The sequence below is a fragment of the Anopheles coluzzii genome, chromosome 3 (genome assembly GCF_943734685.1).
Source record: "Anopheles coluzzii chromosome 3, AcolN3, whole genome shotgun sequence".
In the NCBI taxonomy this organism is placed as follows: Eukaryota; Metazoa; Arthropoda; class Insecta; order Diptera; family Culicidae; genus Anopheles; species Anopheles coluzzii.
The window spans coordinates 5868588-5977364 of NC_064671.1; the positions used below are offsets into that span (position 1 = coordinate 5868588).

The following is a 108777-nucleotide window of genomic DNA, read 5'->3' on the forward strand; positions in this document are numbered from 1 at the left end:
TGATTACGCACCCGTAATGCACTTTTTGAACTCGAGCCAACGCAATTTTTTTTTGTCACATTCCGTACATTGAACTGTTGGGTGCGTTCTTCTGCATGAGCTGGTTAAGTAAGGTTCTGTACGCTTCTGCGACTTCTGCGTATGCGATCATGTATGCGACACGTGGAAAGCGAAGTGCAATAAAATAAAGCGATTAGTTTCAAATCTCTTCAGCACACTCACACACGCAATAGCAGCAAAGTGTATACCCCCCCCTCCTTTTTTCCGGCTGAGCAAGTTTGCAACCATTTTAACGAGCGCATCAACACAAATCGTCATCGCCGATGCTCGAGAACTCGATCACTCAACTCAATGGAAAAAAAGAACGGAAGCAGTGTGAAAAACAACAATCAATGAAAAATGAAAACTTTCATCTCAACTGTTCGGTGCCATTTAGAAAAGCAGTAGAAGCAGAAGCGAACATTAAAAAAAGACAGCAACCCCATGCATGCCCATACCCAACGCGTAAAGGTTATTCATCTAAAAATTGCATCCACTGCAGTTGCATTTCCTCCCTCCCAGTGCACGATTGTTGTGCTGGTGGATTGTGTGCACACACTACCAACGCCACCACCAGCATGTTGCTTTCAGCAGTTGCTGTTCTGTTGTCCTGCGAAATAAATCCCTCGCGATCCAACACAAAAAAAAACCGGGGGAGCCACGAGACAATAATAAAAAGCGTGACGTCGGCTCTCTCGCTATCTCTGTCTCGTTCTGTGTACGATTCTCGGGTGGGATGAAAATAAAAGTTTGTGGGCGCCATCGTGACGCATCAAATCTGCCATTTTCGCCAGCATGGCGCCACGCCAAGCGACGGGCTTGGACGGTAGACACGGGCGGTCACGGGGGTTTTCCGCACGGATTTCCCGTGTTGGCTGTTGTTGTTTTCGCGTTTGCTGCTGCTGCTGCTGCTTGTTGTTGACCACGCGCGTTATCGAGGGCGCATCCGGGTGACTTTTTGATTGGTAAGGGTGATGATTCCCTCCCCCCACTACTGTACAGAATATACAAACACAGACTCACACATGTATATTTAATCTGTGATATTGAAACCGACAGCTTTCATCTCCGTTTCCATGGAATGAATTCTAATTCTTCCTGTCGTATTTTCCGCACGGTGCCCAAAAATAGACCCAACACACTCAACCCATCCACATACGTTTCCGTTGTAGATATCAAAGCGAAAGAGCATAATTTGATCAAATTAACTAAAAACTTCTATATCACTTCAATCGACATCAAAACACGGACGGAGTCGGAAGTTGTGGCAGATTGTGTATTCCATCTACGTTTGGAAATCTGTACAATGTTAAATATTAACTACCGCGCGGTTTTATCATCCCAGGCACGTGCTTTATCGCCTCGATCGTTCACACAGGGTGGAGAAAGTTTATGCTCCACACAAAAAGATTTTGACATTATTTGGTGTGTTTGAAGGGTAGAAAACATCAAAACCAACAGCTTGCCCCCTCTGAATAACGTCCCACAGGGTTGTTGTGTAGTTACATCCGGGATGAGGGGAAAAAATCGCACCCAATCGAAACTAGTGTTGGTAAATTCAGGATTCGGAAGATTCGAAGATTCAATCCCTAGAAAGATTCGATCGGATCGGATCCCGTTTGTAGGATTTGAACCCCTTAATTATTATTCCGATTGGGATTGCGATTGGAATTAGAGGCTGTCCCCAAATTACGCTATTAATGGGGGTCGAGAGAAACCATGTATCTCTAATTTCGGAAGTCGAATCACGCAGTTTTCAGTAAAAATATAGCAAATGCTCGTGTAACGTAGCATTTAATGAGAAGTTATAGTAACTAAATAAATTATTTGATTTGATGTTGAATAAAAGTCCGTGTATCTCGGGGACCAGTACTAATTATGATGAAAGTACTTCAAAGTTAAATAATTTGAAGTAAAACAGAATGACCTCTAATTCCAGCTTTAACTAATTAACACCCCCCCCCCCCTCCCCGCTGCAAACTAGAATAAAACGCTATACCACATTGAGATTAGGATTGGGATTCAAAGATTCGAATCCCATCCAGGATTGGGATTCGAAGATTCGAATCCCTTCTGAGATTCATTTTTCCCATCACTAATCGAAACACCCATTTGGTTGTGTTGCAATAAACGTTTGATACCGGGAAGACGGTCTCATGTTTCGGTCAGCTCTGTCCGCTAGCCCTAAAGAAGAACAACTGGTCAACAACCTCAGGAAAAAGTTTGCCTTTCCTTCCAACCGGATTTGCTTCAAAACTGCGGGTAAACCGCAAACAAACAAGTGCCCGACTTTCAACCCCTTTTCTGATTGCAGATGGAGGAAAAGATCGCCTTCGAAGCATAAAGATTCGCTTCCTTCCTGTCTTTTGTTGGGATGTGTTTTGGTGGTATCAACCAGTTGATTACCATACCGCTGGCAGATAGGGTTCGGTTCTTATATTGCGCGAGTTGGAATTCTCATCATTGGAACATTTCCCAAAGCCTAATAGTTGTTGCCGAATAATCGATATAATTCGAACGCTTTTGTTTCTCTCACTCAATGATGCCGGGGTGTTATCCGTGTTTCATTTATTGTAAGTACAATCGTTCAAAAGCATCCACCACTAAGCAGAGATTCATAGAAACAGTCAAGTAATGAGAATTTGCCCTTGAAACCAATCTCTTTTTCCCCTTCTTAAGCTTTACACAACACTCACACACACACACACACACACACACACACACACACACACACCGAAAAAAGTGTTCTTCTTGGGCCATTTTGTCCATTTTGTCTCGTCCCAAAATCGATTCGGCTGTATGTCTTTTGGATTACTGATCCTCTTTTTGCTTTCATTGCTCGTTCTTTCAGCGGCGAGTAACAAAAAAACTCCGCTCCCACTTGAAGCGAAAGGCCAACGCCGAAATGAAAAGCAGTGGTAAGTTTTAATTGGATTGAAAAGAAAGGGCGCCTGGTGGAGCTTTTCTTTATTTCATGGCGTGTCGGTGGAGCCTTTTCTTGTTGGGTTAGTAGTTTTAGTAGAAACATCAAGTAACGGGGGGAGGAAAAGTAAAAGATGCTTGGAAACAAATACAACCTCACGCCATGTCGGGGTCACCATTCCGATGGGGCCCCAGTCCAGTCCAGTCCAGTCTGAAGTCGTTCGATCGATTGTTTTATGCCAAATTGTTGGGATAAATAAAAGGTAGCAAATATATATACAGCACCAGTTACATGTTCGCGCCGTAGACCGGTAGAAAGCCAGTTCTGTGTTCAGCTGCAAATTGCAATTAAATCACTTGGCTCGGTGCCCTCGGTGTGACCGGTGAGTTGGGTTTTTTTCTAATTTCGCGTACACAAACGGTTCGTAAATTTGTGTCCAAAAGTCTAGCCCTCTAGTACGTGGCCACATGCAAGAAACTGCTTCGTTTCGGAGTAATTGGTTAAATAAATTCGTTTTGTTTGGTCGTGTGTGCAGTGTTTTGGGGGGGGGGGGAAAACAGAAAAGTAATTTCAGTGTAGTTTTGGTGCAAAATTTGAATACATTATGAACTTACTTTATTGCATGCAACCTTTGTTAGCCTGATTAGTAGCATTATAGTAATCAGTTGAGTAGATCAGGCGGCAGAGAACCTCCGATTGCAGATAAACGAGGCAAAGACCAAACTGATGGTGGCAACCAATAAATAATCAGAAGCTACGTAGGCGTGACGTGCAGATAGGTGAACGCACTTTTGAAGTCGTCCCACAATTCACCTATCTGGGGTCAAAGGTCAGCAACGACAACAGCATGGAAGCTGAGTTGCGCGCAAGGATGCTGGCTGCCAACCGGTCATTCTACAGCCTGAAAAAGCAGTTCACCTCAAAGAACCTGTCGCGACGGACGAAGCTGGGACTATATAGCAGCTATCTATATAGTACTGGGACTATATAGTACCTACCACTGTCGTACAGAGTATCAAGCTCGCCAGGCTCCGCGAACGGTTTCGGACACTCCTGAGACAGGCCAAGACCGCAAAGCGGTTGTAGCGCCGGATAAGTAAGTAAGTAAGTTGAGTAGGGTAAATGTACCAATAGTGGTGCAATTTGTAGTGGTACCGATGTGTTTTAATGGATTTAAAGTGTCAGGAAGCACAATTTCTGAATATTTTAAGACATATGTTTCGGAAAATGTTTTTTCTTCGCAATCACAACCATTTTTACCCTGAAATACATCAAATTTACTAAAAAATACATATTTTTGTGACTGCTTCGTTGTACCTATAATGGTGGTATGGTTCCTATAGTCGTCGTATTGTGTTCCTATAGTGGTGGTAAACAAAGATGCATCAAAAATGGTGTATAATATCAATGAAACTTAGTTTAGAAGCTGTTTTCGTATGAATAGCAAGGATTACTGCCATAATATAGGTTTCTTGCGTAATTTGATCGTAAAAAAATGTATAAATTTGATCAATGAAACTATTGACTAAAGTACTGCATCACACCTGTCATCAACCTACACCCGGAGGAGTGTGCTTGATTTGAAGTCAATTTTTCATTCTGCCAGATAACCGAATTTTGGCCTGTTTTTGGTAAATTACCTACATAAAACTCATTTCTGTTGCTTATTTTAGTGAAAACAGTACGACATGTCAAAAATTTCCTCGAAAAATTTAAAACGACCTGTTTTTATTGATTTTATAACTATAACCACTATAGGAACATGCCTGTTTTATGTACCTATAATGGCACTATGGTAAAAAACACTTAAAAATGCATAAATATGGTAAAAAGGCAAATAATTTTAGTAAAACAATTACATTTCATAACAGTTATGTTGAAAAACTAGTAATTGCGTGGTTATGTGGTCGTTTAGAACGTTAACAGAAAAATGAGTTTCGTTATGAAATCCTAAGGATTTTGGAGAAATGTTGACACATTTCACAAACTAATGGATTTTTCGGACACTAAGAAACGGAATGGCCCCATTTAACTTTTAAACCCTTTGTAAAAGGCTAAAGAACATTTCACACTAAAGTAAATAACTTAATTACTTTTAATTTGGCCTATAAACCGCATTTTAGAGCAATATCACCACTATTGGTACTACCACCACTATAGGTACATTTACCCTAGATCAAGTGTGAACTAATACCAGTTCAATTAAACTGATCTTGTTTTTCTGATACAGGGGTGAAAGAATTGCTATTGTAGGTTTAATTACAGTTAGCCTCTATAACAGTTGCTTTTCACTAGAGTTATCTTGCCTTTGGCTATGTTTTTTGATTGTTAAAGATACTAAAACTAGGCCAATGAACGTTGCCACTCAAATGGGGAATGTTTATTGCCCCGACCGTTTTATTGGTACTAAAGTTGCAGATTGACTAAACAGCGCTACAGAAGTATGAATAGATAGAAGCGTTAAAGAGACATCAAAAAGAGTACAGAGAAGAGGACAAAACGCATAATAATTTGGTATCCTTTTTCAAAACAAAAAACCTGGCACCTTTACAGAGACAAATAATGCCCTTCCATAAGTACAGACAGACGAAACAAACAAATGATGAATGACCCCCTCGTTCAAGAGCGATTTCAAAAACCGTATCCGCTGGTCCGTCCCAATCCCACCAACCTACCTTCGGCACAAACAAACCCATTTAACCACAAAACGCTTGATCCACCGAGCGATGTAATCATTCTTCTTCTTCGTCTCGTAGAAAGCTGCTGCAACGAAAACGCCCCAATGTCAGGATGCAATTTTTAGGATGGCTGGTCGTTTCATCTTCCCACTCCGTTTGGGGATTTTCAGTTTCTCGAGCCCGTACTAAGGCAATGCTGTTGTACCGTCGTAAAAATTACAGCCAACCACTTTGTCCCTTTGCCGTTAACAATTGGAATGGATGGAAGGGAAAAAGGAAAGGAAACTCCTAAAGGATCGAGAAACAGAAACGACACTGGAGTATAATTTGGCCGTTCGTCCTGCGTCGTTCGTCGTAGGGGGAGAAATTTGTTAACTTCGTTGGCTAGCTGCCAAAACGATGTAACGAACGTGTAAGCGACGTCGCTTTTTCCGTTCTTTTTTTCTCTGGCGTAGAGAGAAAGAGGGAAAATCCAAAAGCTGTCCCCTTTCAAAGCCCTTCTTTCGTGTGCATCGCTACGGTTCGGTTCGGATTTTCGGGTGGACAAGCGTACCTGCATCGAAAGCATATACGACAAAAGTGTTCCTCCCTCCCCTTCCATAAAGCCGGCGAAGCGATAAGGGAAAATATTTGTACCGATTTTCCATCATCCATTAGTGCTGGGAGGGAAAGGGGGGTATCGGAGGAAGGAGAACATTCACTTCCATCGCGGAAAAATCGCTAATGGGATGGATGTGCAGTGAGGCCGAATGTGCTCCTCCGTGTCGGGTTGGGTCGGTGGAATGCTGAGAAGATTGTGCAGCCATTTCCCCCAATTCCAATCCCATTGCGGATGAGATTTTTGGCTTTCTGAGGGACAACCGGTCCGCACACAGAGACACACACTCCTACACTCACACGACAAGGACAGGAAAACGGATTGATCTGCAAAAAGGGGGATATTTGTGAGACAGACTGGTACGACTTCGCTCACGACCAGCACGAAACAAATTCCACCATGCCTTGAGATTGTTTGCTGCCTGTGGTTACCCTCACACACACACACACACACAGACACATACAGAGAGACCGGGAATTGGAATTCCTCCGTGATGTTGCACCTTTACGGCACAGTCCTGCCTGCTCCACAGCGCCCGGGGGCAATTTGCATTCGCTGTGGGGAAAATTCAATTTTCGACTTTTCGGTTCGCTGCAGAAAAGGAAGCCGCAGTTTTTCTGTTTTTCTGTTGTGTTGTGCGGTGCTGTACGTTCTGTTTGCAAATTTTTTTTGTCCCCACAACTTGACGGGCTGCAACGTGTTCCTGTGCAAAGAACTCCACGATCCATTCTAGTGCATTCTAGTGCCGTAGTTCCTTCGGTAAAAGTGGTATGCACGATCAGAGGATTATTTTTTGTACGAGTTAAAACATTTATTTGAAGAGATATAACGATGATTGTATTTTTGGAAAGAATTAAATGTTAAATAACAAAATAGCGCCTAAAAGTATGCAAATACTTCTATACATTTGCTGTTAAAAATAAACAAACGCTCCATTTTGCATACCGTTAGGCGCTTAAAAAGAGAAGCAGTAGTAAGATATACATTTTCCCACACAAATCTATGCTTGTTACGGGAAAATCCCTTTCCGGTATGCCGCTTTTAGGTTTGATTTTCCCTTTGCACACATCCCCTATCGTATTCCCTTCCCCGTTCCCCATAGCCATCCCCCGCAAACGCAGCTTACAACAGTGATGCTAATGGTTAACAGCACCGGTTTCGCTGTGTCCGCTGGCTGCGAGCTGCGCTCGTTGGCAGATTCCTTTTTATATTTATCGCTTCCCTTCGCTCCCATCTCCCCCACTCCTTCTGCTCAAGGATATCAATTTTCACTCGGCTCGATATTTATGAGATCGGGGTTTTATTGTTGCTGCGCTCCACCCTTGTTTGCCCCACCATGGCCACGCAAAAGTGCGAAAAGAAAGCACCGAAATGCGAGGTTCGTTAGCGAGCGAGCTCGGTGCGAGATCGATTGCGTTTGATGTTGGCCGCCGTGGAGGACAAGCGGAGGTGATTATAATAAAGGAAATCGAACCCGAAAAGTGCACAACGAACTATATAGCGCACAGCACTGTGCTCGAGCCAGTTTTACGGCTCGTCGCAAGCGATCCATCCATCCAGCAAAATGGAAGAACAAGAGGAGATTTTGATTGGTGAATAAACTCCGCGTAATCTAATCAAATAAGGTGGCAGGGGGGTGGGTAGGGATACAGCCAGAAGTAAAACTAGTTAAAGCAAACCTTCCCGAAACCGAACAGAGACAGCACCGATTGCTAATTCTCATTCATGACGTTTCGCTGTAAATCATAACGTGCACACTACAACTACCCACTTCGCAATCTAACTTTCTGCGCTATTTTATTCATATTCATGAATACTTCATCTCTTCCACTGCCCTTCCCAAGCTTGCCAAAGGGGGAAAGTTCAGCCCACCCAGTGGAAGCGACAAATGAAGCACTGCACGAACTGCTCGAGCTCGAGCGCACAGGGCAGGGCATGCTAGCGCGTGTGATAGTGATTATTCAATTTAGGGAAGCGATCTCATCGTTAAGTCGCATAAATCACTTCATTCTAGCCGATGGAGTGCGGTTGCGATTGCTTCAAAAACGCTTCATTAACTCACCTCCCTCCCCCCCCCCCCCCTTGAAAGTAACCTCCAAAAATCCTTCCCAAGGGTGTAAAGGTTTTCCCTTCACCGAATTTCTTTGTGTGCTTAGTAAGGTCCCAAGGGATGCCCAATCATGAAATGGACTCTCGGCACAGAAACTGGGTCACAATTCACACCATTAACGTTTGTAGTGTGTGATAGTGTTGCTCATTTTTCCACCCATTCCCTCACACACACAGGACCAGTGGACATTACTTCATTCACTTGTCACATGTAATGCGGATCGTGAGACAGAAAGGGCGACAGAAATGGAACAGCCACTGAATTCCTAACCGGGAGTTCCCCTTTTCCGTATCGGCTGGTCTGTTGACCTCGCGGACCTTGTGCAGCAACAAACCAAAAGCTGGGCGGCAAATTCTTCCTGGTCACGCGAGCCCACGACCCAGAGCCAGCCAACCGCAAGGGGAATCGATTCTCGAGCCAAATCCAATCCGCCCGATACACGATACTCCTTCGCTTCGCCCGTGTTCTTCTCTCGTACGCCGATAGTAAAACCGCATGGAAATGTTAACGCGCGCGATACTAGCCAGTCCTTATAGATGTCAAGGGGAACGGTTCTATTTATAGGTGGGGGCTGCATACCTCTGTCCCTTCCCCTCTTTACTGTTTTATCGTACACGTGAGGGTTTCTGAGGCCCAACAGAAAACTTACCCGTACACAGTTGCTGGACGAGCTTTAAGAAGTGTTTCAGCACGGGTTCACAAATCAATCTAGCCCGCTGGCCTACGCCAGAGGGCAGCCCGGCTAAGAAGCGCGAAGGTTTTTAGCAAAGTTTCGACCTTTCCCCGTCCCGAGCCGCAACGTCCGGCGTTGTGGACTGTTAAATTGCGAAAATTCCTGTTGCGAAAGGTCGATGACGGTGGATGATTAGCAAACGGATACAAGTAAGGGTACGTGGGACTTACGCAATCTATTTTTTTTTCTTGGGTAAAGTGCTGGGAGGTGGCAAAGATACCATGGTGGAATTCGCTTACAAGCACTGATGACGGGACGGAATCGATCAATGTTGTCTGCCAAAAAAGGTGGGAAGTTAGTTCAAGTGTAATTCCCCTTACAGGGGTTTTCAAGGGTTCTCATACTTGTGAGATACTTTCATGACTCTTGCTTACACGAAGTGAACTCTATGTGAAAGGAATTGGACTCTATAGCACCCTTTTTGGACAAATCTAATAGGAATTTTTAACGGGTCTGTCTAAAAAGGGTGCCAGAGAGTCCAATTCTCATCATATGAGAAAGTAAGAAAGTATCCCACAGCTAAGAGAACCCTTGAAAAACCCTGTATACATTGTCTTCGATTAGTCAGAGCCTAAAGTGTGCGTAAAGTATGATTAATTTTTGCTTTTCCCAGTAACAGAGCTTAAGTCACCAACAAAGCACCGAATTTCTGTACATATCCACATGAACACGGAATAAAACACTCAAACGACATGCCCCCAAGACACGAAAAACGGCAACAAAAAAGGATTAATGATAGTTTTCCTCTCCCTAATCGTAACAATTTATAGCTATAATTTAATACGCTCCATTCCATTCAATTTACCAAGCGCACCAGCAAACTCGGATCGGGGCTTGTTTGTGTAAATGGAACCCGAGCAACCTTAACCTTCCCAATCCTCCCAAATTTCCAACACCATTCCTCGCTCGATACGACGCGCTCGTACGCGCAATCAGGTGATTAAAATCATAAATCTAGCACCGAGTCAACCCCATTGACTTTGATTGAGCGCGGTGGCACACTGCTACACATGGTCATTTTCGAACCACCGGGGCAGTAGGGTGCGGAAGGGAGAATTGAATTGAAATTGTCACGGCTTAACGCTTGTCCACCGCTCTCCGCCAGCTGGTGTTTGATTCCGGTGGTGGTGGCGATATTATTTCCGATTATGCCGTGCCATGTGGCGCTTCCTATCTGAGCAAAGCGTGTTTCACCCACTGGCCCTTTCCTGGCCATACCCGCCCCACTTTGCACATCCATCCTACACCCTAGCTGAGGTGGAAATGGGTGTGTCAAAGCCATTCCGACACCAATGGAGCAGCGCACGAGCCAACAGTGGGACAGCAACGACAGTTGTGGGATTTTCAGCGGTGGTCTTTTTGCTTCCTTTTTCTGCAATCAAGCATCAATCAGGTGTGGAAAATAGGGGGGTAAACAGTCTTTTGTTGTTGCTTATCGTACGCTAGGATGGAGGGGTTGCCAGTGGGCAGACGTTGGTTATGTGTGGGCTACCCGTGAAAGGTTGTGATTGTTGATGGTTGGTTAGTTAAATTGGTATTTTGTATGGTTTGAATGAGGAAATTGATAATGGACAGGCTTATTCTAAAAGCTGATTCAGAAGATTAGTGTCATAGAACCGTAATATCGAGAGAAAAAAAATCACTTCAGATTGATAATCCAAAAGCGCCTAGATGTATGCAACCGTTTCAACGAAACTTGCTTCATAAGCATTGTTAAACAACTTTTGGAATTTTCTTCAATCTAAAATCCATTATAAATACCAATAGTGAGGCGAACTGACACAAGCAGGTGTTACATTAAACTTTTTCTCGAGAAAAAACACATGGGACCATCAATGGAAATCATATAAACCAAAGTAGTTAAAAAGACATAATCGGTCTACGTATTCTCGCTGTCCACTAACAGCTCTCAGGAGATAAGAATGTTCAAAAGCGATGTCTACACACGTCACACAACCACACAAATGCACTTCAACCACTACAGTTCCACCTGCTTAAGCTGTTGATTGTCTGTTGAGCGCAAAAGAGGCCACTTTACCACACATCGCGCTAGCAACAAACCGGGGGGCCCCCTTTGATAAACATCGCACACGAGCGAACAAATGTGCCCCCGGAAAACGACTCCGACCAAGCACGGGAAGCATCGGAGAAGCAAGCCCTCCATTGCCACCATCACCACCACTACAGGGCCTCGTAAATCAGTCCCATCGTCCCCGTCGGCGTCGTCAGCGTCATCAACGCTTGGGTACCCGGGTACCGGATTTCAGCGCAGGGCAGGGCTGAGAATTTTCCAAAAACTAAAAACTTTCGGCACCCTCTGCCCAGCACCCTCCTCTTCCACCGGTGCACGGTGCAGAACATGCTGTTTTCGCGAGTAATGCCGCCACGCTAACGATACACACATTACGTAACCCGGAAGGAGCCAAACAATCCGGAGTCCGCTCGCTCCAAGGAGGCGATGGTCTTGTAGCTTGGGATTAACTTCGGCCCAAGCTGGAGCGCTTCCAGCATAGCTCCTTCTCGCATGGTTTCAAATTAAAAAGCAATCCATTTGCTATAAATTTTGCACACAAACGACAGCAGCAACAAGGCCCCCTCCCCCCAGGAGAAACCGAGACATGCTCCGTTGGAAAATGGATGGGAAAAATGGGAAAATAGAGCCAAGAGCGATCGGTCGTGTTTACAAGTGGATTGCTTGGTTTATGCGGCACACGATACCAAGGGAAGGGAGTGGTGATTCTAACGGGAAAATGCAACCACACAAAAGGCTGGAATGCTCCCCTCATAGGGGGGGAGGGGGGAAAACTATTTATTTATCCGCTTCCTTTTATCTTCCCCATTACTGTCAAAACGTTCGAAAAGAGATCGTTTGCTTTCGATGCAATCGGATTATGAGACAATTTCGCCACAAAGACGATGCGATACGGGATTATTGAAATGGGAAAAATACTGCCCTGCTGGTAGCTACGAATATATGTCATATTTTCGATGTGATAAAAACAATGCTTTAGGTTAAATTTTTACTTTCATTTTAAGGTCCTGTTTGAACGTCATGATCCTTCAATCTTCGGAACAAACGAATTCCCGACAAATATTACAAATAACTCTCAATTATTAAAAGAAATATGTCAACAAAAATACAGTTTATATAACTTAACTATCAGTCGATCAGAAACATCGTAACTTAACACAGATCGTCTTGACAAACTGTCTTGACAACAAAACAAGACAGTGTGCATAAAAGGTTCGGTTTCTCCACAGTGAGAGGCAGAGAACACGACAACAACCTTCGTGGTAATTCTCACAAACACCGGGGCGCCCGTACCGTTCTTCGGCCACTTTCGGACACGATCTCAACGTTCGGGCGCCGTGGTCGTGGAAATTCCACTTCGTTTTTCGTGATTTTAGGATGCTTTCCCGCTGCTGCTGTGAGGACTGGCATTGGACTGGCTTTCCAGTCTGTAACGGTCAGTCGGTAGTGTCGGATCAGTGGAACGGAAAACACACACACGCGCGCGGGACGGGATTAGTGGAGTTCTCTTCTTCTCTTCTCCTCTCTTCACCATTCTACAAACAGCCAAACCCTCTACAGCTGTCTGTGTTCTAGTGTTTTACTGTGGTCTGAAAACAGCTAACGGACGTCTTTTGTGTGTGGTTTCGGAAAGAGAGGTTTAAACTGATTCTTATCTTTTCTATCCACGAACTAAGGCCAAAGGTAAATGGAAGAACACGATCGTATCGGAAGAATCGTTCCGGTTGGTGTTTAGTGTGTTAAATGTGGAAAGCAATTGCACGGTGTAACTGTTTGTTGTGTGGAAATGGATAGGTTTGATTGATTGATTTCTTGACAGTTTGGAAACGGTTTATATAAAACTACAAACAATAGTGAAATTAAAACGGAGTTTAGTGCAAAACCCAATGGACTTTACGCAACAAAAAAAAAAAAAAAAAACAAAATAAATGTGATACACTAATGAAACTGTGAAATTCAAATTTACCCAATTTCCTTGTTTCCAGCAAAGTGCTTCCCATTTCTAATTATTATTTGTTTCAATCATTTTGCCTTTTCTTCTTCCTTCTCTGGTGTATTCTGGTGTGTGGTGCTCAAGTGAACCTAAATACGAAACAAATCACGGATTACAATACCATCCTCTACCAAAGATCTTCATACATTGAAGGAGTTTCATCGATATAAGCAAAACTTCTGGCAGCAAAACAACGAACTACAATTGAACAACGACGCCGACGCCAGCGTGTCTCCCAGCGGGTCAACGTGAGCCGGAAATAACCGGTGCCGACGATATTTGCAGCACAATCTAAAACAACCAACACAAGGGCCGCGACAAAATGAGCAAATTCTATTCGATTTTTATGCAAATGTGTGTGATCGCCGCATCGATGCAGACTGGTAAGTGGAAACTCGGATGTGAGTGAACGACGTTTGCTGAGAAGAATAGAGGATGTCTGACTGTAGAACGTTTCCATTGTCGAGAACAAGGCATATTGGTGGACAGTTTTCCAAACTAATATCTTTATTATACTGGAATGGCTACTATCCAAAACACATTAAGCGCATCTCCCCATAATGTCTCGCCCGCGTACGAGTGGGCCGGCCACAGGACACAGTCCGCACAGTCCGCTCAGACATTGAAAAGGTGCATTGCATTCCCCACAAATTGTGTCGCGCTGCTGGCACAAATGAGTCATGCCCGTTTTTCTAAATTAGCTGCAACCTGTGTGACACAGTGCCCCTCCTCCTTACCTCAGAGCGCAGACGGCGTCCATCACGCCAGACTATTAGCGCAAGGCAAAGAGGTTAAGATATTTTTGGCCCAAAGGAGCTCCTACACACCAAGAGGCATAGTTTTCTCCTTTCTTTCTTCTTACCAACAACAACAAACAACAGCTTGTTTGGTCGACAGCGATGCGATCTGGAAATGGGCCCATCCCCTCCTCAGTGACGTTGATCGTTCCCGCTGAGTGTCAGACTGTGTGTGTGTGTGTGAGCTTACTTTCATAAACTAAGAAAGATCGAGTGACACCTGTCGCAATTCATCTGTGAGTTACAGGTCCTCCTTTCGTTATTGTATATTTTACCCCACCTGTCACCTGTCTGCACATTGCCTGTCGTCTGTCCCATAATTTTGAAACGCATCGCAACAATAATGGAATGAAAAATGAGCTACAGTGACTCACTTTTCATCGCATAGGCGTGCAATAGACCCAATCCTCGGGGCAGGGCCCGTTCCGTTAATGCTAAATAATGGTTGCATAAAGCCACCGAAGAGTCAGAGATAGCGTAAGATTGCCGGGATTCCGCTGTTGCCGTTTGGAACGCTGAAAAATGGGATGAAAAATGACCTTCGGCTCGGTTCGGTTGGTGGGTTTTGCGGTTTGGCGGAGTCGTCGTCTCAGCTTGCTCAGGTTCACGCACGGATTATTCGATGGGAAAGCGTGTTGTGCAATCGTTCGTTGTGTGCCGCCGTTTTTTGCATCGTGCGTGGGCTTAATGCGGCCCCTTTGATGTGGTCACGTACGATGGCGATGGAACGTAGTGGATGGTACGCGTAACCGAGGTTGAGTGGTTTTGGTTGGTTTTGAGCAATTACCCGAACTTCATTACAGCACTAGCGATGGTTTGGGAATAGAGAGTATGTGTTATGGTTTGTTGAGGAAAGATTTTTGTGGTTTTAAGTTGATATACGTCACTTTCTTCTATGCTCTAGAGTGCTTGAAACCCATAACATGTTTGGCTATTCAATGACATTATTATGCTTTAAAGTACGATCTGCAAACGCCCGCAATATTAATTATATCATCTTTATTTTAGCTGCAGTGAAAAGTAAGCATTTAATGGTAATTCATTTCGAATTCCAATTTTTAACATTTATTTTTAATTCAAATGCATTCTTCGTAGTGTAAATTTTCTACAAAAAAAAATCTTAAAAGGATAATTTAAAAACCATCCCAACTCAAATTAATTATCAACATCTGCACTTCATTTGCGTATGATGATTACACTCGACGCAAACATCATTCCATCAACAGAAGCCCGTTCTACCGTAAATTGCATTTTCCCCATTTTCTACCGCTGTAAATTGCAATCATTCCACGAATGCATCAAACAACCTCCCAGGGCACATTCACACACACACACACACACCCATCCCAATGCAATCTCATCTCACGTTGCGAATGTTTGAAGTTTTGCTCCACACATACTCACACACATCGAGCATCCATAAGGAATTCCGTGCTCTTGCCTTTGAAAATGCCAACCAACCGTAATACGGGGCTGCCGTCCATTCTTCTTGCGCGAGTTTTTGTGCAGCCCCAAGTCTTATCCGGTCTTCACGTCTATACTACGGACATCTCCGAGTGTACGTGCCTTCGTTTGATTGGGTTGGATTAGGTTAAGTGCGACGATGAGGTGCGAGTGCAAATGTTGCATTTGCAGGGTGGCAGCAGATAGAGCTACCGTGGGAAGACCAAAGCGGCTTCAACAAAAGGAGATGAAGATAACGAAAAACCAATTCCCACCGCAAACACACCAACCTGTCGTCTTACTGCGATCTAACAGGCCCAAAGGACTAGGAACAAGAAGGAAAAAAAGGAAGGAATTTGAGCCGAGTCCTTTCATCACCAAACAGAGCGAAACCTAATGAACCGCTCAAAATGAACGATTAGGTAATCTTCCGATCGGTACTGCCTTGCCCTGCCCAAAAGCAAACCGACGGCACAGTGGACGGTGCGGCACGATCTCAAGATCCTGCCTGGGCAAAGTAACACGTGCCGAAACTCCTTCTGAACGTGTGTGCGTGTTTGCTCTTGGAGCCGAATTCGAAGTAAGAAACTTTCACACGGTCCCATTTTCTTCCCAACACACGGTTTGTTGTCTGCGGTACACTGTGTTTTATGTGCTTTGCACTGTGCTTAAACGGTTGTGCTATCGTGTTCCGCCCGTTGAAGGTATGCCGCTGCACCTGCACCCATCGGACGCCGTGGTCGTTGTCTTAGCCGGGGGGAAGGGGGCAGTCTTTGGGTGAATGGTGGTGCCGGACAAAGGGAAAAACTAATTTGTATTTATGTGCCCATCCAACCCGTGGCATGGGAAAATTGTGTTACGCTCTTTGCTCAAACACACACACGACTACGACGCCGTCCGACATGCAGTACCGGAACCATGCGTCTCCATCGACTCGGCGTCGTCGTCGTTCCGTTGCATTACATGCCACGGTAGCGTACGGTTAATGTAATGTGTGCGTGTTTTTTTCCTCGTTTTTTTTAACTGCCACACACTCTGGGGATGGTGTGTGTGTTGGTTTCTTTTACGACATTGCGCTTTAAATGCTACGCTTAAATATGCTACATGCACTTCATAGTGGGAACTATTACTCCATTACTGTGTTTGTTGCAAAACTGGCACGCTTCGCTGCGGCGTGATCGCTAATGGAACATAATTTTAGTCCCTCCCTATCCAGCCCCAGGGTTCTTTTGTATGAAAAGGACAACTTAATGGGCCTGCCTGGGTGTGTTTAGTGTTGCAACTTAATAGTAAAGTGCTTTGTGCTGGCTGCTTGCTTTCCCAGGGCGACACTCCCTTTTCTTCTGCTTCATAAAACCAACCTAAAAGCAGACTGCCCTACTGTTCCGGTGATGTCCTGTCGTGGATGAATGTATCTTTAAAAAAGGACAATTTTCCAATGATGTTTGTATAAGGGACTGTCAACCTTTTTGCACACAAAATAGCAAAAATGACATAAATTTGTGTGTCATTCTTGGGCTGCTATCCTCCAGAACTTCAGCATGCCATGATCATCATGACGAGTTAAATACAACCAACACGCCCATCGTATCCTTCTCTTCCACATACCTTTCTATTCGATTTGTTTGAACTTATATTTAAATTACATCTCAAAATGATGATTCCAACGTGATTGATTGAAAACACATTTTAATCTTGCACATTAAATGGCAGTAAGGGCAACTCCAGCATAGCCTTACCCGAAACACATTAAACCATTCTTGCAAAATGCCGGTGCTAACGAAATCGACTCCCTTGCTCTCGTTACATGCTTCCCGCTACCGACACGATGATGGACGACGACAGGCCTTTGCATCAAATGCTACAACTGTGACTCCACCAGCAACGAAGAGTGTATGGATTTGAAGCGCAACTCTGCCATCGTCGCCGAGGTAAGACATTTGCACGTCCTGGGGGGGAGGGTCGTGGGGATTAAGGGGTTCAAGCGTGCTCCAATATTCATCAGCAATTAAGCCGTCGCCGGTGTACGGGAAGGGGATGGTACTCTCAACTGTGGATGGAACTCTGTGCGGCTAAGAAACCGACAAACGCAAGGCAATGGTAGTTACCCTGTCCATCTGCAAGACTGACGTACGATTGCCACTCGGTGGCGGTCCAGTTATTTGTTATCCTACTGGAGTTGGATTGATAGATTTGTAGCTTTGCTTTGGAGTTCGCAGACCGTATTCTTTAATAACACAACAGAAAGTTAAATATGGACTGTCCTTGAAAGCGGAATTGAACGATTGAATGTTGAACGTCACGCACCTGAGCGAGTGTGTTGGGGCGGCTCAATGCTGCCGTTAGTTCACTTGAAAACACCTTCAATATGGATTTTAGTTTACTTTAGGGGAAATATTTGCAATGCATTAACCATTGAGTGTCACTTAACTGAACCGACGGAGCCGAAAATGTTGGAAAGAGTCAAGCAAAATGATCCATGGCTACTAGATGACTTTTGTGCACAAACTTGACAGTTCTGGAATAGCATTAATCGTACCTTTTGTTTACCACCTTTGCCATTCTCCACTGCACAGACGTGCACGCCGAGCAAGATGGCCGCCACCACCGGTAACTGGCTGGCCGATCTGACGCGCATCGAGTACTTTGGCGGTACGGAAATTACTGTCCCGATGGTGTGCCAGAAAATTGTCGCCTCCAACGGTAAGTTCCAATCAGGGACAGTAATGTCCTCCAACTTCAATTGCTAACCTAACTTTTCCCCCTTTTTTACCTAATACCATGGACAGAAAATGGCGATACGATGACGTACCGGGGCTGCCAGCTGGACGGTGGCAAAACCGACCCATGCCAGATTGCGTACGGCAAGGCGAAGCTGCAGCGGGGCGTCAAGATTGAATCCTGCTCGATCTGCAAGGACGACGCGTGCAACGGTGCAACCCGGCTGGTGATGGGTCCCACGGTTTGGCTGCTCATCGGGGGCAGCAGCCTACTCGCGCTGATTGGATTCACCTCCCGCCGGCAGTTCCTGTAAAACCTGCTCATCCTCACCATCTCTTGGAGTGTGTTCTCCTTCCATCGTTTACCGCTCTGGCCCTGCTGGAGCTGGAGTGCACCCAACCCACACTACACCAACCTGTACATATATGGTATCGATTTACTTCGGATCGAACTCAAACTGGCATTAATGCACGCGTGGAATCTGCATGGAACTTTTGAATGCACTAAATCGCCCCTGCGCCATATTATGACGCTATTTGTAAGGCAAAAAATCACAACCACCACCACCATGATAAGAGTAAAGGAGAAAAATGTTGCAAAACCACAATCTGTCACCCTAAAAATAGGCTCTCCACCCTTTCCCCGCTCGCTTAATCGGCTCTAAATTAACAACAGTTATCATCCATGCCTTAGCCGATGCCAGTGAGTCACACACCAACTTGAACGGTTGCGCGGGCAAGTGGTCGGGCGTAATCGCTTATTATGATAAAAAAAATGAGTCACAACAGTGCAGAGTTAGGTGCACGATGTAGTATGATCGATTTTTTTTTTTTTGCTCTTTTTTGGGAGACACGCTAGTGATTGAGTAGATAAAGTTATGAACAGCATAACTCTGGCTACTGCCCGTACAGCAAACTATATGGCAGCCTGCTGATAAACCTGATGCGAATAGATAACGAAGGTGTGTGAGTGCCGGGGACACTCGGCAAGGGAAGCAAAAGGTTTGCTGTGCGCTGATAAGGGTGGTCTAAGTTTAAGATCTTTAAATTGCGATAAACGGAAATAGAGAAATAGAATTCACACATTATTGATAATTAGATGGGCAAGAAGAAAAGGGGAGATAAACTAAAATAAAGAACAACGTAGTAAACTATTGGAATAGAGCCCCCATAAGGTGAAATTCACGCATATGCCTTCATTCGATCAACCTAACACAAAAACAACCAAAACGAACAACAGCACAACTTGTTGGGAAGCATAAGTTAAGATTGTCACACATTTTCGAGTATAAGCTAAACAACACAGACACATTTGAGACCGTCGCTAGAGACCATATGCTAGCAACTACTCTTTGGCAAATGCTTTAAAAAAAATGTTGCTTTCAGCACAAACAAACAAACAATGTCATGTTATTAGAAATTCTTAAAATACTAAACACACATACTATCACCGTAATAGTAAGAGGTAAAGTTCGTGAATGCGCGAACGAGACAAAAACTAAAACGATTGCAGAACAATTTGCGCTGCATTTTTTCCGTTTGTTGTTTGGCACAATAAATATTAGACGTAAAATTCTAGCAAGAACCGACCGCGAAGCTAGAACTAGGTTCTATGAGTAATAACGTACCCAAAACACGAAAGCACAAAGCATTTAGCGCGGACCCGTGTGTTGTGTAGGTGTTTACTACTCCCCAAACGTTAGGCACCCGTAGGCACGATCATGATCATGGTAGTGTAGTAGATGGTGGTAGTTGTCGTAAATGGCGCCAAGGCGCTTCAACACCAGCCAAGAAGGCACACCAATGAGTCTCAGTCTCAAGCAGCAGCATGTAGCATCACCAGAATGATAAGAAGTGGAGTTTGTGATTTATGTTTTAAATAATAAAATAAATGGTTAGTAAAATGTTATGTTTCAAAATTTAACTATAATGAGGTTTTGTTTGCTCTACGTTTATAAAATTGTTCACAGAAAAGCAATAAAACGCATCTGTAATGACGGGTCAGTGTTTTTGGAAGGAAATAAATGTTTTGTTTTTTTGTTTTACCCCCAATATTAACACTAATTAACGTACTAATATGCGTACAGAAACATTTCACGCATCTGACCCACGATCCCGTTCGTTACTGTGTACATAAACTTGTTTTTTAATCATCTTTCCGTTCAAAAGCCAGATGAAACGATTTGCTTCGAAATTAGTTTCGGCTTGTTTAAAATTGAATATGAAACACACAAACAAACGACATAATAACGAGTAAATGTAATCGAATTGGTAGATTTTTTTAATAACAACTCAAACATACTAGCAGCAACCAACATGGATGAATATGCAAATTTAGAAGAAACATAAAAACAAAACATTCAAATAGAGTAGAGAATCAAACAAACTTCAAAAACACACGAACATCACAAGACAAGAAAATGCACTGAAGATATGAAAAAAAATGTAAGGAAATTTCAATAAACACACCGAATACCATAAGATTGAAGAAGAAAATAAATGATCCTACCAACAACAAAAAAACCCATTCTTTGTGTTTTGTTTCCCTTTTCGATACATTTTCCCACTCAAGGTTACTCTACACGCATTGACGCATTAAATAACTGGGAGCCTGCCCGTTCAACCTTGTCACATAAATGCTTAATAAAAGCTTGTGCCGTTGTCTCGATTTGGAACAAAATACCCCGCTGCTGTTGTTGATCTTCCTCATTAACTGGTTAGAACTTTCTCCAATGTGTGTTCCCAGTCTTCGACGCACTGAACACCACCACAAAACCCAACGCCTACTATATGGTGTGTTGTGCCAGCGATGCGTTGACATTTGCGTGGGCTATAATCGGCAACACGAAGCAACAACGACAACAACAGCAACAATGGGCCTCCGCAGTTCGAAAACTAATTGAGTGCTAGTTATCACACCGTACACTGTAGTGGCGGGAATAGTTGATACCAATGGGGGTAAAAGCGGACCTTCAACCTTGGGCTCGTTGTTTTCCATTAATGTGCGTGTTGATTAGACGACGTCATGTTTGATGCATGCGACACCGTTATTGGCGACACCGACTACCAGCCTGGTGTCATTTTTTAAGGTACGCAGCAGTAGGCTGTTGTGAAGGTGAAGTTAATAAGCAAAGTTTCGATTGGAATTGAACAAAAACAAGAAACTATTGGACAGTCATTATTCCCGTTTTTTTGTAGTTAAAAATAAACCATCTTCACCGTGCGTCAGCACCGTTTGTTTGCGGCTAATGTTGGCAGGAAGATGACACACCATGCTAAACATTTCCCGCATTGCTTAACTGGCCCACCCAATGCAGCCGAAAGGAACCGAATTAAACTTCCATCCCGCTTATCGAACGATCATCAATCGATATGACGTTAAAGCGAATGAAGATTGCACACATCTGTCATCGTGCGTTGGTCCCCAAAATGGTCCCCCGCTCCCGTTCTCTGCAATGCATACCCAAACCCCGATAATTGAGCACCACAACCTCCAGCCACCGTGCCTCACACCCGGTTTGGAGAGTTTTGGATACCTTTCACCCACTTCAACCGATAAGTGGCCGATAAGAAAACCGAAACGTTCTACCTCCTCAACACCACGATACGCGGAGGGCTGCGGCGCAGGAATGGGCAAGGGACTGCTGATTGCCCACCGGTTCTCGTATAAAAACGCAACCGCGGGCAGGTGCACGGGTTCAGTTGTCTGCTGGAATTCTTGCGCGCTTGATCGAACATAGTGTGCGGGTGGAACTATTATCGCGCTGTGACCTGCTGTGCTCTGTGTGCCGCGTGTGTGATTTGGTGCGTATTTTGGGTTGCTGTGGCCATTCCACGTGTCATTACGCAGCTGTGATAGAGTGTGCAACCACAGGGTGGAACGTAAATAGCCGCTTCAATATGAAACTAAACCTGGCAACGACGTGGCTGCTGCTGGTGGCGTTCACAGTGAATGAAGGTATGCACCACAGGAGGACGATGCAGTGACCTTATGTGAACGTACGTGTCGCTTTTGGGCAGTATGATTAATACACCGTGTGCGTGTGCTTTCTTCCATCCCCAGTGCGAGGGCAGCTGCGGTGCTACGTGTGTGAAAACTGTCCCGACCCGTTCGAGGGCACCTCGGCCCAGCTTCAGGCCTGTCCGGCGTCAGAATCGACGACCACCACACAGATGCCCCCGGGGGGTGATACAACGATCCTTACGCCACCGCCCCTTCCGACAGGCGATGGTAGCGGACAGCAGACGACGACGACGCTAGCAACGACCACGGAAGCGCCACCGACACCGAGCACGCCGGTGATCACGCCACCGCCAGTGGTCGGTCGCCGAAAGCGTCAGACAGCAGCGACCGGATACCGTTGCTTCCGGATTGAGCACTGTGAGTGTGACTTGCTCGCAGAGTGCAGCAGATTGAGAGTAAACGCCTTCTTTTCTCCATCTCTTTCTCTTCCAACCAGCCAACACCGTCCGCCGGGGATGCGCCGCCTACCTGGGCAACCAGGCCGACACCTGCCTGTCCGTGAACGGTGGCACCAATCCTACCGGCTGTACGCTCTGCGACTGGGAAGGATGTAACAGTGCGACCGGGCTGCGTGTATCGCTGTTCGCGCTTCTGCTCGCTGTGCTGCTGTCGGTCGTGCTGAAGCAGTAACGCCCCACAGAAGTAGCAGCCTTCGGCTCCCAACTCCCACCGCAAACCCCTCAGCAAAAGCTGCTCGACAGACAGCAACTACTCGGGGGTTTACTACTCACGGATGGATGGAGTCAGCTGATCTTGAGGCACAAATGGCAACCGTACCGTACAGAAGGATGGTACATCGCTGGGCATTAGGTTATGTGACTAGGTTAAATACAAAGGGCAGTCAGACGGTGAAATAAACAGACAGTTTAATCATAACGACGAGCATCAGCAGTGTGCATTAATGTACGTGTCGTCCCCCAAGCCCCCTACCTAAAGACTCATTGTAATAAGCCTAAAGATTTACGTTTATCAAAAAACCAATCATACGAAAAGGTGGATAAAAACCACCCCTTTGCAGCTAATCTGGCCCTGATAAGATATCCATCCGCTTTATAAGCTACCCGTGTGAGAAAACAACCGAGCTTGGTTGCGATAATTTTCCACCCAAACACAAATGGAAGTGCGAAGTGCGCACATTAGGCGCCCTAAGCCCTTCTATCCGCCACTCTTGCTCATCCAGCGATGCTCCAATCAGGGTATAGCTCTGCTCCCTGCTGGGTGTGTTTGCTCCTGTCCGCAACGCACTCATGTCCCGCACACGTGTACGTGACACATCCGCAGCGCGTTCCCTAAAGTGCTAGTAATTATGTTGTGCGCAATTTGGAGCTACCTCTTGCCGGGAGCGGTTTACGCGGTTCACAGCTGTCAACGCGCCTCGGGGGGTGGTGATGATAGATGGAAGAATCGTGATATGCGCATTACGAGGAGGATGGGGTGTGCACGGGACCCGATTTTGAGCACCGATTTGATTAATCATACCGATTACAGGGCGTGCAGCGTGACGATGGGTGGAAATTGATGGCTTCCGATAGTTATTTGGTAATTAGCTGCAAGGTGATTACGCATCACGCGTTAGGATTGTACGGTTGGATCAAGTGCACTGTACAACAGCGCTCGATAATTTGGCAGCCTAAATGCTAGTTTAAAATACAACTTTGTCTTTGTTTTGCACTTTCGTTTTTGATTTCTACGACGAAAAGTAATACTTTTTGACGAAAGTAATAAAATGTTTTGTTAAATTTATCTGCACTTCAATAATGTACTTGAAATTGTATGATTTTGGTAAAAAAAATCATAGTTGCTTCAATGTTTTTTGACACTAATACTCGATGCACGCTATGAATCATCTGCTTCAATCTGTTGTTCTACCGACGTATAACAGTTTCCACGCGCAGCACAACACGCCTGAATGTAGGCAATTTAGTTTAAAGCTTTGGGCTTGCCTGCAAATGCCCGGAAGACTTCAACAGTAGCCGAAGGCGGGAAACAATTATACTCTATTCAGCTCGAGATATTTAGTAGAGGTGGTTGAGTGTTCTAATACCAAGCATTGTTTTCAGCTTACTTTTGATCTAGTTTAACAATATTTAAAATCATTATTTTTGAAAGAAACTTTGAATGACCCTTATACAGGACAGACCTTTACTCAGACGTAGCAGCACATTTTGGCCGCATTTCTAGTTCACATCTGTACCGTTACTCGCCTAAGTTTTGTAAAACAAATTTCTAAATTATTGCATTTATTCATATGAATTAATCAGTATTTTTAGCCCATTCATTCTTCTACCTGCATCACCCACACAAATCACAGCACGCTTTTAAAATCGATCACTACACAGCCTCACTCGTTGCACAGCGAATGTCCACACACGCGGCAGCTCGTAATGCCACCCTCCGTCACCGGTATCTGTCCCTGGTCGCACACACCGACAGCGTATCCCTCGATCTCGGCACATCCACGCCGGTGTACGATGTCCGTTTGTAGATCCTTTCCTAAAAAAACGAAATAAAATGTCATGAAATCACCCTCTCGATCGTCGCTGTCATGAACTGTACCTTTGCTTCGGATCGTCGCGCAAACGAAGCGCTTCTGCCCCTTGTCCCCCGTCTGTTGGTGCTCCTTTCCGTACGGATAGTAGGTGGTCGGTGGCGTTAGGATTGGATTGCCCGGGTACCAGGCGCCTCCATTATTATTTCCTACGAGCGGTGGTGGCGTTAGCAGTGGATCCCACGGGTACTGCTGAATGCCGCCGCCGCCGCCCAACGGTGGCGGGGTAAGGATTGGATATCCCGGGTAGCCCGGGTACCAGGGGTATCCCGGGTACCAGGCACCTCCATTATTGTCCCCAACGAGCGGTGGTGGCGTTAGCAGTGGGTCCCAGGGATACTGCTGATTGATGCCACCGCCGCCCAACGGTGGCGGTGTAAGGATTGGATATCCCGGATATCCAGGACACCAAGCGCCTCCATTGTTGTTACCTACGAGCGGTGGTGGCGTTAACAGCGGATCCCAGGGGTTTGCGTTCCAGTACGGCGTAGACGGTGTCAGTATCGGGTAGGTTGGGTTGTAGCTCAGCGCATTCAGATCCAGCCCATTATTGGCGCTGCACTGGACGATCTCCGGCTCTTGTTTGTTACAATCATCACACGAATAGCATCGGATCTTGTTTCCTTCAGCTGTAAAATGGAGTAAAGCAAATGACTGTCAACCAGTTTAGGCAAACATTAAACTACTCCACACATACCTATCGAGCACAGGATAGCTGCCAAAAAGATCGCCAAACACTTCAAAACAAACTTCATGACCAGTAGTGTTGTCTCACACAATTACTTCGAACACGTTTTCAAATGACCCATCAAATGCACTCCCAGCGCAGCCTTTATATACAGCCTCTACAGAACGCCAACAATAGATAGATGACTCTGGAGAGCCACTCGACCAATCAGCGTATGGCATTTGATATACTTTTCCCCTATCTTATCTTATAGGCTAGACCACAGCAAAGTCACTCCTCAGTGTGGTGGCTTTTTGGCCCAGTCATGGTGCTGGGCCAGTGGGTATGCAAATACCTGCTTTACCCACACACCATGGACGGGCAGTGTCCGACAGTTGATCGAACGTTCGGCATTCCAGGGCGCGCGACACGCGGCTAAGATTGGGAATTCCAATCTGATGTATACGCACGGCATTACGCAGCATAAAAGCAATGCGCGTGACGCATCAGATGAACTGTCTCTGCGTTTGAGTAGAAAACATGTTGCTAGCATCCACTGAGACAGTTTTGTTTATTTTGCGCGCGACCCAAAGTCTGGAATGTGGATCAGTTTTCCTTAGCCCGGCAACATTCGGCCAATGGTGGGCTGTTATCTGTACTCAATGGCAAGAGATCTCGAGCCAATGGTATGAAACATCTGTAGCGTTCTTTGTGGGACGTGATTCTTTGTGATAAGCCATTGTTACTCAATCTCAACTGTAACAGGTACCAATCCGTCTAATTGATAAGCTCTTTACCACATTCCATTCGTTTTTTCGACCAGATCGAACCGGTTCACACATCTGGATTTCGTCTGGTTCGTATGGCTATCTCCAATATCCTATCCGTTTACACTTTGTTGCTGCTTTTGAGAACATTTTGGTGTACAAGATGGGATATGATTCTACCCATATTCGTAACAACAGTTGTTGATCTAGCCCTGCTTATGCCACTCATACTTGGCTGATTTGAGTACCAAGAGTAGAAGATTCTGTCCTACGTATGGCGGTTGTTGTATACGGGTAATTCTATGTTGAAGCGCAGAGGATAGTGTGCATAAAACACTTGAATCAGACCTCTTTGAGTTCCGGAATGGTACTCTCAATGGTGTATCTAAGTACTGTATCTATCAACTACCTAACCTTGCTCATCGTGAGAATCTTATAAAGTGATTGTAAAATTAGATTATGACCATATTAGCCGGTCTCATTTCATCTGAAAGGTACTAAAATTGATAATAAACTTGAGCCAAATAAAAAAAACGCTTCCTCTGCTGCTCAAGCTAATCATAAATACCTCTACTATCCTGATAGCATAAGCTGCATTGTTCATCCATCAATAATCCAACTTCATTCATAACCACGGTACCCCCGAACGGGGCTTGAAAGATCCGGGTTCAGATACTAAAACTGCGTAATCTCTGCGTCTAACACCCCTACGGCAGGCTGCAAAGTCTAGCAGGAAATCACACAGCACAGTAAACCCAAACACAATTGTTCCGAAATCATTCACCAAATATAGCATTGCTTTATCTTTATGATCGTATTTTTTTTTTGTTGATTTTCTATATCAGCTATTCCGATTGCTGTATAAGCCCCCATTTGCCGCATGGATAAGCCCTCCGGACTAAGCCTATATAAAGGGCGCCAGCCGTTAGCGCAGAAACGCGAGTCAGTTCGAGCTAAGCCCTCCCGCGAAAGACCAGACACAGATGTAAGTAAAATGGTGCGCAAGGTGGATTCCAGTGGAGTCTGGTGGGTCGGAAGACCGACCATACTTGGTGTGATGGTGCTGCTGCTAGTGCTCGTGATCCCAACGGTGAAGGGAGAGGTGTTGTGTTACACGTGCCAAGAATGTGATGAGCATGACGTGATGCAAACGGAGCAATGCTCTGTTGAGTGTGGCATTTGGTACTCGTGTAAGTGGAAAGCTGGTCCTGTAGCTGATGCAATTCCTCTAAAGTGCTCTTTATTCTTTAGCGAATGGTGGCGTGCCAACAGTAAACCGTGGATGCATAGAGCAAACACAGGAAGACGACGTGATCTATGATCAGTGTGAGACCGATGTGTGCAATACTGCCAGTGTCGTGCGGTGTGTGCGCTGTTCTACTGCTCTGACGGCTGAATGTGAGAACGTGATCTGCCCAACGTCAGATGACCAGTGTTACCTTAACCCTGCAGGTAATTACCAATCGTGTGCGTACTTCCTCTACCGTTATCGGTTATGAAATGCAAAAGTGCAGGTGTACCCCCCCGTACAAAATATCGCGCTCTTTCCAAAACACAATAGTATCAGTGCGGAATTGGTTGCGAAAATTATTCCCCATTTTAACGGTGCTTCGTGGCTCTGTACAGTGCTGTGTGCTCCACGCATCATTGATAACCAACAGGCAAGATAAAGCGGGGTTTAAAGCGGGGTCCTAAATCGACTGCTGCCACAAACGTATCAGTAGACCCGTTTTGTTTGTTGTTTACACCAAATCATCCAGTGTGAGAAACGGGGTGGCCATAAATCCATCCAGCATTGCAGGAACACACTGTACTACCAGCCCAATCAAACGATATCGGAAGGCTGATGACATACAATTCGGAAGTGTAGATAAATAACCATAACAGGGAGTGTGGGGCGAGACGACCCAGCTACAGGAGACACAGATAGTGGAAGAAGAGAGCAGGATTATAAAATCGCTTGTCGAAGGTGACACTGTGTGATGTTTTACCGCCACCAGTCAATAAAACGGCGCTTCGGAAGGGCGCCTTCTATGTGTGGTCGAAAATTCTACAAGGATGCACGTGTCCCAATATTAGGATGTACAAGTTGTACAAGTTTAACAGTTTGATCCAATTTTACAATAAAAAGATGCTAATGTGTACTTACCTGCATGTTTCTAGATGGAAAACGAGGCTGTACCTCAGATCCGGATTACGTCGTGGACTGTTCCGGTGCTTCTTGTACCGAATGTAGCCCGGAGACAGGTAAACCCTGTAACGATGTTCTGACGTGCGAAGTCTGTGATACTAGCGAAAATCCTGAATGCTTGCTGCAAACGTGTCCCAAGGTGACGGATCAATGTTACCGCTATATTGACGAACAGACCACACTGCATTTAGGCTGTACTAGTGAGGAAGACTTCACTATTAGCTGTGAAGAAGAGGGAGCCAACTGTCGAACTTGTTCCAGTGATCTATGCAATCGAGATGGTAAGATAGGCGAGGGAAGTCTAAATCTAAGCTAGATTACACCAAAGTTGTGTATTCCGCATCCTTGCAGCGAGCTTTGAATGCTATTCCTGCGATGATTGTCCGTCGATTGATGCTTTCCTGGATAGTAAGGTAGAATGTAATATTCACCAGAAGGATCAGTGTTACACGGTCTATGATTGTAAGTGGAATATTACGCTACAAATACAAAACGAATTAAATAATTCCAACTTTTAACTCCAACTTTCCAATAGGGTCAAGCAAGCAAACTCACCGTGGATGCGTCAGCGACGGATTCCCAACGACGAAGTTCGATTCTTACGACTTGTGCAGCGACAGCACCTGTAATAACCAAATCTTTCCGAACCATCTCCGGTGCTATCAGTGCGATGGGTGTGATGCACAGATCTCCGATGCGGATGTAAACTACTGCCGCAATGATCAGGCAACCGGGTGCTTCATGCTGCTGGTTGAGTTCGAATCGGGTAGCAAAACAGTCATCCGAGGATGCGACACAGATCCGGCGTTCGCTGACTGTAGGATCAATCGTAACTGTGAAACCTGCACAGGAGATGCGTGCAACCGGGCGCCCCAAACTGCTGCAAGATTATGCTACCAGTGCGAAGGTGTGGAGGAGTGCGAAAGACAAACACCTGCCACCGGCTGTCAGAACACGGCGTTCACTAACCAGTGCTACCTGTACTCGGACGGTGCTGCTGGCGAAGAGCTGAAGAAGGGATGCCTACTAGATTTGGATGAAACGATGGCGGCGGCCTGCTACGATCCGACCGATACGCGCTGTAGCATCTGCAAGGACATCACGTGCAATCGACAGCACTGTGTGCGGTGCAACACACAAACGGAGGGTGCTGCCTGTCTGTTGGGTGATAAATCTGCGCCGGGCTTGCAGTATGCACTTTGCGAGGGCAACTGTCGGGTGGAAATCGATGCCGACGGACACACGGTGCGGGGCTGTGCGGAAGACTTCCCGGAACCGTGCGGGCAGGGTGATGATGCCCGTTGCCTAGAGACGGTACAGGCTGGATCCAATGGTGGCATTTTTCCAGCAAATCGCCGCCAGTGTTTTCAGTGCGAGGGTGACAGCTGTTGGACGATGCCCGAACCTGGGACGGCTCGTTACTGCCAGCTCTACCGGGGGTCGAATGATGGCTGCTACATTTACAACGGTAAGTGTGCAAGACGGTAAGGTGGTTACAGTGCTTGTGTGACACCTTTATTTACCCTTCCAGACGGAAGTACGATAGTGCGTGGTTGCACCACCGACCCTGGAGCTAAATGTTTAACAGAAGATGGATTTGACGACCAATATTGCTCGATCTGGATGGAAGATCTCAGAAACGATGCCGCTCAGCAACGGGAACCTCTTACATGTTATCAAGATTGTCCCGGTGTTGAATCGGGACAGATTCCAACGTGTCCACCCGTTACCTGTCCACCGACTACCGATCGTTGCTTCGTCAGCGTATCGTACAGTGGTGTTATTTCGCGTGGCTGCACATCCTTTGATTGTCCGCCTGATTCTAGAGACTGCTACACGTGCAAAGAGGCGAACTGCAATGGTGCCTACTCGGTGTGTTCCAAGTGTGATACGTCGATCGATGGGGACTGTACCGTTGGTACCGAGCACGGCGAAGTGTGTGAGCAGAGCGAGGGTTGCTTCCAGTACCAAGGTGACGATGGCAAAGGTATCTATGGTTGTGCTGAGAAGGCTCCCGCCATTTGCTCCAACGATGCCGACCATTGTAACTTTTGCCAGGACACATTCTGTAACGCTAAAGGTAAGCTGTATACGATATCCTGTAAATAAAAAGATTCTTTTGTATTAACCTTCCACTTGTTTGTGCCTCTAGCTCCAATACTTTGCTTCTCCTGCACCGACTGTCGCGATGTTTTAACTCCAATTATTCAGAAGACAAAGCTCTGCGGTACCGAAGGGGACAGTTGCATTACCGCGCTGATCGATGGACGGATCGATCGTGACTGTCGGTCCGATTTGCCGCATCCGATCGAGGAGTACACCGTAATTGAAGATTGCGACACGTCAAACTGTAACAGGCTATCAATTACCGATTGGACCAGCTGTTACGTGTGTACGGGTTGTAACGATGTGTTGGGCGCTGAAGTGACTACGGAGCTCTGCCTAAACCCGCCGACGGACACGTGTTTCACGAAGCGGGAGGATGACGGTGTGATCGTGCGCGGCTGTGCTACGGAAGACGGACTCGTCGGCTGTGACAGCGGTTTAAACTGTGATGTGTGTCCGGGTGAGAACTGTAACGATCGTGCCGTACCGCAGGAATTCAGCTGCGTTCAGTGTGACCTGAGCGAGGACTGTGCGCAGTACAATGTGCTCAGTGAGTGTCCCAACACACTTGGTTTGCTTGTCGACAGTTGCGTCACGTACACGAAGCAACCGGACGGTGTAAAGAAGGGTTGCATTAGCACGCCAGATTTGTATGCCCTCTGTTACGGAACTTCGAATGACGATTGTGTTGTGTCGGAAGAGTCGATGGGAAACGCAAGACCGGTTCAGTGCATTGACTGTATCGAGAGTGTAGAGTGTATTCGAGGAGAGGCAAACGAGCTGATCACTAACTCGTACCACCATGGGTCTTGTGTTTCGTTTCTTGATGAGCAAGGTACGGTCGTGCGCGGGAATATTGTGAACTATCCCGAGTTCCAGAATGCCCCTCACTATAAGGAATGTTTCGAAGATGGCTGTAATAAGGGGCTGTTCCCTGAGGATCGCTTGCTGTGCTATCAGTGCGGTGGAGAGGAGTGTGCCCGTCTGACACAGTCCGGCAGCTCAATAACGCCCCAGCCCTGCTTGCGGTACGATAAAGCGAACGCAAAGTGTTACACCTGGTACGAGAGTGCATCGAATGCGCAGCGTGGATGTTTGCTGGACGATGGTGACGACTCCCCGTGCGGTGGAGAGGGAGTACAATCGTGTAAAACCTGCTCCAGCAGTCGATGTAACGAGCTCGATTACGCGGCCTTTAGCGAGACGAACGTTTGCGTAAAGTGTACCACCAATCGGGGCTGTCAGGAGGATCTTGCCGAAGAAGCGTGCACCGATGGCGGTGGTTGTTACACGTTCTTTAGCGGATCGTTGGTCGTCGCAAAAGGTTGCGTATCGGAGCTTGCGGAGAGTATGGAGTGGTACGAGGAGTGTGCTCGCGGCAGTGAAAGTGAACGTTGCCAGCAGTGTTACGGGGACTATTGCAATCGTAACAAGTGTTACGCGTGTAATTCGGGACTTGGTAGTGCTACCGATTGTATCGAGCCTCGCTTAGGCCTTACCGAGTCAGCTACCTGTAGGATGGATGACGGATGTGTGGCGTTCATTGATGGTAAGCTCAGCTCTCTACCGAACAGTCTGAGTTTAGTGGGGAACATAATTTAACTACCATCTTTCCCAACTTTAGCAAACGGTCACACGGTACGTGGATGCAGAGACAGTTTCGACGACCCAATTGCCGAATGTTCCGAGCAAAATGCCGCCACCTGTCAGCTCTGTAACGGTGATCACTGTAACGGTGCACTGCTGGGGAAGGATCGCATCAAGTGTTACCAATGTTCGGGGACGGCCGGATGTCTCGAACCGGCACCAAACAGCGCACTGTACTGTGCCATCTATCGGGAAGGAGAGGAAAGCTGTTACACTTACTTCCAAGGTACGTCCGGTGGTCATTGTTGATCATATCCATGTTCTCTCACACATTTTCCTCCACTCTCCAACAGACGAGCGTACGGTAGAACGTGGCTGCACTCTCCAACGACCGGAGACATGTGAACACCCCTGCCAGAAGTGTAACACAACGGCCTGCAATGATCAGCGCGCTACCATGACGAATCCTCTCCGCTGTGCCCAATGTTCCGGCGACGAGTGTCCCGACATCGACGCCACCGATCCGACCGAGGTAAAACCCTGCACGGAAGGGCTGCTGTTTGGCCGTACCGATCAATGCTACACCTACTTTGATCCGGCCGATGGTTCGGTTCAGCAGCGTGGATGTCTTAGCGATCTTGCGAAGAGTGCAGGTGGTAGTGCGATCGCGGCTCAGTGCTTAGACGCAACCGATGGAAGCTGCAAGCTGTGCACGGACGATGGGTGCAATGCGCGCAGTGTAACTTGTTTCGTCTGCAACACGGATACTGATCCGGACTGTGCCGACCTGTTAACGGAGAGTAGCACGTATCGGCAAGCATGCGGTACAGGGCGGTGCGTTTCGCTGCTGGATGGAGCAACCACGCGGAAGGGATGCTTGGAGGATATCAACGAAGTCGATTGTGCGTTGAAAGGGACGTGTCAAATCTTTGAAGGTACGTTGTCGAACAGTGCGATCTATCCTGCGGACAGGATACGGTGTTACCAGTGTAGCGGTAATGGATGTGACGAGGTGCAAAGCTCCACCAGCTCTTCGACGTGCCAACAGTACGACCCCAACGATGAGTGCTACACGTACGTTACAGGTGAGTAGGCCATGCCATGACTTTTGCTCTGCTTTTTGCAAACGGCTCACCACATGCTATGCCCTCAACCATCTTCCAGATGCCGGTGAAACCTTCCGTGGATGTCTTTCCGATACCCTGACGCCCGATCCATGTGCCGACCAATCGGACGTTTGCATCAAGTGTAGTAGCGAAGCCGGCTGCAACACCGAACCTGCCCAGCGCTCCAACGAACTCGTATGCGCACAGTGTTACAATGCGGTGGAGTGCGGTCAGACGGAACGATACGAACGGTGCACCAAACCGGTGTTGCTGGGCCGGCAAGATTCGTGCTACGTGCAGTCGTTCAACACAGAACTGCTTGCCCGCGGTTGTCTCAGCGATGCGGTGGGATCGTTGCGGGACAAGTGCACCGCCGGCGGATCGAGCAGTGAGTGCTCCGTCTGTCTGTGCGATCGCTGCAATGCACCACCGGTGGAGTGCGTTAGCTGTGAGGGTGAGGTTGGCTGTGGTGATGTGCTCGGTGTTGGGCAGAGCCTTGTTCCGTGTCAAACGGGTAGCTGTGTGTCGTTGGTCAAGCAGCTTCCCAACGGTGCCACGGTCATTGCCAAGGGTTGTTCGGAAGCGTACGAGCAGGATACTTGCAGGCCAGCGAATAATGCATCCTATCAGCTTTGCTACTCTCCGGGTTGCAATGACGTGCTGTTTCCACCGGATCGGCTGAAGTGCTTCCAGTGCGTAGGAGCGGGCTGTTCCGATCCATCGCTCGTTCCAACCATCTGCGAGCCGTATAGCGCGAATGATAAGTGCTACAGCTTTTTGGACCGTCAGCAGAAGGGATGCGTTGGCCAGTTGCAAGACTCGGCGGAATGTAACCCAGCGGATGGACGGTGCTTTGTTTGCGATTCATCGGATGGCTGCAATGAGGAACCGCGGCCGCTAGAGTGTATCGATTGCTCGTCCCGAACTGATCCAAGCTGTGTGGAACCGATGGCAACCTTTGTAAAGAAGAAGTTTTGTCCCATTGGCGGATGCGTTACATTTATTGATGGTGAGTTCTAGTACCTAAAAACGCAATATTTTAAACATATTGTTAAGGAAACATTTACTATTGCTTTACTCACCGTTTTGCGTGTTTCTTTGCAGCGCATGGCTTCACCGTGAGGGGTTGTGCGAGGGAATACTACCTCACTCCCGCATCATGTACCGGAACGACCTGCCAGCTGTGCACTAATGACGACAACTGTAACAGCATGCTGCTCCCTCAGAATCGGCTGCAGTGTTATCAGTGCTCCGGATCTAGCTGCTTGGATGTATCGAACCAAACGCCTTCCATCTGCCAACAGTACAGTGCAGACGACGTTTGCTACGCGTATGCCAGCAGTTCTACCAACATTCGCCGTGGATGCCTGTCAGATCTCACCTCCGAATGTCCCACAGACGGTTGTGTGACGTGTGCCACTGGCAATGGGTGTAATGCTTATCCACCGGTCGTGGCTAATCCGCTCACCTGCCACCAATGCGATGGAGTGAACTGTGCGGACGAACAGACAGGCGCTGGGGCCATGTGTCCTCCAGTACTGTTGGGTCGCACCGATGCCTGCTACTCCTGGGTGGAGAAGTACACCGTCCGCAGAGGTTGTTTGTCCGACGCAGATGCGTGCAATGCGATGAACCCGAACTGTTACATCTGCACCGACGGAAGGGATTGTAACGCCGAACGGTACGCGGTAGAGCGTCACGAATGCGTTCAGTGCGATGAGTTGCCTACGGACGAGCGGTGTAATTGGGGATTCGATCGATCGGCAGCAGAGCAATGCTCTTCCGACACGCAGCAGTCCTCCGAGTTAGGCTGCTACAGTTGCTACATCTCGACGCTGGACCCTACCGAGCGAAGGCTCTTCCATCGTGGCTGTGTAGGCGAGGAACGGCAAGCTCAATGCGAGCCGGAAACGGTTAACGTCTGCCTCGGTGCGGGATGCAACCATCGCAACGAGCGCTTACAGATCTGTGCCAAGTGCGAAGACGTCGATGGCTGTGAGAGTGGTCGGTGGGTGGTGGAGGAGTGTCGTGGCGTCGTACCGTACGATCGGCGTGGCTGCTACCTTATGCGCGATGCCCGGAAGCGCGTTACTGCACGCGGATGTGCGGCGGACTTGAACGATGAAACGTGGCAGCTGTGTTCCAACGTGCGGGACTCGTCCTGTCTCACCTGCCTTGGCAACGAGTGTAATCACGCCGCTATTGGTATGGGAAGAGTGTCGTTACTAGGGACGCTTACGATAGCGGTTCTCTGTTGGCTCTTGGTCGGACTCGGTAGATAAAGGAATCATTTCTCAACTGGTAACGGAATTATCGACGAAAGCAAACGAACTACCGAATTTACCATAACAAATTCATTTTTTATTCATTATTCTTATTTAAAAAAAGATTCATCATCAAAAGATAGATTAGTAGTGTAAAAACACATCGAGTTAAAATATATAGCGATGAAGAGAGAAGAAATAAGAGATTTAATTTGTGTGTGCTGTGTAGTGCATGTAAAAATCTAGCAATAAACGTTTCAATTAACTTAACAAAAATGGATAGTTTGTTGTATAATCGTTAAAAGAAGAAACGAACGAGAGCAAGGAAATGGAAATGGAAATAAACAGATAAAATAATTAAACCGCACTGAACACGGGTGAGTAAATATCAAACCAATAAAGCAGAGGTAAACGAATACTAATACGTTCGAGCGCAAACGCGCGGTTGTGGTGCTCTCTCTCTCTCTCTAAACTCTAAAGCAATGAAAAATCTCTTTTCCATTAGTTACCCTGAATGTCAACCATACACGCACACATACATATATAATTCCACAGCACAAATTTCAACTGAATAATGCTCCGTCGTCACCTCTTTAGCACCTATCTTTGTCGAGAACTCAACTATCCATCCTCTGCCACAGATCCTCTTCTCATGGTGATTGCTCAACACTCTTCCCACTCTCAATAAATGCAGCTGTCTGTCTTCTGTCGTTCTAACGTGTTTTGTTGTGCTCTTTTGCTTACAGTAAAAGGTGCTGTCACGAGGATTTTAAAGTACATCATACATATTGTCGTATAGAAAAAACATGTGTCGTGTATTTTAACGCAACACAACCGTGTCACCCGCACCACAAACTCTGTTGCTTAACTAAGCGCGTTGTGTGTCGCGTCTTATATTCTGTGTACAAAACTTGGAAGGAAGCTCTAGGAGATGTAAAGTTTACACAGTTTCTTCTTCGCGTGCATTTCGATGCGGATAGTGTAGTGAAGGAATTGTAAAAAAGGCGCGCTACACACGCTGGTGGCTCTCACCAAAAACGTATTAAATGATCCATCTGCACTCTCACTCTCTTGGTTAGCCAGCCAAAAAAAAACAATGATTCTCTCTCAATAATGTCGGTCATCCGTTTCCGGATGTTGTCTTCCCTTTATAAACCGGTACACAACTTTGTTTGGCACTAGAAAGAGGACGTTATAATATTCGTGCGCTCACAGAGCGTATCAGAGTCAGTGTTTCGAACACATTCATTCCTATTTACCCATCAACTCTCCCAACCACACCACATCTACATCTTCGTTTCGTGCGATATTCTTTCGCAGCTATAATACAACACTTTAAAATAACTATCCCCTCTTCCCCTCTGTCCCCTTCTGACCTTCTGAATCCTTCGTATGAATCCTGAATGAGCGCGTTTATGTCTGTGTTTTATCCATACACAAAACAAACAAACAATTCCTCTCCCCTCCCCCTCCTCCTTAAGGCACAGAGTTGGTCGCGATCGCGATCGGCCAGGTGACCGGGCCCTTCATCACGATATCGGCCAGGCTTTGCTTAATCTTAATGAACCGCCGTTTAAACTCCAGCCCGCAGCCCTTCGACAGCCGAAAGTCGCACAGGATCTTACCATCCATCTCGACGATGTTCGCCTTAAAGATCAGCTGCAGCTTCCGCCGATCGATCGTCGATATCGTAATCACGCCCTCGTCGTTCGATTTCCAGCCGTAGCCAAGCTTTTCCAGCACGGCCGATAACCGTTTCAGCGTTTCGTCGCAGCGCGTCGACACGAAGAAGCGGGTCATGCGCCGAACGAGCCGCTGGAACGGATTCTGCTGCTGCTGCTGCGTGCCAACGCTCTGCGTCGGGTTGAGCTGCGTGCACAGGATCAGATCGTCCAGCATGGTTGGCTGCGAGAAGCAGAACCCGTTCCGGGCCTCGATCGCTTCCTCCACACCGTTCATCTCGGTGTGCACGGTCATTGGGACGGGTTGCGAATGGCACATGCGCGAGATGGAATCATCCAGCGGGCTCGAGATGTCCTGATTGGAGCAGAGCCGTTTGGCGCGTGGCGACGGCCGCCCGTCGATGACATCGCAGCCTCCACCAGCACCACCGGCACCCGCACCACCTACACCGTTGTTGGCGCCCATACCTATATCGGCAATGCCTACAAGAAGTAAAGCAAACAACACGTTCAATACAATATTACAGGAACGACGTTCAAGGATGTAAGTTTTTGGAGTTAGATGTGTTGCGTGTAAATTTAAAATCATAGTAAAAATTAACAACCCCTCCCATCATATCAAACGGTGTCATTTCGTCATCTTTCACTTGTTTTTTATCTCTCGCCCTTCACTGGTAAGCACGACTCACACACGCGAAATGAAGAGTAAAGAAGGTTCAAAAGTCAAATAAAAACACAAACGTACATAAATAATGTGTGCTGGTGTGCGCAAAGGAGGGATATTGTGACGGTGGTGGCGATAGGGGCAGTGTTAATAACAATAATAATAATAATAATAATAATAATAATAATAATAATAATAATAATAATAATAATAATAATAATAATAATAATAATAATAATAATAATAATAATAATAATAATAATAATAATAATAAACAAAACAAACTTAAAACGTACACACACATTAGGTTTTTGGTGATAAAGCTATATGTGGTTAGGAATGCATTCAACATACAGCTAAAATCACCAAAGTCCCAATAAGTGGCAACAACGGACGATATAGCAGCAGCAGCAGCAGCAGGTTCGGTAGGAGCGGGTTATATAGCATACAATTGCAGGCAAAAAATACAAGTTTTAATATAATCAACACTCTCACACACAAACACACAAGCAGCTAATACACAAAAAATCATGAAGTAAAGAAACTGAAAATTGATCGAGCAAAACAACCAACAAAAAGAGGTGATAAATTCAATTTTGTGGTGAACATTCAATGTAAGTTCAAGTTAAACAAAAGAAACACAACGACTGGTAGTAGTAAAAACTCGTGGCATACATGCACAAAAAGGTATAGAGTAAAGAGTTAATCGAGTATATGCAAATAGAAAATATTTATAAATATTTTCACTTCCACTTCGGCAAGAGAATGCAGGATAATAATATTCACACGTACTTTATTAGGTAGCATTGTCCCAATTCGTCTATGCTTTGGTAATCTAGCTTTATGAAATAGTTCAAATTCTATCATACAGCTAAAGCGCCAAAGCGCGGACAAAAGGGCACTCTCGTAGTAATTCGCGTAACCTGTACATGGAAGCAATTAACAATTTTAAAAGCCCAAAGAACGGCCACCCGCGCAGCACTTTACGTATTCTTTTATTAAAGCGGTGAGAATACACCAACTCGGAAAAGATCGAAACTATATATACTAACGATTTACCGCCTTTTTAACGCACTCTCGAAGAAGTTAGTCGAATGGCGTCCTCACTGGGGTAGGTACCAGAAGGCCCTCAGCATCTTTTACACACAACTGAGAGTCATCCAGTACCTGACCATGTGAAAAGGACGCAGAAGAAGCATTAAAACGGGACAACACACTGCGAAACACACATACCCGATGATTTCCCAACCTTCCTTTATCTTTTTGGCCCTTGTCTGGTAGAGGTTGCACACCACACCCAGCACACATATACTCCTCTACACTACGTCCCTGTTTTTCGCATTGCAATGCAGCAAACTTTTATATTATTGTAGACATAATGCACACACTGCACACAAAGAGATAGCTAAATCTGGAAAACGGATATTTTCGTCAGTGCTGATGGTGGTTGGTGGGTTGGTTGGTTTCTCTCGTCGTTGGACACTTGCCAAAAGTGCAGAACACGTTTGCTCAGCCGGCACAGCGCTTGAGGAGAACGTGAGACACAACACGAACGCTTCTAAAAGCGAATGCTTCCGCTCGTTCTCCACTAAAAACCCTAAGATAAATAGAATTAGGTCTTTCGTTTCTTACCGCAAAAAGCACCGTGTTTCATTCTTTTATCGTCGTCTGCATCGGGTGGTGGTTTTTGAGGATGGTAGTCAACGGAATTCAGGACTGCCCATAACCCCCACCCACAAATCGTTTTTAATTCCCCCCCAAAACCGAATTGTGGATCTTCTTTGGCTGGAAAAATACTGATCTCGGCTCACATAAACGTGTCTCGTTTAGGATCGTCATTGGAGCTTAGAATGTCTTTAGCATTTTTGAGCCTAGCCCGACGACAGTGACCAGACTTTAAATGGCTATTTGAACGTCGATCGTTCCACATGACACCGACCGTAGGAAAGCAACAAAAAAGCAAACGCTCAACAAACCCCATTTTCTTTTTATTGAAGAGCTTTTCCCATTCATGCAAACACAACACAAAAAGGAAATTAATTTTACTAATGTTCTTTTAAAAAGATCGCAACACACGTTAGGAAAGAAAGTGGGGAGAAGGAAGGGGGACAAACAGAACGGATACATACCTTGTAGGTGGAACTGCGTCTGGCACCATTTGTGGTCCTGCAGTTTGTCGAGAGTTAACCGTTGGGCAGGATTGGCCACGAGAATCTTGCGCAACAGCGACAGCGTGAGCGTGTCCAGCTTGCACCAGGGCGTTGAGGTAGTGTACTTGTTTTCCTTCCAGCAGAGATACTCCGCACATCCGGACGACGGCTGGTCCCATGGTAATTCTTTGAAGGGTTATTTTATAGGGGGGAAATCGATCGATTCACAGAGATGAAAAGGAGAAAAGAATAAACATGAGTTAAAATGACGATATTTTTGTATCTCCCTTCAACAGCCCAAATTCCGTATATTATTTTAATCGTGTCATTTAAGCGAGATGGCGAGATAATGGTTTTTATTGTCGTGCATATTGTTGTTGTTTATTTTCACTCGCGAAGATTGATGCAGTTTGGTGTTTATTATTTAATTGAAATAAAACCGTGCAAACAACATGTCGTCACTAATTCAGGATAACGATGCACTCCACCCGCACTCGTAATTGCATACATACACACACAGACACACATTCGCGAAACGGTGCCAAAATAACAAAGCCAAACACACAGGGCAGGGGAGTGATGATAGACAGGCACACGTGCGAAGAAGGGAAATCGAGTGAAAAGAGATGCATATTCAACAGAGTTCACTTTATTTATTAATATCATATACACACACAACACACATACACAACCGCACTCTTCTGATTTATACACACACTTGTCACAAAAAGCTTGAAACAGCAATCGGCTAAATGAAGAAGTATAGGGCAAAAATAAACACAGTGATCGCGTTTTTACTGGGTGAAGGGGGAATAATGTGCTGTGCTTGATTTGGGCTTTGCATAGCATACACACAGGGGAGATACATAACGATACGGTGGTGTCTCTTGCGAAAGTAAAATTAAACAAAATAATATAAAAAAGGGAAACAACACTTGCATAAACACGAGCAGCAGCGCCAGTACAGATAAAATTGAGTCTTGGATATTGAAGAATATGGAATTGAATTTATAGAAAAAGTTATTGTATTAATTGATTGACAAAAAGAATGAGTGAAAGCATTACAATAGCAACAACGAGCAGCAGCAGCTCACATTCGCATGGCAAAAGGGTTTTTTTTCTTCTTTTAGAGATAAGATATAGCAAGTGTAAAAAAGGATTTAAATATAAAAAAGGCAAACACACAATAAATCTGAACAGTGTGTAGCGTGTGAGGAAAAACACAACATATAAACGCGCGCGTCTCAAACAATGAGGGATCATTTCTTCATCACATCAGCAAACAGCAGCAGCAGCAGCCAGAGCACAACACTGAGAAACATAAAACACGCACATAAAATATATCGGCAGCCAGCAGCAAAAATCGGCACACGCATAAAAATATAAATGAAAGACACATTTTCAGTGAAAAAAAAACGGAACACAATATCGAAAACAAACCAAAACAGTAGTAGTAGTAGTAGAGGTAGTAGTGGTAATAGTAGTAATAAAGGGAAAACAATAACACAACAGTGCAGTGCAGCAGCAAGCAATTCCCAGTTGGACCTCTGGTACTAAAGCTTTAGAGATATTACAATGAAAACAACATTCTACAGCTAGAATACCAAAGATACAGCCGGAAATTATGAACAAAATGGGATTTAAGTAAGAAAACCAAACGAAAAAACACGTCCATAATAATGCTCGTGTTGTGTGTGTTTTGTGGTTTTGTGGCGAGGGCGGGCGGGCGCGCATTTTTTGCACATTTTTTGTTTGCGGGAAAAAAACAAACGTGAAGAAGGATTTATAATGGAACACAAGAAAACCATATGCACACAACAATACAAACACAATTTTGAATGGAGGGAGAAATAACAAAAAAAAATGGGTTTCAAACCAATGACATTACAGCGGGAAGGTGCTCTTTTTTGGGGCGGGTGGTGGTGATATTGGAATGATTTGAAGGATTATGCGCGGCCTTTGAATGAGAGGGGGAGCACACATGTAGAAATCCACATTAAATTAGCATAATCCAACAAATATAAATACAAAGGCGATAACGGGGTATAGTACAATTATAAACACACACTCACACACATAGATATACTTAAAAATATACATCGAGCAATTGATGCAATTGAAAACAACAATAATGCAAAAGGCAGCACACCACACGGTGAAGAGAAACAGTCGGTTGGTCGGAAAAAAAACACTCATTGCGGTTAGCCAAAAGGGAATTTAATACAAAATAATGAGAGAAATTGTTTTGCAAATATTAATAATATGATTGCCTAGTTTGAGATTGATACGGTCGCGGCTCATGAGGAATTTTATAGGATCGCATTTTAAAAGCATAAAACGCCAGCGCCGTCTGTGGCTCGTGAGCAAAAAACACTCCTTTTTTAGCCACACTTAATGCTCCACATTCATTCCATTTCAGAAACATCAACATAGCGCATTTAAAAAGAAGATAACATTCCAAGAGAAGAGATAAGCGAAACGACCATTCAAATGAGAAGTGAAAAAGAGAGGCGCATCATTCAAAGCGGATTTTTTTAAAAACAATTGATTTTAGGAGCAAAATATTTCATTACAGGAGCATGAAGAGATTTATATGGATATGTGCTGTGTGGCAAAAATGTACACACTCTTTCATATAATAATAGGCAATATAATTGTTTAGTTTTTCAAAAGGGGAAAAAAGCAGCAAAAAGCATATTTTGGGGAGCAGATGCAACGAGAGAGCCTTCCCGATACTCACCTCCAGCAAGCATTGTGACTAGGATGATTCCGCAGGACCACAGGTCGGCCGGTGTTGCACGGTACGGTTTGACCAGCACCTCGGGTGCCACGTACGGTAGCGTACCGCACTTCTTGTCCAACAGCCGCTCCCGGCCCTTCATTCTGTTCTTGGCGACGATCAAACGATTATCGATTTATTTGCATGGAAACGTCGGATTGTACACCGGACACATGGAAATAATAAAGAAAGATAAAACAACACACGTTTAGCGATTCGGGCGTGAAATTGTCCTCCTCTTTAAGGGGGGAGTAAGGAGTTAAAGCAGTCAGTCCAGAAAAGCCCACACAAGGCTCGCCAACTCTAAACGTATCGGTGGTTTGTACCTAATACCTAAACATGGTGGCCATCCCGAAGTCCGATATCTTCACGTTGTCGTGCTCGTCCAGCAGCAGGTTTTCCGGCTTCAGATCGCGATGCGCCACTCCTCGCGTGTGCAGGTAATCGACACCGGCCAACAGTTGATTGAAGTACCGCTGTGCCTCGGGAAGTGGCATCCCAACGTCGGGCTCTGCGCAGAGAAAGCACAATTTTGAGTGAGCATCGAAACAAATGGTTGAAACCCTCTAGCTAGCTAAGTCCTTCTCTTACCGATTCGATCAAACAGCTCACCACCGGCAGCGTACTCGAGAAAGATGTACTCGATGTCACCCTGCGTGCGTTTGCCGAAAAACTTGAGAATGTTTTGATGCTGAAGAATTTTCTGTATGCACACCTCCTTCTTGACCGAGCTTTCCGCATCCGGATGCTTCTTCAGGTCGACCATCTTCATCGCTACCGCCTCACCGGACTGTCGGTTAATCAGCAGCTTCACCCTGCACACACACACACGGATAGAGAAGAAGCAACAACGTAATAGGGTTAGGAGAATAAATTAGATTTATAATAAAACAGACACTCTCGTAGATTCGATTCTACTCACTCTCCGTAAGCTCCTTCGCCAAGCGTCTGGGCCAACGTCCATCCTTCGACGAACTCCCGCAGTCCAGACTGTGTCCCGCCGTTCCCGGAGCCGACGACCGTCTGGGATGCTGCCATGTTTGTGTGCGCTCTTCCCTCCTTCTGCTGCTGCTATCCTCCAGCAATTGTCCAGTCCAGTGTGTCTGTCCCGCGGCCGCCGTCGTCTCGTCGTTCTGCGGTTGGATAATTAGGTTGATGATGAACTTTCAAACAATCCATACACATCTCCCGCCCCTCAGTTGGTGGTTTAATATTAGTGGTAGAGCGTTTTCCGTTTTGGCAATGATTCCAGCACTATCATCGTGCAGTTTTTGTAACAAAAAAAAAACAGAAAAATCCTGTGGCTTTTTCACGTATCCCTGTGGGCTAAGGGCCCCTAGTCAGTCTCGTTGTGTTATAAATTGCTTTCCAGGCCTAGCAGCTAAAATTAGGACACACACACACACGGTTGAAGAGAACCCGGAGAAAGCCAGCAAATTTAATTGGCTGCCGTTGTTGCCCACTTGCTGAAAATGGTTTTGATGACCATTTGGCACTGAGCCACAAGTGACGATGGATGGATGGAGCCTACGAGAGAGAGAGCCTTGGCAATCTCGATGCGGCAATGCGATGACAAAAAAGGGGTTCAGCGGTTCCACTTTCTACACCTTTCCTCCCCCCCCCCCCCCCTCCTCACGATGCAAAATCGCGAATGGTGACTCATCGACCACCGTCTGTGTCTATATATTCGATGGATTTTCAATCCAGCATTATTGGACGGTTCGACTCGTTTGCTCACTTCTTAACATATTTCACTTTTACTAGGTAGGTAACCAGAGCTTGGCGGGAGAGCGCAGCAAATGTCTGCTAACTATGCTTTGACCTTCGGTAAACGTACTGACGGAAGATGACACACACGTCGAAGAGCGGCACACATCACAAATGCAGACACACTTTTGGTCTGGAGGTAACTTCCGTTTCCTATTTTTTTCTCGCCTCCAAGAGAGCACAAAATGTGTGTTCACGTGTCCCTTTTCAAATAAATCTCTGCTCGTCGAACACACACACACACAGCTAAGAGATGCGTGCGGGTTTTGCTGCCGTTTTCCGATAGCGAAGCTTTCATTTATCGTCTACTACAACACTACTCGAATCGCTTGCCACCGATCTATCTGTGTGCGTTCGGGGGGTCTTAACAAAACCGAGAATTAATAACTCAGACAGACAAACACGCGCAGCACACACAGTTAAGGATAAGGAAGCGACGAAAAGTGACTGCTGTCGCGCGTCTGGGACACCTTTTTGCACAGCATTCAGCAGCAGCCTTTGCTGCTGCTGCCTCGTAACGAACCACACACACCCACACACACGGAGTTCCTTTATCTCTCCTGGTTTTTCCGAGCCGCACACACTCTCCCACACTCGCGATTTTAGTGGGCGTGTGAATAATTTGCTGTCAAACGCAGGATGTATCCCGCGCGCGCTGGGAGTCCTTGGAAGCATGACGATCAGCGCCACCACCCACCACGAAGGCGGGCGGGACGGGACAGACAGGTGGACGACACAGGCACACAGTATTACGATGTCAGAGAGAGAGAGAGACTCTCTGTATGATACAGCAGCCCATGAGCCTCATCAGCAGCCTAATGAGGCAGCAGATGCTGTGTTGTGGAGGGATGGCAATTTTTCACCAACACATCCTGCGCTTCTTGAATGAGAGGAGGAAAATAGTCCCACTTTTTTATTGCTAATGTTGATGATGGGAATATGATTATGAGATGACGAATCTACTGTGAAAGCATTTCGCGACGCCATTAATCGTTTGCGATAGAAGGCACAGAGTCCTAGTTTTCGATCGCTCGCTCGTTTTTCTCCCTCTCTCTCTCTCTCTCTCTGAACTTAGTTTTCCCAGAAACAGATGTTGCCACACTGCCACCAGCCAATGCTGCTGTGTGGACACAACAGCACATTCGCTCTCCCAAAAGCCCACAGCTTCCTTGTCCAGAAACGAGGTTCTCTCTCGCTCTGGTTACTCCATCGCTTAGCTCTTTATTCCCTTGGTAGGTGAAAATTCTTCTTTAATAGCTAAAACCACGACCACGAGGAGGTTATAGTAGGCGGGCGGTGGTAGATTGAGATGGGAAATCCGTTCTAACCTTTCGCTCACTTCCTCCTTTTGCTGCTGCTGCTGCTGTTGAACGCAATGCCGTCCGGGATGTTGGCAAGGTTAATGATCTGCACGCAAATCGACCGATAAGGTAAGAGCAGCAGCACTGTGTAGGCACACCACAAACCCTTATTTTTCTTCTTCCTTTTCCTTCTGCCTTTGCACAGGCATTACATTACATTTGCTAGCAGAGTAAAGGTATCTCACTAACCCCTCTTCTTATCACACACTGCGCAGTAGTAGCAGTGGTAGAAATTGTCCATCACTCTCTCTCTGCTGCTGGCCACAATCGATCGGGGGAGAAGGTTTGATAAACGGAACGTGTGCTGTGGTGTTGGTTGTGTGCTGTAAGTAAGCAAGAAGCAGCAATACCAACAGAGACATTAGCGAACAGGACACACAAAATCGGACATCACGAAGGAGGAACCGCTCTTCACAAAGCCCATCACATCAAATCATTGATGTACATAGTCAATCAATATGAAGAAGAATAAAAACCATCAAGGTCATAAATGATCATTGCTTCAAGCTTTCCATCAGGCACTTCTTCCGAAAGCAATATTAATGAAGAACCTGAGATATTTGCGCCTCTCCCAAACACTTTTTCCTCTGAAACGAGTGGCCGTATCTAGACACCAATCCAATAAGTGGCAGAGAGCAGAGCTACAGGCTGTACAACACCGGTACGCATCATGCTATATGAAAACTGCTACGATTGGCGGTTTTCGATCATAAATCAGCGATTATTCAGAGGGGGGCAGAAAACACCCTGAGGAGGATGCGAGTAGGTGACACACAAACGTAAAAAGGAGAAAAAGCCCCATACACACACATGTGTCACATGCTGAAAGTTGTGCTGATAGAGCATGTAATAAGATATCGAGAAACGGTAGCAAGTTTTACACCGCACCTCCCACTCCGGTCCCGAGACTGCTGGCTGTGAAGAACACGCGATGGATGGCGTTTGTGGTGTAAGTTTTTGCAACGTCAGAATTTGTTGGAGCTGGCGGAATTCCACCAGCACATGGGGGCGACGGTGGCCAGAGCTAGAGATATTAGATTGTGCCTCGCAGCAGTTTTGCGCGTTCCTAGGCATCAGTGTTGGTGGTTCTATCTAAAAAAAAGGGTTAAGGTCAGAAGAAAAATTGCAACTTTAATGTCTGCTTTTGTTTTGAAAGAGTTTTCGATGGGGGTTTTGTTGTGATTTTCTTGGTACCGATGCAACCCGCGATTGGCGGCCAAGAACGATACGCAAAATTGAAACACCTGGAGCTATTCCAACAGCACATGATCACCCAACCAATTTGGCATCATAAAAACCTGTGTTTCACCATACGTTTCATGCGGATAAAATCGCTCGCAACGCTCGGGGGGTTCGATGCAGATGTTTCGCAAACTCTCCCCTTCTCCAAACGGCGGCCGACGCAGGACCTTTTAAAAACCAGGATATGGTTTGTTTTTTTTACCACATTTTTCCTGCCACATAACTACATCAGATACTGCGGATAAATTTGATGACAGGGAAAAAAGGACAACTGCACCTACACAGCATATGGTATGGCCCACCACTACGAGCAAAATTCACATATTAGGGCTAAAAATACAGGAATCGATTAAGATTAGAATATTACGTTCGAGAGTGAAATATGCAACAGAATTATTACAAATAATTGCGCTTATTGCGGAACCAGTTTTCGCAACTGCAGAAGTTTTTGGTCTAGTGTACCTCTAGCCTGGAAGTAGTCGACAGGACTCAAACCATTAGACCTCCCCCTCATCCGGATCTAATAAATCTTCCCATATTTGTCTTTTCTATCCTGCGCTTGTTTCCTCATTCCTTCGGTCGACCTCCTATGCAAAGTATTATCATTAATTCTCTACGAATTGCCGAAAATTGCGCAACAAACCCCATCCAGTAAGGATAACCCCGTGCGAACAAAACGCGGGATAAATTTATGGCCATTTTGTACATTAAACCGTGCAGTACGGCACGCACACACATAATCCTCTAGGTCCAATATACTTTCTCTTTGCTCATTTGCATTTAAAAGCCCACTTCCCGCGGGACGGGAGGCGGCGCACGGTCGTGTCTCTGATGGAGCAACTTTCTTCAAACGAACCAATTGCACACACCACAGAGTACAGTGGTGGCATTGCAAGGATTGACCGACCAACCGGACGAAAAAGAAACAACGCTGAATTAACGCTGAACACCACACACACACACACACACACCAAGTTCCTCTGCTATAGCAGCAGGATGCGATGCTTCAGCGAAACTCTCGCGAGTTTCTCTCCAATCTTCGCTCAGAGTTGTCCAACCCGAGAAGAGCACACACAAACACTTAATGGACGATTTTAGTTCGCATGCGCGCCATAACACATCCGCGGACACACACAAAAAAGGATATCCTTCTTCCGTTTGATGCTTCTCTCCCCCAGTACGACGAGAGGCGGCATCATATTCCACCCACTGAAGTGTGTGTGAAGAGAGCATGGATTGCTTCGATAGGACCCCACAATCACACACCTTTTTCCTCATAATTATCTACCGAGAAGCAGGAACACCTTTTTGGAGTGTTTTCTTCCCTCTCAAGGACGAGGAATATACTTCCGAGGATCAAATTGCGGACAGGATTCACCTGTTAGCCTGCAAATCTAATGGAGGAGAGGTTCCGGTACCTATGAAGAGACAAAAATAAGTTAATGTAGAGTCGAATTTGGCACACCCAGAGCATTGTTCGTATTGAGTAGAACACAAAATTCAAGGTTATTCAACCGGGCCCTCCTACACTTCGAATCTTAGTGTGTGAGCAATGTTCTCATCCCTGATACGGGATTCTCTCCGTGTCGTATGTATCCCACTAATGATGATTACACCGTAAACATTAATGTACATTTTCAGATGCCACCGTAATTCGCGTTTGTCAAGCATTAAAATCCAGCCAAATTCTAGGCAAATTATGACCAGCAGTAATACAAACTACATGGCCGGATACGGCAGCAACAGCCGCCACAGCATCCAATCCAGCAGGCAACGGCACAGCACTCTTCGAAAGAGCCTCTTTTCATCATCCCCCACTGTTGCGCTTCTATCAACTCTCCCGCTCACTCTCTCTCTCACTTCCTCCAGAGCGTTCATTCTCACTCTCTCAATTAAGCATACATGCACACACACACACACACACTAGCACACTCAAAACTTCTTTCGCCCTTCTTTCTGGCCTCTCTCTACACTACTGTTACGGGGGGTGATGCGGTTGGTGGTTGGTGCAGGAAAAAAGAAACCTGTTTCAGTTTTTCTTTCTACCACTTTCTTCCAACACGTTCTTCAATTAATCTTTGCTCGAGGGGGTGGGGGTGGGGTTGTGGTTTGGTTGGTTGTTTTGCCTTTCAAGTGTATGTCAGAAAAAAAAGAACAACGAGTCACAAAATAATCGCTTGCCTGTGGCCACGGGGCCATCATCCCCCAATTCTGTCCCGAGTACGAGGGACACCCTGTGTGTAAGGGAGGGGGGTGCTGGGTGGGTGTGAGGTGGAAGAGGTCATGCTTTTGCAACACACAACAGGCAAAAGCAGCAGGCCAAACTTTTATGCACGACAGAATGATCTCTCCTCTCGTTACAGTATTAAAATTAAGACAAATTTGAACCTTTCCTTTGGGATTCTATTCTTTTTTTTTCTCTCTCTCTCTCTCTCTTGCGCACTCTTGCTCACTCTTAACCCTTTCAACGCACACCCCCATCCATCCACCCACCGGAGTTAGTTTTAAAACCGAAAACTCGTTTCCACGCGCGGTTCTCCATCCCTTTCCCCCTTGCTTCCCTCCCTCCTCTCCCCCCCCCCCCCACACACACACTCGAGCGAGCTTCAAAATCGCGTTTTGCGTTCATTGCTCCTCTTTCGCTCTCCAGGGCGCGCGCGAACGTGAAGAATACTATCCCCTCCTCTTCTCCACTCCCATCGCGTATTCTGTTCACCATCTCTTTACATGCCCCCCACCCGTCAACAGCACATTTCGAGACAAACGCGTTAGGGCGACGAACGAGTCCTTCTCCTCGTCCCCCTCCGCCCAAACCAAAAGCAGGAGAAAGGAGGATTCATTTTCCAATGCAAACAGCGTTGGTGAGCTGGGAGAGCGCATATTATTTGTGTGTTTGACGGTTTGTTCGACGAAGCGCGTGTTCGAAGTGTGGTTCGAAGTTTTCTTAGGGACTTTTTCTCGTTTTGTGTGCACACAACGCAACATAACCGAAAGGAAGGGGGGTTCATAAACAACTCTTCTCGGGTGAGTGTGTTACCCACACCCACCCAGCATCACCGAGAGCTCGCACAACGCTGCTGCGGGCAGTACAAATCGGCTTCTTCTTGTGTCGTTTGCATTGTTCACCTTACTACACACCAAAAAAAACTCCATCCATAGAAGTGGAAACACGCGCGTCAGTGTTCCAGATTGGAGAGCTTGTGGTTTCTTCAGAAGGGTAGGACCAAATCGCAAACGAATTTTCAATCATGAACAATCCTTTTTGGTGTAATCAGTGCATGTGATAGTGATTCCATTTACCATCGGATTCGATCCAGATGGGATTTAGTATCAATCGATGAGGGCTGCCACACAATCAATCTGGTGCGCGAAACTTCATTGCCGAAGATGAGAGAGACGCAATTTTCGGCCAAAAACATACACCATAATTAGAGCAATCTTGAAAAGGTTAAGGGCTACACGAATCTGACCCTTCCCTGTAGCAAGCATACACACCCGCCGTTATGGAGCAACACTCTTCTCTTCACAGATGGAAACGAAAGGCCTTAACCTAAAAAAAAAAAGAAAAACAATCAAACAAAAACACTAGAACATGATTTCTTCGTGCAGCGCGAATCTTTGCCACCCCATAACCACCCCATCCCTCCAGGAACTGCGCTTTTTCTTTGCTTACTCCTCCATCTCTCTCTCTTTCTCTCGCTAAAGCCAGCCGTGCGCTTGATTGCTTAGCAACACACACACACACACACACACACACAAAGGGAGTGTGTGCACGAAAAACTTCAAAATGGATTCGCGCGGATGATGGTGGAGAATACAACCCCCATTCTTCTCCCACTGCGCGAGCGCGGGTTAGAAAATGGATGGGTGAAAGGGAAGAGATAGAACGGAGCACGGCGTACCAAACAGTGCGAGATACTACAGAAAGAGAGAGATATATAGAGAGAACGAGTGAGCATGCGAGAAAGCGGAGCCTGCTGGAAAAGAACCAGAGAACCACGAGACGGTGGTGCTGCTTCTGCTGGCTGGCTGGTTGATGATGATGTCGCACGCACTATGGCTGCTGTGGATGATGGCGATATGATGGACGCACATACAAACACACACACACACATACATTCAAACTGATAGGCGCACAGTGGGCTTTGTTCTAACCGAGAAGGATAATTAAAATCGCAATTTTAAAATGTATAAAGGTGTAGTTGCGCAGAACGCAAAACACGGACAACGACAATGTTCCAGGGCGCAACCTGATGTGGAGGTTTTTCGATGCAAAGAAGCTATATTGAACTGAAAAAGGATGAATTCAGCCTCTCTATAAATGAAAATCGCACCAGCCAAGCCAAAGCACAGTAGCAGCTGATTGCGAAATTTGCAAAAAAAAAGACCCGGCCATTGAGCGCATCATCACACCACGGCAAATTTTGCTCTAAAAATCGAGCCCAAAACGCTCTACACATCATGATGGTACGTTTGCTTTCACACATAACCTTTCACAGCCCAAAATCGCACACTCACCTGAGAGGGGCCATCGTATAAAGAAAGACCACCGGCCACACACAGGCGCGTATTTTTCCATCGCGGAAGAAGAGCCTCTTTTTGGTGTTCCGCCAAATCCACCAGTGAAAAGGCAAACGCAGCAGCCATCGGCGTTGGAGGAGGAGAGCACATGCTGCTTAGATTGGTGGTGTGATGCTGGTGGTGGGGGAGGTCGGATGGTACAGGATGGACGGTCCAGAGGAAATTCGTACTTCACACACTGTTGCTCCCTGGTGGGCGCGCGCACTCTCTCACGGGATGGATCGATCCCCGAGCAGGCAGCCATTAGCCAAAGGCGCTCCCTCATCAAGACAACACAAGCATGCGTTTCTTCTTTATGCTTGGAGTCATCAAAAGTTCTTAAGTAGCTTCTTCCGAAATTCGAAACCCTTCGCGAGGTTGGAATATTTGCTAACACGCACAAAACGGGGCCGGAATTCAACTCCTTTTAACTGCCGTAGGAATTGCAAACTTTAGGAAACACAGTGCCAAGCAAAAGTTCTTTTCCTGTTCATCTTGAGGCCACGAAACCCCGTGAGATAAACAAAACCTACCGGAAAAGGGAGACCTTCAGGGTGGCCCCGACTTCTTCATCTTGCTTTTTGGAGACGACGTCCCCCAAATTTCGTACAGACACACTGATATTCTGCGCTTTCTCCTACACGCACATTCCACGACCGGCATTTTCTCCATCATCACGGCGCACCTCTCTCTTCAACAACAGCATGGCTGGCTTTTTAGGTTCCCTTACTCGGGGTTTAGATGCCAATAGGTTGAGGGCCAGATTCATCGAATCCAGCGTCGAACAATGGTAGAGTGTGGCTCATCTCACAATAGAAAGGTGTTCCTATTTTATGCCGGGAAGCTTCCATTTTCCGCTCACTGACCACCAGAGCCGCCGCCTGTCGCAACATTGCAACCAACTGTGGCCGCCGCCGACACCGACGCCATCGCGGAGCACGTTGTTCACGCGCTTTTCATTTGCAATCATTTTGTGCAATAATGAGAAATTAGATACTGTCCACGATAATCACAAGCTTTCAATCCCGAACAAGGAAAACTGTCCTAACACGCCACACCGCACACACACACCGTCGTGCCTACTCTGTTGCTTTCAACCGTTCTTCACCAGTAATGGGGTGCGCGCGCGCACACACGTAGAAATCGCACCAGAGAGAGCACCGTCCGCACCGTACGAGAAAAGAATGAAAAGTAAACCGAGGCCAACGGGCGTTTTTGACAAATGGCTGTCGGTGGATACAGCGAAAAAAGAGACGGAGAGAATGCGCGAGCGCCAGCAGCGTGCACTTCTCACCATCCTCCAGAAGATCTGGACCACTGGCTGCGGGAGAAAGAGAGAGAGAGAGAGAGAGCGAGAGGGATCGCAACCTTTCTTTCCACGACAGCAGCATGCGGCTCGCACACTGACCAAACAGAGAAAGAAAGAGATACACCAAAGAGAGTGAGACGATGCGCACAGTTGAGCAAAATGCAAACAAGAGAGCAGGCACGCACACACTCCACAGCGCACGCTTCTTAACCTCCCAAAAAAAAAAGGTTTCTTCTCCAGAAAGAACAAGAAAGGCTTACGTGCGCTATATACCCCACACACACACATACGCCGACAGCCGGTTTTACAAAAGAAATTTCTACCACTCTCGCATCTCTGTCAAACGAATTTTGGACTATCCGCACACACACACGCACACGATTCTCTTTACCGGTTAAATTTTTTGTTCTCTTCCATGACCAGTTTTAGAATTTGATTTTGCAATATCGACAAAAAAACTGGATTGCTCCATGATTCTGCATGTTGGTGGAAGTGTGTGTGTCTGCGTATGTGTGTTGGTGTGCTACAGGAATAAGAGAAGCTCGATCGAGCAACACAAGAATGCGCGCGCGCGCATTTGCGTCCGTCTCCAAGGATGTGTGCGTGTGCGACGAGGAACAATAGCTTCTTGGGAGAAACCATCGCACACAGATGAGACAATTCAATACACACACATCCACACAAACACATACATGTACAGAGAAAACGCGGTACGACCGATTTCAACGATGCGAAACAACGGATTTTCGTACAATTTTTGCACCATATTCCAGAAAGAACCATTTCTGTTCGGCAGGTATGAAACCTTCAGCGCCAACTATTCGATGGCAAGTTCTAACATGCACGAGAGAGCACGTGAGTGAGGGAGTTTACTGAACCGATCGAATCGGACACACCATTCTTAGGTATCCGGCAATCTTTTCAACCCACCCCACACACACATATAAACACACACCCGTTCGACAATTGCTGGAACCCCCGAAAGACGAAAAAAAACCGTATGCGCGCGCGCTCTTGCTCCATCCAGCAACAATGTCAACTGAATGTAAAAAAAACGCTTGCTTTATCTCTATGCAACTGTGTCCCTATCGCAGGGATGACGACTTAATTTCGCCTCTTCCAGCACACACCAAGGAGACACACGTTTCAAGGTCCCGGTAAAATTTCCAATTAAACTATGCCGCAAACTTTACATCCCCAAATCGTTCGCAAAACGCTTCTATCCCTTACAATGTACCATGACTTACCTTTGTTTCCTCGCAGTGGCACGGCACGTTCACAAAAGCGCTCCCCGCAGCGGCTAACTTCTTCGAGCGGGTGTGCTGCTGCTGCTGCTTATCTTTTTGCCGTTCCGCTACGCCACCGTTGTCTTCGACGTCATCTTCCGCTTTGTTCGCCGAGAGAGAGAGTGCGAGCTCACACACAATAACAACACACGCCAACCACACACACACACACCGTAAGGACTTGCCGCGGCCACGCCGGTTACCACACTCTACAGGCGCGCTGATTTACATCGGCACCGAAACACGCAGCTCACGATCTGGCACACTGGGTCCATGTGCTGGATTTTTATCCTGTTGCTAGGGGGAGACCTTCCGGGAAAGAGAGCATAATTTGCTCCGATTCTCCGCGCGCGCAGACCGTGTGCGTCTTGCCGGTGAAAAATCAATTTTCTTCTTCTTGTGCGAGTTGCTCTTGGTTGTTCGCGACGTGCGGCGACAGCTGTCAGCAGAGTGACCAGAAATACCGATTTATCTGTATTCCTACCGATTTTTCATATGCCTACCGATTCACAGATGACCGCCCTAAAACTACCGATTTTCCATTTATCCTACCGAAAATCACAGATTTTTTATTTTTCAGTCGTTTAAACTTAATCTGTGGCGCGTGGGATGCTGTTTCAAGGATTGCTAACCTCATTTGTTACTTATCGCGCTGATGCACGTTTGTTTGCCTGGCACTTTTTATTTTTATCCGTTAAAATGTAATGTTCATAATAAGTAGAAAATGTCAGTTGCGTGGATTCCGAGAATTGCTCGTCAAAGAAAATCATTTAAATTTGAATTTGAATCTCGCTGTCGGCGGTTAAAGCTTACCCGACAGACAAAGAGAATGAAATTTTCAGGCGAGGGGTAAGTAGAAACACACGGTGGGGGTCCGGCATAAGATCGGATCGGAAGTCCGTTGTTTTAGGCTAAAAATTAAAAATGGCGGATGGAGCGCTACCACGGAAAGAATGCGCTCTATTGCATGCCTTTAAAATGCACGAGGCGCTCTCACTGAAAAGAACGCTCGCTCGCGCTGTTTCATTGTATTTTCCTTATACCCCTTCCTTTCCGTTTCTTTCGGCTTGCGCTGCGCTGAATTAGTACCCCACTTGATTCCAGCGAGTTGCGCTGCGCTGGACTGAAACCCCCTCCCGCTCGTTTCTTTCTTAGCGCGCTGTGCGCTTCCCTTTACACGGACTTGGTGCACCCGAATCAAAAGAAAAACTTTAACACATCAAACTTGGTTTATAAATATTTTATCACTTTTTTTGCAAATTAAACGCACATTTCAATTCATAGCTTCACACAATCTTACTTCAAACCTCAGACATTATTTATACAAGACGCACACTTTTTCATTCTCTATGCTAGTAGTGTAAAAAGAAATTGATCGTTAAAATAATTGATTAAATTTAAATGGTTGCGTTCTCAACAGTGCTCGTGCCGAAATCTGCCAATATAATCTGGCCACACTGGCTGTCAGATGGAGGCGCGCGCACCGCATGACGTTTTGAGCCCCGTGAGCCGTGTGTGGCTAGCGGGCGGACAGCAAACCAAAAGTTATTCTTTTTTTCTCAAAGAAAAGGGAAATGGGAAAAACATTTACAAATAAGAAATAAGAGAACGTATTTATAATTTTTCTGATTTTAAACCCAATCAAAATTCGCCCTAGAAATTCAAAAGAGAATCTCCAACTTTGTTTGCTGTCCCGTCCCACTAGGCACTCGGTTGACAGCTTCGGCTAACCTCAAATGCGCAAACAGAAAAGAAACCGCTCGCGTACGCCTGTTGTAAACAAACCCCTTCGAATCGTTGCAGTTTCAGCGCTGATAGAAGTTCTGGTGTATTTTACATTCGATTGGCATCATGTCGGATAAGAAGGTAAAATAGGCGAGCTTACATTGCGCCAAAGAGAACCAAAATAAATGATTATCCTCTCTCGCTCCGTTTCTCCATTTCCACAGCCAGCGGCATCCGGCAATTCGACTGGTGGTGGTGGAAGTGGTGGTGGTGGCGGCGGCGGAGGCGACAATAAAGAAAAGCGACGAAAGGAATCCATCCTCGATCTGAGCAAATATCTGGAGAAGACGATACGGGTCAAGTTTGCCGGTGGACGGGAAGCGGCCGGCGTGCTGAAGGGTTATGATCCGCTGCTGAACCTGGTGCTGGACAATACGATAGAGTTTTTGCGCGATCCGGACGATTACAAGCTGGCGGACGATACGCGGCACCTGGGGCTGGTGGTGTGCCGGGGCACGTCGGTGGTGTTGATCTGTCCGCAGGATGGCATGGAATCGATACAGAACCCCTTCATCGCCCAGGAAGGCTAGTGCGGGGAGTGTGAGGAAGCAGTGCAGGTACGGTGGGTGGTGTGTATGGAGAAAGAGAGGCGGCTGCCACACGCTGCACTTACCTGTGATTGTAGCCAGTTCCTTCCGGTGGTAAACGAAAGCTCTGGATCGCCGGAAGGTTTCATCGTTTCTCATCGTTCTTTTCATCCAACAAACTGTTTTTTGGTTACTAGCCAAAGGATTTGTTACAGAAAGCTCCATTCATCCGTTATGTTACATCTTTCGTTAAACTTTTCTTTATACACCATTCCGTTATTATTCATACATTCATATTTTCTGCATTTTTTGTAGTCCCAATCACGAAATTCTTAACCGAAATGGTCCAGGTTGTAGGAACAAGGAACTGCCAAAGGAAATGTAGTGGAAAGGGGTGAACGAGACGAACGCAAAATCTTAACTAGTTTCTGGAAGAGAGATCGGTAAATCGATCAATTTATTAACTTATGCTTAAGTAACTTACTCCTAACACTTCTACCAGAACTCGAGTGTGGCAAACGACTATCCACACTGCCCCCGTCTGGGCTTTGATTTTATCGTTCGTCGCAGACACACACACACACACTCCCACGGTGGTGCCTTTTTCCCGCGGTCACGGGCCAAACCTCTAACAATAGTTGTTAAAATTATAACTCAAACAAAAATAGCACAGAGGAAGCATTTAAGCCACAACACAACAGAACAACAAAGTACATATAAAACAAAAATGGTGGAACGTTCGAACTCCTCCGCCACGTGTTGTGGTGCAATTGTGGATCGACGTTGCCCCAACCAAGCTCGCCTACTTAACTTCTAATCGGTGTTGAGTTGATTCTTCGTGTAAATAAATTCCAACCTACTCGAAACACAACCACAGCCGCGCTCCTCTGCTCAGTCCAATCCGAACTCGTTCCGTATCCATGGATACTGTGCCGGACATTCGTTGCAGGTGGAGAGGTAGCGGTCCTGCTGCAGGACGCGACTGTGCAGCTTGCAGGTGCGGGGCAGATTGCACGCCTGCTCCTGCGGGTCGAGCTGCTTCGGGCGGCACTGCCACGGCTCGAAGTGGCCGAGCTGGTTCGAGGTGGTCGGATTGCGCATCCACTCGATCGCCTGATGGTTGGTGACGAAGTACACATCCGGATACTTTGCCATATCGTCCAGGAATCTCTGCAGAAGACGGGACAGAAGCGGTTACTTTTCGGAGCACTTTTCGCCGCGGAAGCACACCCAACAATACTCACCAGGAAAGCGTCGAGATACTCCTGCTTGCGGAACCACGTGGAGTGAAAGTACAGGCCCAGCGGTGCCCGGTTCGAGTGATAGTGGCGCTTAAAGTTGTGCACAAACATCCGGTACACGTCCTCGCCGTTCATGTGCGGCGGGCAGGTGTCCACCATGCCGCACGTGTACTCGCCCGCCTCGAGCTGGTTCATCACCAGCTCCCAGATGCCCGGGTAGCTGCGGGACGGACAGTACTGGTTGTTGCCGTTGCACGCGTGCGGCATCTTGTAGTCGAGCGTGTACGGCCACAGCGGCGGATTCGAGAACGGGGCCACCATCGACGAGTCGTACACGAAGCCAAACTCCTTCATCATCAGAAACTGCCTGTTCCAGCCGACGCGCAAGAACGGCACCCGCATCCCGCGCAGCTCCTCCATGCGCACGTTCGAGAAGCGATTGATAATGTTCGCCTGGCCCACCATCTCGTCGAACCAGTCCTCGATGGTGGCGTTGCGCGACCACCACTCCTCCGGCCCCCGGTGCGTGATCGAGTGGACCGCAATCTCGTGCCCGTCGTTCCACGCCCGCTGCACCTGGGCGTAGTTGGTGTACTGGTGGGAGATGAAGAACGTCGCCCGTATCGGACACCCGTTCGGGTTTTTGCGGCCCGGCGTGAAGATCTTCTCCGTGTACAGCTCCCAGTTCTCGAAGTTGATCGCATCGTCGAAGGTGAGCAGAATCATCTGCGGCGTGTGGTAGCGCTCCAGCCGGCCCGGGATGACCGTACCGTCCTTGGAGCAGAAACAGTCCGGCAGCTCGCACACGGACAGATCGCACGGGTCGGCCGCGTTCGGATCGTTCTCCACGTCGCACCAGCCCTCGTCCGAACCGTCCTCACAGTCGACCGAACCGTCGCAGAAGTACTCGTTCGGTAGGCACGTCCCGTCGCCGCAGCCCAGCTGAGACCGCTCTTCGCATTTGGCATTTTCCAGCAGCGGTTTGGGAACGCGCTTCTCTGCCAGGGGAGGCGAAACAAGAACAAGGGTGGTTATTTATAACGGTCATTTTAAAAATGAAAGTCGAAGCCTAGGACGTCCATGCGGCAAATCGAAGTAGGCTTTCTTTCTTGTGAAAAGCGTCCCATTTCGATGTGTGCAGAAGTTCCTAACCCGTTTTCTAAATTCTAATCCTAAATCTGTGTCCATTTTAGTGTTTTTGATATCTGCACCTACCTGCCGTAACGTCGCAGTTGTCCACATTCTGCTTAAAGTCGCAGATTTGCCGCGACACATCGAACAGCAGCCCGACGGAGCACTTAAACTCGAACACTTCCCCGTCCAGGCAGAGATAGTACTTGGCACACTCGGCGTTGGTCCACATCTTGTGCTCGGGTCGGTCCGGATTTCTGTTGATCGGACGAAAAAAGAAGTAAGAAATAAGCTCCTCTAACTGAAAAGAATGCTTTCGAGAAGCTATCTACTGCACGCGAGCATGGTTTCGAACCAGCAAGGAAAGGAATATTGGGCCGTAAAAAGCACCAGCAGCAAATCCACCCCTTCATGTAAAAGGGAGACAAAGGAGCCACTGCGTGCGTGCCACACCGCCGACACTGACCTGTAAAACCGTCCATCCTCGAGGCAGAGAACCGTGTTTTTGAGACTCCGCTTCACCAGATTGCCACCGTGCGCTGGAAGAAAGAATGGGAAGAAGAGTGTGGTGAGGGGGATAATTGACCCCCCAAAAACGTTGGTGAGTAATAAAAAGCAAAAACAAAGGTACTTAGAGTAACTAAACTAGCTTGCATAGCATAGCAGAGGAAAACAATCATCTTTCACAGAAACCGAACTCCCGCCCCACACCGTTAATAGTCTATCAGTTCCCCACGCAGCCTTCAAAGGGGAGTTTTCCGATAAACAAAAGACACTAACAGTGGAACCATTCGATATGGAAAAGTGTTTTCTTCGAAAGCATGCGATTCTTTCCCCCGGGGAGCCTCTTGCTTGTGAGAGGAGCACGTGGAGATGAACAAAACAACAGCGCCAACAGCAGCAGTTTCCTATTGCGCGTCCGCAAAATGAGGCTATCCGCGGCAGCGATTGCAATAAAGATTTTCCCTCCCAGTGGGTGCTGGTGGTGGTGCAATTCGCATTACCTCGGCGGGTGGAATAGCAATGAAGGAAGTGGTGAAAAGAGTTTAATGAGCATTTTTATGTGATTGCGTTTGCGTTTAAAATGGGTTGCGCACAGAGATTTGAAGCGTGCGCAAGCTGCACAGATACCACCGTAGAAATTGGTGGCTTTATTTAATACAGCAATAGTACAGCTTTGTGATGTCATCATTGGAAAGGTGTGACACTATTCAAAATGCCGAATTTATGTCCCCCCAATTTTTGGGCTTTTTGAAATGTGTACGCAAACTCTTGTGTAAAGAACATATTGTCCCGTCGTCTGTTGTCACTTTCATTTTTAAGCCTTTCCTGTCCCACCATTGCAATGCTAATTAGACTGTACGCGCTCTGTTATTCCTGCAATGGTTTCAACTACAGAGCGCTTTTTCTTATTGGTGCTAATTCAATCATATTTCAACATCCCGTCACAGTAGGCGAGTGCGTGCCGGTGTGCACAGTTTGAGCGGCAGATTGGGTTGGTGGATATTGCGTGAACCTTCCCAACCGTGAACCGCGTACGTGCGTGTGTGTGTGTGGCCGTTAGAGAATCGAGAATGGGAAGCTGTTGCTGTTTTGTGTCATATCCGGTGCAACACATGTACGTGTAAAGTGGCTTTTTGTGCCACTTTTAGTTTATTACGAAACATGGTCATCATGCACTACAACAACAACAAAAAGCCCTACAATTTGTAGTGAGATACTGAGACATACAGAGAAAATCAAAAAAAGATGATTTCGAGTACTTCACCGTCATGTGCACACTTTGCTGTACGATATCGATGTGTTAGGTTAAAGATCGCGTCATTAGTGATTAGTGCTAAACCCATTCTCCCATTTACTCTTCCAGCTCGCCGGCAAACGACTCCACAGTGTGCTGTGATTAGATAACCTCACCAACCGCACCAAGTGTGTCTAACCATCATCGGTGCCATTTGAGGTGGTGCTTCAAGAGAGGCCCAAACATGTAATTACGACAACTTGTTGACCGGCCAAAGGCGTATAGGATGCCGATGCCATCTCTGCCAGCACCGACCCTTAACTCCAGCACACGATATTGTCCCTTTCTGGAAGTGATTTGCGCACAAACAATATGGCAGTATTTAGGATCTATTTTCACATTACACGTGACACACCGATGTTGAGGAACACCAGTCCGGCCGTTTAGTTATGACACGCTGCAACTGCGTTGTTGTTATTCAAATGTAACCGGTGGGACGTACTTCACCCTACCTTGGAGTGATCTTTCACAAAAAGCCTGTCTTCCCGAGTGGACGTCTCCCAGTGGTTAACATAGTGCCGTGGGAAAACATTGCCGACGCCTCTTCAGAAGCTGCTGTTGTGTCCCAAGCCTGTCCCAAGGCACAGGCAGTGGTGGGGTTTATCGTAAAGGAAAATCTTCAACATTGACCATTGACGCGGTTGCTGCACTATCGGACACGGTTGATCTTGTCCCGCCTGAACTGCATCTGCCAACCTACCGAGACGGTGGAGTGAATGTGCAGTTTTGCTGTGCGATTAAAACCGGAAATGGAGATAGCGTCACACACCCTGCGGGGGGGGGGGGGGGGGGGGGGGGGTCGTTAAACGACGGGGAGAAGGCTTTGCGGTGGAAAATTCGAGCAACTTGCTTTGGTTGACGATGATAAAGTAGCAGCAGCCGGTGGCAAACCCACACGCAAGACGACGACACGGGCCGCTCTGGCAAGTTGAAAGATCGTGGCCGTTAAGTGACACGGCTTGCAGTTCCCCCGCCCCCCGGATCTGGTTCACTTCAGAAAAAGCAGCGGGGACGACCGCTCGGGGAGGTTCAGGTGAAGTGAATTTGTAATTCAATTTTCCATGTCACCATGGTCTTCTGGTTTCCCCGGGCTTCGAGACGGAAAGCGGCCGATTCGAACGCATCGGTTGGATGGAACCGTTGGAAACCGTCATAAATACCGTTGATCGGGGAGGAAAAGGTGTACACGATGGTGCGATGGTTCCAGTCTGATTTACATTCATATTCCTCCTCCTCCCCCCTTCGTTATCCCATACACCACTCTTCCTCCTTTCAACGTTGGTTCGTTCGTGCCATTTCAGTGCCTTTCTATCGTGCTCCCTCCCTCCTCCCTTTTCACCCCACACGCAGCCAGATTTTCCACGGCGAGTGAGTGTCATTTTCCAGACTTGTTGTGTTGAGTCGAGTGCGGTGTGTTTTTCTTCCCTCTCTTTAGCTTTTCTCTTTGTTTTTCATTGATCCCGGGCTCTCCTCTTCTCTCGACCGTAGCAGCGGGCCCGCGCGCGCACAGTCGATCGTTTACTTTAACGATTCATTAATTAATTATGGTCACGAGCCGCGGTGGCCGGTTCTGGTTGGCGGTGTTTTTGCTGCTGCCACTGCTGCTGCTGTTGCTTCTGTAAGCAATTTTCCGAGTTTGTTTTTCTCGTTTACTTTAACACTTTAGCGGTATACACTGAGTCGAGCAGGTTGTTTTGCCGTTTTTGTGTGCAGCAAATGCATTTTTCTTTCTTGCTTGGTGATCTTGTAATAAGACACGCGGTGATGCAGCCCCCCAAAAAGGGAAGCTTGTTTTCCAAATAGACTTCTTGTGGATGAGTAGAACCATCTAGTTGGTTTTTTTAGAGATCATATGGAATAGATCTCGATGGTTGTTAGGTTTTCGCAACTGAAACTTCGATCTGAGGGAGCTCTACGAACAGGTGTTTATTTAGTGGTTCAGTGGTTTCATGAAGAGTTTTTGATACTTTGAAGCACTTTGGACATGTTGGAAGCCAATTGATCGCTCTTAACGCGTCAAACCATGTTTCAAAAATAAATATTTTATAGAAGGGGTTACTAAATTGAAGTTCTACTAATGTAATTTTGTTATCTTTACAGGGTTTACCAGGAGTTCTCTAGGAGGAGGATACTTTATTGACTCTTTCTTGCGTGAAATGAACCTAATGTAAGTGGAATTGGACTCTATAGCAACCTTGTTGGGCAAATCCAATAGGAATTTACTAGAAACTCGCCCAATAAGAAGTTCACTTCCCATAAGAACTTGTCAAGTGTCCCACAACTATGAGGACCACATAGAAAACCCAGTAAATGATAAAAATGATCAAAATTTGAAAACAGCTCCCCTATTAGACACTTAGCTCGAGTTTACCTTAACTGTTTGTTTATAGTTTCAAACCAAATGCGCCTCCAAAAGTGCGCTGCTTGTACTGCAAGATTGCACATAAACACAGCTCACACTCCCCGCCGGCGTCCAGCATCGTCTTCCTGTTGTTTACGAGATTATGGCTAACAACATCCCGAACACGAGTATACATAAACAACTCTACCCTTCCGACCCGGCGCGACTGTGTGTGTGTGCCTTGGCCTTTCCATTTCCCTTTTTTTTCGCCAACACTTTTCCCGCCGTTCGGTGCGTTTAAATTCGATTCAATCGCAGCACCGGCAGGAAGACGCATTTTCTCACCCCACGTTTCCGGCTGCCGTTGCCGACTTCTGCCGCTGCACCAAGAGGGAGGGAGGGTTTTAAGTTTCTCTTCCTGCAGCATGGAACAGGTGTATTTAGTTTTTTTCCTTCTTCTTTTGCTCCGGTTCCCATCCCTCTGCCCTGCACTGAAATCGAAATCCCACGACACTTCTTTGCGCGAAATGATGTGGCTGCTAGTCGTTGCATGCATGCACTTTTTAGCCTTCCCGCTCCGGCGTCTCTCTTTTCTTCAGGTTTCGGCTCTCCCGTCTTCTGTTGGCTAGCATTATGGGTGAGTTTTCTAAAATTCCATCCCACCGGAACAGCGCGACTTCTCCCCCCCCCCCCCCCCCCCCCCTTCTCCTGGGGTCCTAATTTACGATCCATTTACTGCACTCGCATGTATCTCGCGGGTATCGCATGCGTTTGAAATAGAAGTAGAGAAAACCTTCCCCAAACCCCCCTGGTGTAAATTGTGCAGAAAAGTGACCTACATTAACCTTCGACTCGCTGTGTGTCTATGCACTGCAGCAGGATGCAGTTTTCCACCGAAAACGAATCGGTCCGCTGTTGCTACCTGTTCGACGGCGTTCGATCGCACTGCTAGAGCTCGATCTATGCAAAGATAATCCCATCCCGGACCCAGCGCCGCCCCATGCAACCTACCATTTCCAGTGAAAGTGACCGCGAGCGTCAGCAGCGTGTAGCATAAAAATAGACCCATTCCGGTTGATTTTTGTTGTTGTTGTTGTTGTTGTGTGTGCGTCGTTACGCTCCTTCTCTTCTTCTCTGGTCTTCCGATGTCACCGCTCCGATGGTCGTCTTCCTTAGAGAAGCATCCAAAAGCAAACGCGCGCGCAATCGCTTAAAGATGTGTGCACCCCCGGAGAGGGCCAAGATCGACGGTTGTTGTTTGGGTGCAATAAAACTGGTACAATAAATTATGTATCACTTCACCACCTTGCCATGATCACCGGCCATGAGCGGCCGTCCCGCGGACACGTGTTTTGCTGGCGTCTTTTCTTGCACTTCTTGCACACAACCGTTCTGGAAGCTTTCACAGTTTCACTTTCCACTCTACACACGGCACGATCCTGCCGATCTCCTCCACTGGCTGGCTGAAACCTAACGCAACGATTGGAACCGCCTTTGGGCAAAAAAAAAAAAACGCGTATCACTCGCGCCGAATCGCACGGGCGGGTTATGTTTCGCAGCCGATGCTGCTGGCGGGTCCGATTTTGTGCGACTTTTCCACTTTTACTTTCACCATGCACGCGCCACCGCGCGCCCCACACACACACACGCGTTTCGGGGTGGGCGGTTGAATGTTTCTGTGTGTCTGCCGTGTAGTTCCGTTGGGATGAGGAGGAGACGGTTACGTTCCTGGTGCTTCTCTCTACTCTAATCCTGTTGCCACTCCTTTCACTTGAAGCGCAAAAAAAGCGCACGCACCGTAACAAGAACTGGTTTTTTGCCCCTTGCACCGTTCAACGCTAGGACCTTCGCAGGCGCTTTCTTTTCCGGGGACTATAAGAACGATGTCCACTAGGAAGCACTACTACTTGTTCACACAAAAAAACCACTTGAAGAACACAAAACGCGCACCAAAGCACACGCGCACGCACGCAGGGAGCAGCACCGATGTTGAAGCACGTGCGCACGCTCCGATCTCTCGCCGGTAAATGGGGGAGCATTTCAATTAAACCGTTAGTTTTATAACATCATCTACCGCACGGGCGGTATGCTCTGCTCTGCGACGGCACATGGCGCAAGCCCGCTCTGAGCGTGAAGCGTTGGCTCAAAGAAAGTCGTCGAGGCGCGCGCGGGATATGCAGCAAACGGCAGCAGCGACGATGCTGCGAGAGCGAAGAGATGAAACTTTCCTTTCCGCTGGTGCTCACATTCGTTCCGGTGCTAGTTCCGTGTGGGGTGGTTGTTTTTTTTTGTAGTGGGACGATGTCTTAGTTATATTTCGAAACATTTCCCCTTTTTAGGAGTGTTTATTTATTTGAGAATATTACTTAAGATACTTTAAATAAGATTCTTCACTCTTTATGTGTCCCATACGTGTCTAATTTCTGTCAAAAGTCTCAGCTCTTTATCTGCATTGGAGAGAAACGCACGACACACGAAGATTTTGCACGTTGCCGTAGGTCAGGGAACGGAAACAGCGTCGGTTGCGTCGTGACGCGCCACCAAAGTGGTTTAATTGCCAGCGATGCGTTTTCTCGCATGTTTCGAATCTGGTTCAGTGCTCATTTCACTTTTCATTTAATTTTAATTCAGTTCACTAAAAACGAATTAATGCAAATGATGATTGGTAATTTCTATTACAATTCTAATGGCTCTAATGGCCTCTGTATATGAGTCCGAATGCCCAATTCTCCAAAAGACCCTGAAGAGGTTCCACATATTTTCAGATTATAGGAAACGTATCGCTTTACTCTCTGTTTGTTGTCCTAGTCCTAGGGTTCGAGTTAACCATTTTAAGAATAACTGTCGGAATTAATTCAAACTTTTTACTATTCTGGAATTTTCCGTCAGCTTGCCTGCCTTGGCCAAGGAAAATATTTCTTTAGTAATTCTGTATACATGTGGCATCATATTGTCTGGTACAAGAGCGACCATCTCTTCGAGATGTTTCAAGTACGTTTCATTGTCACATTCCCAGAGGTTCGGAGCGGTTGAGACAATTCCAGATAAATTCATTTCCTAAACAAATACAAAAAAGGGGAATATATTAATAATATTTCAGTTTTGGAGTCCTGTCTATCGGGACTTCCATTGTTCAATGTAATTGTCTTGTTAATAAGAGGCGAAAGAACTCCGTTGGACCCAAAGCCTCTCTAAACTATTCCAACAACAATTGTCTTGTTAATCAACCACAGCTCTACTAACGCAATAGAATCTGAGGTTAGGAAGTAATATGTACAATGTTTCAATGAAAACGGAAACATCAAGAGAAATAGGGGAACCTCGAGTATTACAAATTCGTACGAAAATATAGAAAAGATACATTACCGTATCCGTAGCCGGTTTGCCTTCAGGTGGATCTGATTTCACGTCTTGTGGAACATTCTGGTCTTGTAGAACATCGCTGCAATGTAGCTTATTTTTTGATTCCAACATTTCTATCTTTTTGCAAACGTACCAAAGCTTTTTCCAAACGTTTTCCGTATAAAAATTTATCATCAGCAGTAGCAGCGGGGAAAAGGTCTTCGCTTGCAATGAATAGCCGTTGGTGAAAACGAAATTGTAAACAAACCAACTGACAGATTGTTGCTCAAATTGCGCGATAATGAAATGGTGAGAATTTATCACTAATTCCACAATAGAGTTTCCTTTTACACTTCTGGTTATTTTTAAAATATTTTTTAGATATTTTTGAACATATTAATTATCCAAAATCTTTTATAAAAAGAAAATTGTCAGACACATTTTACCATGGAGGGCTTCCACTGTGCCGGAATCAGCTGTCACGATGACAGTTTATTTACAAACAAACAGTTGCCCGAGCGGCTTGGAGCGTGCCAGCCGAAAAAGAAAAATAATCCATAAGAATTCGACCTAAATTATGTTAGTAAGTGCAGATGCATAATTTACCTGCACCAGTAATGTATTATTGAATCGCACCTGTAATCAGTATTGTTTGTACGGAGCCGAAGCTAACAGAACTGTGACCCACACACATGCCGGTGTGTGTGAATGCATGCCGGGGGAAAAAATAAGATAAGAAAACGTCCGTCCAAAACTCCACCACTCATCACGGTGCTGCGTGCTCGTGTGCAATCGTTGTGCATTAAATATGCTGCTACATAAAACAGTGCTATGCGTGGCGCTTGCCGCACTGTTTTGCCATGTTGCCTTCGCTACCCTTTCGCCGTCCGATAAGAACAAAAACAAGAAAGTGAAGGAGCTTAAAGTAAAAACTGGCCCCCAGCCAACGAACGTGTACGACCGGGGGCTGGTGCAGGGAGAACCGTCCGCAAAGGACATCATAGTGGAGAATGCGGCCTACTTCCAGGACACGTCACTGAAGCTGTTCGAGGGCAAAGTACTCGGGTTTGTAACGCCGGTAGGTGTGGAGCTGGGGAAGTGCCGTCTGCGGGGCGGATGTTTCTTATCTAGAATGTAGTTCGTTCACGTTTAGCCCCTTTTCCCGCTTGCAGTGGAACAACCATGGATACGATGTGGCCAAATTGTGGGGTCCTAAATTTGACTACGTGTCACCGGTTTGGCTGCAAATCTTACGGAAAGGTCCGAAGAAGTACGAGGTAGCCGGTGTACACGATATCGACGATGGGTGGGTGAAGGACGTGAAGAAAGCGGGCTCAACGATCAATAATCGAGGTAGGATGGCACTAACAAACATGCCGAAAACGGATTCTATATATCATCTTTCTCCCTATTTTTAGTTATTCCTCGCGTTCTGTTCGATAAGTTCACCGATCGGGACTTTTCGCAGCTCCTTACCTACCCGGAGGAACGTACCATCGTCGCGAAACTGCTGCTAGCAACTGCCCGGAAGCATCGGTTCGATGGTTTGGTGCTCGAAGTCTGGTCACAGCTGGCGGCGCGTGTCGAGGATAGCTATCTGATCGGGCTGGTGGAGGAAGTATGCAACACACTGACCGCGGCATCGTGCGATTGCATCCTGGTCATTCCGCCGGCACGCAAGGAAACGTACGACCTGTTCTCCCGCAAGCACTTTGAAGCGCTCGAACCATCGGTCACGGCGTTCTCCCTAATGACGTACGACTTTTCGAGCGTCCAGCGACCGGGAGCGAATGCCCCACTGTACTGGGTGCGGAATGCCGTCCAGCACGTGTGCCCCGACGGCGTGGACCGCATGAGGGAGAAGCGGGCCAAGATTCTGGTCGGACTGAACATGTACGGAAGTGATTTCACACCGAACGGTGGGCAACCGATAGTGGCGCACGAGTATTTGGCACTGCTCAAGCACCTGAAGGGCCACCTGACGTACGATGAGCATGATGTGGAGAATTTCTTCGAAGTGAAGTAAGTTTTTCGGGAGTATGTCCATTTTTCTTCTATTCACTCCGTTTCCTCTTTGTCAGAACCTCCAACGGACGCCATATGGTATTCTATCCGACTCTGTTCTCCATAGACGAAAGGCTAAAGCTGGCCCGCGAGCTTGGCACCGGCATCTCGATCTGGGAGCTCGGGCAAGGGTTGGACTATTTTTATGACCTTTTCTAAAACGATCTATCGCCTACCGAACGAGTAATGTTCCCGTTCTCCGTTTCGGATATTAGAGCACACCTTTAAAGCAACAACATGCACAAGCGCATCCGAATAAGGCTTTTATCTAAAAACAAACACTATCAACGATAGCGCCCTAAAGCAATAATTCAGATTGTTTCTGTTTCTCTCTGTCTTCTTTCTGTTATCTTTTTCGATGATACATTATTCGAGCATATCTTAAATGAAATAAGAAGAATAATGTCGGAACATGCCGCCGTTCGGTTGGTGCTTATGTGATACGATAATTAAAAAGTAGATGACAATTAGCAATTAGAGCAAATATGTTAAAACTGATCATAAACGCATCGCCGGAGATGGGGGAGACACGAAAAGGGACCGCCCACGGGCGAATCCAGGCCCTATCCAGCCGTTGCCTTGCCCCGGCCACGGAAACCCATCATCGATTCCGGGCCCTTCACCACGCGGTACATCAGCTCCCAGCACATCTTCGCCGGCAGCAGACACTTGAGCGGCAGGAACATGCGCACGTGGTCCGGCAGCGTGCAGTTCACCTCGTTTTTGAGAATCGAGCGAACCATACTGTCGGCGACGTACTTCGGCTCGAGCATGGGAAACAGGCGCGGCTTGCATCCCGCAAACATGCCCGTGTTGATGTAGTACGGACACACCAGCGTCATGTGGATGTTGTCGTAACCGTGAGTCTGCAGCGGAGGAGGAAGGTTAGAAGTGCTTAAGAAGAGTACAAATACAAAAGGCGCCTTACCTTCAGCTCCGAGTAGAGGGACTCGTGGAAGCCTACGCAGGCAAACTTGGTCGCACTGTAATCGGTGCAGCCGTACGTACCGAGCAGTCCAGTAACCGAGCTGACCGTAACGATGTGGCCACTGTTGCCGTTCATCATTTCCGGCAGGAAGGCACGTGTGGTCTAGAACGGAAAGAAGCCCTTTGTAACATGCAATGGCGATTGAGTAATTGGCCACCCACCGCAAGAAATACTCACCCAATAGTGCGACAGAATGTTGACGGCGTACGTACTCTCGATGGCCTTATCGGACAGGTCCCAGAGGGTGCGGCAGGCGACGATACCGGCATTGTTGATCAGCACCTGCACGTTGCCCACTTCCTGCTTCACCTTCTTGGCCGCTTCGTACACCCGCTCGCGCTCGGAAATGTCCACCAGATAGGCCCGGCAGCGGTAACCTTCCGCCTCCAGGGCGTCCACCGTGCCCTGCAGTGCTGTCGGAAGAGGGTGAGAAAAGAAAAATGTTCCATCAATTAATCGTTGATGCCATGCTGTGCCATGGAAGACAACACAAACGTGTTTAACACTGTGATCGAATGATAAATGAATGACCCCGGTAGCAATCAATCAGGCAGCATAACATTAGCCGGCAGCAAGATAGTTTTACATCCTACTGGCGGGGTGGTTTAACATGAAAAATTGAATCATCGGTGGCGTTTAGTCAAAGTGTCATAGCTGAAACCGTCTCTTCGAAGGTCAGCTGAAGTAAAGAGAGGTAAGCGATGTCGTCTTTAAAGCGATTGACAAAAGGCATGAAGAGGGGTTTGGTTTTACTAATCTTTGCGCCAGGCCCCTCTCCGTTGGTTACAGGTAAACGTTTTATCCGCTCCGATAACGCCACGCCGGATAATGGAGCGGTTGCGACTCGGCTAATGGAGCATTGTGAGCATTGGGTGTAATTATTTGCCCTCGCGTCATAACCAATATCCATTAAAACGCTTAGCTTGATCGCTTCATCTCGACTTGCTTTGGAGCAGTCGCTATGCAAATTTTATGCTGTCCCCGCTCACTTCCAACGTCGCTACTAGACACACGCGCTAGACAAACAAAACTTCAGCGTCACTTCAGTGACACACGGTACTCGCGACGGGACGTGCGTGTGTTTGTTTACCCAATCGGGAGGCTCCGCACCGGGGTGATCCGTCGAGGGTCTAGACTTGTTGCATCCTGCCCGTCGATGCCGGCGGACCTTCCTTGTGCCTTGTGTCTCCGTTGCATCCGGAGCTGGGCTGGTGATTGTCGTAGCTGAGAATGGGTTTCTCTATTCACTTGCCTCAATCTGCATAATATTGGCAAATAGTGTGAGCCCGTTTGGAGACGGTCCAACTGGTTATGGTTTGGTTTTTCGTAAAATGTTGATTAATTTAACGATTTGCATTGATTTTGGATCTCATCCCGCTTTGGCACAGCCAGCAGGATGTGAACAGAAACTGAGGGAAATTTGATTTTGTTTTTAAATGCCTATTTACATAATAGTTTTTAATGGGTCATTTGGCTTGGTTTCTGGGCCTGAAATTATGGCGTCATGCAGGCAAGCTCCGGTCCATTATTGGTTCTTGTTTGATGATTTCATTCGCTTGTCTGAATGTAGCTGGTATTGAATTAAGTTCTTGGAATACATGAAGTGCTGTGAAAAATAGCATCATACTATTAGAGCCTTCGCTGCACAATGAAGTAACAAACGAAACTCATTTTTCTACATCATCACTTGGTCACTATCATCACGTATCATCACACTTTACTAATGTGAAATGTGAATAGGTAGAAATTATAGAAAAAGTCGTTAAAATCGAATTAAACCACGGGAAGGTACCATTTTGACGATCAGGTGTGAAGTTTAATATTGACGATCATCAACTTAACGGGTCGCCCACCTAGGCGGGCACCCGTTAAACAACACTGCCCAAAAACAATTTACAGTTCGTTGGGGAGTCAAAAAAAATGCATCTGATGCTTTTTTTCTATTTTTCATATACGATGAGCTCCACACCATGTTGATCTCCTGGTCTTTATAGGCCTTTTTTTGTTTTAAATAGTCCTACAAAAAAGCATGACTTCGTAACCTCCTTTTCTCATTCGTTGAAGAAGGATTGTGGCGAAATTTCAGCAACTCTCAACCAGTTCGCGATTCATCGGAACAGGTATTTTTCCCAGAGAATTTCTTTTGTCCTTGGAATCTGTAAGATCGACGATAGAAATCAAGCCGGTAAATTTACATGATAAAACACGCCGGCACTGATACGGAACGTGTTGAACATCAAGCATTATTGAAATGAGTTATGAAAGAAACAGGGAGTTTTTAGTTTTTAGCAAACCATCCTCGACTGATCTTCTAAGGCCACCAAAATCACATCCAAATCAATCAACAACCCTGCCTGTGGTCTAATAAAAGCTCAGACATTGACACAGTTTCGCCAAACGTAACATTTTTCGAACTAATTTGCATAGTATCATCGATTTAATTAGCCTTCCCTGTTGGGTAGGGGCCAATCTTTTTTGCGCGATCGTTGGATCTTCCGCTTCCGTAAATGGCGTGCCTCGGTTATCGGTGAAACTTGATCAAATCGAAAGCGGTGTGTGGTATAAAAGTTTTGCGCAAAACTTAAAACGGAGTTGGCTGCTAGCTCATAAAGTGCGTCCTTCGCTTCCATAGTGTCTTGCCGATATCGACGTTGCGTAAAGTGGAGAGGCTGCAGGTGGTTGGATCGACATGGTGTGGCATTTCGGCAAGGCAGCATCAGAAACTGCGTAGAGGAAAGTGACATTTAAATACAGTCAGGTTCCCATGGAGACACACACACCATCCAAGTAGCAAATACAGAAGACAGACTTCGCGAACAATGGAAGACATTATTATCATTTCCTTAAAGTTCTTTAACCGGAAATGTGTCTGCTTCTCGTACTGGTTGCGAAACCTATTATACTGCTCATAAAATATCCATTCCATAAAAATTGGCAACTCCATAAGCGCCCGACAGCCCGGGGCTGCTCTATCATCTCACGCACCCATCCGTGCAGATTATGCTTGAGGGTTTTTGCTTCACACCTTCACGCATGTCATCATCATAGTTGGCACCGGCACTGCCCGAACGCACCGGCTCTCTATAATAGCTTGTGGTCCGCCGATTAACATCAATCAAAAACTCCTTCTCCATACCAAACATTTCCCATCGCTTCCGTCTCCGGAATGCTGCAATCTATCAAATCGGAATAAAAAATCAATCTGCAAGTCTCCCGGGACGTACCCCGAAAAAGTATGAATCAAGCTTATGCTTATGCACAAGCAATCCTCCCCCCTCCCCCGCGCAACGAACTTACCATCCTTGTTTATGTCCCAGATGACCACGCGGGCTCGGAGCCGTGCAAAGTTCAGTGCCAACTGTCGGCCCACACCGCCACCGCCGCCCGTAATCAGCACCACCTGTCCGGATACGTCCTGTGAATGATGAAACAAGCGGCACGTTAGAGTGAATGAGGGAAGGCAAGAAATCAATGAACGAAGAAAGCATCAAACGGGCGATGGGGAAGAAAATCAATCAATGCAACCATCAAACACAAGACACCTGAACAACGCCTGAAGGCAGTGAAATCGATCGTCCCCCAGTGTGGGTTTGCGCTTTTTGGGGTGTGCGCGCAAAAGGGTGTGGTGAATAGGATGAAACTGTTGCCCAAACACTGGGGTGGGGTAAAAAGGTAAACGAGCACAAGGGTTCAAAGTAAACAGTCATACCATGTCAACATGACACACTTTGCAGAGGAAGGGCTGTGTCGTTAAGAATGATTTCCAATGAAGATTTGATGGATTTGCTTTGCGTTGACCTTTCCGTGGTGCCGCACAAGAAGGATGTGTTTGTGTGTGTGTATGTGTGTGTGTGTTTGTGTACACGTTATCGGCTGATCGTAATGATGATCAAGATCACGGTAGATCACGTTGTTCGTAGAAAAAGCTTGATGCAATTAAAATTGCTTACTCAGCAAAGCTTTCCATTTCACCGCAATCTTAAAGAGTACGAACGCTTTCGATTGTCTCTTGCAACCATTTTAAGCACAGGCCATTTTTCTTCGGTAATCTTATTGCATTATCTCGCCCGTGACTCGCTGCGACATGTTCCGCTGAACTGGCCAACTGCTGATTGATGATTGATTGACTGGTGCTGGTGCTGCAAAGGCCCCCTGGCCATGTCTCTAATTAAAAATGAAACCGCTCGAGCGTGTTTGGGCTTCTGTTAGATGGGCTAGAAAATTCATAAAAAATGCTAATCACAACCTTACTTAACCCATTCTTATAAAAAACACTCTTTGGAACGACCCAAACCCACGTCCACTTTGAAACGTTTCAATTGTTCTGTGGAAAGGCTGAAGCATACACAGCTCATTACTGGCCTGCTGGTGCTGCTAGTGGGTCCGTACCTGTGTCTCATACTAAAGTGCTTTTTTATGACTTACGACGTACGATACGTTTCCTGTACCGCGGCCTGTTAATGGCCTGTCAAACAAACCCTTTTTTCGAACGCCCGTACGTACAATGGCCCATGTTACCGAAGTGTCTGTCTCCTGAGCTTCTTGAGCGATCGTTCGTTCGGAGGGGAAGCAAAACAACAGTGTAAGAGAGCTCACTGTCTGTCTGTCTGTCTGTCTGTTTGCGAATTTGTCAACCTTTGGTGCGGTCGTCCGCCATGCCTGGGGGATGCGTGATGACGTGATGTGTGTGGTTTTTAGCGCCCTTGCTTTTGTTTGTAAGCTGCAAGATGGTTCAATTGCAAGACTGCACTACACACCCACAGCGACTGTTTGCACTCGAAGGTTGATGAAGATGAGGCTTATGAAGAGGAGGTTTTGCCCCCTCTTTGCCCCGTAACGTAAGTGGTCGTGGCCCACTCCATAGACACCTGGAGTGCTACTACGTAAGCAAAGCGTTCGAACGCAATAGATAATTCGATTTTAATAAGCCACCCCAGAGACACCCCAAGTGTGCACGTGTCACCCGGGTCTGTGTAGCGCCAGCGGTCGGGGTTTATGTCGTCGCGTCGCGCGTAATTGCCTATTAGTGTTAACTGAACGTGGGGCGGGGAGGAGAAAGTGCACTCCTGCCTCGGTGATCGTGATCACCACGGGACACGAGAAATGGGGATGGAGATGGTAATTTCAACCCATCACCGCTAAAGCTGTATTTCGCCGCAAAATTTGGTGTTCGTCGCTTGCAAACGCTCACTCGCGCTCGTTGAAGTCTTTCGTTTATTTTGGTGGGCAAAATTTATTCAATTTTGCCCGAATCGCACCAGAATTTTGACGGCGAGGAGAGCCGTTGACTGCAAGATGTGGGTCACTGTTCACCGTTTCGTTCGTGAAGCGTAAGAAAAAAGTACTTTCGCTCGGCCGGGTGTAATTGACATTTGGTCGACAAATAATAAACGAAAAGTAGTGCCGGTACAGAAAAAGCACAACCGGTTCCATTTCAGGTGCTTCAGCATGTGTGTGAGTGTCAGAGAGTGTGTGTTCCATGGTAGCTGATGTCATGCAGCTTCAAATGGGGAAAAGGGAATGGACCCTAGGGCGCTAAAGCAATTGTCCCAAAAGTCTCAAGGGAGGGGTGCGATTGTTGCAACGATCTTCAAGGAGATACGCCCGAAGGAGAGTTTAAAGTACAGCCAGCCTTGGCGTGAATGTAAGTGTGCAGTTTTTTTTGGTTTGGGGGGATTGTTTTGTTGCTTCCACTCACTCTTACACACTGTGACTTCCACGCATTTATATAAGTCATTACGGTAATGGATTCACTTCGCCAGGAAGGAACTTTTACACATTACCCTACCATCGAAACGAAGATCATTAACCTCATCAACTTAAGCTCAAAAACAGCTGCATCTTATTTTGAAACCTCTAGCTACGCTCCTCCTGGTTAAGTAACCAGAGCACCAAGAGCAGAAAGCAGAGCAAAACACACGCTAAAATCGTACACTTCCCTCCATTCCCGTCACCACTGCACCACTGGTTTCCGGCAAAACATGGCGCCCGTAATTGTCCCGGCCCGGCCGCTTGTCACTGTGTCACTCGATGGTGGCGATCGCATGGTGATTGATCTAATCAACGCAAATCAACGATCACTTAATTATTGCTCACCGTTTAGTGTATCTCTGTCCCTTGTGAAACAAAACGGTGACACATAAGGCGAAATTCGCTTTGATCCCCAATGATCGCCCTGATCGTTGGCTGTGATCGTCGTACGGCCTTTTCTCTTTTGCTTAGATGTTGGAGGTGATGGTGAGGTTGACACGTGTGCGCCTGCGAGTTCAACGACATGTGGGGCCCCGGTTTATGCAACGGCTTAGAAAACAGCGTAAAATTCGGTGGACAAGACAAACTCCACAAACCCGCTGGGTGGGATGGAATTGTTAATGAAATCGCTCGAGCGTACGAATGAAGCTGCAACGGAGATGAAGGTAGATGAAGAAGCAAAACAAAAAGCAAAAACTCTTTGAAATTTATACACATTCTCATTCATTTGAGTTTGACGGCGGGAGCAATATTACGCATTTACTTTCTCATATCGTTGCTGCATTTCGCAACGTGGTGTAATGCTCAAACTAAATTCAATTAACAAAGAAACCTTCAGAATACGATCTTTAATCTGTTCGAGAAAGGACGAGAGAGAGAGAGATTGTTTTTGTTTGTCCCAACCACTTCGCTAATGATCAAATCCATTCGATGGCCAAGGCAAAACAGTTAATGAAGTGAAACGAATCTGCCCAAACACCCATGCCAAGCTAATTAATTGATGAGAAACGAGCAGCGTTTTTACCTTTACTTGTGATGCACAAAAAGATTAGTTTTTGTAGCTTTTCGCTTAGAAAAAAAGCACTAAAAGAAACTTATTTTTCTTTCCTCATCTCATGTGACAAAAACACAACCCTCCCTGCAATCTGCTGCATCTCCTGTTCCATAGAGCGAGTGTCGTTTTTGGTGATGGTTTAGGCAAATGTGTGACGAGTGCGCTAATTTCTTCTCCATTTGTTGACCATTTCGCTTTGGCCGATCGCCCAAAGCCATGCCCCAGTTACGGGGCTTTCGTTGGAGTGAACGAGTAACGTCAACAGTGGCATCGGTACAGTGTTGCGATAGTGTTGTTAAAATGAAATGCATCCCTACAGGTCGTGCCCATTCACTTCACACCGTTTTCATTCTTATACGTTGCTTCACATTCTTCCTTTTATTTGCGTTAACTGACCGGTTAACGTTAATATCAAACACGTGCCAACGTTCTTCGCTATTAGTTCTTCTTCTCTGTTGATTGTTATTTTAAGTACAAAGGAAAAAGAGAGAGAGAGAGAAAGAGAGAGAGAGAGAGAAAGAGAGAGAGAGAGAAAGAGAGAGAGAAAAAGAGAGAGAGAGAGAAAGAGAGAGAGAGAGAAAGAGAGAGAGAGAAAGAAAGAGAGAGAGAGAGAGAGAGAGAGAGAGAGAGAGAGAGAGAGAGAGAGAGAGAGAGAGAGAGAGGAAAACTGTGTTCTTAATGCATATAAATTGCAAAAAAGGACAGTAAAAGGACAGTAAAGCGTAGTTGTAAAAAATTAAAATTCACCTTCACAAACAAGAAAGAGAAAGAGAAAGAGAGAGAAAGAAAAAAAAGAAAAAATAGTAAAAGTACCAAAAAAACGTAAAAAAAAACACATTGAGATAAACAAAACCGTAAATTATCGAAAGAGAAGAAAGAGGTGAAACGAAATGCTAAAAGAATGGTAAACAAGTGAAGTGAATCCCCGTCACACTACGATCCTGTCGCGACGCTATCGATCGTGGGCCGTACATTATTATTCATGTAGAACCGGTCCAGCCGGTGATCGCTCGACATGGAATGATCGTACAGCGAAAGACAAAAGCATCTCTGGTATGGTTCCCAGGCGTGCGTTTGAATGCCGGTCGAATGCCGCCAGAAGCCAGAATTCGCATTTTCACTTTTCACCGAACTCATGTTTTTGGGTCGTAGGCTCTCCAGTAGGTCGGCATCGTGTGTCTGTGTCGTGTGCCTGTTGATATTCCCGTTGATAAGAACAATAATAATAATAATAATAATGTTAGAGAATGAATTTTGATCTTCTTTGGATGGCTTTCGCTTCTTTCGCGATCATTACAGCCCCCCCCCCCCAAAAAAGGGTTGAAAAAAGAAAAGAAAAAACGTTTGTATCACGTGCCTTTGCTTCACTTCTTGTTGAGCCTTCTTCTTATCGCATCGCTTGCAGCAACAAGCTCAAAATAGAGGCACGATCAATCCATCGATTTTAATCGAATTTCTTCCCCTCCTCTACATAAAGACAGCTACTAGCAGTGCACATCGAATCGCATTCGTTTGGTGGTTTTATTCGCGGTGAAAGCTGCGCGCTACGCTACAAAACTACGCTAATAGGCCACCCATTCCGATGCAGCTACGGTGCATTTGCGTCCGTCGCCGGTGTAGCGAATGTGTGTGGCTCACTGTGCAGTCGATCAGTACCCTCAAATTAGCTTCGCATTACATACCTGTTTTGTGAGAGTGTTGTAAATTTTGAAGTATTATTTTACATTCAAACGGCTCAAACGCTTACTTTAGAGCCTTCAATCTGCTAATAAATAATACTTGCGCATTCAACCTATCACGTTAAAGCAATAACGCGATAGAATGTGCTTGAAATAATGAAAGGTTGCGAAAAAAAACGTGACGAGTAATAATTCTCTATTGTCAGCCGGTTGAATGCAAATCTAATCATTGAGAAGAAGATCGTTCGTTAAGGTGAATAAATTAACGCGTCCGCTTGGGTGGGTTGAATAATTGCTCCAGAGTGTGTGTCAAGCAAGGTCGTGTTGTATTACGCACAAGAATGGTTCGTTGATTGAGATACAAAATTTGGAAAAATACTTCACCTTTTTACACATGACAGACGGATAACAGTTAACCTTTACGTACACGCATGGAGTCGCTCCTCACAAGTGTCTCATCATTATGTTTGTTACCTCGTCAAGTGATGCGTAAAAGCAACATCTTCCATTGCGGTAATTGTATATGTTTCCAAGGCCACGTACAGTGAAGCATACACGTGGAGGGCTGTATTTTTTACATATTTATACGCACAATCTCGCCTTAATTACGCTTTTGTACTTTAAGCACACGTTCCCGTGTTCAACGCCTGAACAAGGTCAGAGGGAATGATTGAATGTTGTTTTCATACTCTCGATCGCGATACGAGATACGATCGCACATTTCTTCACACGCATAGTTTGGGGTTAATTGTTGTTACAATCGATGCCTAACCACCTACCTACCTTTAGCTTCCGAAACTGGTACGGCGTTAGCGTCAGCACGATCGTTTCCAGTGTGTAGTAGATGGACTTTGCGAAGAAGATCAGCAGATCGATCAGCAGGGAAAGAAAGTGATCGAGCGGATTCTCGTACAGCATGTCACGCATTCGTAGCACCATTTTTGCGGCTCTGTTTGGAGGGGGGGTTGGGAGGTGAGGTGTGACAAAAAAGACTTTTTTCGTGGGGTCACTTTTCAGATGATCGTTAAATCATCCCACTAAAATGCACACGGCACACACACTTTATATTTTGCGTAGTGAGTTGCTTTCTTCTCACTTTGTTACACTGTCACTTGTGCAAAGATGCAACGCACTTTTGTTAAGATAACTTTCTGCCCAAGAAATTTGTCTAACAAAACAACCACACAACACTTTAACAACAAACACACGAGCAGCAAAATGAGTTCACAAATGGCCGTTCCCGGTTCGCCGTGTTCTCTTCGCTCGCTAGCTAGGAATCGGGTCAACCTCTTGGCTTCCACCACGGTAGAAAGCACCACTTCGGTGCTTGGAGCTTTCTTTTTTTTCCTACCCTTCCGATTCGTCGAAACGGTTGAGTACCGTTTTTTGCCCACTGGTCCACCAAAAGCCACGTTCCGAACGCTCCCAAGTACCGAACGTGAATGCGCGTAGTTGCTGCTTCGAGCGGCGGGGTTCGTCGCCTATGCGTGCGGGATGTTCTTTTCGCTCTTTGTCCTCTCTCTCTCTCGCACACACACTCACATGCGTAGTTCATCTGGCCTACGATTATCTGGTGAAGATGATTTACATCACAGTGAGCTGTGAGCCGATGAAAGCTTTTCGAACTCATTCCGAAAGCTCCTGCTGCAAGCAAGCGTGAGGTGAACAAACGCAGTAAACATAGCCCCTTTCTCCAGGCCATTTACGGGTGGTGTGCACCATGGTGCAAAGAAAAGTCACTAACACACAAGCAGGCGGTGTTGCAGATCGCGTTGCTATGGGGGATGACGTCTACGGTGAATGAGATGCACATGATAGGGGACCGTTTGTTATTGCGTACGTTGGATTACTTCTACTTGGATTTTTTGAATAATTTTAATCAGCAAAGAACACTCAATCACGAAAGATGTTTGCATTGCCTTTTATTTCAACATTCACTCGACATGTCTTGGGGTAAGGATTAGCTTATCTTTTTAACATTCTCATCCCATACTCTCAAGGTTGCTGCATGCTACTTAGTACACGATGTGCTTATCCACAACATTTTTAATCTTACCTCGCCATCTTCTCTTCAGCTTAACAATGGCACCTTGTGCATGCAATACAAACAAGTTCATTATGGCCACGGAAGGCCCGAAACATAAACTCTTTACCCCCTGTTATACTGTCCCAAGCATGGTAGCAGGCGGACGCGGTGTGACCTCACAGACACGCGCTATTCCACCATTTCACTGCCGTCCAGCTTACGGCAAAGGTTGATAAAAACCTACGGGACGGCATTATGCAAGATACGATCAGAGCTGATCGTAGTGTAGTCCTATGGAACATTCCATAACTCTGCATTGTGATGCTCGGTCCATCCCGAGAGATGCCTTAAAGTGGACCGGTTTGCTGGTAGTAGGGGATGACCAAAACTGCAGGGTTTCGATTGTCCCCAGACGGCCCCAGACGGTCTTATGCTAATGAAGACGCACTGTTGAAAGCGCCACATTGAGGTGGTTAGGGAGTTGGTGGTAGATAGAATCCCGTTCACGATCACGATCACGTAAACAGCATCCGGATTTTTGTCTCCGCTATTTAATAAGCAAGGTGTTGCGGGTAACTTATGATGAAGTTTGATAAATCGCAGTCACGCTGCAGTCAAAGATCATACCGAAAGGTTCGTCAAGCGTCAAGACGTTGAATATGTTTGACCATTTCATAATCTCTCATTGCGCCAACCAACCATACACACACACGCACAAACAAAGGTTATGTGGCGCAGTGCGTAGCGCCATTGTGGTGTGAAAATCCTTCACATTTTGGTGAACCGCAAGATGACCACCCAAGCTAGTTCACTGCACAGACCATCGGTGGGTGGTGGGAGCGCACCATTCCTTTGGAGGTTAACCTGCATGTGGGCAAGATGCAGTTGGTTAGATTCACATTAAACTGTTAATTTATTAAGGGTCAACGTACAACCTAGGGAGATAGACGGTTTGTGGTTTGGTTTCGGTTCGATGATGAATTTAGGACGCCAGTAGTGTTTAGTTGGTTCAGCATCGAGGCACTTTTCATAAATCCGTTTGTTTGAGGGACATTAAGCTCTCAAAGCATTTAGCTAAATGACCAATTTTCATGGCATACTTAATAAACGGCTGAACAATGAAGCAGGCATTGTGGTACACTCCATTCAATACAGCATCATAACACATGATTGCATACCTTTAGGCGTATAAAGTGTTAGAGCTTTCTTTCGGATAATAATTTAATAATCGCATAAACATTCAAACCCCCAAAACACATCACAGAAGGGTCGTGTATAGGTAGAAAAAAAGAAACATAGAGAATAACAGATGTTTATGTATTTATATTTTGGATCACTTTTGGAGTAAAATAACCTTCGAATTGCACGAGCACAACGATATCATCAAGCACAATTACGGGGGGTGGGGAAAGGTACAATAATTCTGATCTCATCTGAAAAGCTTCTAGAATAAAAATATATGCGCATGTGTGGGTGTGTTTTCGGTACAAACGAAGCATAAGGGAGTAAGGGTGGAAAATGAAGACAATTAGAAGGATGCTTTTCTATCGCAATAACCTCGTACCGCGGTTTGATTGACATTGTTGCATTTACAATTGAGCTTGCCCGGTGCTTGGTGGTATGGTGAAGAGGGGAAATAGATATTCTACATTACACTTAACACATTTACACACAGCTAGCGCCCTCACTGTACGCATCCCAGTCGCAAATCAGTTCGCAAAGCAAATGGTTAGTCATTTAATATGCTTGCAGAATACTTCTCGCGTACGAGAGTGTACTAAATACAGCAGTTCATCTCTTCGCTCTATATACTATAAGGATTTAAAGTTACTTCTGAAAGATCTTGCCTGCACCTGCCATCATTATCCACCATGTGTATCTCTTCTAGGTGAATGCGACAATTGGATGTGTTATTTATTTTTGTTTTGTTCTAAAAAGCTCTCTTCCATAAGAGCCTTCGGCTCTGGTTGTAAATAATTGAATGTTCTTCTCATGCACTTTGCTGTAGTTACTTTTGCCATGCAAACCCGTTCCTGCTGCCAGTCCGAATGCACACACAAACATACACCAATATACATACACAGACACACACACAGACACACTCATGCGCAATTTGATGCGCTTTTCCTGTGCAGTTCGAATGCAACGGTTCCAAATAGGAGTAGGAGAAATTAGACGGACAAAACCAAACCAAACCAAACCAAACCAAACCAAACCAGTAAATGTTGCTTGCTTTTATGCTCTTTTCAAAAAGAAACATAGAGAATATATATTTATGTATATTTATTCGTCACCATGCCATTGATGTGTATTGAGTTTGAGTGTTTTTTTTGTTTTGTTTGTGCATTTTTGTTTTGTTTTGTTGTATTTGGTTTCGCATTATAAGAGTTTTGCACATCCTCTTCGTCTTCTTCTTCTTCTTCTGCATCGGTTGCTGCTGCTAGCTCCGTTTTGGAGTCCGTGCTAGTGTATTGAGGTGTAACGAATTTGGACATTTAGTTACATAAAGATAAATATGAATATGCATCTGTGTGTGAGTGTGTTTTTTCCTAACGTTTCTTCTTCAACTCCCCTTCCACTGTGAAGTGGTGCTCCAGACAGCTACTGCTCGCCTATCTACCTTGCATCCTTTCCTATCTCTCCTATCCCTCACTCTTCTAATTCCTTTGGAACAGAGGCTCACGTATGGTAAATATTTAACAGTACAGTTTTCAACTCTAAGTGTAGCAGTTTGGATGCTCCTGTTCTAGCTGCCAGCGCAGGTCACACTTTATTTCAGGCCCAGCTTAGTGAGTTCGTGTAGTAAGATTATCTCCATTTTCTTAGTTTTTGTTTTTCACTTTTTGTTGCTGTTGCAAAGAATATGATAAATGATCGTTTTTTTATTGGAAAAACACGTATGAATTCATTAGCATGCCAGTAATGCGTCATTTTTGTTGCACGCATTGCATACTTTCGGCGCACTGCGCCCGTATGCAGACCTGTGGGCCAATGGGCCAACTACGCCCTAAGGTATGCAATTTGTACAGCAAAAATGCACACTCATCAAAGCATGCTAATCACCCGCGGCAAAACGTCTCTTCCACGAGGTGGATCTTCTTAAAGACAATTCCGTACCGCTGTACAAACACTGTGCAAAGCGGTACGGGGTGTACCGGCATCGGTTGCTGCTATATAAAACGTGCACAGTGCACACACTAAAAAACAAAAGTCCGCAAACCACAACTAGTTAAACAGTGTCGGTATATTTGTGTTTTCGATAAGATTGAGCTGCAGTAACTGCAGGGAATAGTGTTGTTGGTGGGGCGCGGTACAATAGTATAATGTGTTTTCATAACTGTGTGAGACTGCTGATGATTGATCCTTTAAAGAGTTGTACAGTGAACCGTGGGATTTGAGTGTATGTGTGTGTACGTTTAATCTTTGGGAAGAAGGGAGGGACACTGTATTGACGTTGTATATGTATATAATGTATATAATTTATGTGTGTGTATATCTATCCATAGTGGGATGCATGCAGTCCCCAGTTCCGTTACAATGTTGTCACAATCCCGTTATTTTTGCTTCAAGTTTAAAAGACGTGCTCTCTGTTGTTTGCAGCGTGCCCCAATCTGGCACTATGCCATACTATGATTATGACTTATGAGAAAGGGATTGGGTTTGTTTGCTTTGTTTGTTTGCCAGTTTTGTTTTTATTTGCCCCTTTAAATGTATATCTCTATATAATTTACGTGAAATAGCTCAAAAAGTATCATTATATAAGTATGTATATATATATAGTAATCCATTACAGATTTGTTTTTTTTTTTTGTATGAGTTTTTGCTTTGCTTGTTTAGCTTTGTTCTCGTTTATCCGTTCGTCGTTGGCCGATTTCCTTTGCAGTGCATTATGTTGTCGGGTACCGTTTTGTTCCGTTTGTTCGATTCGAGTTCGAGTTTAGTATGTTGGGTGTGTTGTGGGATAACGCGGGATAAATAAAAATGCCAATCCAAAACAACTGTGAAACTGAACGCTAAGAAAGCGAGCGAATGAAACAAAGCCGTTCACTACAGGTTCCGTCCAAGCACTAAACATACACTAAAGTGAGACAGTGAGAGTTTATGGTAGAGTTGTATTGAAACATAATCCGGTTTATTTTTCATCTTTCTTACTTAGATAATGCGCTCGCAGTGGGAGGGAGCGCCCATGGTTTTGCTGCCGTGCTGCTGGCGTGATAACAGGATGAAACTAATGTTCTCTTGTGAATGGGAGTGTAATTGAAAGTTTGTCTGTTTGTTTGTTTGTTTTTTTTTCTCAGTGTTTTACTCAGTCTCTGATTAATTCGTTTTTTTTCCCCCTCTTCATCGTCTGCTAATTATTCTGACACTTGTTTTTTTTCTGCCGTCTTCTACTTCACATGGATCGTGTTTGTTTGTTTTCCTTGTTCGTTTAGATTTAGTTGTTTATTCATGATAGAATTGTCCATGTTTCCGCTTTGCCTTGTTCTTGTAAAGTGTAAACAAATCACTACCGCCCTCTTGCGCCAATTTATTATATAGAGTTTGCTGTCGCATTATTATTTTTTGTTGTATTATACCATAATGTTTTCTCGCTACACACTCACTCACCACACAACATGGGACGGCACGTGTTGAGCGTCTTTTCCATTGATCCGTTTGTGGTTGTTATTCATACACAAACATGTGTAAATCGTGAAGCGATGTTCGTCACCATGGAGATGATGCTTTGGGATAAGCAAATTCTCACATAATTGTAATTTCACTGTAAGTTGCGCATACATTTTTACTTGATTTCATAATTTGCTTTGCCACCATTTTTGTTTGGTGCAGCTTTTGGCGAGGTGGATTGGAAATTGAATGCCCCCGAGAGAAAACAAAAAAAAAAAGAATCAAACACCGACCGAAAAGGTATTGAGTACGGTCAAGCGTTAGATAGCGCGATCTTCTAAACTGAATGGTAAGCAAACGTATCGAAGGAAAAGCACAACCCAGCTTAAGTGTGCGTCATGTTGTGGATTGATTGTTGGTTGATTAGATCGAGGCACAGTGTGCCGTGCGGTTTGTGTCTCCCTATCTGCCACATTGCAGCCTCGAAACCCTCAACAGGCTGGAGTTGAGGGCTTCGAGCTGTCAGGCAGCTGTAGTGCCATGATCTTGCGTGGAACACGGGAGAGTCACAACCGTACCATGCTGTGCGAGCGAGAAAGTACGTGATTTGAGCTTGTGTTTTGTTGTGTAAATTACACTTAATCTCGCTAAGTGGCTAAGCAACACCGTAGTGAACACTCACCGCGATAGTGTTGCACGCTCTTCGCGGATAGATTGTGATAGAGTGCGCTTGTTTTGTTTGTTTGTTATAGTATAGTAACATGCATACGTTGAATCACACATTAAATCACTAAATTTGGGGATAAAATGGAATAAGCGGTAACGGTTGTTTCGTTACTTTCATAAAGTACACATTTTCATCGAACAATTACATCTCGCCTGTTGTAGTAGTTGCCTTAGTTGCCTCTTTGGGTTTCGTTACATTACATTAACACTAAAAATGCAGGCTTTGCGCTTCAGTTTCTCTAATAAGGTGTATGTTTGTTGTGTTAGGGGTTGCTGCTTTCTATACGTGTGAGTATGTATACTAAATTGGTTGCACTAGCACCGCACACGCACACGCAGCACCGCTACCGCGCAGCAAAGTAACGCGTAACGCGCGTGCGCCCAGCGCGCTCAACACGCGACGGTGCCGCTGTAAATGTATTCCGTGCCGCACCGCGTGTTCTCGTGTGTGTGAGTGCACTGCCGTTTGCACACGCACCGGTTTGCAAAGCGGCAGCAGCCGTTGCGTCGTGTGCGGCGACCAATGCTTCAATAAGGAATAAAAAAATATATATTTTCTTCCCCGTTTTCTCCCTGATTTAAAAATCACTCCCTCCAATTTGCCCTTCGATTGTGTGCCTCTTTCATCCCGATCTTTACCATCGCGGTTCATTCATTCGTCTCTGTCTAAGCAAACCCTCTCACCTGTGGTGTGAAGGTTCTTCTGTGGCGGGTTTATGTTTGTATCCTGGTTTCTGCTTACTGCCTGAAGCACATCAAATGTACTTGTTCGCGTTTATGCTATCATTTTGCGATGATGTTTTTTTATTATTTACTCCTACCTAATAGCTGCACCAATGGTTGAGAAACGGTCCCGCGTAAGTCCTGTGGACATGCGGTTTGTGCGGTTTTGAATTCCCCCTGTGGTGGTGATAGTGTTAGGCGATTTTAAATCGCTCCCTTGATTGTTGTACGAAACGAACCTCTCTCTCTCTCTCCTTTCCTAGGCTTTTCTAGATCATGCTTTACACTACACTCTTTTAACGCTTCCCACACAAAATATATACTTTTCAATTCACTAATCTGTTCCACAACATATAATCATAATCATCATTATCAGCGCCAGCGGGTTGCCAGTGGGCTTAAAATATAGTTATTTTGGGGAGTAATCTGTACTCATCTCCCACGATATACGCTCTCTCTTTCTATCTCTGTTTGTTTTTTTTTTTTAATATAATAATGCATGTATATATGTATATATATATATATTTTATGTATATATAATGTATGTATGTATAGATATATGTATGGCGATTTTGTATTTCCATTTGGTATGTCCTTTTGTGTGTGTTTTGTTTGTTTGTTATATGGTACGGTATGGTAGGATAAATAGCTTCGTCCTCTGGCCATGCCATCAAACTGTCCCTTGTCCGCATGCTGGCACATACCCACACCCTAATTGCCCCAAGATAAGAGTGGAAATGGGGTATATTGTGTTTTGTTTGCAGCGTTTTGTTCAAACACTGCTATAATAGGAGGTACATAGGTGATGTGTGTGTGTGTGTTCGAAGGAGTGGGGCCCGGGTGTGGCTCAGCTTCCCCCGTCTAAGCTAAGTAACAATGCGCTGAGATGTATGTGTGTTGTGTGTATGTGTGTATGATTAGTAAGTGATGTGTATGATACGTTGTCCCTGTCGGCGATTTTTGGTGCAAGGATGATATTCAAAAGAAGGTGTTGATCGCGGTCCTCATATAGCTTGCGATCTTGCTTGCAGCGGGTCTGCTTGGGGCCGTGTCCTCTCCTGCCGTACACTTCCCGGTCGAACCACTCTGCAGGCTGGTGGACACAGTGGACCGATCGGGAAACGGCAATCGAAACTCGACTATGCACACCGCTGCCTCGCTTTGCTACAGAACAGAACGGCTGATTTTGCTTTTACTGTGCCATTCTTGCCACTGTTTTTTTTTCTGGTGCAGAATTTTATGTGTATGTGTGTGATTGTTAGTGTTGTAACTTTTAAATACATTTTTTGTGGTTGTTTGGTTTGCCTGTTCAGTTCATTTTGTGCCGTCTTCCAGTATGAGTGCGTGCATTCGGGTTCGCTGCATCGTCTAGACAATCGATAGTTTCCGCTTACATCCGATAGCTTGGGTTTTTTTGTCGTCATATGCCAAAGTTGCGCTTCCAACTGACACTTCTGCCCCAGAAAACGGGGTCGACCTAACCTTGGAAGCTGTATTTTCTTCTAAGTTCCGCTAAATTCATCTAAAACAATTCACTTACACAGAGGGTGACAGGTTAAACACATTGAAACACAACAGTAACTTGGCTTGGCTTTGCTCAAAACCACAAGACCACAATAAAGATACTTCCTTTAAAAGACTCCCATTTTTCCCCCTTTTCAAAACTGCCATCGCTTGGCAAACAAGAACTATTTTCACACAAAGAAAAGCTTTCTCCTCTCCTCTCCTTAACTAATCGCCTTGCTTTCACTTCATTTGTCCACGGGTTTGTCGGCGGCTTTGCCACCTGCCTCTGGGGCGACCCCGTTGCCCTCCTTCTCCTGATCCTGCGAGCCCTTGCTGCCGCTGGTGGACTGGGGCAGCGCCTTCAGGATGGCGTGCACCTCCTCCGCGACGGCCATCAGCACAAACTCGAACTGCTGCCTGGTCGCCACCAGTCCGGCCCGCTGATCGCGCAGATGCTCCAGCGTGGCGGCAATGTCAATTTCCCGTGCGCCCTTGTTCATGCGACCCAGCACCAGGTCGAGCAGAATGTAGGCGCCGGTACGGCCCGATCCGTTGCTGCAGAAAAAAGTGCAATAATAATGATGATTTCAATAAGCATTGCATACCTTTAGGCGCATAACGCAAGCCTCCACTTACCTGCTGTGCACGACGATCGGGCACGAGCGGCCGCGGTACGATTTGTTCACCTTGCGCCTAAAGTCCAGCAGCGCCTTGGCGGACGTCGGCACGCCGCCCTGCGGCCAGGACAGGAAGTGGAACTGGGTGACGGTTCGCGTCTCGCCGGTGCGCAGGTTCTTCAGATAGAACGACCGCACCAGATAGTCGTCGCACCAGATGTGCTCGCTGACCAGGTGCACCTCGTAGATGTGGTACACCTCGGCGCCCTCCTCCGGCCAGTAGCGAGCGCAGGCCGATTCGCCGTTCTCCTGCAGCCGACACAGTGCAACCAGCACGACCGCACCCTGCTCCCACACCATCTGCCAGAAGTGGGCCAGCGTCGACTGCATCGGTCCCTGGGCAGCGACGTACGCGGGCGCACGTGGATCATGATCGGTGATGGTGGACGCGTTTATGTAATCCATACCCTCCGCGTTCGCCAGATGGTTCAGCACGACGCGCGAATGGTCGTACGGTAGCGGGGCGCCCGGACGGTTCAGCGGGGCACACTGCGCCTGCAGCGCCGCATCACGTGCACTCGGTTCCGCCTCGTACCGGCACAGCGCTTCCCACTCTCGCTGCAAGCGACCCTTGTTGCGCAGATGGTCCTCCATGTACGACAGCACCATGTGGCCGGTCGAGATGTCCATGTTCGTTAGCGCCGGCTCCTCGCTCCAGGAGGACGTGCTCGACCGGGACGACGGTGGTCGCGCTTCCGCTTCCTTCGTCAGCGCGGTAATGCGTCCGCCGGGCGAATCGGAACCGGCCGGTCCCGTCTTTCCACCCGCCATCCGAGCCCGGCACAGGTCCTGATAGTCTTTGCTCGAGCTATCGCCTCCGCCCAACCCCGACTGCAGTCCGCCGAGCTTGTCCTTCTTCTTGTCGTGCTTGCGGATGAGGAACAGTGTCATCGCGACCACAATTACTGCAGCCGCTCCGGCCCCGGCAAACATGTACGCCATCACGTGCGTCACGTTCGGACCGTCCTCGACGCGCTTCAGCCGCTGGGAGGAGACGTCCGTTTCCTTCGTCTTGTCGCCCACGCCGGCCTGTATGACGAGCACACCGAGCCGGCGGGACAGATTGTTCTTGAAGCGGCTGTCGTTGATCTGCTTCGCGACGTCGGCGGCCGTTTTGCGGTCCGGATTGGCCTCCACGCGGAACGAAACCTCGTGCCGGTCGACACGCGGATGCGTGAAGTAGCCCTGCATGTTCAGCAGCTCGGCAAGCGCCGCCACAATGCGCGACCCATCCTTCCAGTTATCGATCCTGGGCAGAATGAAAAGAGAACGTTAAAATTTCATTTCGAGTGCGCCTAAATGTAGGCAATTTGCTGTACAAATGTAAGTTAATTGGAACGAAACTTACGGGTTCTTCAGGATCACATGTGCGTACTCCGTGTCGACCGAGTGCGGTGCATGATCGTCATCCGTGTGGGCAAACAGCTCCTTCTTGGACTTGGGCCGCTTCTCCCCCTCTTCCCCGTGAGCCTTATCCTGCGACGGGGCCGTCTCCTTGGGTGGTTCGCTCGGGCTTTGGCTGGACGGTGGTGGTGCTGCCGGTGGTCCCGGCTTCTTCACGTCCAACCGTTCGCGACGCGTAAATCCCAGAATGTTGTCCAGCAGGGTGCGTGCCTCGTCCTTGCCCGGACTACCGCCCGACTTTGGCACGTACACGAAGCCACCCTCCGTGTACATACCGCCCGCTTCCGGTCCCGGTGCGTACGCGGCCGACTCGCGCAAATTCCCCGCCGCCGGTATCTCGTTCCGCGCGTGCTGGGCCAGCGCTTTGTGCGGATGCGTGTAGAACTTGTCCACGTTCGGGTCGTTCGCTTTCGCTGCGCCCGCCGCCTCCTGCTGCAGTCGGTTAACGTTTTCCGGCGCAAAGTTCGAAATCTTCGGGATGTGATGCTCCTTGGCGTACTCGCGGAAGGAGGACGTTTTCGGGTAGATGTACTCAAACTCCGGATCAACATCGGCCGGTGTTAGCCGGTCGACGAGATCCTTCAGGGCACGCTCCTCATCGTTGCTTCCTGCCTGCTGGTCGCGGAAGATACCGGTCGAGCCCCGTTTGTTCGCACCGTACGCCCAATCGCGCTCACCTTCCGCCGCCTTGAACGGCAACAGCTGGCTGTCCTCGATCTCGTTCACCTCCGCGCCCATGTCCAGGTAGTCCGTTACGTCCGGCGGATGTTGCTGCTGCTGCTGCTTCATCGTTCGTCCGAGAGCGATCCGTCGCTGTAGCTCCTGCAGCCGGGCCCGTTCCAGTTCGGCCGAAGGTCCACGCGGATCTAGCTGAACGACCTCCGGCAGCACATCGAGCTCTACCGGCGGCAGGTCGAGCTGCTGCCGGGCGAATCCCTTCTTCGGCGGCGGATAGTATACCTCGTCGGCGTACTCCTCGTTCGGCGGCGTGAAGCGCACGAAGGCGAGCGGACTCTGCGGGCCTAGGATCTCCGGGTCGGGCGCTAGGTTAGCGCACAGCGTCTGCGGGATCTCCGAGTTGGTGCGGATGGCGAAGAGGGCGCCCTGGATGCGGCACTGGGTGAACGGGTGCTCCCAGCCGAGGCCGGCTCCCTGGAGCTCCTCGAGCATGCGCGCCAGGATGCGGCTCTGGTCCTCCTCCAGCGGCTTGCGGAACAGCTCCTCCGGCTCCAGCCCGTACTGCGGCAGACACTTTCCAAAGGCGAAGTCTGGAATTAGTGATGGACAGCAAAAAAGGTCATTAATTGAGGTGCTCCTGATGATCATTGGAGATAGACGGGCGCTCGCAACAGGTGATGGATGAGTGATGGGTCTCGACGTCTGGGGTTTGTTATGAGAGCAAAACTAATTAAGAAACTATGTTTAGCCCTGTATCTACTACCTTGGTGTACCACTTTTTGTGTTATCTCACATGTTTTTTTTTTCGTGATTACAGAAAAAAACGAACCTTCCTTAATTGGATTCTTGCTTTTCCATCATCGACCGACTACCACAGGATTAGATTGATAGTAGCGAGTAACTTTGCTCTCTCTCTTTTCCTTTCTCTCTCTGTCTCTCAGTAACAAACGTAGCGTAAAATTGTGTTCCTACTTTAGCAATTAAAATATTCATCTCACCACTCCACACACCACGTGTGCTTGCGCCTCAGCGAAAGCTTTCCCATACGCGATACTTACCATCGTAGCACCATTCCAGGTGTTCCAGGCAAAGTGTTTCCGCAAAGAGGCAACCTGAAAATATGCAAAGAAGAGAAAAGCACCGATTAATACCCCGATGAGTGGGTGAGATTAGTGCAAGAGCGCAAGGAAAAGGATAAAGCGAGCTCGTTTACGAATAATTACGCAAATAAAGTCATCTCAAGTGTGTGTCGGGGGGGGGGGTTGAGATGAGCAAAAAAGGGATAAATCATCGTGATGGAAGTTTACGCTGAATGTAGAACGCCGGAGAGCCTTGGGACAGGAGAATCATTAGGAGCAAGGAAACACCGACATACGCAGAGAAGTTCTTAACCCACACTTAAAGCTGTCTTTTATGTCGATCTCAACAACACCCAGTACTCGGAAATGGCTTGGCTCGTGCTCGTACCAAGCTGGCGAAGGTGTAATGGCACTTTGCGTGTGATGCAAACCCTCGGAGGGATAATATCGAAAGTGGTACACTGTGTAACGAATGGGAAATGGAAACGCCCGGTCCTTTTATTTCCATCACTGTTGGAGCTGAGATAAGAACCGTAAACCACCTCTGCTGTGTATAAATTCAATCATGATTTTGATCTCGTTTTGAAATCATGAGCATAACATAAACTCAAAACACAATAGAAGAGAAGGAATCTTAATCATTTCAACCTCGGTGGGTTTGTGCGAGGAGTGAGATTATTCCACGCTATTCTTGATTCAAACAAACTGCTCCTGATGATGACTGCCGCTTTTGGGGCCTGTGTCTGGGCGTAGGTAGCAGCTACGCCACCAAGCCATCCCACTCACAGATGATAACTTCAAGGACATTCTGAGCGCCACAAAAAAACACGCGAAAGAATGGAAACATTAGAGAGCAAAGACATCGGACGGTGGCACAACGCTGTCATCTTCACTTCTAGTTGCGTTTTTTTTCTTCTTACTTTCTTTCCGTGGAACCGCGTGCTTCTGTTTAACCGGTGCAAGCATCAGCGCTCCTGTCCAACCTCATTAGAGAGTGCCAGATCTTAGACGAACCAGCGGAGGAGCGAAGTCTCTGTTTCTTCAAGCAGTGTCTGGGCAAAGCATGGGAAAAAAGGATGGGCACAGGATTATCTGACATTTAGCTGAGTGGTTTATTTCATTCGATGTGAAGATGCGCTACGTAAACGGGCTCCAGATGTGCTGATGGTGGTGTCGTTTAGCGCATCATGCGCACCGCTTGTGTACTCCTCGGAGGGTTATACTTATATTCTACTCCATGGGTTGAAATATTGATTCTTAAGGCTGGTTTCGTTTTGCTATCAAACGGAAAAAGACGGTCCCAGTCGAGTGGTAAGTGTTGGGAAGGGAATTCACTCCATGATTTATGGTGACTCTTTGATGACGTTGAGTGTTTCTGCTTAGATCGCATCAGATCTTTGAATCTTTGAACATGGAAAACCAACTCAAAACCGATCGTGAGGGAGGTTTGTCGTTAGAAAAGGAATGACAAATTGAGGATTTGACGGTCTTTTGTATCTGTCAGCATTACATCTTAATGTACTGGTTGCTGGTAAACGAATGGAACGGATTCTTGTGAGCTGTAAACGACATGCAACACAAAAGCCATTAATTGATCTGCTAGGAATTCAATGAATGTGTCTCTTCTCCGCACAAATTCCCCGAACACGAACACAATCGAGAACATTCCTGCTGTGGGACATCTGTATTTACGTACGCGTGGAAGCTACTTTTAGCATTTCCCGCCTCCAATCAAGTGAAAGCATTCATTTCCCATGCCAACGCGGGGCCCGCGTGCGCGCGCGTCCCTGTTCTAGCGTCAGCACTTAATTTGAGATCGATATCGGGGGGAGTGATGGCGTTCGTTCGATTGATTCCTAACGTTTCAATTTGATACAGCGCGTTACGAGTGTCTATTTATAGAAGCGATGACGAGCGCTTGTTGACGGTTTCCCACGGCGCCCTACTCGACCCACGGCGACTCGAGCAGCCCTCAAAAGCTCGTGTGTAAACATATGGGGAGGCACTTTCTCCAGATGAAATGAATTCCATGCTCGTGGAGACTCTCCATTTTCGAGAGACATGTTGCTCCATGTCGGCGATTCGGTCCTGAACAGATCGATTTGTGTTGCTTCCTCACTCGAACGGCTCGAATTCTATCCCCGTTCGGAATGTGCTGCTGTCCCCTCTTGGGCGGGAAATCTGTACCACGAAAGCACCGAATCATGCACAGCGGATGATGATAATGTTTCCCAACACCAGGCGCATGTTCGCAATGCTACATACAATGCTGCCGATCCTGCTGGGAGGAATATTAAACTACATTTCAATAAAATAAAAACCTGTTAACCGCTGCAGGACACGCAGATGAAGCACGTTGGGTGTTGGGTGGGTGCTAAAAATAACTTCCGAACCATTTTCGGAACACCACGCGTGTGGGCAGTGAACACAACACAGTGGAGTGCCAGCGGCAATGAAGACGCCGGGCCAGAAAAGATGTTCCCTGCAAGCCTGCATCATATACCCGATGTGCAACTTAAGGGAGACACTTTTGCGACTAAAGTTTCCTGAGATCCGAAGCTCCGCTTGCACAGCTTATCCGTGTGGGAAAATGGGAAGGAAAAACCAGGGTAGAAGGTGCTGTTGAATACGCTGGTTGCAGAACATGTTGAACATCTTCACAGCACGCATATTGCCTCGGCTCTGGTCGTGACACATGGTGGAGCGCCTTCGAACAAGAATGTTGCTTTCATTCCGTGTTCATTCTTACATCTTTTTTTTTGTTGCTTGTTGCACATTGCTCCACACATTGGGTCGAGTTTTTCGCGTGGGAAAAAGTAATTAGGACGGTATACAAATTTTTGACGCAAAATGACGTCAACGGTAAAGTCGCTTCACAGTGTGTATGTGTGGGGCGTGCAGAACGGAAGAGAAGTAATTTATGTTCCCACTTTTATTAAAAGCTTTAAACGATGTGGGCACCGTTTTCTGTTTTAAACAGCTTTGTGGACGTACAACAAAAAAAGCTCGGTAAAGCTTAATGACTAACGAGCTGGTGGGAGGGTTTTTGTTTTCGACCAAAAAGCAGTATAAAAGCGCTAAATACATGCTGCACGTATCAGTTTCAATTTTATGCCATTTTTGTGCTCTATTTTTAGCCGCCTAATGCCAGGCGGAACAATGCCCGGACTGGCATTTCCTGTGATTTTCATTGTTGAAATTTCATCCCCTAAATTCCAATGACAAAGCAGCGTGAAAAAACAGCTTTCCGGGCGCTCTTTTCCAACGCAACCAGCTCGCTGATGGTCCCACAGTACACCTACGCCGCGCCACAATTCCGGGACCGTAGATAAGCATCGTCAAATAAAGCAGCGCAATGAATTAGTGAAATAGCGGAGCGATGTTGCCCATCCCGCTCCACCTCGTCACCTTCATCGGCCACCACCAACCGGAGCCGTGTTTTGCGCATTTTGTTGGGTAGGAAAAATAATGTGCCAACACACACACAAAAAACGAGAATGATAAGCTGTCAAATTGACGCAGTCAACCGATATCGTCGCCTCCCGTCCCCTGTGTGAGCGCCAGTAAAGCAACGCTGAGCACTCAGCTGGGAAGCTTTTCTCCATCGCAACGCCTGGGAGACGCCGAGGAGCTCAGCGCAACGTCGGAGCGAAGAGCGAACGCCACTCACCGACACCGTTGCGAGGCGAATGACGTCAAACGGGGCATGAACAGCTTTTGGCACCGGCGATTCAGCCGATGCTATAATTTTCCTCCGGGGTTTGTTTTCCTTCGTGCACGACAATATATTTGTTGTTTCTTCTCTTATTTTTTGCTTCCTTCCTCTCCATCCATCTTGACACTGTAAGCAGTTTTGTGCTGCACGAGGCTGCGATGCCCCCGGCGAGTTCGACCCAAAAACGCGTGGGCTGTGTTTTAGAGTTGCCGTCATTTTTATTCGTCGCCCTACCATTCCGGACTCACGCACAACCTTTGGCATTCGGGCGGGCACACGCAAACGCCGCAAGCCGTTTCGGGTACTGTACCGCTACCGTTGCGACGTCAATTTGAGGCCCGGTTTAATGTGCGCTACTTCCGGTTCTGCTTTTCCAATCCAATCAACTTCCTTTAGGCGTTTTTTTTTCTCACTCGGGGGGGCATAAATATGAGCCAAAGTGTGCGAAATGTAAGCCCGCAAGCGGCTTCGGATGAGCACAATAAATGAGGTTTATTTTTGTCACACACAGAACCGTACAAGTAACCCGCGTATCGATTGATCGGCTCGGCAAGGCAAGGGGGTTTATATTTAGCGCACCTGTTGTACGAGCAACCGGGGAGGAAGAGTGTCAGCTTGTGATGGCAATGAATTTCCATTTAAAAATGGTAATTATTTGTACGATTATTTTATGGGGAAAGTGAACGATCCGGAGGGTATATGTTTAATTTTAGATAAGCGTGGCAGTTTTTAAAATACACAGGCAAGCTGAGAAGGTAAAAGTGTCATGTGAATGGCATACTTTTAGGAGCTTCCTATTCATGAGCGTGAGCTTCAATTTGGAAACCATAATGGGGATGGTTAGCAAGGCCAGCAACACCACCCTGTCACGTCGATTGCATACTTTGAGGCGTTTTTGTTGTTGTGTGTGCTTAAATTTAGCAGCAATCCCATTGCGGTGAATTCTTAATGGGATAAATTTATGTTAATCAGCCCAGTTACTATGAATGGGAAGGCGTGTATGCATGAAAGCACCGTGCCTTCAACTGCTCAGGACTGCTTCTTCCAACAAAACCAACAGGTAATTTTCGGTCTCATCTTTTCAGCGTTTCATTTTATTTACGACCACGCAATCACGTACGCCAACCAACTTTATCGCACCCGGGATGATTATGGAGGAGCCCCGAGTTAGCTGAAGCTTTCGAGAGCAGCACACGAGCAGCATATGTTGGGCATAAATTATCAGTTTTTCACCATCCCCATCGGAGCATAATTAGTGCTGGGAGGGGCGGGGCTTGATGGCCTCGTGGGAGCCACTCGAGCATGGGAGCGTGCTAAAGTATAACGACAGTTGCCTTTCATGGCTCTGTAATGTGGCAACGTCTTACACGTAAACCATGAGATAGATCTAATAAAAATGTACTTTAAGGCACTTTGCAAATGTGCAGCATCAAATCATGCCATAAATTGTGTGTAAGAATCGTGTAAAACATGAATTTAAGTAACGTTGAGATTAAAAGTTGAAGAAGAATTGTTGAGTAATTCCCAACATAAGCCGCTTACTGTGCAGATGCGGTTTTGTGCCTGCAAGACACTCAATATTCACCTGTGTCACCAACCCACTAAGCTATCCCTCCATCAATGGCTGTCAAGAGTTCACTGCAACCTCAACAAGGGTTTTTTTGTCTCTTGGTCTTGCGGTGGTTTCTCTGTAGGATACTTGTCTACCTCCTCAAGTGTGGTTGCTCTCAGGCAGAAAGGACAAACAAGGAATTGACTAATCTTTTTTTATGTTTTGTAACCTTCTATTACGATTGCATTACAAGCTGAAGTAAGAGAAACATATTTTATGCTTTTCATATTTCTAAACTAGAATCCCCTTATTCGCCAAAATCGACAAAATTCCAACCGACAGGTCCTGTCATCTCCTGCCAAAGACAACATTTCAACAGCTTGCACGACCACACCACGCCCGGAACGATGCGATGTCCTTGTGCAATGTTAATGCTTCTCTCTTCACCTCTCTCCACGACATTTTTCGCTGAAAAGTGGATAAGGTGCTGCAGATGATGATGATGATGGTGGTATCGATAGCATTATCCACATCCAATAGGAGGATATTTTCCTCTCCACTGGCACTGTCGAAGCTGTTAGTAATGCTCACCTGCACAAAACAACGAACCTAAGCCCAATCCCAGCGAGCTGCTGAGGAACAGGTCTCATGCCTCCAGGGGGTGACAGGCTCCAGCTTTCCTCCCAAAAAACGAACAATTGATAGAAATTGCCGTTGCCAAACGACCACGTTTCCTTTCTTTGTGTTACTTTCGTTACTTCCAGAGCTCATCGTTGAAAGGTGTGCTGCTGAAGCGTGTAGATTAGGTTACAAATTAATACTGCGTCCAAGGCTGATGATGATGGTTGCCCGGATCAGATACGTAGGTACATGGTGGGGTCACTCCACACACCAAATGACGCAGAAGCCGGGGAGAGATGATAGAAAATGTATATTTATCGCTGCTCGTGTCCGTGGACACAACAGGTGGAAAATACATTTATTTAATTATCGTCATCGCAACCGCCGCCGACGATGAGCAGAAGCAGCAATGATGGTACAAGGTCAGCAAAAGGACACACTTTGATCAATTATTCACCGGGGTCGGGTGGGCTTTTCTGTTTGGTTGGGATTACAGGTTTGTGCACCGCAAACAGATTAATTGATGTAAATTACACGATTATGTTTATTTAATGTGCCACAGTTTGTGGCGTTTACTTACTGATCTGCTGTTTTAATAAATCTTCCATTTACGTGCTTAATAATTCAACTGGCTGGTATTATTGCACGGTGAAAATATTGAAAACGTCATCATTTAATATTACTGACAAGTCTCACCATCACCAAACCGTCCACAACGACCACTAGGACGATCTAAAATGATCCTGGCTGCTGGTGCTGGCATTATTTCGCAGAATCCTTTCGCACCTAATCCGCTTGCCGGAACCCTTTTCTACGTAAGCCATTAGAGGAAAACCTACCTGGCAGCCATTAATCCAATCATCAACGCAACCAAGCACGGTCTTCCATCACTCGATTACCTTGTATCGCTCCCTGCAAGCCCCGGCCACCATCGATCCTTTGATTTTAATCCTGTCAAGCGCCTGTCGCACCAGCTCTGTGTCACCGGGCTATCGCAGGGCTACTACAGGTAGGGGTTTTTGCTGCATTAATATAGCCACTCCGTGCGATTCATGGGATCGCTCATGCACACACACTCACACAAAGATGGATAGTGCAATATATGGGTAATAAAAAAGGTCCACCAAAGCTCCATCGTCATACAGCCGGTGGAATAGACCGATGATACAGGCTAAAGGAAGCTGAGCCGTCTGACACGTTTTTGTTCCCACTAGCAGCAGTGTCGATTGCTTTCTGTGCTGGAAAACTGGAATGTGTTGGCTGAAGCTGAATGTAACACAGTGGAAAACGTATCTACTATTTCTGCTTCAGTTGCTGCAACAGCGTGTTTGCATGTGACAGGATGAGGCTAACGGACCCACCTCCAGAACACTGTCTAATGCAATTCTGTTGCTCGAGTTCAGGGCAGCTGGCTGTGCCAAGGCACCAGATGCAGATGAGTAGATTAAACTACTGCATCCCTCGCTTGCATCCTGGGCAGGATCTGGGCTGAATATTGAATCATGTCATGTACGAATGATCTCATTAGATAGGAATCGTTCGTTGTAACTGGCCCCCGCATTCATTTCTTTAAAAATTGCTCAGCCTTAGTGCATACCGTTTTCGCAATAAACCGACTGCACCGTTTAATGGAAAACATTATAAAGCAATCCAATCACGTTCCAAAGCAACCCCTCGCCCCCGGTTCCCATCATTATATGCGTCGGTCGCGGGCTGCAAAAAGAAATCCAATTAACTCTTTAATTCCACCGAACCCGGGGTAGCCTGCGTTGGTCGTCGTGCTTACTCAGCGCGCTGCTGCTCAGCGAGCAGGAAAACTAGCTCCCATTTACCACGCAAATATCCTGCAAAACGGTGCTGTCAAACGGATGCATCCCCTTTTTTCTTGCGCGGGAGGGGCGGTTATTCAAGGCCACCGGAACGAAGCCGGCCAACTAGCCAGCTTCGCGTACGGGGGAGGATGTTTTATGAAACAGTAGCAGCAGGTGCATTGCGCAGCACATCACGAACGAGGAAAGTGTGCCGTGAAGACTCCCACACATAGACACACACCGTGTGGTGCTGGCTGGTTTGCACGTCGGATTGCAATCTCAGTGCAACACGTACATCAATATAGAAGCCGGAATCTGGAGTTTTTTATGCAACAGTCACTAAATCATACCAGGAGCGGGTGGCGCACCGGGCCTTTGTATGTACCAACGTGACGTAATTTTCGTGTCTGATAAGGGGTGTAAAAATTGCTTCTACTGTGTGTAGCCAAAGAGCGAAATGGGGTGTTTTATGATGAAGTGTTGTAGAAAATATTACACCACCATACGTCACAGGGTGGGCAGAAACTTTGGGAAAGGAAAAATATTGCATCATGAAACGATTGAAGATGCAATTAGTATTCGTGATTAGTTTTAGTTTTTCGCTTGAATTTCCACACCAAAACAACATTTTTGAACGTTTGGTTGAGAAAGTGACGCGACAGGATTGCTCACGTGCTGTTTGAAATAACGATATGATACACGGATTGCATAACTTCAGGCAACATCGATGCGCGTAGCATCCGAACAGAGAAAGCGCCCAGATGTATGCTATTCGTTGCTGAGTAATTTACTCCTGCCGTTCAACTGGAAGCAATTTGATTTTCTTTAAATTATTTCCATATTGCGGCATTGTAAGCATTGTGTCTCTTTTCCCGCTTTTCTGAGAATTATATAAATTAAATCCAAAATGCCTGTCCTCGGGGCTTTAGATGGGCCACAGCGATGGGATAAAACAAGGGCCGCATACTTGGAAGCGCTGACATATTTTCAAACAAACAAAAGTGAGAATGAGTTATGTAAGCACCGAATCGAGTACCGATAAGCCGAATCCCTAACCCCAGCACGACCCCAATTTCAAACCCCGGGACCCGAGAGCATCTATGACACGCACACGGAGCGTAAAATTACATCTAAAATTCAGCTCACATTCGCAGCCCGAATTCGCTCAGCTTCCGGGAATGCTGTCGTCTCCGTGTATGTGTGTGTGCTAATCCCCAAACCACGGGGTTTGATTGAGTGTTCGAAGCTCGAAGGAGGGTTGGCGTTTCGTTATCGATCCAGCAAACCATCTTCAACCAAAAAAAAAACCCCGCTACGTCTTCATCTCCTAAGCCTTTCCGCCTGTCAACGCCCGCATCTCCTTGAGAGTCCTTGGCGAGGCTTTCGCTGACACGGCGCACGGGAAAGAATAAACAACCCACCATTCCACACCACTTACCGATGTTGCCCTCGGCCGAGGCGAGGATGTTAGTGCCACCGCCGGACAGCAGTAGCGCCAGCAGACCGGCGGCCAGCATCAAGCGTTGCCAAGTAGTTGTCCATGCTGCCACTGTCGTCGATGTGTCAGTATTTGACATATTTGCGCTCTAGATCATCACTTTAAAGTGTTCCGCGGTGTTTTTGGGGCGTGTAGTTGCGGCTCGTTGTTCTGCTGGTTTCTGAAAATTTCCCTTCCTTCAGCGTACAGGCGAATTACTGCGAAAGACAGTAAAGATTATTGGATTAGATCTCGACAACAAGGATCAATGATGGGCTTTTCTATAGTATTTTCGTTTTATAGAACGACACCGGGTTGGCCTCAGTTGTTATAACAAAAACGTCCTCGAAGTTTGGACGAACAAATAGAAACTTATCTTTAATACTTAATAACAGTTGTTGGTTTTCCTGATTTATTTTTAAGTCCCCCAGTGCAAATGTATCATCCTCATTAGGGTTTTTTGCAGACTCCCGATTGTATATTATTGACATTGTTCCGGGAACTATTTTCACCAGAACTGATAGCTCGAGGATGGACCTTTTTACTCCTTAAAAATGGTTTGAACATTTTCTCCTACGCTTCTCAAATTTCTTCTGAAAATAATTTTGCTCCAATTATCCCCAATTAAAATCTAGTGTTTCGAAAATTTCAAACTTTGTCCGATAACAAGAGTACAAGTATAATCAACCTATAATCAATGTTCTGCTGTCCATGCTGTCTGGCCGTTCTCAAACTTAAGGCCCCTGAATCAATCATATTTTCCATCATCGGACACAATAGCTAATATAAATTACTATTCTAAATTGTTTAATTTTGTTGCCAAATGAATCTTAATAGTATAAAATTAATAATGTAACAATAACTAATAATAAACCAAAAATAATAATAACTTAATAGTATATTTAACAATGTACTATTTGAAAAAAAAACAATCGTAGTTTGTATTTGACCGGCTATGCTAAAATAAATGACTATGCACTAAAATAATTCAACTTTCAGGAAACGCAATACCACAGCCTTTGCACGGTCAAAAGTGGCGGTATGTATTGATCTTTATCACTATTGCAGTGATTAAAAGATCTGTAGTTGTCACTACTACTATCAAGCAAACGAGAAGAGGTACAAAACTGCGCAAAAGCTTTTTTTCTACTTTCTACGTTTGTTTTCTAAATCAAATATACAACTAAATTAAACTAATCGCTAGACTATAGTGTATACTTGAGCAATGTTTGCAATGTTCACCGATCAACAGTCAGAAATAACGCATCAACAGGCTAACATAAATTTACAGTGCTTTCCGCTGTCTTCACGTGAAACGACGAAAAAATAGACATAATTATATGACACTTTATCTACTGTCAATTAAACTTTATATACTATTTTACACCAAACACTGAGAAACAACACTTCATTACCAGTTAAAACAACCTGAGACACACTTGGCCAACGTCTAACATTTAAATACGCCCTGTCCGCATCTCTTTGCTTGCTGCGGCTCATCCTGCTCTCCTTATCATCTCTCGCGATCACAGTCTTCCCGCACACGTTCCCCCCAGATTGGCTCTCACTTCCTACCACGCTGTCAATGTAGCGCCGACTCTCTACAACGGCAACGACCTAGTTCGCCGCCATGACTAGTATATATACTATGGTACAGTGGAGGACACATGGAATGAAGTCTTGCGTCAGTGCCCGGGCGCGATTGGGAACAAATTAGCCAAGAGTATATCACTTTCGCCCGCTATCACCCCTTGTGCACAGGTGTCGAATGAAATGGAACGGCCATCAGTTATTCCGGTGCGTGATGGCAGCTTCCATCTGGAACCATGCTGAAGAAAATGGCAAAATGTACGCACGCGTCTCTGTGTGTGTGTGCTTGAGTCGGTTTTATTGGATCGGGAAAAGTCAACCGTCCTTAATAGCTCAACTCAAACATCCTCAAACTCCACCCCCGCCCCCTTCGTTGGATCACGGCCCACGGCCTAAAAGGCTTCCGGGCGGTCGAGCTCCGAACGTCGAACGTGACTTTCATTTTGGCCTCGTGCTCGGTGCGTGCTTGGCAAAGGATGGAGCAACAAGCCGGGGGCTAAGAAGAGGCACGGAGAAGCTTCCCAATTGCCGTTCGGTTTTCCATCGAACCCATTTGATTGCTTCAGAGGAAGAAAACGGGGAAATATGGGGAAGGTTGAGTTGGGAGGCGTTCGTGCTCGCTCGCCGTCTTTCGATGGATGTCTAATTCCTTCGAGATCTGTCAAACGACAAGCCACAAGTTGTCGTTTAGGGCTGTAAAATGGCTAGCTTCCGACGTTTTGGCCCCAAAGTAGGGCAGGGATGAAGGAAGCTACTTCGCGCAAACAACCCCCGGGCGGTTGGTTCGTGGGCGTATCTAGTTGTACCATCAGAGCTCAGCTCCATAAGGTTGAAGCCGCGTATAGATACAGGAAGTATATTGGAAAACTTTCCGTTCTGCGCGCTCTTACTTGAAGTAAATAGAATCGAAATGTAATTAGAAGGATCGTCGTCACGTTTGCCCAAACCCACGAGGCACGTATTTGTATACCCGCGAACGCCAAGTTCCAACTTCAACTGGCAACCATTAATGTATAATAGCGAGTGATAAAATGGTGCCCTTTTCCCTCGAAAATTCGTTCACCCCCAGTCTCAATGTCAGCTGCTCCGTGTCATTGTGCTGCGGCAGAAGCGGTCGCATAATTGGATAGAAATGTAAATTTAGCACAACCATTCCCGGTGAGGTGATTGCTTATCCAGGGGTGAATTATAAAGCGTGAGGGCAAAAAGTTTAACCAGCGCTGACGCTGCTGCAGTGAAGGTCAAATGCCATTCCAGCTGCCGTTGCCGGTAGTTTCCCTAGTACGATACCCGCTAAGCCAGTTCCAGTCTCGTGGGAGAGGGGGTTTCATTTGTTCATTTGTTTTGTTGTGCTGTGTCCAGTGCATTTTCCACAAAGGTGGGGCCATCATACTCCATTTCTAATTGCTAGCTGCAATTCATCAGCGCAGAAGGATAATTGTGCACGAGTGGCTTCGCCTCCTTTCTGCTATCAACTCAGCAATACCGTACCGCACACTCTGCCAGGCAAAATTGCTTTCCAACTAAAGTAATGGATAAGTTATGTTTGCATTTGAAAGTTTTGCATCACGGGTTTCGATGCTATCGCTTCACCTTAATGGCTTCATTATTGTATTACATGTGCAGTGTTCCTCCTTCCGCATGGGGGTACAAAGGCGGATGGAAAAGTTTGCCACTCTGTAAAACGGGAAAATTAACTTACGCCTGTCCCGAGCACTCATCAGCGCAAGAGCAGCAACGGACGGACGCCACGAAGGCAGCGCAGCAAGCCCTACGAACAGATTTAATTTCATTTCATCGACAAAAATCTCATTTGCGACCATGCTTCTGTGTTTGTATCTACACTTTAGCTAACTTTTAGTTCTCTTTTGTTGCTTCAACCGTGCACTAACCGGCTAGCGAGCTAGCAAGGACCTCCCCAAAGCGCAAGCAAAGCATTAAAAACTGTATCACTGAACACAGGGCACGACCACACAACGGACGAGATTTTATCTTGTTTGTCCAGCCGGGTAGTAGTAGGTTTAAATGGTGGACCTCGTTGTCCGGGCCGCAGCAAGGTAAACATAGGACCCTGTCTCCACTCAATCCACACCAAGCAGTGTCAGTGTCTAGAGTTAGGCCAACAAGCACTTTCCGGTTGATGATAGCAAAAGTGAAAGAGAGGGGAAAAAACGACAATTGCAGCAAAGGCTTGTCGTTAAAACTTATTTTACAACGATTTGTCACAAATGGCACCCCCCAAGTTCAGGCAAAATACGTCACTAGCGTCCTAGAATGGTCCGTCCACTGCAGTGTGATCGCAACTCCTCTTTAAGTGGTTGAACTTTAAGCAACTTGAACCCCTTCGCCTGCTCCTAAATGCCACGCAAAATACTCATTTTGTAACAAATCACCTGCACAACAACAAAGTACTGGCAACAAAAAAGGGGAAGCAAAAAAACGCTGGCTATACTACGACCACTGTATTATCGAACGTCACGCACGCACCACGCTTTGTTACGCTACATTTTTTGCACTGGCTGGCTCCGATGGCTCCGATAGCTTTGCGGTCGAACCTTCAACTGGCATCAATCGCTTGCCGGAACGCTCTCCGCACGATAAGCTCCGCTTTGAGGTGCTTTTGCATATTTTCACACAAGGCCTTTGCTGGCGAAATGCGAAGTCAACAGGTCCCGGGAGCAGTCCCCGGGGGGAGGTGTGGGTGGACGAAAACGAAGCGAAAGGACACTGCTGGGACATTGGTATTGGTGAAGCCACATTCCAACGCATGAGAAGTTTGGCTGTGATGGTGTGTGTATGTGTGTGGGCTACTTTTATGGCCCTGTTTGCGTTCCATTCCATTTCCAAGCACACGATCCAACGGATACATAAACACACAAACAAACAGGGTTCGCCAAATAGCACAACAACAAAAAACAAACGAGAAAGCTTCGTGCGAGAGTGCCACGAGGATCGTAAGCACTCACGGTTCGCTCAGGATCTCAGGCATTTCGTTTCTGCCAACCGAACTCACTCACCACTCATTCTCTTTTATAAATGCACTCACACACACGCGCATAAACATACACATGCACACAACAAAAAGCATGGTTCAATGGAGAAGGCATCCTTAGCAGGCCGTAGCTACTACCTACGAGGTACCAAGCGTCTCCACCTTGACGCCGTCGGGAGCTTAGAGTCGGGCGGAGAATTGGAGAAAAGCTTCTCCGCCCGCACGCTACGTGTGCTAATGAAGGGACAAGATACGTGGCTGCTAGTATCTGTGTGGATGTATCGGTTTTTCTTGAGCAGGATTCGCCTTTTTTTCATCTTCTTCTTATACTTTGCCCTGGAAAATGGCAAAAGAGTGTAAAAATGGACTTGATGGGCCATTTGGTGTTAACATTTCGCAATCCAGATGTAAGCGTTACGAAGGGAAGATGTCTCAGGGGAGATGGATTTTATACGTGAAATGGATGGATGATAAAATGGAACCTCTTTTCCAGAAGTCCATAAGGAAGGCCACACACACACACACGATGTGTCCCAGAAAGACTTTGGATGGGGGTTTAGCAGCATTACGCGAAACTAACTCGTCTGCACTGTGATAAAATCAAATATTTAAGTTTCTCTTAACAAATTTAGGATATTTCTCTAAACATTTACCTTTCTGTAAAGCAACTACAAGCTAGATTTCTTCGCTTTGCTTCTGTTGCGCTGCAATATGGTTGCTTACGATTTCGCAAGACACCAAACCAACCAAATGGCGATAAAACGGCTCTGGAGATGTATCAATACGGTGACGGAACCGAACCGAAAACCCGAACTAAGGTCAATCAACGCAAGCCAACTGAACACAACCCAGGTGGAACGAAAAGAAAGAAAAAAACGGAACTGAAAATACGACTAGCACTGCCACTCGGAAAGGTCCTTTTGGCTTTTGCTGCCCAAAATTCGCACTGTCCGTTTGAACACAGTTCACACAACACTCCGGCCCTGGGGCACCGTTCTTTCCCTGTTCGGGGCCGACCTTGCGAGACGTTTTCAGCCCTCAGCACGGTTACAGGTTACACGAGACGAGAAAAAACACCACTGAATGCACCCACACTGGTGGGGCCACTGGCAGGCAGCACTGGCTGCACTGGCGTTGCAAAGCCACCAGAGCAACGCCTTGCTCTGAAGGCAGCAGCCGCCACTTGCTGGGAGAGCGACCCGCAAACAAAACGCAACCGTTCGCCAGGCGAACGCACGGCACAATATGGTAGCGTTCGGTGTGCCAGGGAACGCGTTCGCCCCCTGAAGGGTAACCCCACGGCCTGGCGCAACTGAGCGAACCTGAGTGCGGCTCACTCGGCCTTTCGGCCTGGGCCACCACACTCGAACGCACACAAACGGCGGAGTGAGAGCAAATGGACAAACACAAACACAGTGCTAAGAAGGATGGCTTTCCACCTGTTTTGCACAATGCCTAGCCCGGGATATTTAGGGTTTATAAAGCGAGAAAGAGAGAGAGAGAGAGAGAGAGATAGAGAGAAAGAGAGTGAGAAAGCTCCCACCGAGCAGGAAGCTTTCAAGCGAGATGAGTTCCTCTGAAGCTTCCACCGATTGGGGAGCTCAAACTGAGAAAGAAAAACAAGCAGTGGGAAAACAAAAACAAGAATAAGAAGAGGAAGAAGAAAAAGAAGCAGTATTTCATCCAACACATCCAATGTGTGTACATTTTCCTTTTCATTACGCGGGGGCGCCATCATTTTCATTAGTGGATGGCGTTATCTACGGCGTGCGCACACAAAACAGCCTAAATGTATGCAATGCACCAAATCATTCCAATTGGAAAGCAATGTTAAACAGATCGTAGTAATCTTTGCGTTGGTTCATAAGTTTTACATGGCTCCATTTACTAAATTAATCGCCCGAGGAAGGGAAAGGGATACAACCCAACCCGAAACTCCCACATACACGTGCGGAAAAGATACGGGCTAGATAAGGTTATCATTTTTTCCCCATCAAACATACCATTAATCTTGTTGAACCGTTTCCTCGCTGCGTGTGCGTTTCCTTTTTTATGTAAACCTGAACGTGCGTGTGTATATGTTGTGCCGTTGCTATCCTTGTTGTTCTTGTCCTGTTTGCTAATATAGCAATCCAATCGCTCGTATCGCTCGCTCCGGTAATGCTGTTGATGTTGTTGATACTTTCTAGCTGTGTGCTTCCGAGAAAGGCCGAAAAAAAGGATTCTTGTTGGAGCTCACACTTTTCCACACACTTTGCCTTCACTTGATACGACACACTGCTGCGTTCACTGGCACTGTATTATGTCCTTTCTGGGTAATTGGTTAATTTCCAACGTTTCAAACTGTTTCTACGTTTTCCAGCACATAATACAATTCACTAGGCACTTTGTTCAGTACAACATTGTTTGCGATGTGAAGCGCGTACAGCAATGTTCGCTGCATCTCTTTCGGTCTTTAGTTGCTTACGAGGTGTGTGTGTACGGGAAAAACTAATGTTATTGCACAAGCTTTCCACTTTTCAACTGTATGAGCAGGTTTTTTTTTTAAATCAAAAAGACGATCCAATGGTTTTCTTTCTTTACAATTGCGTTGCAAGTCCACCGTTTGATGCTTTTTGGACTCTCTGCCCTCGTTTCACTCTTTGGAAAAAGGAGCTCCGTGCTAGTCTGCACGCGCAACCGTGCGTGCGTATTCAGCTGGCGAATGACACTTCGCGACTGTCAGCTGCGTGGCAGCGGCTTGAGGAAAACTGTTCGGCAACCGCTCGGCACCGCCGTCTTCGATGGGCTGTGTGGGTTCCAGTGGCAGTGGCCCGTCGGAAAAGCGCGACCATGCTGGAATGGCCAGCACACTGTTGCGCCTCGCTCAGACGAGAGTTACAAACACAAACATCTCTCTCCTCAACACGATTGCCCTGTATGTACACAATCGATAGTAGTATGCTGGTGGTAGTGGTTTAGGTTGCGCTTGGGAAAATTCATCCAAGGCGCAGACTCGACCTCATCATTCCAGCGCCTCTTCCCAGCGCCTGCTGTTCTTTTTCAAACGATTTATTTGCTGTTGTTCTGCTACACCAGTGTGCGTGAGTGGTGTTGATAATTGATAAAGAGAGTGTTTGTGTGTGTGTGTGTGTGTTTTTTTGTATTGGTCGATGTGCCCTCGCACACACACACACACACACGCACACATACTGTTGGATCCATTTACGAAACTGTTGACGTAGATGCGCTCCTGGCGCTGCTCATTGATAAAATTCATATTCCTCGGACGGACCCCAGCGGACATTCCCACGCACGCCAGCCCTGGGAGGATGAGAATTTCAAAGAAGAAAAAACATTCATATACTTTGTTATGCTTATGTGCATCCATCCCCCTTTTCTGCTTTCATGCAGCATTTGATTGATTTGAAGTTTGGAAGTTATTTCAGCATCGTTTGCTTTCCGCAGTACAGATACAGATATATATCTTATCCTTTTCCGATAGAAAGGAATGGTTACTGCACGTTCGTAATATATAAAATAAAATATTGTAGGATATAAAATTTTAGATAAAATGTGTGAAACGCCTCGCAACATACCGCATTAAATATGAAGAGATGTAAATGCTCGAACCCCTCAATCAACAAAACATGCTGCTACACAAACAAATGTTGTTCACCTTGCAAGAAAGCTTGCCCCATTCTCCTGTATCCCACCGGGACAGCTACAGTACACACAAGCACACATCATTTCCCCGAAAATTGACTCCCGAAGGACGTACGAGAC

General features: G+C 46.5%; 10 protein-coding genes across 17 annotated transcripts; 5 read left to right on the plus strand and 5 right to left on the minus strand.

The window, feature by feature from the left end:
• Positions 1 to 12521: 12521 nt before the first annotated feature.
• On the plus strand, positions 12522 to 20368 carry LOC120958440 (uncharacterized). Of its 2 annotated transcripts, none has more exons than XM_040381264.2 (5): positions 12522 to 12796; positions 13191 to 13489; positions 17192 to 17277; positions 17923 to 18049; positions 18136 to 20368. In XM_040381264.2, exons 2-5 carry the CDS (start codon positions 13429 to 13431, stop codon positions 18378 to 18380), a joined length of 519 nt encoding a protein of 172 aa, XP_040237198.2. In that variant the 5' UTR covers positions 12522 to 12796; positions 13191 to 13428; the 3' UTR covers positions 18381 to 20368. The 2 variants fall into 2 exon arrangements, with proteins under 2 accessions (XP_040237198.2, XP_040237199.2); XM_040381265.2 differs by having other exon boundaries at positions 13243 to 13489.
• Positions 20369 to 21745: 1377 nt separating this feature from the next.
• Positions 21746 to 22972, plus strand: LOC120958908 (uncharacterized). The gene is made up of 3 exons (XM_040381974.2): positions 21746 to 22024; positions 22130 to 22447; positions 22527 to 22972. Exons 1-3 carry the CDS (start codon positions 21967 to 21969, stop codon positions 22718 to 22720), a joined length of 570 nt encoding a protein of 189 aa, XP_040237908.2. The 5' UTR covers positions 21746 to 21966; the 3' UTR covers positions 22721 to 22972.
• A 1303-nt stretch (positions 22973 to 24275) lies between these two features.
• LOC120957170 (uncharacterized) lies at positions 24276 to 26841 on the minus strand. Its single transcript, XM_040379227.2, has 3 exons — positions 25336 to 26841; positions 24647 to 25267; positions 24276 to 24583 (listed from the first exon to the last, which is right to left on the minus strand). Exons 1-3 carry the CDS (start codon positions 25391 to 25393, stop codon positions 24432 to 24434), a joined length of 831 nt encoding a protein of 276 aa, XP_040235161.2. The 5' UTR covers positions 25394 to 26841; the 3' UTR covers positions 24276 to 24431.
• Positions 26842 to 26946: 105 nt separating this feature from the next.
• On the plus strand, positions 26947 to 35742 carry LOC120960042 (uncharacterized). Its single transcript, XM_049610272.1, has 11 exons — positions 26947 to 27262; positions 27324 to 27524; positions 28236 to 28544; positions 28615 to 28725; positions 28799 to 29731; positions 29795 to 30343; positions 30416 to 31918; positions 31994 to 32242; positions 32310 to 33041; positions 33121 to 34071; positions 34167 to 35742. The coding sequence occupies exons 1-11, from the start codon at positions 27067 to 27069 to the stop codon at positions 35342 to 35344; spliced, it is 6912 nt and encodes a 2303-aa protein (XP_049466229.1). The 5' UTR covers positions 26947 to 27066; the 3' UTR covers positions 35345 to 35742.
• LOC120955070 (serine/threonine-protein kinase grp) lies at positions 35402 to 54519 on the minus strand. Of its 5 annotated transcripts, none has more exons than XM_040375559.2 (8): positions 54088 to 54519; positions 50467 to 50521; positions 43524 to 43734; positions 43193 to 43416; positions 42935 to 43112; positions 42563 to 42705; positions 39802 to 40008; positions 35402 to 37491 (listed from the first exon to the last, which is right to left on the minus strand). In XM_040375559.2, exons 3-8 carry the CDS (start codon positions 43637 to 43639, stop codon positions 36803 to 36805), a joined length of 1557 nt encoding a protein of 518 aa, XP_040231493.1. In that variant the 5' UTR covers positions 43640 to 43734; positions 50467 to 50521; positions 54088 to 54519; the 3' UTR covers positions 35402 to 36802. The 5 variants fall into 5 exon arrangements, with proteins under 5 accessions (XP_040231493.1, XP_049466228.1, XP_040231491.1 ...); XM_049610271.1 differs by lacking the exon at positions 54088 to 54519 and adding an exon at positions 51490 to 52058; XM_040375557.2 differs by lacking the exon at positions 54088 to 54519 and adding an exon at positions 51490 to 52058 and having other exon boundaries at positions 50442 to 50521.
• Positions 54520 to 55836: 1317 nt separating this feature from the next.
• Positions 55837 to 57309, plus strand: LOC120955982 (U6 snRNA-associated Sm-like protein LSm7). The gene is made up of 2 exons (XM_040377281.2): positions 55837 to 55992; positions 56076 to 57309. The coding sequence occupies exons 1-2, from the start codon at positions 55978 to 55980 to the stop codon at positions 56439 to 56441; spliced, it is 381 nt and encodes a 126-aa protein (XP_040233215.1). The 5' UTR covers positions 55837 to 55977; the 3' UTR covers positions 56442 to 57309.
• LOC120955979 (chitin deacetylase 1) lies at positions 56861 to 65008 on the minus strand. The gene is made up of 5 exons (XM_040377279.2): positions 63961 to 65008; positions 59277 to 59349; positions 58895 to 59067; positions 57683 to 58677; positions 56861 to 57608 (listed from the first exon to the last, which is right to left on the minus strand). The coding sequence occupies exons 1-5, from the start codon at positions 64016 to 64018 to the stop codon at positions 57330 to 57332; spliced, it is 1578 nt and encodes a 525-aa protein (XP_040233213.2). The 5' UTR covers positions 64019 to 65008; the 3' UTR covers positions 56861 to 57329.
• Positions 65009 to 66779: 1771 nt separating this feature from the next.
• On the plus strand, positions 66780 to 68771 carry LOC120955978 (chitinase domain-containing protein 1). The gene is made up of 4 exons (XM_040377278.2): positions 66780 to 67369; positions 67464 to 67644; positions 67710 to 68313; positions 68373 to 68771. Exons 1-4 carry the CDS (start codon positions 67100 to 67102, stop codon positions 68512 to 68514), a joined length of 1197 nt encoding a protein of 398 aa, XP_040233212.2. The 5' UTR covers positions 66780 to 67099; the 3' UTR covers positions 68515 to 68771.
• Positions 68606 to 79285, minus strand: LOC120955980 (short-chain dehydrogenase/reductase family 16C member 6). The gene is made up of 5 exons (XM_040377280.2): positions 78611 to 79285; positions 72641 to 72758; positions 69521 to 69756; positions 69284 to 69445; positions 68606 to 69221 (listed from the first exon to the last, which is right to left on the minus strand). The coding sequence occupies exons 1-5, from the start codon at positions 78764 to 78766 to the stop codon at positions 68919 to 68921; spliced, it is 975 nt and encodes a 324-aa protein (XP_040233214.1). The 5' UTR covers positions 78767 to 79285; the 3' UTR covers positions 68606 to 68918.
• Positions 79286 to 82210: 2925 nt separating this feature from the next.
• LOC120954956 (receptor-type tyrosine-protein phosphatase N2) lies at positions 82211 to 107808 on the minus strand. Of its 3 annotated transcripts, none has more exons than XM_040375332.2 (6): positions 107016 to 107808; positions 100392 to 100648; positions 91234 to 91287; positions 89442 to 90765; positions 88053 to 89342; positions 82211 to 87971 (listed from the first exon to the last, which is right to left on the minus strand). In XM_040375332.2, the coding sequence occupies exons 2-6, from the start codon at positions 100528 to 100530 to the stop codon at positions 87662 to 87664; spliced, it is 3117 nt and encodes a 1038-aa protein (XP_040231266.2). In that variant the 5' UTR covers positions 100531 to 100648; positions 107016 to 107808; the 3' UTR covers positions 82211 to 87661. The 3 variants fall into 3 exon arrangements, with proteins under 3 accessions (XP_040231266.2, XP_040231265.2, XP_040231267.2); XM_040375331.2 differs by lacking the exon at positions 107016 to 107808 and adding an exon at positions 105666 to 106255; XM_040375333.2 differs by lacking the exon at positions 107016 to 107808 and adding an exon at positions 104508 to 104610.
• Positions 107809 to 108777: the final 969 nt, after the last annotated feature.

What these genes read in the sequence shown, in the direction of transcription:
- LOC120958440 (XM_040381264.2), top strand. Translation starts at nt 13,429, where the DNA reads ATGAGCAAATTCTATTCGATTTTTATGCAAATGTGTGTGATCGCCGCA. An exon ending in CGCCGCATCGATGCAGACTG is followed by an intron (nt 13,490 to 17,191) that starts GTAAGTGGAAAC and finishes GGACGACGACAG; the next exon opens with GCCTTTGCATCAAATGCTAC. An exon ending in ACTCTGCCATCGTCGCCGAG is followed by an intron (nt 17,278 to 17,922) that starts GTAAGACATTTG and finishes TCCACTGCACAG; the next exon opens with ACGTGCACGCCGAGCAAGAT.
- LOC120958908 (XM_040381974.2), top strand. Translation starts at nt 21,967, where the DNA reads ATGAAACTAAACCTGGCAACGACGTGGCTGCTGCTGGTGGCGTTCACA. An exon ending in GGCGTTCACAGTGAATGAAG is followed by an intron (nt 22,025 to 22,129) that starts GTATGCACCACA and finishes TTCCATCCCCAG; the next exon opens with TGCGAGGGCAGCTGCGGTGC. An exon ending in TTGCTTCCGGATTGAGCACT is followed by an intron (nt 22,448 to 22,526) that starts GTGAGTGTGACT and finishes TCTTCCAACCAG; the next exon opens with CCAACACCGTCCGCCGGGGA.
- LOC120957170 (XM_040379227.2), bottom strand. Translation starts at nt 25,393, where the DNA reads ATGAAGTTTGTTTTGAAGTGTTTGGCGATCTTTTTGGCAGCTATCCTG. An exon ending in AGCTATCCTGTGCTCGATAG is followed by an intron (nt 25,268 to 25,335) that starts GTATGTGTGGAG and finishes TCCATTTTACAG; the next exon opens with CTGAAGGAAACAAGATCCGA. An exon ending in CGCGACGATCCGAAGCAAAG is followed by an intron (nt 24,584 to 24,646) that starts GTACAGTTCATG and finishes TCGTTTTTTTAG; the next exon opens with GAAAGGATCTACAAACGGAC.
- LOC120960042 (XM_049610272.1), top strand. Translation starts at nt 27,067, where the DNA reads ATGGTGCGCAAGGTGGATTCCAGTGGAGTCTGGTGGGTCGGAAGACCG. An exon ending in GTGTGGCATTTGGTACTCGT is followed by an intron (nt 27,263 to 27,323) that starts GTAAGTGGAAAG and finishes TTTATTCTTTAG; the next exon opens with CGAATGGTGGCGTGCCAACA. An exon ending in GTGTTACCTTAACCCTGCAG is followed by an intron (nt 27,525 to 28,235) that starts GTAATTACCAAT and finishes GCATGTTTCTAG; the next exon opens with ATGGAAAACGAGGCTGTACC.
- LOC120955070 (XM_040375555.2), bottom strand. Translation starts at nt 43,639, where the DNA reads ATGGCAGCATCCCAGACGGTCGTCGGCTCCGGGAACGGCGGGACACAG. An exon ending in GGGATGGCCACCATGTTTAG is followed by an intron (nt 42,706 to 42,934) that starts GTATTAGGTACA and finishes CGCCAAGAACAG; the next exon opens with AATGAAGGGCCGGGAGCGGC. An exon ending in GACGCAGTTCCACCTACAAG is followed by an intron (nt 37,492 to 39,801) that starts GTATGTATCCGT and finishes TACTTCTTGTAG; the next exon opens with GCATTGCCGATATAGGTATG.
- LOC120955979 (XM_040377279.2), bottom strand. Translation starts at nt 64,018, where the DNA reads ATGGGTCTATTTTTATGCTACACGCTGCTGACGCTCGCGGTCACTTTC. An exon ending in GAGGATGGACGGTTTTACAG is followed by an intron (nt 59,068 to 59,276) that starts GTCAGTGTCGGC and finishes TCCGATCAACAG; the next exon opens with AAATCCGGACCGACCCGAGC. An exon ending in AGTATCTCGACGCTTTCCTG is followed by an intron (nt 57,609 to 57,682) that starts GTGAGTATTGTT and finishes CGTCTTCTGCAG; the next exon opens with AGATTCCTGGACGATATGGC.
- LOC120955978 (XM_040377278.2), top strand. Translation starts at nt 67,100, where the DNA reads ATGCTGCTACATAAAACAGTGCTATGCGTGGCGCTTGCCGCACTGTTT. An exon ending in TACTCGGGTTTGTAACGCCG is followed by an intron (nt 67,370 to 67,463) that starts GTAGGTGTGGAG and finishes TCCCGCTTGCAG; the next exon opens with TGGAACAACCATGGATACGA. An exon ending in CTCAACGATCAATAATCGAG is followed by an intron (nt 67,645 to 67,709) that starts GTAGGATGGCAC and finishes CCCTATTTTTAG; the next exon opens with TTATTCCTCGCGTTCTGTTC.
- LOC120955980 (XM_040377280.2), bottom strand. Translation starts at nt 78,766, where the DNA reads ATGGTGCTACGAATGCGTGACATGCTGTACGAGAATCCGCTCGATCAC. An exon ending in CTGGGACATAAACAAGGATG is followed by an intron (nt 69,757 to 72,640) that starts GTAAGTTCGTTG and finishes CTCTTCCGACAG; the next exon opens with CACTGCAGGGCACGGTGGAC. An exon ending in ACATTCTGTCGCACTATTGG is followed by an intron (nt 69,446 to 69,520) that starts GTGAGTATTTCT and finishes TTTCCGTTCTAG; the next exon opens with ACCACACGTGCCTTCCTGCC.
- LOC120954956 (XM_040375332.2), bottom strand. Translation starts at nt 100,530, where the DNA reads ATGTCAAATACTGACACATCGACGACAGTGGCAGCATGGACAACTACT. An exon ending in CATGTGATCCTGAAGAACCC is followed by an intron (nt 89,343 to 89,441) that starts GTAAGTTTCGTT and finishes CATTCTGCCCAG; the next exon opens with GATCGATAACTGGAAGGATG. An exon ending in CCGATCGTCGTGCACAGCAG is followed by an intron (nt 87,972 to 88,052) that starts GTAAGTGGAGGC and finishes TTTTTTCTGCAG; the next exon opens with CAACGGATCGGGCCGTACCG.